General features: G+C 50.2%; 11 protein-coding genes across 16 annotated transcripts; 4 read left to right on the top strand and 7 right to left on the bottom strand.

The window, feature by feature from the left end:
* Positions 1-1309: 1309 nt before the first annotated feature.
* On the top strand, positions 1310-14035 carry LOC121344091 (neuroblastoma suppressor of tumorigenicity 1). Its single transcript, XM_041419797.1, has 4 exons — positions 1310-1474; positions 11168-11362; positions 11548-11659; positions 12799-14035. Exons 1-4 carry the CDS (start codon positions 1452-1454, stop codon positions 13051-13053), a joined length of 585 nt encoding a protein of 194 aa, XP_041275731.1. The 5' UTR covers positions 1310-1451; the 3' UTR covers positions 13054-14035.
* A 5097-nt stretch (positions 14036-19132) lies between these two features.
* Positions 19133-22554, top strand: HTR6 (5-hydroxytryptamine receptor 6). The gene is made up of 3 exons (XM_041419817.1): positions 19133-20038; positions 21547-21705; positions 21963-22554. The coding sequence occupies exons 1-3, from the start codon at positions 19316-19318 to the stop codon at positions 22353-22355; spliced, it is 1275 nt and encodes a 424-aa protein (XP_041275751.1). The 5' UTR covers positions 19133-19315; the 3' UTR covers positions 22356-22554.
* A 2121-nt stretch (positions 22555-24675) lies between these two features.
* On the bottom strand, positions 24676-61823 carry TMCO4 (transmembrane and coiled-coil domains 4). The gene is made up of 14 exons (XM_041419816.1): positions 60557-61823; positions 58828-59009; positions 58254-58428; positions 54363-54390; positions 52372-52504; positions 48598-48695; positions 47940-48083; positions 47341-47460; positions 45886-46050; positions 45263-45399; positions 43722-43806; positions 39989-40106; positions 37000-37117; positions 24676-25832 (listed from the first exon to the last, which is right to left on the bottom strand). Exons 2-14 carry the CDS (start codon positions 59001-59003, stop codon positions 25506-25508), a joined length of 1824 nt encoding a protein of 607 aa, XP_041275750.1. The 5' UTR covers positions 59004-59009; positions 60557-61823; the 3' UTR covers positions 24676-25505.
* Positions 61824-64428: 2605 nt separating this feature from the next.
* On the bottom strand, positions 64429-65349 carry RNF186 (ring finger protein 186). Its single transcript, XM_041419814.1, has one exon. It carries the CDS (start codon positions 65347-65349, stop codon positions 64429-64431), a length of 921 nt encoding a protein of 306 aa, XP_041275748.1.
* A 3318-nt stretch (positions 65350-68667) lies between these two features.
* Positions 68668-77209, top strand: OTUD3 (OTU deubiquitinase 3). Of its 3 annotated transcripts, none has more exons than XM_041419629.1 (8): positions 68668-68683; positions 70106-70254; positions 70999-71111; positions 74294-74416; positions 75514-75639; positions 76151-76247; positions 76489-76658; positions 76990-77209. In XM_041419629.1, exons 2-8 carry the CDS (start codon positions 70191-70193, stop codon positions 77161-77163), a joined length of 867 nt encoding a protein of 288 aa, XP_041275563.1. In that variant the 5' UTR covers positions 68668-68683; positions 70106-70190; the 3' UTR covers positions 77164-77209. The 3 variants fall into 3 exon arrangements, with proteins under 3 accessions (XP_041275563.1, XP_041275561.1, XP_041275562.1); XM_041419627.1 differs by lacking the exon at positions 68668-68683 and adding an exon at positions 69281-69486; XM_041419628.1 differs by lacking the exon at positions 68668-68683 and adding an exon at positions 70650-70725 and having other exon boundaries at positions 70111-70254.
* Positions 77210-80916: 3707 nt separating this feature from the next.
* Positions 80917-82425, bottom strand: LOC121343993 (basic phospholipase A2 caudoxin-like). The gene is made up of 4 exons (XM_041419634.1): positions 82355-82425; positions 82067-82214; positions 81726-81832; positions 80917-81200 (listed from the first exon to the last, which is right to left on the bottom strand). Exons 1-4 carry the CDS (start codon positions 82380-82382, stop codon positions 81058-81060), a joined length of 426 nt encoding a protein of 141 aa, XP_041275568.1. The 5' UTR covers positions 82383-82425; the 3' UTR covers positions 80917-81057.
* A 2396-nt stretch (positions 82426-84821) lies between these two features.
* On the bottom strand, positions 84822-86866 carry LOC121343992 (phospholipase A2, membrane associated-like). 3 transcript variants are annotated; one of them, XM_041419632.1, is made up of 5 exons: positions 86725-86866; positions 86275-86405; positions 85962-86088; positions 85400-85506; positions 84822-85286 (listed from the first exon to the last, which is right to left on the bottom strand). In XM_041419632.1, the coding sequence occupies exons 2-5, from the start codon at positions 86312-86314 to the stop codon at positions 85144-85146; spliced, it is 417 nt and encodes a 138-aa protein (XP_041275566.1). In that variant the 5' UTR covers positions 86315-86405; positions 86725-86866; the 3' UTR covers positions 84822-85143. The 3 variants fall into 3 exon arrangements, with proteins under 3 accessions (XP_041275566.1, XP_041275565.1, XP_041275564.1); XM_041419631.1 differs by having other exon boundaries at positions 86275-86331; positions 86725-86854; XM_041419630.1 differs by lacking the exons at positions 85962-86088; positions 86275-86405; positions 86725-86866 and having other exon boundaries at positions 85400-85955.
* A 161-nt stretch (positions 86867-87027) lies between these two features.
* LOC121343994 (basic phospholipase A2 Cdr-13-like) lies at positions 87028-87976 on the bottom strand. The gene is made up of 4 exons (XM_041419635.1): positions 87937-87976; positions 87522-87666; positions 87305-87411; positions 87028-87229 (listed from the first exon to the last, which is right to left on the bottom strand). Exons 1-4 carry the CDS (start codon positions 87974-87976, stop codon positions 87105-87107), a joined length of 417 nt encoding a protein of 138 aa, XP_041275569.1. The 3' UTR covers positions 87028-87104.
* A 2386-nt stretch (positions 87977-90362) lies between these two features.
* Positions 90363-92200, bottom strand: LOC121343995 (phospholipase A2, membrane associated-like). The gene is made up of 4 exons (XM_041419636.1): positions 92161-92200; positions 91344-91488; positions 91036-91142; positions 90363-90508 (listed from the first exon to the last, which is right to left on the bottom strand). The coding sequence occupies exons 1-4, from the start codon at positions 92195-92197 to the stop codon at positions 90363-90365; spliced, it is 435 nt and encodes a 144-aa protein (XP_041275570.1). The 5' UTR covers positions 92198-92200.
* Positions 92201-95807: 3607 nt separating this feature from the next.
* On the top strand, positions 95808-99485 carry UBXN10 (UBX domain protein 10). The gene is made up of 2 exons (XM_041419824.1): positions 95808-95828; positions 98611-99485. Exon 2 carries the CDS (start codon positions 98616-98618, stop codon positions 99483-99485), a length of 870 nt encoding a protein of 289 aa, XP_041275758.1. The 5' UTR covers positions 95808-95828; positions 98611-98615.
* A 2203-nt stretch (positions 99486-101688) lies between these two features.
* Positions 101689-114608, bottom strand: LOC121343973 (ATP-dependent RNA helicase DDX19A). Of its 2 annotated transcripts, XM_041419594.1 has the most exons (11): positions 114565-114608; positions 114146-114199; positions 113143-113278; positions 111257-111349; positions 110563-110665; positions 109515-109629; positions 109181-109358; positions 106421-106658; positions 105268-105430; positions 104006-104197; positions 101689-103507 (listed from the first exon to the last, which is right to left on the bottom strand). In XM_041419594.1, exons 4-11 carry the CDS (start codon positions 111316-111318, stop codon positions 103446-103448), a joined length of 1113 nt encoding a protein of 370 aa, XP_041275528.1. In that variant the 5' UTR covers positions 111319-111349; positions 113143-113278; positions 114146-114199; positions 114565-114608; the 3' UTR covers positions 101689-103445. The 2 variants fall into 2 exon arrangements, with proteins under 2 accessions (XP_041275528.1, XP_041275529.1); XM_041419595.1 differs by lacking the exons at positions 109181-109358; positions 109515-109629; positions 110563-110665; ... (2 more) ...; positions 114146-114199; positions 114565-114608 and adding exons at positions 107706-107883; positions 108040-108151.
* Between the last annotated feature and the right edge of the window lie 7288 nt (positions 114609-121896).

Raw genomic sequence — 121896 nt, 5'->3', positions numbered from 1 at the left:
CACAATGCTCATGGTCTGTTGCTGTGTAGCTGGTTGTATCTACATCTTACTTTTCCTTGTGAGAATTTGCTTCAAAGTCTCAGATGTCTCTTATTTCACTCATATTATTCAGAATAAAGCAGCCTCCTGGGCAGGAGCTTACTGCTGGTCATGCTGGCCCTGGGGAGCAGGTAGAGCATTGGTCAAAGGCCTGGGTTCAGCAGTGGGTGAAAATGCTGGGAAGGCAGATTTTTGGCTCCTGTTGGTGTGTGTGGTCATGGCTAGAGGCAGTTCCTCTTGTTGGCCCTTTTGGAGTTGAGCAGTGCAGTACAGGGGCTGGGTAGGTTGCATTTAGCAGGATAAGAACGTGATGTTGGAAGCAGCTTTTTGCCACCCTGTTTACAAATCCTGTTATCCTGGAGCTGGAAGGAACCGGGCAGCAGGAAACCATTCCTTCACTGGCAGCCTGCAGCCTCCCCAGCAAACACCCAGCCCCAAAGCCTCTCCCCACAGCTGCTGCCAGGGCACTGCCAGCACTTCTCCCAGCACAGCTGCTGCTCCTTGCCATCTCCCCTTCCTGCTTCTCTGATCTCTATGCAAATCCTCGCACCAACAGCAGCCAGCAAAACCCAGCCAAGCCTGGCAGGTATCTTTTGATTTGGGTAGTGTTTAATGTGGGGCCTCTTCAGATTAATTGTGCCTTAACAGAAACAGAGCCCTTCGGTCTCCAGCAATTATCGTATCTGAAAGATAGTTGTGAATGGGGCTTTGCTGAGGTGGGGTTTGGTTGTTTTTAATGGGAAAGGGAAAGAGGGAAAGAAAAAACAAAGAGAAAAAGAGGAGAAAGGAAAGGAAAAGAAAGGGAAAGCAAAAGAGAAAACCGTGCTCTCTAGTGCTGAAGAACTTTCCCAAAGTCTTTTCTGCAGCCAGGACTCTGCCCCACGGACTCTCTATCACGAATTATGTTTAAATAAGAGTTGTTGGCGTTCAGTGAGCCCAGTCCAGATTGTTTATGCCACCACAGAGCAAGTGCTGGGACATTCCCTTAGGCTCTCCTGGCCGAGAGAGCCCCCTCGTTTTGTGCCCCGGCGTTTCCAGCGGGCTCTCCCCGTTAGCTCGAGCACTTGCCGGGGGTTCCAAGGCCCAGGTCGGTGGGTGAGCTCCGTGCCCGGGTTGTTGAGGTTCGGGCTCTCCTCTCCGCGGGGCTCTCGGTGCGCCCGGCGGGGCGGGCGGGCGCTGCCGCTGCCGCAGCTCCCTCCTCCCGCCGGCCGTCCCTCCCTCCTTTCCCCTCCTCTCCCTTCCCAGCCCGATTGTGCAATCGCGAGCGGCGGGGCCGGCGGCACCGCCCGGAGCCCGGCACCGGGGGGAGGGAGGCGGCAGCTCCCGCCCGCCCCGCGCCTCCCTCCGTGGCCGCCCCGCCGCGCCGGGGATGCGGCAGCCGCCGGGCACCGCCGGGCCCCGGACCCCATGGGATGCGCCCGCCGTCTCCTGGCTGGTGAGTAGCCCTCGGCTTTGTGTGCCCCCCACCCCCGCCTCGAACCTGCTGCTTTTTCCCCGCACCAGATTTTCCGTCTCTTTCCCTCTCGCTTCTCTTCTCCCCCCCGCCGGTGATGGATGGCCGGGAGGATGAGGATGTTGCCACGGGCAGAAATCGGTTGCAGATGAGGCGGACTTGGGGGGATCTGCTCTGCAATCGTTAAACTATTTCCACCGCCGCTTTAGCTCGAGTAGAATAAAAGCCTGGAAGCCGGGGAGCCGCGCTGTGTCGGTCGCACATCTGTGGTACAGAGTCCTTCCCTCCTTCCCATCCCTGCCGGGGTTGGAAACAAAAGTGCCGAGGGAAGAACGGGAACGCTCAGTATCGATTAACCGCACCACCAGCGGACGCAGGGCAGTTCAACGATCATAAAAGAAGTTTTCCCGATGGCAAGGCAGTAAACTTTTGTTCCTTGAAAAGTTCATCCCGGGGATTAATTTACATCCTTGTTTCATGGAAATACTTGAGGCACTTTCCGTAAAGCTTATATCCAATATATCCCTACCTGGTTTTTGAACACCAGCAGAGCATTTCAATTTGTCTCAGTATTTGCAGCAGTTTTTATTCGTTCCATACAATAGCCTCTGCATTTTAAGATCAGTGGGGATTTCTCTTTTTCTCTGGTAGGTGTTTTAGGAACAGAACATGCTTTAGCTCTCTTTTGGGCTGCATTAAAGTTGATCTGGACAATCCCTTATTGCCTACTAACATTTCTCTTACGAGGACACTCTGCAATCTAACTTTTACATATAGGATTAACCCCATCAAATTGAAAATTCAGCCTGTGTGAACTGTTGGTGGATTTAGGACATGGTAGCTTTTCCATGCGGGTTTTTTTTGGAAAAATCTGCACCCTGCTGAAACAAGTGGGAAGGATCCTAGTGATATGGAGAGACCCAGATTTTCCCTTGTGTTTTTAGCCAAAGAACTCAGTGCCTTCTTTGCAATGTCCAACCAGCCAAAAATCAGCTGCACACACTGGGCACTTCTGCCTTTTGAAGGCAGTCTCCCAACTCGTAAAAGGCTGCTCGCCTCAAATTTGCAAACCGCAGGATGGGAAATGGAATTTGCCTTCAGTATAAAAATCCCAAGTGTTTGCAAACAGCCCTGAGAAGAATCTGGGCTCTTGGCGTGACCTCCCAGCGCTGAATTCCAGCTCGGGGAGTTTGCGGTCTCACAAAAAGGGCAAACGAGCAAAGGCTTCCAGAGTGCCCGCTCGTCTTTCCGGAGCAAGGAAAACAGTGGAGCTGGATTTTGGGTGCTCTGGAGGTGCAGGATCGGGCCCCGAGCCAAAGTGCTTTTCAAGGAGCCTTGAAGAGCTGCCCGTGTTGGGGTGACTTTGCTTGTGGCGTGCGTTGGCATTGCCGAGGGCGGATTAAGCTGGTGCAGCCATGGGAAACCTGCCCAAGGAGCAGAGGAAACTCTGGGCAGTTATTCCTGCCCAAACTCCGTGCTGTTCCCATTAAAGTTTAGCAGTTCTTCTGCCAGATCCCATATCCGACCACGGGGCAGACAGAGCCAGGTTCTTTCTCCGTCCTTGGGCCTTGCTCCTGCTCTTTTTGTTTTGAAGTCTGCTGGAAAAACCACCCTCCTCTGTGGTCGCATGGGCTCGGAGATCCCCTGTGACAAAGCAAGGAGCACAGTAACAGGGGTCCAGCACGGCTGAGGGCAAAGAAACTTCACACCCGCTCAAATCAGACTCTTAAAAACCTGAACAGCTGATAAAATTGTCCTTCTGGGGGAGTTCTGGAGCGAGAGCGAGGGGTGGTCTGTCCTCTGTTAGCCCTGGCAGGGCTGTGCTTGCTGTTCTCCAGACCTTTGTTTCTTGTGCAGCGCTGTTTAGGGAGGGAGGGCCGTGGGGCCGTGGGGGCCAGGGCTTTCCTGGACATAAATTAGCACCGAGGGTGGGAAGGGAACAGCCCAGCACCCATGGCAGCAGCTGTGGAGCTGGGCTGGGCTGCTGCCCCGTTCCAGCCAGGATCGCAGCCCTGCGGAGCTGAGCCTTGGAAATGGCGTCACGATGGAGCCTTGCTCGGGCCACTCTTAGATGTGGTTTAAGCCTCCTTCTCTGACACAGAGCTCAGGCAACCTGTCCAGAGGGGAGAAGGGAGCGCTGTTGGGGTCACAGTGGGATTTTCTTGTGGGTCCAGTCCTGCAGTTTTAGGAGAAACTAAATGTTAGGAGTTCTAAATGTCAAGTGTGAGGACAGCCTTGGTAGCGACTGAAAACACCAGCTGGGCCGTGAGCTTTTACATTACCTCCAAACCCCTGTGGCCTTGCATTTCATGTGTTTTTCTGCTTTGGCCAGTGCCATGGGTAAATAACACAGATGTTGGGTTTGTGCCATCAAAACTGAGGAGGCTCCTGTGGTGTAAAAGAGGACAAAGGCATATCAGGTCAGTGAATTTCTGCTGCTGTGACCAAGAGATGGCCTGAACGGGTATGAAGGGAGAGGGAGACAGCAGGGAGGATCCTGAAAGATCCTGAAAGAGCTCCATCACAAGCTCTTTTCTCCTTTGCTCTTTCCCCTTCTTGCTCCAGCAGCTGGGAACCTGATCCTGCAGGCGCAACCCCGCTGCGCTGGGTTTTTATGCAAGTTTGGTAATGAATGACCGAGCCAGGCGAAAGCCAGCGTGGTTGGCATCCGAGACAGCTCCCCTCGCTGCCTGCAGGAATTAAAAAAATCATCATCCTGGTGGCCACTCTGCACTGGAACTGGTTTTATCTGGTTCCAGTTAGGCTTGTTTTGAGTAAGACGAGCGGTGCCAGATTCTGATCTCATTTGCACCAGTGGAGTCATTTGGAGGAGCCGGTCCCAGTTTACCTCACTCTGAGCGAAAGCAGAACGGGCCCTGCTGGGAGAAGCTGTCCCCGGGGCAGTGCCCGGTGCCTGCCCGCACATCCCGGCCGGGGAAAAGCCAGCGGCTCCCGGCTGCGGGGGTTTCCTGCCGCTCCGCGCTGCGCTCCCGCAAGGACGGGACGGGCTGTGCCTGCGGCCGCACGGGGACCCGAGAGACCGAGCCCGGGGCTCTGGGGAGGTGCCGGGGCCAGGGGTGCTGCTCGGGCTGGGGGAGGAGGAGATCCTCCCTGCCCACGCTGGGTGGGAAACTCGCAGAGGTCAGGGATAGCATTGGAGAGAGCAGCACAATCCCTGTTATCCACGGGACTTTCGAAGGAGCTGTTGGACACCTACCACCCTCCTGCCCGTCCGGATGCCCTCGGCCCCAGGCTGGCTCTGGGCACGGCTGTGTGGGAACACCAGCTCCAGGGAGAAGCAGCCGGGCCCCGCTCAGGTCCGGGCATGCGAACGAGCCTGAGGCTGAAACGCTGCTCCCAGCTGTGCTGGGAAGCGCCTGGTGCTCGGATCAGCTGCACCGGCTCCGACCCGGCTGGGAATGCTCCAGGCACGGCTCCAGACCGGCCCTGGCCCGTGCAGGGCTTGGGCAGAGCCTGGACCCTCTGCCCAGCGAGCTGGGGCTGCCCAGCCCTCTGCTCCCAGAGCCGCTGCCGCTGCAGGCTGGAGCCAGGCTCCTTTTCCAGCTCCCCACAAAGCTGATCTGGTCCCAGGCTCCTTTTCCAGCTCCCCACAAAGCTGATCTGGTCCCAGGCTCCTTTTCCAGCTCCCCACAAAGCTGATCTGGTCCCAGGCTCCTTTTCCAGCTCCCCACAAAGCTGATCTGGTCCCGGGCTCCTTTTCCAGCTCCCCACAAATCTGATCTGGTCCCAGGCTCCTTTTCCAGCTCCCCACACAGCTGATCCTTGCTCCTATCCCACTCCTCCAGCTGCTCTTGGGGGCTGCAGAGCCCCACGTGCTCCAGGAAGAGGGGCAGTGGAGGTGTGGGGCCAGGATGTGTTCCTGAGCTTTAGGTTGATGCATTTTCCTGGCAGTGATTGTTTTTAATGCTAAAGAAATTGAGCAATTGAAATAAATGACCAGAAACTGTTTATATGACTCTTGCCTCTTCTACAGGCCATTAGTGGGTCCCTTTTCCAGCAGAGCTCCTTCAGAGCTCCATCCTAAGCCCAAGTCCAGAGGCAGCTTTCCAATGACTTCTGTAGGTAAAGCATCTTGGATTTTTTTTTTCCAGCTGCAAAAAAAAAATGAGTTTCCCAAGAATTCAGTGCATGGTTGAGAAGCCAGATTAAAACTCCCAATGTACCAACATCTTTTCACATTCTGGCCAATGTGGGGAGGGCAGAAGGCTTTAAAAATTCTGCACTGCTTTTCTTTATTTCTGCAACTTGCCCAACCATGCTTGAGTGGAAATTAATATGTTACAGAAAGGGAAGCTCCAACATCTGCTTCTGAAAGGAGCAGACACAGCCAGGTCCACAGTGAGAAACGACACAGCTTTTGCTCTGCTATCAAAAAGTTCTTAGGACGGATTCTTGTGGTTGTTAAATATCAAATGTCTTCCTGTGGTAGTTCCCTGTTTATTTTTTTGTAATTTCTCCCCAGATTTTGCAGCTCAGTGAAGCAAGACTGGAGCTCTGAGCTCGGGAGAGATTTCTGTGCTCAGTTAAGCACTCCTGTGTCCTGCTGTCCTGAAGAATTACCTCCAGACATTCTCAGTGCAGAGTTCTCTTCCCTCTTCTCTGCCCATATCATACCTCAAGCAGATTATTTTGGGCTGTTACAGTCACTACAGTAAGGGTCCCCAAAATTGTAAAGCTTTAGCTAAATGCAAATTTAAAAAAGGGGGAAGTATTTAATAAGAACAGGTATTAAACAACATCTGTTGTTTTGATAGATGTTTTTCAATATACAGTGACTTTTCTATTTTTTGCAGTTGAGATTTAAGCTTTCCCTCCTAATAATGCTGGCTTATAAGTTGTTTTGTTCCATGTAAGCAAATATTATTTGAGTTCAGTTTCCTAAGAGCCAATCCCCAGTAGTGTTCAGAAGTTACAGACCTAATCCTGTGCCTGAGGAGAGCCGTGCCCTGGATCTTTCTGGGATGTTTCTTTCCAGCTGCCACTAAGCAGACATTTTACTCTGGCTTTGCATCCTTTTAGGTGCCTCAATAACAATTTTCCTTTTAGCGTTTCCTGCAGTGAGATCTCTCCTGGCCACCTGCACACTCAGCAGTGATCCCACACGAGTCCTTGCAGAGCTCCCTCCCCTGCCCTGCAGTGCCGTGTCCTGCTGTGACTCCCCCCCATGCTGTCCCCACCTGGCTCCCGCCTGCCCCGTGCCTTCCCCCTGCACTTTCCATGGAGGAATGTGGGCTGAGGGCTGCTGGCAGCCAGCCCTCCCTCCTGCCCGGGCAGCCCCTTCTCCCCAGACACCTCCCTGTGCTTCCCACGCTCCCTGCACCCGTCAGCTCACATGGTGCTCCTCTGCTCTTGCAACCAGGGAAACTGAGGCACAGAGCATCTTTGGACCCTCCTCTGCTCCGTGTGGCAGCTCTTGTCAAACAGCACAAATAACCAGAGGCACACAGTGTGCTGTGGCTCCTGTCCCACACCAGCCTGGGGTCACTCTGGCATCTGGGCCCAGCAAGGGCAGAGCCCGCCTGGGTGGGGAGCTGGAAAGGAAGGACAGCCCTGTGTCCAGGGGGGCAGGACTGGGGAGGGGATCCCAGCTCTGACCCAGACCAGGAGCCAAAACCTTCCCCTTGTCCATCTCTGCTGAGAGCTCGTGTGTCACAGAAGGGCCTGGATCCCTGAGGCACAGCATGGAGCGAGCCCCGTTTCTGTGCCGTGCTCACAGCCTGGGAGCCTCAGCCCAGTGATGTTTGGAAAGCTTTGGGCGTTCTTGTCTCTCAGAGCCTGCGGTGCCTCGTGTGTGGCCGTGAGCACAACCTACCTGTGTTTGTGGTTCTCTGTATTTGGCAGAATTGCAAGATCCTGGATAAGAAAAATACCTATAAACACATTCAACAACTCGTAAAACATTCCCCATGTCCACCTGCAAGCTTGTCTTGTGTTATGGTGTAAACTTCCCACTGGAAAAAGAGGGTAAAACTGATTAGATCTGTTTTATTTTCCTCCAGAAGTGTTTGGTTTCCAAATGTCTGGGAACAGCTGTGGGCTGGATGGTGGGAACGTGGCCTCCGAGGTAATTCCAGTGATTGTCCTCTGGCCCATGGAACGATGGAGATTTTCCCAGCTGCTCCCAGGCGCTGGTATTGTCCTGCTGGGGGGACTCCTGAGAGTGCTGGGATTGCTGGGATGGGAGGAAGGAGCTCTTCTAGGTGACACAGAACATGTGAGGTGGTAGCAGAAGATCTCCACGCTGTCGGGGAACCCCTGCCCTGCTGGGCTGGTACCCTGGCCCAGCTGCCCCCCAGTTCCTCGGGCACGGGCTGGGAAAGAGCTCCGGAGCACGGGGCTGCAGCTGTGCCTGTGCTGAGAAGTTGTTTGTGCCGGGAGCTGGGATGTGCCAGGTTCAGGGCTGAGTCATTTATTTCCCAAATGCTGCCGGAGGGATGGCGAGGAAGCTGCCATGTGGCTCCCTGCAGAGGGAGCGGGGCGGGGGGAGACCCTCACGGACCGGTGGCTCTGCCGGAACTGAGCTGAACTTTCTGCTTGAAGAGCTTTGACTAGCGGGGAAAAAAATGTGCCTCGGTTCGGGGAAGAGAAAGAAGCCCCTGTGTGCGGGGAAGTGGCTGCTCCCGCCGGGTCAGCTGGGGAACACACTTGTTCCTTTCGGGCTGCAACGTGTAATTTAGCTTGTCACGGAGGAATGTGCTCAATGCCTTTATTTAATCGGGAGTTTGCAAACCTGCTCGGGTGCCTCATCTTCCTTTTTCCCTTCCCTTCCCAGCCGGGGGGGAGAAGGAACACGGTGCTTTTGTCTCCGTGGCTGTGGCTGCTGTCAGATGAATGGTGTTGGTGGCAGCTCTGTTCGCATGACTGGTTTGAGCTATGGACACGCTGCTCCCAGCGCCGGCTCCCTCCCAAACTCAGCTGCATCAGATGTTTTCCTAGGCACTGGCATAAACCTCGTTACTTACTAGAAAAGTAGCCCTGCGGGTTCCAGGACATTCCTGGGAGAAGGAAAACACCATGTGCTGGGGATGTGGTGTGCTCGAGGCTGCAGGTCACTGGGGGATAGCAGTGCCGGGGGCCAGGGTGCCCTGAGGAATGGGGGACTCTTGGAACTGCTCCAGCTCCAAAGGGGGGCCTGCTTCCCCTGCTGGGAATTCCCCAACTCCCCACTCTCCCACCACCCCTTGCACAGGGAATGGCGGCCGTGGGGGCCCTGCTTACAAACACACCCTGCTCAGGAAAGGAGAAGGCTTCAGCACATGTTTAAGTACTTTCCTGAATCCAGGCCAGGCCCTGTGCTTTAGCGGAGCACAGCCTCACTCATCTTCACGGGAGCCCAGATGCTGGGAGAGGATCCCTCGTGCCTCTGGCAGTGAGTCTGCTCTGAGCAGCAGAAACTCCTCCATGGGACACAGACCCCAGGAAACAGGACTTGCCAGCACAGACAGGAATTTTGCCTCTTTGCAGCTGGGTAGACATGCACAGAAACCTGGAAAAAACCCCACCTTTCTTAGGAAAGAAGGAAATTGCTCTGTAATTGGGCATGTGGAAATGAACTTGTGTGCTGACTCCAGAGGAATTTGGGTTGTTCCCCGGGGGGTTGTGATTGCTCTTTGGGTCACATCCCAGCTCTGATCTCGGACTTGCCTTTGGGAGCAGGATTCCTCAGCACAGAGCCACTGGCATTTGAGGAATGAGTGATGCTTGTTTCGGAAAGCAAACCAAGTATGAGTCTGTGTGTGCAGCTTAGCCATGTTCATCCTTCAGAAATTGCAGAATTCCCCCACTGAAATTGGAAAAAAACCTCAGGCACAAGAGTCCTCTTCGGGACAGATGTATTTAACTCCTGAGCTTGCACTCTACTAGTGGTAGTGCAAGCTCAGGAGTTAAAACCCTCTGCTTATCTCCAGCCACCACCTGCAAAGTCTCCTTTGTGCAGGTATTCCCATGTGGAGCCATGGGATCCACATCCCACAAGTGCTGGGAGGATTACGAAGCCAGGGCTTTGCAGGTGCTGCTGCATTATATTACCGTGGTTCTTGTGTCACCAGAAAATGAGGAAATTTAGCAGAGATCCCACAAGATTCCTGCAGAGATCCCGTGAGTGAGGATTCTCTTTTCTGTGTGCCATAGGATGGAAGACAGGGAAGAATCTTTCTGGTCTGTCTCTTGATTCAGACCCAGGAGGCTGAGCTCAGTGGAGGGATAACAGGGCAAAATCCCATAACGACCTTAAAATCCCTGAGTGCTCAGGAGGTCGTCTCAATCATTTAGATAAATCTGATGGTCCTGCAGCCCGCGGGGTGCGGATGAGGACTCCAGAGGAACAGGGCATTTTCCCTCTCCTTCCCAGCAAGTGTTAGAGGGCTGGGCTCAGGAGCCATGGGAATCAACAGCAGTCTTTCCAGTGTGGGCTGTGTGGATCGTCATCTGGATAAATAAATAGAAGGAAATAACAAATAACATGGTTCTAACAAATATTTTAGGAAGTATAAACGCCTTTCACCATGACTCCATCCAAACCCTTCACAGGAAAAAATTTCCCTGTTTCTGTGTTGCTTTTCCATCTGCCTTTCCCCAGCGATTGGGGAGTGTTAATTCAGGCACCTCGGTTGGAGAGCAGAGCAAGGAAACCTCGGGGGGATTTCTCTGGGGTGGGCAGTGACCTCCAAGCCCACCACGTTTGCGAGCGAGGTCTGTCCTTGTGACGAGGCCCCCCCTTATCCCGTCCTCGGAATAACCCTCCGCAGAACTCGAGTGTCTCTGTACAAATAAACGTTGTATTGTTCTTTCCTGCGGGTTTCCAGCCTCTGGGCTGAGGTTTCCCCGTGCTGCTGCCTTGCAGCGACACCTGCTGCGTGCTCCCAGAGGAGAGGGGTCCCGGCAAGGCTGCCCTTGGCTTCCCAGGGGATAGAAAAGGAACCGGGAAAGCTTGTTCCTTCTTCAAATAAAAACATTTCTGTGGTGTGGGACTTCTCCAGCCTGGCTCGACTCGTGGCGGTGACACTTTTGGTTTGCAAACTTCTCCCAGCCCTGCTTTGAGTGGGAAATGAGGAAAAGCCTGTTGTTGTTCCAGGCACAGAGCTTGCGAGAGGCAAGGCAGGTATTTAGCTGGCCCAGAGCTTGTTTGGAAGAGGAAAGAGGCAGAGTAGCACATCCCACGCCCCGAGCACAGTTCTGGGAGCTGTCCCGGCCCCAGCAGTGGCTGTGGAGGGGGATCGTAGGGATCTATCCAAATTGCCTGTGACAGAGTGCATTTTCCAGATCACAGCTGAAGACATTAATTAAGCCTTCTGCTTAAACCCCCAGGCAGGCTGACAAAAGAGCAGGGCCCTTGGCATCATTAAGGAAGGGAAGCAAAAGAACGTGAATAGATTGATTAACAGAAGTGAGAAATTGGTTATACACACAGCGGTGTGATCCAATTACAACAGACTTTTACAATGAAACTTACAGTGCTGAGGACATAGCATTAGGAAATAGCATTAATACTGTGCAGAAAGAAATCCAGTTTGCATTCTGCCAGACCAAACAGGACACACTAGGTCCAGTGGGGCTGGACCTGTGCTTGTAACAACCAAGAGTTTCCTGGGGGTAGGAGAAATTGGTTGCTTTGCCAGTTTTCTTTGCTGCTAACATTTTGCTCTTTGTGTGCAGGTGTAGGATTTTGGCAGAGCTGGCCATGATGTTATGGTTCGTGGTGGGGGCCCTGTTCCCAGTGCTGCTCCTGGCTGCTCCACCACCCATAAACAAGCTCGCCCTCTTCCCAGACAAGAGTGCCTGGTGTGAGGCCAAGAACATCACCCAGATCGTGGGGCACAGTGGCTGCGAGTCCAAATCCATCCAGAACAGGTAGAGATCTGCCCTCATGCCAGGGCTAGAAGCAGCTGGTGGCTCTGGAGTGCCTCTGGGGACTGTCACTTGCACAAGAAGCCAGGCACGGTGTCCTGCCTCTGTCTCAGGGGAAGGTCAAATCTCTGCCCTTGCTGGGAAGAGCAGCACCTCCCCTGAGCCCCACCCTCCTGCTGTCTTTGCAGGGCCTGTCTGGGACAGTGCTTCAGCTACAGCGTCCCCAACACCTTCCCCCAGTCCACAGAGTCCCTGGTTCACTGCGACTCCTGCATGCCAGCCCAGTCCATGTGGGAAATTGTGAGTATCCTGCTCTGCTCCATGGGGCCCCAGCTCTGCTGTGACACCACCTCAGGGCCAGTCCTTCTCCTTCTCTGGGCTTTTCCCGCTCACAGTTTCCTTCCAGGGCATCTCTCAGGTGACTGTACTGTGTCCTGAGGTGCCTGGGTAGAGGAAGGAGCTGCTGGAAGCTCTGCTGAATGATCTGTTATCCATCTATTTGCAGAACCATCCCTGTCGTTCCCTGTATTATTTATCCCTATGCTTATCCACATTCCTGCTCCCTTTGTCCACCTGCACCCCCCTGGGAGGTCTGTCTGTGTTGGATGTCCAGAAGTTCATCCTTAGACCTCACAGTTCCATGTCACCTCTGATCCTGGCAGAGCCATAAACCTTGGTCCAAGAGAAGCCCAGAGCCCAGGGAACTGGCTTTGCTCTCTGCCTCCCTTTCAGCTCACATTTGATGAGAGGGTTTAGCCCAAACTACCCAGGCTGCTTGGCATCACCTCTTGTGGGTGGCCTTTGCTGTCTCACCAATATTCCAGTGCCAGCAGTGCCTGGGAGCTGAGTCCTGCTGGAGTCAGTGCTGAAAGGTGGGAGTGAGCTGGGGGTTGGTGTCTCCTGCCATGTCTCAGGTGAAAGGAGGAGAGGAAATGGCCTCAGATCGCACCAAGGGAGGTTCAGATTAGATATAAGAAAAAAAAAATTCACTGAAAGGGTGGTCAGGCTTTGGAAAAAGTTCCCCAAGGAGGTGGTGGAGTCCCTGTCCCTTGGAGGTGCCCAAGGACAGGACAGTGCTCTGGGCTGGATGACAAGGTGGGGACAGGTCATAGGTTGGTTTTGGAGGTCCTTTACAATCTTAATGATTTAGTGATTCCATGGTTTAGAGGTGACTGTGGTGGTGCTGGGTTGATGGTTTGACTTGATGAGCTTGAAGATCTCTTCCAGCCTTGATGCTCCTGTCATTTTCCCTGAGTATCTGGAACAAGACATTCCCAGAGAACTCCCACTTTGCAGACTGACCAGGGCTTTGCTTCTATGGATAGAAACCAATCACATCTGGCCTAAACCACCGCAAATCTGCAGGGTCTGGGGCAGGTCACCCCTCCCACCACGGGAGCCTGAGCACTGACCCGCTGTGTCCTTGTCCCACTGCCCAGGTGACACTGGACTGCCCAGGCAACGAGGAGATCCCCAGGGTGGACAAGCTGGTGGAGAAGATTCTGCACTGCAGCTGCCAGGCCTGTGGGAAGGAACCGAGCCACGAGGGAGCCCTGTTCAACGTGTACCTGAACGCCGAGGAGAACATGCCCCATGAGGGGCCTGCGCCCCACCACTACCCCCACCACCAGCAGGAGCTGGAGGAGCCGCCGGCCTCCAGCCACCACCACCACGAGGAGGAGGGCGAGGAGTGACCCGTGTGGACTGTCCTGGCAGGGCTGGGCGAGGGCTGGGGCCAGGCTTTGGGGAGGGAGGGGGGTGCTGCAGTCTTTCCTGTCAAATCGCTGCCCTCGTGTCGCCCCCGACACCGCGGGGCACAGGCAGGGCTGAGGCTGGAGCTGCAGGCTGAGACACGGGGGCTCGGCCTTCCCGGATGCACAGAGTAATAATAATAATAATATATTGAGAGGAGTGGCACGAGGGGCTCTGGCTGAAAGCAGGGGCTGGGCCGGGCTCCCGGGGCTCTCTGCAGGCTCCCAGCTCTGGGGGGATCCCTCTGAGTCCTGCTGGGTTCTCCTCATGCCCAGCGTGGAGGAGGAAGGGAGGCAGCCTCTCCACAGTCCCAGGAGGGATCCCACATCTCTCTGGGGTGGTGGGATCAGCAGCACCCCTCCTGCCTCCTCTCCCCTTGCCTGCCCACAAGGGCTCAGTGTGGACATGCTCCTGGCACCCACTGGATCTCGGTCCCATCCCAACCCTTTGTATCAGGTGGCTCTTGGGGAGGGTTTTGCCCCAGGATGTGCCTCTGGGGCTGTACGTGAGGGCACTGGGAACCGTAGTGGTGATAACCCTTACCTTGCTGTCCCCAGGGCCATCACGTTGCTTCCTGGGGACAAGAGACTTGGATCGTGAGCGCTGGGGCTTCATGTTTTGGGGCTGCAGGGAAAGGCCAAGAGCTGGGGTCGGTTCCACCCCTGTCCCCCCTCTCCCTGCTGCACTTTCATGGTGGTGGAGGGAGAAGGGGCTGGAATGTCCCTGTGCAGGGAGTGCTTGGGCAGGGCTGGGGGTCGGGGTGGGCACGGCCTCTGCTGCCCCTCTCTCTCTGTTGTTTAAAGCTGATTCCTTGGTGTTGTCCTGACAAGAGCTTCCAGAGCTTGTAATCGAATGCCTCCCCCTCCATTTGACAAGTTTTGGGTTTTTTTTTTTTCTTAAATAAATTAGTTCTGATTTCCACTGCTCAGTGCTCTGATGCCTGTCTGGTTTTTGGCAGAGCTGACGCCAGGACAGGCAGCGGTGCCGGAGGCTGCAGGGCAGGGGAGAGCCGTAGTTCCCACAGCTTTGAGCTGCATTCCAGCTGGGAAACGGAGGAGAGAGCTGCTGGAAGGAAAACCGAGCCCGAATCCTGAGCGTATGGGCTGCATGTGGCTGGGGGAGCCTGTCCGGGGAGCCTGCCCGGCAGCTGCGGCCGGGCGGGCCGGGTCCCCTCGTGTGGGAGGATCCTGCGGCCTCCCCGTATCACGCGAGCCCCCGGCGCTGCCGCCGCTAGGGGCCAGCCTCGGCCCGGCCTGCTCCGGCATGCCCGGCATCGCGGGCCCGGCCTGCTCGGGCAGGACCGGACAGGACATCCCTTCGCGGGGACGGAGGGGCTGGGCACCTTGGCTGGAGCTAGCGGGCTCTTCCCAAGGCTGTTTGGATCGGGCATTCCCTGGGCAGGGCAGCGGGTGCCCTTGCAAACCTCTGGTTCCAAGGGTGCCAGCCAGAGCAGCGTGGGTGTGCCCTGAGGAATGGTCAGTGATGCTCCTTGGACTGAGCCTGGGGAAGGTCCATCAGCTCCTGGGGTGGGGGGCGGCAGAGGTTGTGCTGGGCCAGCAGACAGCTCTCACTGTGCCTTTGTTGAGCTCAGCTCTCACTGCCCCTCACTGAGCTCAGCTCTCATTGCGCCCCTCACTGAGCTCAGCTCTCATTGCGCCCCTCACTGAGCTCAGCTCTCATTGCGCCCCTCACTGAGCTCAGCTCTCATTGCGCCCCTCACTGAGCTCAGCTCTCATTGCGCCCCTCACTGAGCTCAGCTCTCATTGCGCCCCTCACTGAGCTCAGCTCTCATTGCGCCCCTCACTGAGCTCAGCTCTCATTGCGCCCCTCACTGAGCTCAGCTCTCATTGCGCCCCTCACTGAGCTCAGCTCTCATTGCGCCCCTCACTGAGCTCAGCTCTCATTGCGCCCCTCACTGAGCTCAGCTCTCATTGCGCCCCTCACTGAGCTCAGCTCTCATTGCGCCCCTCACTGAGCTCAGCTCTCATTGCGCCCCTCACTGAGCTCAGCTCTCATTGCGCCCCTCACTGAGCTCAGCTCTCATTGCGCCCCTCACTGAGCTCAGCTCTCATTGCGCCCCTCACTGAGCTCAGCTCTCATTGCGCCCCTCACTGAGCTCAGCTCTCATTGCGCCCCTCACTGAGCTCAGCTCTCATTGCGCCCCTCACTGAGCTCAGCTCTCATTGCGCCCCTCACTGAGCTCAGCTCTCATTGCGCCCCTCACTGAGCTCAGCTCTCATTGCGCCCCTCACTGAGCTCAGCTCTCATTGCGCCCCTCACTGAGCTCAGCTCTCATTGCGCCCCTCACTGAGCTCAGCTCTCATTGCGCCCCTCACTGAGCTCAGCTCTCATTGCGCCCCTCACTGAGCTCAGCTCTCATTGCGCCCCTCACTGAGCTCAGCTCTCATTGCGCCCCTCACTGAGCTCAGCTCTCATTGCGCCCCTCACTGAGCTCAGCTCTCATTGCGCCCCTCACTGAGCTCAGCTCTCATTGCGCCCCTCACTGAGCTCAGCTCTCATTGCGCCCCTCACTGAGCTCAGCTCTCATTGCGCCCCTCACTGAGCTCAGCTCTCATTGCGCCCCTCACTGAGCTCAGCTCTCATTGCGCCCCTCACTGAGCTCAGCTCTCATTGCTTCCCTCACTGAGCTCAGCTCTCACTGTCCCCTTATTGAGGCCAGCCCTTATCGTCCCCTTCTTGAGGCCAGCTCTCATTGCCCCCCTCCATGAGGCTCTGGGGACTCTGCACAGGCTGGGAGAGCAGGTCTGTGCTCTGGGAAGTGGGAGAGGGTTTTCATTAGGCAGGAATTGCCACAGTGGAGGGGCTGGGCTGACCAGGGAGGGCCTGACAGGGCTAGAGGTGCTGTGTGTTACTGTAATGTTTTTAGGCTGTGAAGAGTCTTCTCAAGGAAGGGAGCCAAGCAAAGGTGGAGAAACCTGTGGTGGTCACTGAGCACCATCACGGGGCCCTTTTACTGGTGTACAGTGGAAACAAGCTGGATTCAGCAGGGGGCTGTTCCTGTAAACTCCAGGAGCTGCAGTTCAAGGTGTTTGGAGCAGGACATCTCCACCTCCATTCCACACAAGATGAGCTCCAGCAGAGGCAAACAGTGAGGGCTGGTGTGCAGATGAAACCATAAATCGAGGTAGTTAGCCTGGCTCTGCCCAAATTTAAATCCAAGGAGCCATCCCAGTTACAGCCTGGAAGGACATCTCAAGAGAACATTGCACAACTGGATGTTTCTGTGTTCAGCCCTGGACTGCCTGGATGTTCTCACTGAAGTCTCTCAGCTCCCAGTTTGACTCTGCCTGTCTCATCCTTTTTTTTTTTTTTTTTTTTTTTTGTCATGTTGACACTTGGGTGGCTGTTGACAACCTGGTTTTGCTTTCCCTGCCAGTGGTACTGCAGAACAGAGCTGGTCCTGGAGTCCATGATCCCTGCAGATGTGTCCAGAAATGCAGCACAGGGAGAGAACACAGACAGGCCAGGACAGCTGCCAACATGGAGACACTTTTGCAGGGACAATGGTAGGATCTGGTCTTTATTTTAAGGCAGGTTTTTTTTTTTAAACACATTTTGTTTCAATCAGTTCAGATTCACTGACCCAGCAAACACATCCAAACCAAGTGTACAAATCTTCCATGTGTGGAGGATGTGCCGTAGATGTTGGGAAGAGGCTGCCCAGAGCAGCTGTGGCTGCCCCTGGATCCCTGGAAGTGTCCAAGGCCAGGCTGGGTGAGGCTTGGAGCACCCTGGGGTAGTGGAAGGAGGGTGGAATGGAATGAGCTTTGAGGCCCCTCCACACCCAAACCATTCCATGACTCCATGATTCTGACCCAATCTCCTCCTTAGAAGCAAAAGCTCTGGAGACAATCTGGGATGTTCCTCGTGTGCAGCAGGGCTGAGAAGCAAGGCTGGCTTTGCACTGTGGCACCACTTCCTCACTGTGCATCCAGCTGGGAGAAGTCTGTGCTGCTGCCTTCACTCATCCTGCTCAGGGTGGGCTCAGGGTGGGGTTTCTCTCTGCTCCCAGCACAGATGGGAGATGAGGGTTTCCTGGAGCAAAGGCTTTTCTAAGGAAACCTCCTGCTGCAATCAGAGCATCACACGTGCTGCTGCCCTGGGACTGCTGCCAGCACACTGTGACACTGAGGTGGCTGGGGAGGTTTGGCTGGGAGCATCCAAGGAGAGGGTCCTGGGGCAGCAGAGGGAGGGCAGAGCCTGTCCTGGCACACAGGTGACAGCAGCTGCTTTCCCAGTGGCAGCTGGACACAGAGATCCTGGGGGATAACTGTGTGTGTTTGTTTGGGTCCCTGCCTTCCACCTCCCCATGCCTTGCTCACAGATGGTTTCCAGGCCTGGAATGCCCATTCAGGCACTGGGAAAAGCACAACAAATTTGTTGGAAAGGTGACTGGAAGAGCAGGACGTGGTAAAGAGGCTGATTTCTGTCCCAGGGTGGGTGGCTGGAGTGCAGTGTGCACAGCTGGCTCTCACCCACACATCTGCAGCACAACTGCCCAGGGAGGCGTGTTAAGGAAAGCTTTAGTGGGAACTTGGGGAGGAATGGGCAGCAGCTGGCAGGGCTGGGAGCACAGGGTGGGTGCCAGGAGCACACCCTCAGTTCTGATCTGTGCTGGAGCCACTGCCCTCAGTCCCAGTCTCCCCAGCAGAAATCACAGCCATTTGTTGGGAAAACCCCACCTTTGGGCAGGTGGGTAATTTAAAAACCCCAAGCAGTCCCTGCCCAGCACTCTGAGGTATTTGCCCTGAGTGTGGAAGGCTCAGCAGCACACAGAGACTCAGAAGGGCTTTCTGAGCTGGCTCCTCTCACATGTTGCCTCCCACTTGCTAAAGGGCAGGTTGCTGTGGGGCCCCCCAGGATTGCCCCTCAGGCAGGGAGCTGTGCTGCCCTGAGCCAGTCCAAATTACCCAGGAGCAGAGGGGCCAGGCTCTTCCTTGTCTCTGCTCCTCCATCCCTGGCTGCAGACTGCTGGAAGATCTGCTAGCGAGTCCTCTGGCTGCTGCCTGAGGGCTGTTGTGTGCAGCTGATTTTTTATTAGACTTTGCAAAATTTTGCTTTTTATCACCCAGTGTGGAGGATGGAACCTGGAACTCGGAGCTGCCGGCTGGGTTTGGCCACTGAGCTGCTGGCTCAGGTGTCCCCAGCCAGGGCTCCAGCGCTGGCACAGATGGCAGGGATGGAGAGCACGGGGCTGTCTCTTTAAGGCAGAAACGGGAACTCTCTGGCTGCCACTTTGTGGAGTTTAGCCCAGCTCCCTGTTTTCATTAGCGCTTCATTTCATCTCCTCCTCTCCCCCCAGCCCCACCTCCTCGATCGGCATTTCTGCATCCTTTGTGTGCATCCACAGCAGCAGGTGAAAGTCGGGCTGGCACCTGCACACACCCACTCCCACACCTCCCTGTGGGCTGGACGCTCCTCTGCCGCGGGAGAGATCCCTTCCACCCTCCGGATCTTCCTCCTCGCGGGCGGGCTTGGCTGCGAGCATCCCGGTCCGCGCTTGAGGCTGCCGTGCCGCTCCTGACGGCTTTGGCTGCAGCAGCTGCAGCAGCGGAGGAGCTCTGGGACCCCGGGGACAGAGCGCTGCAGGGAGCCAGCTCAGCTGGGGGGCGACAGCTGAGCCTCGGGGGGCCGGAGCATTCCCAGCATTTGGAGCATCCTGGAGTCCAGAGCATCCCCAGCGTCCAGGGTATCCTGGGTACAGAGCAGCCCTGGCATCTGGAATATCCTGGGATGCAGAGCATCCCCAGCATCTGAAGTGCAGAGCATCCAGAGCATCTCGGTGTTGTATTATTCTTTGGTCCAGTGCATCCAGAGCATCAGGGTATCCAGAGCATCCTGCCATCCCTGGCATCTTGGGAGCCCTGCCTTCCAGCTCATCCCCAGCATCCAGAAGCAGCATCCAGAGACATCCCAGAGCAGGGGGATTTACAGGAACTGCTGTGAGTAATGGGGAGGGAACCTTGGTCCTGCTGATCGGCTCCTGGGAATGTCACCCTGCCCTGAGTGCCAGTGAAAAGAGACAGTGGGGGAAGAGAGGGAGAGGAGGAGGAGAGGAGAAGGGAGGACAGACACAGAGTGGAGAGAGATGATCCTCCTTCCCCAGCCCCGGTGATGATCACGTAGCACAGGCCACGCTGGAGAAGGTCCCCAGCCCAGGGCCAGCCCTGCCCCCGGCTCCTCATGGAGGGGGACCTGGGGGCCCCCAATGCCAGCGTGCTGGGGGAGCACTCCCTGCTCATGGGCAGCAGCTGGGTGGCCGCCTTCCTCTGCTTCATCATCCTGCTGACCACAGCGGGCAACTTCCTCCTCATCCTCCTCATCGTCACGCAGCGCTCCCTCCGCAACACCTCCAACTACTTCCTCGTGTCCCTCTTCATGTCGGACCTGATGGTGGGGCTGGTGGTGATGCCCCCGGCCATGCTCAACCAGCTCTACGGCCGCTGGGTGCTGCGGGGGGACTTCTGCTCGCTCTGGGCCTCCTTCGACGTCATGTGCTGCAGCGCCTCCATCCTCAACCTGTGCGTCATCAGCCTGGACCGGTACCTGCTCATCACGTCCCCGCTCCGCTACAAGCTGCGCATGACGTCCTGCAGGGCGCTGGCGCTCATCCTGGCCACCTGGACCTTGGCCGCGCTGGCCTCCTTCCTGCCCATCAAGATGGGGTGGCACGAGCTGGAGTTCGAGGTGCAGCCCCTGAACGTCACCGGCCGGGGGGATGAGGACCAGTGCCGGCTGCTGGTCAGTCTGCCCTACGCCCTGGTGGCCTCCTGCCTCACCTTCTTCCTGCCGTCCGCCGCCATCTCCTTCACCTACTGCCGCATCCTGCTGGCAGCGCGCAAGCAGGCCGTGCAGGTGGCCTCCCTGGCCTCCAACGTGGCCACCACCGATGAGGCCACGCCACAGGTAAGGCGCCCACAGGGATGTTGCTCTGGCAGACCCCACAGTTTGGGTGCCTGGGCTGTTTCTGCTTCCTGGATGGCCTCAGGGTTGGAGCCAGCTTTGACAACTGCAGGGAGGGAGATTTTGGGCAACATCCACCTCCCTGACATCCTCTGAGGTGCCCCATGCCTCGTCCCAGCAATGGAGAGCTCTGAAGCTGCTCATGAGCACAGAAACAGCGTGAGCAGAAGCAGAGAAATAAATAAGATTCAGGCAAAAATGCTCAGCAGTGCAAAATAGATGCAGTTCCCCCCTCTCTTGGTTGGCGTCATCCCCGAGGGGTTTAATCTTATCTGACTTTCCACTCACAAATCTTGGCCATGGTGGGTGTGAGACATATGGGGGAGAAGGATTTTAACTAATAGCAAATGCCAGATTCCCGAGAGCACCTTATTTTGAACAGAAGCTTCTATTTTTGTTACCTGCTCTATAACAGGAGCTGCCAAACCCCTCCTCGTGTGCTCGCCGGTGGAACCGGAGTGTGTGGGTTTTATAACAAAAACGTGGCTGCACTTGTTTGTATTTCTCCAGGAGAAGGTAATTGCCACTAAATCTAACAGCTTTAATTCCCTGTAATAGGCTTTATTGACCTCATATCCTACAGGGAAAAGGCAAACTTAATTGCCTTTAAATACCTTGATTGAGTTTATTCTCTCCAAAAGCAGAGCCAGGACTCTGGCCAGCTCTCCCACACGTGATAAGCTGCACCAGACGGTCAAATGAAAAGGAGAATTAAAGAATAAACACACAATATGATAAAGTGCTTATTTTCTCACAGGGTGCCAAGTTTTTGGACTCCACAGAGTCAGGGGATGTTCAGGGCTTTGCTGTGCAAGAGCAGCATCCATCCCCCTGTCATTCAGCTGAGGCCCAAAAGGTTCCTTGAAGACCCAGATTGGCTGAGGAACAAGGTGTCAGCCAGGGAACCCTCAGATTCATCTTTTAACCTTTTCATCTTCATCTAATTTTAGAGATTTTTGTTCTCTTTTTGGGCCAGAAGCTGAGTTGCAACAGGGCATCATTTAATTACAGGGGAGGGCTGAGACAATCACTTAATTTTAGATTGCAGGAGGGGATGGAGGACTGGGTTATGGTGTTTGGAGGCTGAAATGTTTCATGTCCTCATTTTAAAACCATAATTAGTTTGCTGCTGTAATCAGCAGCTGGAGCTGCCTGTTTAGGACAGGCTTTATCCTCATATGGACTGAGCTGGGTTTTTCTCTAAAGAGCAGCCTAATGACAAACACGCTATTTTACAGTAAATAAAATCATACCCTCAGTGTTGAGGGTTTCTATTGCTTCCCCTTCCTAATTTGTGCTTCAGCGGTGTGTGCCCAGCTCCCACCCCTTGGAGAAAGGAATTACTGGCAGGGTTTTTGCAGGATCTGGAGCACCAAATGCCACTTTTCTCGGGCAGAGGCCAGTGCTGCTGCCAGGGAGAGTTGCCCACTGCTCCCTGTCTCTGGCCGCAGGTCCCACGCACCCCGAGCCAGCCCCTGGCTGGCAGCGAGAGCAGGAGGTTCACCAACAAGCACAGCAAGAAGGCTCTGAAGGCCAGCCTGACCCTGGGCATCCTCCTGGGCATGTTCTTTGTGGCCTGGCTGCCCTTCTTCATCACCAATGTCGCTCAGGTAAGAGCCTGTGGGAGCTTTGTGCTGGGTTTCCAGAAGCTTTCCCTTTGGAATCCAGGTGGGTTCAATTGGAGGCACCAGGTCTTGCTAGACCTCCGGGACCAAGGATGCAATTCCCCAGGGAGCAACAGCAAGGAAAAAACCCTACAAAGGGGATTTGAAGGTTTCCTCTGAAAGGGGAATGTTGGTGTGCCTGGGAAACCTCTCTGGGTTGGGGCTGAGGTGGGAGGCTGCTGATCCCTGCTGTGCTCCCCCAGGCAGTTTGTGACTGTGTCCCGGCCGGATTCTTCGATGTGCTCACTTGGCTGGGCTACTGCAACAGCACCATGAACCCCATCATCTACCCGCTCTTCATGAGGGACTTCAAGAGGGCCATGGGCAAATTCCTGCCCTGCTGCCGGCGCTCCGCGGAGCCCCGGCCCAGCGCCATCTCCCTGTCCATGAGGAATTCCAACAGCGGGCCCCGCGCTGCCACATCCCTCAAGAACGTCCTCACCCTGCAGGCTGAGACCGACTCCATCGACTCCGGGGCACCGGGGAGCGAGCCCAGGCTGCTCCCGGCACCGCGGGGCCCCGGCGCCCGCTCCGTCAGCCTTTGGGATGCGGAGCCCCCGGACACGGAGCTGCAGCTCGGCACGCCCGTGGCCTGAGCGGGCACGCACAGCGCTGTGTGACAGGAAGGATCCCCGGGCCCAACACAAGCCCTCTGGGAGGTTTGTGGCCGATTTGCCGCAAGCCATCTCCCCAGTTCCCTGTTCCAGCACACAGTGCAGTTCACGGAAGGGATGGTGGCCCCGGGCGCTATCACAAGGAGGATCAAACCGTGCAGAGCCAGGTGTTGCTGCTGAAATAACCAGCTTTGTCCCTCTCTCTCTTTCATCCCTCCTGTGCTCACCACCACCACCATCCCCTAACCCTTCCTGCAGCCTTTCCATCTCTGGCGAGTCTGAACCTCGGATTCCAGACTCTGTGTCTCACTAACCTCAAGCCAAGGCTTGGCTTTGCACACACAGAGCTCAGCAGATCTTCTCCAAGTGTACTGAGGGGAGTGGTGGAAAAACATCCTGTGGCTCATGGGCAAGAGGTTTAGAGCTGCTTCAGCAGGAACACTGAGGTTTGGGGCTGCTTCAGCCCACGGAACATCACATCTTCCTGGAGCTGGGGCTGGATCTCCTCCCTGGAGTCCCGTCTGTCTCAGGTTCCTGTCACACAGTGCGCTCCAGCTCAGCGGCACCGCCGTGCCTTGTCACGCAGAGCTGCACTGCGGGGGTTGAGTTTTGTGCAGAATGTCCAACACTGATTTTTGGATGTTCAGTGGGGGTGTGGGGTGCGACTCACGGTGGCTCCATGCGTGTCTCGCAGTAGTAATGGGATCAGCTCCTCCCACAGGCTCCATCCCACAGCTTCCCACTCCTGCACAGCACCATCTCGCTTCCCTCCGACAATTCATCATGTCCTCGATGATGCAGTTAGAAAATACACTTTTCCTCCCCCTTCAGATAAGAATCTAAAGGAAAATTGTATTTTAAATGACAATGCCAGCCCCCTTCCCAGAGCCATAAGCAGAGGGAACACTGAGTAAATGTGACAAGTGGGCACTTCAAAAAATCAATAAAAGGAATTATTTTAGTAAATTCTTTCTCAAGTGCCTTTGGGCTGGCAGCTAGCTGCTGTGCCCTCCCTGGACCCTTCATTCCAAGCCTTCTGCCTAATTCCAAGACTGTTTTCCTGGAACTCCCTGATACCCAAATGGACACAGAGCATCCCCTGGATACAGGATGCTGGAAGAAGCAGCCACACACCAGGCCACTTTCAGTTTTCTTTCCACGTTGCCCACAGTTCTTCCAGAACTGAACAGGAGTTTGTATGACCAACCCAGCATTTCTTTGCCACAAATCCCTTGGGAGTCAGGGATGAGTGACTGGGACACCCTGAGGGCTGAGCACAGACTCAAACCTCAAACTGTTCAATGCATTTTGCTGCAGATGGAGCCTGGGGCTGGTGTTGAGCACCCAGATCAAGATGAGCATCTTCCCACAATGGCTTTATATAAATACAAGCTTGGACTACAACCCAAGTTAAAAAGGAGCAGAAAAAGGTACTGTGGAGTCTGGAAGTTTGTTAGGTACCAAATCAGCCTTGGGAGATGGACGGAGAGAGAGAGGGAGAGTCACCTCTTCAAGCCAAATGTTCAAAAGCAATAATTCCTTCCTGTCTCATGCAGGCAGTTCTGTGTAAGCAGGTGTTTGCTTGTGGACAAACCCTCAGATGAGCAGAGGAATCCCATCCCAACCCTGCAGCCAATGGCACCACCAGCAGCTGGCTGAACAGCCCCATCCCTGTGGGACCCCACAGCCAGTCCCTATCGTCTCTGCAGTGAGTCACCCCTCCAGGTCAGAGCTAGGCAGGTCTGAGCCCCTGGGATGCTGGATTTAGGGAGAGGAATTGCCAGGCACTGCATCCAAACCATGGTGCTTTGCTGGGTCACAGCATCACCCCCAAACCCAGCTGTGTCTGACTCCATGAGGAATGATCTGCAGGTAAGGTTTGCAGGAAGCTGGGAATAGGAGGGGGGATTAACATGGCTGTTGGGTCAGTGGGGAGGAGGAGGGGGAGAACCCTGTGTGAACAAAAATTGGAAGGTTCAATCTCAGTATTTTCCCTCATAAGTCAACAGGACCCCCCAGACAGAGGTGGGAGAGTTTGAGCCCTCCCTTGTGACAAAGCATAAAACCCCAGAGGGGGTGACCCTCCTGCCACACTCCTGCCTGGTGCACTTGCCTGGGCTCAGCAGCAAAACTGGCCAGAAAAGGGGCTTTTATGGAAGATGTGGATCATTCCCACAAGGCTCTGGAGCTGTGCTGGCAGGGGATGTAGAGCTGGGTCCTTTCCTCTGCTCTGAGACTGGGGATGAAGAGAGTGGAGCCAACACATTTTTATGGAAGGACGTAGAAATCAAACAGATCCACGTTTATTCTGTGCTAAGTATTGGCTTTGTTCTAAGCCAATTAAAAATATGTCTGGATGGAGCTTTTAAGGCTGGAGATGTCTGTGGGACACAAAAGGAAAGTCAAAGTGGGTTGCTGGCTTGGAGAACTCGGGAGGAATTTCCATAAACCATCCAAAACCCCCTTGGTTTTCCTGCTGCTTTCCTCCAGGGTCCCAAACATGTTTCTAACAGGAAAAGGGCCTCCAAGCCTCCAACACTCACCAACGTCAGCCTGGACAGAGGGAAACTGTCTTGGAGATGGGAAAGTGCCTGAGCCCTGGCAGCAAACCTGCAGCAGGCGGGGGAAGAAAGCCTGGCAGCCCGAGCTTTTACCCTCCTGGTCAGCAGAGCTGGAGAGCAGATCCAGATCCATCCAGAGTGGGGCAGGTAGAGCCTGGAACACACCTGAGATCCTTAAACCAATCTCATCTCCAGTGCAAAAATGGTTTTAATTTCCTAGTAATGAACCCCTCTCTGTGAAATGCTTAAAATCCCCTCAGAGCCACCTGCTTCCCTCCCCTCAGTCACAGCAGGGACACGGTGCCGAGGGGGGCAGCTGCTTCCTGCAAGGATTTGGACGGGATCTGTCTCGGATTCCTGAGGAGCAGTGCAGCCTCCGGCAGGAATCAGCCCCCTCCCGCCTCGGGGAGGTGCCGTGGGCGGCTGCTCCAAGCGCTTTGATCCGGTGCCACGCCAGTGCCACGCTTTTCTCCGGAGGGGCTGGAAACTGCAGCTGCAGCTCCATCCTCTGGGAATCCCAGTGCCACGGATGTGCTGACAGCGGTTTTTGTGCTGGCTGAGCAGCTCTGCCCTAATTTGCTCCCTTCCCCACTGCCTGGTCCTTGCTGTCTGTGCTGTGTGAGCAGTCTGGGCAGGGTGGCAAAGGTTCTCCCAGGGCAGAGCTGGAGGAATTTTGTCGGTGAGCACAGCTGGCTGGGAGAGCCTCACTCCCAGCCTCGTTCTCCTCTTTCCTGGTGTTTTCCTGTCCCCGAGCCTCGCTGCCTGCTGCCTGCTGGGATTTCTTGGCTTGAGGGGAAAAAAGACTGCCCTTCTCTTCCAGCTGGCATTCCTTGGTTTTAATGCCCACGGCTTTTAGGATCGTGTCCATCTGCTTCATGTAGTCCAGGTGGCCATTTACCTGCAGGGAACAAGAATCCTGTGAGGGGGAAAGCCACAGGAATCCAGCTCAGCCAAGTCCTTCATCCCAACAGCCACCACCACCGACAGACTGGGGTTTGGCTCTGACAGATGGAAAGAATGAGGTTGGGGAAAAAATCACAGAATCATGGAATTGTTAAGGTTGGAAAAGATGTTTATGGTCATCAAGTCCATCATGTCAAGGCCACCACTAACCCATGTCCTGAAGTGCCACATTCACATGTTTTTTGCACATTTCCAGGAGTAGTGATTCCACCCCTGGGTAAGTGCAGGTGTCCATCGACCAGCCTGAAGTGGCTGCAGTGTTTGGGGCACTCTGGTGCTGGATGACTTTTCCTCTGAGAGGTTTAAAAGCCTGGCTGAGTTCCACCCCCCAAATCCTGGGTGCCAGGAGGGTAAAGGAGGAGCTCTGCCATGGGGAGAGACACCCAGGCAGGAGAGTTCTCTTAGTTCAGTTGCCTGCTCTTGCTAAAGGTGTCCTCCCTTGTAAAAGCCAAGATTATCTTATTTAAATTAAGACGGAGTCATTAAACCTCACACAACTCCCAAGATGAGATGCTCAGCTGGAAGCTGCACTGATCTATCCCGCCCTGTATAAAACTGGGAGCCCAGGAGTTATGGGTTCATATACCAAATAAAGGTCAACAGTATGTGTAAAAACCCAGACAGTTTTATTGTAAAATGAATTCCACGACAAGATATCCCTTTCTGAGATGGAAGTTGGAAACTTTCCTTCCAATCAGGGCACAGGAGGAGAGGAAATCTCCTCTCCACATGATTATTCTTGATGCTAAAGCCACGTGGCTGGAGAGGCTGAAATTCCTTCCCCATTCCAGGTGTCCCAAGCGCTTGATGTACCAACAGCATCTCCAGATACTGCAGCCTCTCTGGTAAATCCAGCTTTTAGCAGTTTAAAACTTCCTGACCCAGACAGAGACCTGTCTTGACCTTTTGTTTTCCCAGACATTGCTAGTAATTAGGGAATTTTGACATCAGGGAATACCCATAACCCCAGTCCCAGGATTCCTGCTTCTCTAAGCACAGGGATGACACCCCCAGGAAGGGATGATGATGGTAAGAGCTTTTCACAGAGCTCTGTAAAGACCCCAGCCCTGGGCCCTCTGCTCATCTCCTGCTTGCTCCTGCCTGGTGCCAGAGCAATCCTTCAGCTGCCCTGGCAGTGTCCAAGGCCAGGTTGGACAGGGCTTGGAGCACCCTGGGATAGTGGAAGGTGTCCCTGCCATGGCAGGATGTGGCACTGGATGGGCTTTAAGGTCCCTCCCAACCCAAACCACTGTGGGATTCATGGCTGTGCCAGCACCAGGGTTCCTAGCACACCTCTCCCAAGGCTGAAGACAGCCTTTTCCCCCAAATCCAACCCCCTGAAGGTGTTTGTGTGAAGCAGCTTTGGAGGGGCACATTTGGCTGCACTGAGGGCTTGGAGCAAACGGAAGGATTTAATCAGCTCATCAGGAATACCAATATGTGACTTGAATCCGTCCAGATGGCTCAATGGGCTCTGGATGTTTTGAACAGATTAGTTAATTAAAATAATTAACCATGGAAGGCCTGGGAGCTGTGGACATTGTCCTCTGGAAAAGTACAACCCTTTTACTTCTCAGTCAGGGGGGCTGGAGGAAGGAATGAGCATGGCCTTGGGCAAAGTGGGCAGACACAGGAAGGAATTTGGTTACTGGGAGCAGGGGCTGAGGGCTCTTGGTTTGCTGCATTCAGAACCTCTCCAGTCACACCATCTGCCTGCCCTGCCTTGGGAATGATCAGCCTGTTGTTACTGAGTCATTAGTCAGAGAGAACAAATTTCCTCTGCCACCCTAAGGACTGATATTCTTTACTCCTCAGTATCCAGCAGCTTCCACTAAAAGAACAGGGAATTCCTCTTCCCTGAGCACCGTGATCCCTGAGAGATGCTGGGTATGAGCCATTCTGAGGAGCTCATGCAGCTGAAAGAAAAGCTGAGACCTCGTGAGAGTCTGTCCCTCTTGCAGCTCTGCTCAGTCTCTTCCAAAGAAACTCACTCCTGTCTCTAGGATAGCAGAGGAGAGGATTCCATAAAGCTGGACCAGAGCAACCCTGGAGAAGGGTAAGAGGAGGGAGGACGCTTCTCTGCTGCACTGAGCCACCAGCAAAAGAACAGCAAAGAAACTGTCTTGCCTCTTTAAAGCCATCCTGGTGGGAAAAGCCAGCAATTCCAGCTCACTAAAGCCTGTTTTCATCTTCAGTCTGAAAGCCTGAATTCCTCTGCTGGGCAGGTGGTGCTGGAGATGGGAGGGGAACACCTACAACATTGTCAATAAAAACTTAAAAGGCAAATAAAGAATTATATTTGTCAGAACAAAGTGCAGGGGAAATTTAGGACAAAAGGAAGTGTGCTTGGCACCAGAGCAAACACATTTTTGCTTGTTGTAAGGAAAGCAGTGGGGTGGATTTATTGGGATTGTTTAGGTGACTTGCCTCAGATATATTTGGTTGACTGATCCCAGTCAACCATTTGACTTTATGGTTGCTTTGGCTCACTGGGAGCCACGAGCCAGGTGCCTCTGGCACTGCTGCTGCAGGACTCCAGTGCCACGCTGGGGATGTCCACAGGACAAAGCTGATGGCTTTGCCCAGGAAGATCCATCAGCCGGTCAGCTCAGCATGTTTGGAAAGGTTTTCAGGTGCAAATCCACCCAAAAGCATCAAAAAAGTCCCTGAGAACAACCAGTTATGGCAATTAAACTGCCAGGGCAGTGTTTTTGTTGGATACAGAGGATTAACAATCCCAGCTTCTCTCCAGTTTGACCGCCAGGAACTCGGCGTGTCCCAGAGCAGGTGCTGCCAAGGGAAGGGCAAGGAAGGGCAAGGAGAAAGGAGCTATTCCCCAGAATGCCAAGGGAAGGGCAAGGAGAAAGGAGACATTCCCCCGAATCCTGGCTCTCACTGACTCAGGCACAGGCAGGACTCAGTCACAACACGGCTATCACAACACTGATGTCACATCAATGACGTCACAGGGACAAGCTCGGTACAGCAAGATAACACTTCATTGCTCACTCCAGAGCCAAGAACCTTCAGATCCCGTCCAGTGTCCTTCAATAAAAGTTCCTCCACCCATCCCAAGCAGCCAGCACAGGAGTGCACATGGCTGCAAATGCTCTGCAGGGCTATGGAACCGTCAGAGCTCAGCTGAGTGTCCCTTGCCCCTCTGCTCCCTGTGGGCAGGGGAAGGACAGGGCAGCTCAGCTGGGCCTTCCTCCTGCTCCCCCTCAACAAACCCCCCATGGATTCACAGGGAATCACTGTGGAGGCAAGCAGTGTGGTGGGGAATGCACAGGTCACTCATACACCTGAGGATTTAACTGCTTTGATGTGTTTTAAGCCCATCAAGTCCACAGAGCAACTTTATTCCACAGCAAAAGATCCTCTCAAGTTCAAACACCTCTGCAGAGCTTGGTTATCTCAGCAGGAGCAGCAACAACCTTGGAGGGGATCCTTCAGGATTCCCTTTTGGCTAATACTGTCTGTTTTCATAGCAAATGATATTTTGTGGGGGATGAAGGAGTTCCTGGAGTGAGCTGAAGGTTCTGGAGCTCAGTGGACAGTCACAGCTCACCTGCCAGGAGCCCTCACCTGCCCTGGGTGCCACACACAGAGTGAAACCAAGCAGCAGAGCCAGCTCAGCCCCTCTGGGTATTGCTATTTTTTACTCTCCCTTTCCCAAAGCTACAGTGAATGTGATGTCCAGGAGAAGCACTGGAGTCCAGCCCTGCTCTGAACTGAACTGCCAGGTCTGGAGCTGTCGGTGCAGAAGGGAAGGAGCTGAAATGTCTCTGCTGCTTTCAAAAATTCCTCAGTTCTGGATGCTGCCTCAGAACCCACACAGCCCAAATGGTGGCACAGGCTGATGGATTGCAGGGCTCCCAAGCTCTGCCAGGCTATCCCTCAAAATCCAGTCAGCTCTGCCAAGTTGGCAGGCTTCTTTGGTCACAGATATTCCCACATGTCAGTGAAAGCCTTAATTCTGACTGGCTACATCCTGCATGACAGAGGGCATCCACAGAATCCCAGAGTGGCTTGGGCTGCAGGGCAAGGGACCTTGAAGATCCTCCAGTTCCATCCCTGCCATGGACAGGGACACCTTCCACTGTCCCAGGCTGCTCCAAGCCCTGTCCAGCCTGGCCTTGGACACTTCCAGGGATCCAGGGACAGCCACAGCTGCTCTGGGCACCCCGTGCCAGGGCCTCAGCACCCTCACAGGGAAGAATTTCTTCCCAATATCCTATCCATCCCTGCCCTCTGGCAGTGGAAGCCATTCCCTATGTCCTGTTCCTCCATCCCCTGTCCCCAGTCCCTCTCCAGTTCTCCTGGAGCCCCTTTAGGCCCTGGAAGGGACTCTGAGCTCTCCCTGGAGCCTTCTCCTCTCCAGGCTGAACAATCCCCTCTCAGCCTGGCAGAAAATGTCCTGGGTTTTCCCACAGTTTTCTGACAGCTCATGGCAAAGCCCTGATGCTGCCTGGGCAGAGGAGCTGGAAAACCAGAGACAGAGCAGATTGCACATCAGGAAACAGAAAACATTCAACATACCTTGACACAGGCTGTGCTGAATGTAGTTGGAATAGGAAAAAAATTCTGTTTGGATCCTCAGGAAACAGTGTCAAAGTGAGGACGTGAATACATCCAATAATTCAGAAGCTACAATTTAAATGGATTTATTTAAAAATTTATTCAATTCACCAATTGAATTTGGCACCTGCAGCAGTAGTGCATCCTGGGCACCAGCAGTCCTTGAGAAACCAATAAAAATGTATTTGAGGAAAAACTGATACAGCTGAATTTATTTTGGAAATCTTGACAATGCCATTTGCATTATTCCTCTTTAATGTTTCTATTTCTGCTCTGCCAAATTGAGGGAATAAAGACTTATTCTGCTGAGGCTCAGAGGCTTTGCTTTCACATCATCCCTTTGCACAATCACAGTCCTTGTGGACAGAATAAGGCATTCAATTCTTATTTTTCTTCTAATTTCAAAACTCACTTGACTGGTAAAAGTTCTCCTTTCATTGCAGTGATATCTTTTTAGCCAGACTGTAATTTTTCCCTGCAATCATCTTTCAGCCACAACAGATTGATCCAGTCATTGTCACTTCTAGGGTGGTAATTGAGGGATGTTCCCCTCAGACACCCTCAGGCAATTCGACACCAAGGCAAGAGTTTTTTCCAAGAGTTTTTTCCATCAAACTTTGATATGTTTTGTGATCAGTGTTGAAAATTCTGAGTAAACACTGGCTTTTGCTGGATTCATCCATAGCTGAAAATCTCTGCCAGCTTTATTCTCAATTTACCTTCAGCAATTCCAAGAGGAAGATGGAGAAGAGTAAAATACAGAATATAACAAGAAAACCTAGGAAGCAAATGGAGGAATCAAATTCTGGAGATCTAAGGGACAAATTGAGAGCAGCTGTACATTAGTGACAACAGACAGCACAAAATTGGGAATTAATATTCTGAATTAGTAAAAGAGTCCTTGAAAGAGTTTCAAGGGAAATGTGCCTTCACAAATGTCCCTCTGTTGCCAGTAATTCACACCAAGCCATCCCCCTGAAGGAAACAGCTCTTCCATTTATTTTTCAACTGTTTTTGGAGCTGCTGTTGACTATTTTTTGTTGACGCTCTCCCCAACAACTGCCACTCGTTTATAAGGTAGCTACACTTAAATAATAATTTTTTGGTGCTAATCCAAGTAAAATTATTTAAATTCAATGGTTTAAAGAGTGTTTTAAAAGACCCAGTATAAACTGTGCATATAATTATCACTGGGAAATAATTTGGACATAATGTCTTGGGCCATGGAGGACAAGAGATCCCAAAATAAAGACTGGATTGATGCACTGAATTGAAGTGTTCCTAGAAAGAGCTTAGGGGATCCAGGTGTCTGCCACTAGAAACCACAGCAGGCCACTAGTGACCCAAAATACTGGACATATTGATTATGGAAAAATCTTCAGGATTCCTCACAAGAACACTGAGATGAGGTTTGGTGTCCATAACCAGAGGGATGCATCAAGACCAGCCTGAGGCAGAGGGTGACTCCTGTAACACCCAAAGGGCTTGTCACCCTTCCTCTCCCCATCCTGTTCCAGGAACACACAAGATTTGGCAGCTCAAACATTACCATCTCTGCTGATTTCAAACCAGGTTCTCAGCCCAACCCCACAAAACAAGGTCACCTGAGATTAACTAAAGGGATTTTTGCTGATTTTGGGGACAATGACCTGTTCTGACTCATCTGTCATGAACTGATGGCAGTAATGTGTCTGGGCAAGAAGTCTTGGGCATTTGGAAAATTCCAAGAGCTGTGGAGCAGTGCCAAGATTCCAAGAGTGTGGAGCATAAATCCACCTCGTGGGGATCTGCAGTAGGTTAAGCCCTCCCCTTCCCCCAGTGTCACCAGGGCAGTGACACCTTCGTGGTATTTCAGTGACATTCAGCTCCTATCAATAATTCAGCTGCTCTAATTGCAGCATCTCAAACACACGATGTGCACAAGGTGTCAGCAAAGTCAGCCTTCCCCCTGATTAACACTTCTAATTGGCTGTTGCACTGGGATTTTGTTTCCATGTTAGCTGAGAAGGTCAGAATGGGAGCTCAAAGGGAGCAGAGAAATAATACAGAATCAGTGTTCATGTTCCAGCAGAAGACAGGAAATTAAAAGCTGAATTTTTTATCCTTAATTCACCTGCCTGGGCTCTGTGTGGCCATTTCTGAGGAATCCAGCTGAACAGTACTTTGGGAAAACTCCCACTGCTTTGCTCCAGGAAGGGCTGGGATGGGGAAAGCTGCCTGCAAAGTCAACAGCTACAGACCTGCCAGCTGCAAACCAGGAAAGAATAGGGGTGCAGTGCCTGCACTTGCAGGAATTGTCCCATTTCCACATGCAAAGTGCTCCAAGGGGGAATAGAAAATCTGTCAAAGGTGATGTCAGTTGTTATGTTCCACGGGAGAAAGATGTGCTGGCATCCCAACTTTGCTGGCTCTGCAAAGGAACAGTGAATTTCCTCTGCTGGACTGCGTTTGATGGAAATACAACTCAAACTCACATTTGAGTCACTCAAACGTGGCATTGGTTCCCTCAGCTCTTCTGAAGGAGAAGCTGCAGTCCCAGGAATTCAGCCCTGCCCAGGGTGGCTGGGAACTGTGAACACTCTACACACCCCACAGATAACGTGGGAATCCCCTGTGGAAGGATACACACGTGTTCCAGGCACCATGGGGGAATGGGAAAATCCCTCCTGTAGATCTGCAGGAAATTGTGGCTCTCTGCTTGTTCCCAGTTGTGGGAATTTGGGCACCAGCCTTATGAAATATGAGTCCTATAAAGCAGTTCTCTCTGCCTTTAGAAGCAGCTGAGCATCCCCAGGCTCCCACAAAGCACATCCAGCTCGAGCAGGCCGTGTGTGCTGGAGCGAGGAGGGACACAAAGCAAAAACAAACTGCAAGTTATTAATGGCCTCCTTTGCACTCTTCTTTTGGAAAAGCTTTTTCAGTTTCTTCCTCTGTTCTAACACAGTGACACTGCCAGCACCCTCTGCTTGTGTCCCAAGGGGAAAAACATATTGAATATGCATTTAATGTGGGATTCTTGGAGCTCCCAAATCAACAGCAATGAGGAGCACAGAAGATAAAACCATTGATGATTCCAGGGGTGTGGAAGCCATCCCTGTGACTTCACAGCCTAACAGACAGATGGAATTGTTTCCACAAGGCCCTGCATATTGCCCTGAAGGGAGTGGAGCTCTCTCAGATCCTCCAGGCAGCTGCCTGAAGCCAAGTTCTGCTCCAAGCTCCTGTTCCTCTGATCCTGCCCTTAGGGAGGTGGCACTGCTCACTGGGAAGAAGTGAAACAAAGGAGCAATGACATACTGGAAACCTTTTTTTGCCTTTCCATCTCCCCAGGGTTTTTAATTAATCCACATTTTGTAACCACAATTAATTATTTGCTGCAAGTCTTGGGAATACAGTGGGTAATACCACAATTTAATGTGTTTGGAGAAAAAAAGCCTGACTACAGAAGTGCCAAATCAATGGATTTCACAAAGTTCAGACTTTCCATCTGCTTATGATGTACCTGAGTGCCTTGAATCTGTCTTCCCTCATAATGGGAATTTTGGTCCCTTTTCTGAGAGCTGACAGGAGGGTGGATCCAGGTGGGGGGTTGGTCTCTTCTCCCAGGTGACAATTGGAAACGGCCTCAGTCTGTGCCAGAGGACATTTAGAGTGGATATTAGGGAAAATTTCTCCATGGAAAGGGCTGTTCAGCCCTGGCACAGGGCAAGGATGGAACTCCCTTTCTCAGAAGGATTTAAAAGCCATGTGGATGTAGCACTTGGGGACATGGGTTAGTGGTGGCCTGGCAGTGCTGGGGGAACAACTGGCCTCAATGGTCTCTTGAGAGCCTTTCCCCGCTCAGAATTTCCATGATTCTAAGATCCATCCCTGCTCTCACCTGGACTTCCAGCCATGCATTCTCACTGCCTCTAAACCTGCAGGTTCATCCCTAACTGCTGCTGCTGTGAAACTGTCCATTCCTGACTTGTTGCTGACTTCTGAGCCTCCCTGAAGGTGCTCCTTGAGCAGTTCTGCAATATTCAAATATTAATTCAGACTGCACTGAACAAACTCCTCTGGGAATAAACAGCAATCAGGATAATCCCCTGCAGCTCCACAGCTTCCTTGGTCTCTAACAGGTGCTGTCAAATAAATCCACAGAATAAATCAGCCCCTTTGTAACCATGAGGAAGGATTTTATAACTGCATTTGCTGAGTGGGAGGACATTTTTCTCTCTGCTTTTTTACTGACAGTCAGATAAAACCACACTAATCAAGAGAGACATGAGACAGAGGCCTTGGAGGTGAATTGCTGTTTATACTGAGGGCTCCTAATCCTCCACTCTTTTGAGGATTCTGGTGCTACCACAGCAAAGAGAACCAAGCTGTTTGGATACAGACCAGTTTTCATTATGGATGGACCAGGAGATGCCAAAAATACTGATGGTGCCTTCGTAATATTTTCATGCTAAGCACCTTTGTATCAGCTATACTTTATTCTTCTATCACAGCTTGTCCTTCTCCTGGCAGGACACTCACAGGGACCTCCAGCAAGGGCAACTGCAGGGGTGGAGCTGGTCTCCAGAAAGAAAATACCTGCATCTCTATATATCTCTAAATATCACTTTGGTTTTTTCTGTTATGCTACTGCACTGTACTCACAGCAAAATCCATCTTTGCTTTCTTGCCACTTTAAAAAATATTGCCCCTGGATATTTCCTTCCCCATTCTTGCTCCTTTTATTTCTAAAATGTTCACCAGAATTCACTGTATTTCTTCCCATGGTCTGGAAAATGGATCAAGGCAATGACACCTACTTAACATACATTTTTCCTCCCCAAAGCTTTGCAGTGAGATGAAGGAAGTGTCAATTCCTTCTGAAGGAGAGCACTGGGACTGACTGCTGGCAGCAGGCAGCCAGGATGCAGACACACAGCCCTGGGAGATGAGCAGGGAGCAGCTCTGCAAACCTTATTCATTCAGCTGAAATGTAAATCCTGCTCCTCTGAGGGGAGTGGAGAAGCTGCTGTGATCCAGGCAGGATAAAGTGTGCAGGGGCTCTGGGGGGTTTCATGCTTCAGGAGGCAGAGGGTCATGAGAAGGAGGGTCTCTGAAGAGAACTCAGAAGAGAGGGGTGACACGGACTGACTGACAGGAAACGTCACCCCCGTGCCACCGCTTGGCATCTTGGGCCATTTTCATGCCAGCAACGAATGTCAGAGAGCAAATGAGTACTGGCAGCTCTGGGACGGTGAGAAAATGGGTGTGGGAGTGTGGAAATGCTGACAACCCAGAGAGATGCAAAGATACATGGGCCATGTTTAAAAGCCTCCACTAAACCCCCTCCCCCTGGGAAGCCCTGTTTTGTTCCTCCAAGTGTCTGTTCTCTCTGCTCACACCAAGCCCTGCATGTGCTGCCAAGGGCTGTGCACAGCTCAGTTATCATGAATGAAATGAGAACAGTTGGGTATTTATAGGCTCAGCAAGCTGGTGCTCCAAAAAATCTAAAAGCTCTTCAAAGTGCCTTTAGCTCCAGAGCAACACTGACAGTCCCTGCCAGATTGTGGGGACACTTGGGAAGAAGAGCCAACCATGGAAGTATCCTGAGCTTTGTGCTGGGCATCTTCCAGTTTGCAGAGAGTAAACAATAAATTAAAACATTAAGATATGGAAAAAAACACAATGACATGTCCAAGATTTCTGTGAATATGGATACACAAGATAAGTTCTGCCTAGTTTTCTGTGGAAGAGCTCACTTCTTCTGTGAAAGAGACAACAACGTGGTGATGAATTCAAGTTAATTGAGTTGAATATTGCTTAGATATATTGCCAGATGTTCTAACAGTGGCTTATCACTAATGACACCAGACAGCTTTGAGGAAGCTAAACGTTTCCCAGATATACCAGTGAATCTCTCCCTGTTTCCTGGAGACAAACACTCCAAAAAGGCAGCAGGACCTGGCAAACCAATCGTTGCTATCACAGAGCTTCTGTAATTCCAAACCAGTTCCGGCTCCTGCAGCCCTGGGGACCAAGGTACAAGGGCCAGGAGCCTGTCCCTGGCTGAACCTGAGCAGTGTGGAAGGCTCCACCAAGATAAGATAGTGGGCTGCACCTGCCGTGCGGGCGCGTGTTTGGGATCCACGTTTTCCAGCTGCTGATCCCACCTCCCTGGGATCCACACTCACAGGGCTCGGGACTCAGCTCTTTCCAACCCAAACCATTCATGATTCTCTGACAGCAAGGCCCTACTTGAGGAGTGACAGCATTTTCTATCTCCACTATGAGATATGTCAGAAACACAAAACCCCCAACGTATCCAACAGGAGAGATAGATTCTCATTGTTTTGCTCAGTGTTGAGTGCTAGCCAGGCCAACAAAATCCAGAGGGAAGTGTGGATAAGAGTTCTCTCAAAGACAGGAAAGAGGGACAATGTACCTAGAGGGGCTCTCTTCAGTCCCCAGGTTCCCCAGAACAGGCAGTGTGGGGTTACAGTGCTGTAGACAAATGATGGAGAAAAAATGAGAATATGAGAACTTACCACAGAGGACAGGTCCATGTTCACCATCCTCCTGTCATCCAGGTCGACTGGCTGGAGGCCTGCGACGTTGAGCTGGACAGAGGAGGTTCTGTAAACAAAGCTCAGCAGCCAGTCCGCCCTGGAAGCAGAGAAGAGTGGGAATAATTTTGTTCCCCAGCCAGTGCCATGTGGAATCAAAGAATTCCAGAATAGTGTGAGCTGGAAGGGACCTTAAAGCTTATCCTGTTCCACCCCCTACCATGGGCAGGGGCACCTTCCACTAGATCAGGTTGCTCCAAGCCCTGTCCAACCTGACCTGGAACACTCCCAATGTGTTACTACTCAGACCACAAGGAGAGTGGATGTGCTGGGAAGCACAGTGATGTCTGGACCAAGACCTGCTGCAGGTGTGTGTGATGAAGCAATCACACCAGCAATGCTTGCTGGATTCAGGGCAGGTTCCTGGGACACAGGGATGTAAGTCTGAGCTGAATCCTGATCCATGGCTGTCGTCTCTTTACCTGCAGTGAGTTTAAAAATCTGACCCTTCTGTTTATTTCTATGTTTGCTCAGGGTTTGCACATTGACGTATTTCATCTTTTTAATGCACTGATAGGTTCTCCAGGCCATAAAGCTGTAAAAGTGACGAGACCTACAACACTGATGTTGTGACATAAATATTGACTGTGAAGCTCCTGGGAGTGCTCCTGATTTATAGGTACTGTAGAAATACATGGCTTCAGTGACAGAACTAGGAAGGGTTTGTTCCCACTCTAAAGCAGTGCCATAAGTCACTGTGACAGTTTCAGGGTAAACTGTAGCATGAGGAGAGGAGGAAATACAAAACTCTTCTAAAGTGAGTAACAGCATAAAATCTGGGTACTGAAATGCCACTGTACTCTACAGAGCAGATTTAAGTGGGACATGAGTGAGATTTGTGCTCTGTGATGGCAGCAGGTGAAATGCTCCTGGCAAAGGTGCCCATTCCTGGCTACTCCCAAATAATCCACACTAGGAGTTGTAAGTCTATACAGAGCCCTGCAAAACCTTTACAACACATTCACACTGCTCAGGTGTGGGTTCTTTCAAAAGCTGAGCCAGTCCAACTGATTTGGGTGAGGTTTCCCACTGGGAATTTGCAGCTCTGCTGTTTAAGTGGGATGGGACAGCTCCAAGAGCTGACAGGGCTCTCACTCACCCTGTACTCTCATATTCCAAAGCCAAAGGAGAACAAGGACTGAAGCTCAACAACTGGGCTCAAATCTGATCTCACAGGAATTCTATTCAGTGTAATTCATCCAACCTAAACACAGTTACTCCTGAAGTGACAGAATGAGGCCACCCTTTGTGCAAGCAAGAGACCAGAGAAATCAGAATCGGGTGAGGCCTTACCACAAAATGTCTGTATAATCTTTCTCTCTACCTCAATCCTCACAGAAATTCCCCAAATGTCTCAATTCCCTCCTCTAGCTGCCCTTCACGTTGCCTGAATAACCCTGTAGACACACACACTGTATTTTATTCCAACAGTATAGGCAGGCTTAGAAACTGTAACAAGATCTTTTTTGTGTGTCTGTGTGCATGTTTAGGAAATGGATACACCGAGCAGTGATACAGTGAATTTTTTTTTGTAGAACATAGACAGGAACAATATTTTCTGGGTAAACTCAGTTATATGCAACAATTTCTATAATTTAGGGCTTCTTGGAGGAACTCAGAGCACTCCGAGGGAGGCAGCTTTTCCTTATGGCACAGGAAGAAACATTGCAAGTGGTATTTACATCTGGCATCCTTGAAAATCCTGACATCCAAAGAGGACAAAAGCAACAATTCCCAGCCTAGCTGAAAGATAGGATTGATAATTTTTTGTTTTAACCTTGAATACTTTAAATTTATTTATTGAATTACTCTTTCTAAGTGAAAACACTCTGTTAGGATCACAGTAATGCAGTACTTCCCCACCTTCCATGTACGTGTGTAGGCATCCCTATGGATTTGTGCATGGAAAACACCAGCAGCATTTTCACCTGTCCTTGACCCAAGGGCTTACAGCTTTATAAACTGTCTTGACTTGCAGGTTCTTTGCTAATTTTCTTGCCTGGTTATTTCTCAATTTATTTCCCCATGTTCTTAGTCTTTCCCACTTATTCCTTAGTTTTAATTTCCCCTTATCTAATTGTGCTGGTAAGCAGTGTTCCTGCCACAATTATCTTCCAAGACAAAGTCATTAGGTTTGAAGCTGTCACTTGACTACTTAATAGCTTTACTGAGATTGCTTCAGCTGTTTCAGGCCTCTTAACCTCCCTCTTCTCACCTAGCAGCTCCCATAACTCTGCACAACAGTTGTCTGGTTTTATTTCTAAAATGTTTTTCAATGTGGTTCTAAAGGGCTGGTATTTGTTTGGAAGACAATCTTTGTATTCTTTCATATCCTTACTAAATTTTCTATAGCTATTCCAGCTACTCATCCTTTGCAAGTTAAGTATCTTGTTCATGTGGACTATCTTGACCAGAAACCCACTCCAGACATAAAACCCTTCAATTTGCTTGAGCTCCTTCCCTTCCATTGTGATTTTCACATCTTTTTCCCCATAAGCAGCCACAAGTGAAGTGCACCTTAAAGCTTTTATAGATGCTAATTCCCATTCTTTAAGTCAGCAAACTTAATGCTGTATTACTGCCTTCACACAAAGCTGAGATTTAAGGAGCCTTCAGAATATATCAGATTACACACACAAACACGCTGACCCAGCTGCTTTAGGCTGTGAGTGGTGGAACATTGTCCCTCTGAACATGGGCTTCCAGTGGCACAAAGAGCCAAGAGCTGCATCAAACAGGCTCCAGGTGCCTCCTGAAGCTGCCATCTCAAAGGGATCTGAGGCAGAGGCCTGGAGGGACGAGGCTCTGACACTGCTCACTGTCCTCACCAGCACTCACAAAGTACTTGAAAGGGATAAATGCCCCAAACCATTTCCAGGCTAACAAGGCCGGGCACTGAGCTCACACTGACCTGCAGAAGCCATTTATGATCCTGCCTGACACCACTCTGGTGAGAGCTCTCCAGTGCTTGGCTTCTCCTTCCACTGGAGCTCCCAGTAAGACAACATCTTCAATGATCCCTTGTGAGTCTGTCAAGGTGAAAGCAGAACAGTTCAGATTCAGAAGATGGATCAGAAAATATTCTTATGTGAAGTGTGTTCAGATGTGCACTACACAAAGATCATCATTTAGGTGGCTTCAATTTGAAAGACAGAAACAATGGAAAGGAGGATCATAAAAACTGCACACAACTCAAGTGTCCACAATCCACCTGGAGTTAGTAAATGTGAAAAACTGAGATCCTCAGACAGTGCAAAGAGGGAGAAGTGGGATGGCAAGAGGGAGAAGTGGCCTGGCCTCTGCCCAGAAAGGTGCTGTTCAAGCAGAAACCTCTAGAAAGGTCTGGAAACCCCTGGAAAGATCTTTCTGCTGACTCATTGATGTGGGTTTGCACAGAGCTTTGAAACAGCCCCTCTGTGAAAGGGTCTGAGATCCCACAGAGTGAGCAAATGTTGTCACACGTGAAGCATGAGGAACTCTTCCCACAGCTGATTCTATGAAAAACATGACCTGAACAGGCAAGAGGAAATCCCAAATTGTTAATATTGATTTGGAAGTAGCAACAATGGAGAGACTTCCAATAACCAGTGAAGATCCATCAAACTGCTTTGATTTCCTTCTGCTGTAACCTGAATGCCCAGGGCCTGATTTGCTGAACAGCAGTGTTGACTTTTAAGCATAATAAATCTTCCTCACTTATCAGAGAGCTGCAGCTGGGCAATTTCAGGAGGAATAATGATGGAATAAGAAATATTGAGCAGCTCTGCTACTTTCCTAAACTCCTGAACAATATATCAGTATCTTCCATAAATCTTTGTAAAGAGAAATGAGGCCTGTGATCCACAGCAGTTAAATGGAAGAGTCATGAGCAGAACATTCCAAATCCATACTCTGCACCTGTGGGAGACCAGGTCCCACAGACCTGAGCTGAACTCTGCATTTGAGGGAGAGGTGCTGCCTGGGCACTTCTGAAATGCAAATCACTTAGCTTCCTTTCCCTGACAGCAGTAAAGGATTGGAGCTGCCTGCAGTGCCTGCAACCTTCTCTGCTGTGTAAATCCCATGCCTGACAAATCCAAATGAGCACTCCTGGAATTTTTTCTTATTGCAGAGCAATTTTTGCACCAATCAAAAAGAGCAAAGAGCAATTCAATTTTGTGAGTGTAATCTGTGAGCAATAAAGCCCTGTTCCCATAATTATGGGCAATGAAAAGAAAACACAGAGTCTTGCAGGAAGCTCATCCCAACCAAGGTTCTAAATTCCATGTCCATGGTGTGAGCCAAATGAATAAACAATCAGCTAATTCATCAGGATCCTGAATATTTGGGCAAGGTGTTGGAAGCTTTTGTTTCTCCAGTCCTTTGTCCAGCTTATTGCTTGCTCAGAACAAAAAAAGTTTAGCCTTGGCTGAAAAATGCTCATTTTCTTTGAATGTTGACAGGATAGAAACCTGGGAACAGATCATTAGCCTGCAGAGCAGCTGAGGCTCGAGATAAATGAAATCTATTTCACAGTTTGTAAATCTTTTAGATGATGAAGAACAATAAAGTCTGTAAAAGCAGTGAAAAGAAAAAATTAATTAATTAACCATTTACCCTCATAGAGAGTGGCTAATGAATATGGAATTTTATAAAGGAAAATTTCCAATCAAGTCCAAGCAGGTGAGAACAGAGTGAGAATGAGAGGCCAAAATTCAAATCATTAAGATGATTTCTCCAGAAAAAGTGTGGAAGAAAGAAGCTGTCCCAGAGACCATAACCAATCCTGGGAGCTGGCCTTTGCTGTGCCCTATGGATGCAACTCACTGGGAAAGGGAAAGCAGCTCAGCACATCAGTCCTGACTGGAGGGAGAACAGCACTGGAATTCAGCTCTGGCTGTGTACAGATGTTCCAGGGCAGAGCTGGCAGCAGTATTCCCAACAGGGAGCAAGCAGGGATCACAGCCCGGTGGGATACTGGTCACATGAGCTGTGATCAGTACCAAACACCCAGAGTGTGACACCTCACTCCTGTCACACACAGCTGGGTTTCAAGGTTTCGTCTCTGGTGGTAACAGCCATTATCAATTTGCATTAGTTTGCTAATTGCTAAGTATTTACTAAAAGGCATGGGAATCACGATGAAGAAATCAGAGCAATGATCCTCCCACGCAGTAACGTGTCTCTGATGGCTCATTTACACCAGCTTCTACCATATTGTCATTTTCTGGAAACCTACTGAGCTCTGGCTCCAGAAGTGATCTGTGATGAAGTATCCAAAGGTTGTTCCATTGCTTTGCAGAGAAGCATTTGAACAGAATCTGTGTTCCTGCCATGGTGTTTCACTGGCCAATCCATCATTAGCTCTTTGTCCTCAGAAATGCCAGTGCCATCTGGATACAGGGCCCTGCATGACAAGGCCGTATGTTCCTTTCGTGTGAGACATCCAAGTCCAAACCCAAATCAGTCTCAGCTGTCCCAGGTCCCAGCTCTGCTCCTTCTGTGGCTTGCTCTGGAATGTGCCTGTGAGAACGCCTTGGCAATCTGTGCTGAACATGCTGCTTTTCATCTCACAAACAGCTCAGCTTTCAGAATTCAATTAAGGAACTGAAAAATCAGTGTATGGTGGGAGCTGTTCTGATGCATCACCACGATACTTGTGTTTCTTTGGAGTGGCAGCCAACCTTCCAGACCCCTAAGGATTTCCTCCCTAAGCTATGGGCCCGTGTCATTCCAGAGCCTGTAGACTGAAATAAAAACCTGGAAATACCTCAGCCCTTGGCATTCTCAGGACACAAAAAGTGTAGATCTAGGGCCAGATTAAGAGCTGGTTCTGGCTTCAGTGTAACTCCATAAGGATTATTCTGGATTTGATTATATTTATTTTGAGAACAGAATTCCTGTATTTGAAGACTTTTATCTTAAATCAGAAGTGAAGTTCTGGCATACAGCTGTCAGTCCTGACCTTCTCCATGCTCACTTGACTCTGTTCCCACCTTCTTGGACTTTACTGGACATTTTCCTTTATAAAATTCCCTAGTTATGATTTACTGTGAAGTAAGTGGTTAATGAGTTAAATTGCTAAGTGGGGGGAAGGCAGGCTGCACACACTCACTGCTGACTCAACTCCAAGATACAATTTCCATCAACTGATCATAACGATTTTACTCTTTTTTTTTTCCTAAATTAAAAATAGAAATCTATTAATAAAGAAAACCACAATGGGTAATAAATTGGCAGATGGTTTTATACTTGACTTTGGGGGAAAATTACCACGAAAATAGCAGATGACAGTGGCACTTCAGAGACTAAAATGGAAGGCAGGACTCAGGGAATCAGATACTAGAGCTGCAGAGAGCTCCCAAGAAAGGCAAAGCATCCTCTGCTGGGATCAGGCTGTGCACGGGGAGCTCAGACTGATCACAAATGTCACATTGTTGTTTACAGACCAAAATGACCCACTGAAGTGAAGACAGTGGATTTTTTCTGCTGGACTGGGGTAAAATGACAGAAGAATTTGGCTCCAAAGGCATTTAAACCTCGGGGTTTTTTTTGTTTTCATCCTATCCTAAAAGAGCCAAGCTGTGTTCTTCCTCTTGGAAGAAAAATTTCTCCAGTATGAGTAAGGAAAATAAAAGAAAAAATGGTTAGAAGGTGAATGTTACCTTTTTCCTGAGCCATTTCCTGCAGGCAGAAGTAAATGACTCTGGCACCCAGGCTGAAGCCAATCAGTGTGACAGGTCTCTGGCCCTGAGAAAGAAGGAGAGGAAAAAATGTCACCAAATGGTGTTTTCTCTGGAAAGAGATCAGGCTGGGGATCCCTGAGAGCCCGAGACACAGAGCACCTGCTTGTGCATCACCTTTGAAATAGTGGAGCAATTTGGTTGGTTTCAAAGGGATCAGGTCTCCTCAAAGTTATGCCCAGTTCAGCGTGGAGAATGCTACATATGTGTATTTTGTATGTTTTGATCTTCAGAAAATCAACTGAAAACTAGTGATCAGAAGATACAATGAAGGGGATGTCTCAAACAGGACCAAAAGAGATGCTGCTCTTGGTTTGAAATTTCCAAATTAAAACCTTATTCAAGGAACAACATTTTCCTAGAAATGTTTCAATACACAGAAGAAGAAGCCATAATACAAAAATACTGACCACTTCCAGATTTCAGGCTGAGTGACAGCAGCAGCATGCGATAGTTATAAAAGATTACGTGGCTTCTAAGCTTCAAGCTTTTATTTTGAACAGCCTAATAAGATTTTCTGTAAGATAAAAGGGAGCCTAATCCCAACATCAATGAAAAATGGTCTTTGTAATATCCAGGGAGCAGGTGTGCAATGGACACCCCAGACATCTCATTAACTAGTTTCAGACTCTCCAGCACACTGGAATGTGTTTTCACAACAGCAAATGCTTAACAGACAAGAACAAATGCCCCATAGCAAAAGAAAGGGCTTGTATGAAAAAAAGTTTATTGAGTTTTCTAGGATTGGGTTTTTATGATAAATCAAGTTTGTTCCTCCTCTGCTGTTCCACCTTGCTGGGGCCACAGCTCCCCTTGGGCTCCCCTATGATCAGCAGTGACTGGTGTGAGACAAACACATGGCCAGCAAACACCAGCTCTGGCCCACCAAATGATGGCAGGCTCTTGCAGGGCAGAAATGTCATTTTTCAAGCCTTTTCAGAGAGACTTCTGTCACTTCTGTCTGGTACCAGCCTGTTCCCTTCTCTGCAGGCAAAGCCACAGCTCACTGGGCATTGGCTACCTCCCACTTTTCTCTCAGGTTGCTGTGTAGGTGCCTCTTAATGATCCATAAATATTTTTTACAACTTTGTATTTTCCTTTCCTTTTCACCCATCCTCACCTCCTGCTCTCTGACATCCACTAGGTGAGCGGGCCTGGCTGTGTTGTGACATGGTTAAGCCACAGGTCATTTATGACCTGGATCTCTTCTTCCTCAATGACAAAAGCTTTAGGTTAAATGGAACAACTCTCAGCAGGATTTCTCTGATCCACTTGGGACCTCCTCCTTTTCCCCAGTAAGCCAGATATCTGCTGGTCACCTTCATGCAGCACTCTCTGTGCTTTTGTTTTATTAATTTTTGTCCCCTTAGAAAGACACCATTTAACCAGCACGACTACAAAATTTCACCTCCCTGGGCCAGTTCCCTTCCAGCTGTTACTCCTGGATAACTGTGGCCAGTTACCTGCTGTCTGCTGAGCAGGATGTGTGCGAGGTGTTTGCCCACTTCAGCAGAGCGATGCAGACACACTCCCCAGGGGTTGTCAATGACACTGGCAACAGTCAGGAGTGACGCTGGCCAAGTCAAGGCTGTCACAATCCCTGCAACACACAGAGCTTCCTTAGAAAACATCAAAAGCAAGAGAGTTCACTGAAGTTAAAGGCTAAGCCTAGGAGCTTATGTCATTTCCAGCTCTTCTTTCCCACTAGCTGTGCTGAGAAATGCTTTGCTGGACTAAAGATAAGAAAGAATCTGATGTTCTGGCACAGGGGGGGTGTGTGCAACCCGTGTGTTGGGACATTTCTATGCAGCAGTAAATGTGTAATAATAGAGGGAAATGAACAGTCACAGGTGAAGGATGGTGTTTCCAGCTATAACTGTAACAGAATGATGCAATGACATGGTGGCTCAGCAGTCCAGGAAAGCACAGCTAAATTACAGGTGTAGTAGAGGAGGTTCTCAGGTCACTTCTGCTGGGCAATGCCAGCACTGCCTCCCCCAAAACATTCCATCTTTAGGAAAGCTCCTTTAACACTGAAACTGCACAAGAGCCACTAAAACAGATCTGACAGGATTTACTTTCTTACCTGACAAGACAGTGAATTTTAGGGCTTCTTGAGCCATCATGTTCACAAAGCCATTCAGCAGGGAATCCAAGGCGTTGCCAAGCTCCATCAAGTACTTGGATTCCCAGGCCAGGCAGTACTGCTCACTTGAGTGCAACATGCTGCTCCACGGGGCTGTGAAGCTCCCTGGGAAAGGTTGCAAAGATGGAATTCATGTTTGGAGAGAACACAATGGCTGATTCCTGGCAAGAGGAGGCCAACAGAGCTGCAGGACACTGGAATATTCCAGCAATGCTGTTAATGACAGATCAACACTGAAGGGCAGAGCAGAACTGTCAGTTAATTAAAAGCCTTCCCACACTGTTCCTTCTCCAAACAATGCAGCTCAGGTTGAGGCAGCTGCTGATCAAAGTGACACAAGATCCCCCCAGTAGTCTGTCTTATACGAGGACACATGGATTGGCAACTACTGGCAGCTCCAAAATCACAAGGTGGCAAATTCCATAAAACTCCTGGCCTCAGTCCTGTTTGAAGGACTGTGTACACAGACACACACTCCTGTAAGGAGGAAAATGGATGACAACCCTTGTTTTGTTCTTTAAAACATTCTAGCAGATTGCTAGTTATGGAAGAAGAATGTGTATCATCTGTAACTCCCTTTTATGGGCAAACAGACACAAAATGTTCCTGGAGGGACACACTTGCCTCTCTAACTGTGCCTGGGAGCCCTCCAGCTCTGAGGATTTGGACCTCTGGCAAGTGAAGAAAGAAGCCAAAGCACAACACTGCAAAATGAGAACTTCCCTGTGACAGCAAGCTGCAGCCTGGCAAGTGACAGGACGAGGCATCCTTCTGCATTAATGATATCCAGAGTTAATTATGGTGCTTCTCAATAAACTGGCAGCTGTTCAATCAGCTGAAGCTGAGCACATTAGCAGACAGGTAACATATTTTATATGACAAGCTACACTGGAAAATAAAGTACTACAGACCTTTCAAGGTTTCCCCTGTAAGTCACCTCCAGAGTGCTGTGCTTAATAGGATTCACTTGACAGAACTTTCTTGCCAATAAACTTCATTAGCTGGCAGATATGGAGAGAGCCAAACCACACTATTTTCTGTTAATTCCTGGTGGATAAACATAAGGTCTCAGAGACACTTTGTACTAGTGCTGGCAATCATCTCCCAGACAGATCTCTTCTGGCAAAACCATGCAAGAGTTCCTATCAGAAACAATCCTGCTATGACTACTCTCAGTCCTGCTATCACCACCAATATAATGCCCTCTTTTTTTTCCTCCGTTTGCCTGGGATTGCAGATTGAGTTGCAAAATCTTATGGTGAGAATTCATGTGGTTCAGTTACCATGCCATGGAAATATGGGGCAGACATGGTGCTTTGTGAGCACAAACACAGCCTGGAGCAGGACACAGCCACAGCTCTTGGAGCTCCTCTCAGCTTCTCATCATGTTCTTACCATATTTGCCAGTGCACAGCCATCCAGTGATTGCTATGGTGATGTGGAGCTGCTTCCCTTCCGTAAGTGGGAGGAATTCAAACTCTTCTATGGCTCCCACACGTTTCTTCATTTTGTATCCTACACACAGCCAAGAAGAAACACATGGCTCAGGGATGGCACAGAAAGGACATCCTCTGCTAACAGTAGGAGTTCATTAAGAAATTAACTGGGTAATATGGAGAGGGTTTTTTTTTCCTTTCCAAAACCCTCAGTCAGCCCATGCATTTCTTACAGCTTGGTAAGGAGCCAAAATGATCTTTCTGAAGTTGTGCAATCTGAGGGAATCCAGCAGAAGGGGTTTTTTGCTGTAACAGCTGCTTTCTACATGGCAGCATCTTTCTAACACAAAGCTTCATTTCCTTCATTAACCACACACCAAATATTCTTTCTCTATTTGGTCACCAGGAGTTACCTTAATCAGCACTGAGACAAAATCTCACGGATTACACCTCAAATTGCTTCCCTCACTCTGCAGAGAGCTCAGTGGGGTCATTAACTGTGTTTGCACACATGATACTGTGCCCCACTGGCTGAGAATGGTGTGGTCACTCTCTTACCAGTAAGACCAGCTCCTGCTGCTCCAAAAAGGGATGCCATGACAGCAATCCCAGCAGTGGATCCTAAAGCAGCTGCTCCAGCACTCCCGATGATCGTGGCAGCTCCCGCAGCAACCAGAGGGGCAGCCAGGCCTCCTGTCAGACCTGAGGACACAGAAAGAGATATCACCAAACTATTATCCCTTAATATGCCAGGCAGGCATTCCCCTGGGAGAATGCTGCTACTGCTGCTGGAAGAGCTTTTTGCATGTCCAATAAAGAGGCTTTCTGAGACCTTCCCAGGCCCTGAATCTCTGCCCAAATTCTGTGACTGACTCCAGATGAATGAAGAATAATTTCGAAGTCAAAGGAAGACTATGTGGTGATCTGGGGTGAGCTCTGCTCTGTTTGCTCAGGAAACATTGATCTAATCTCACACTTTTGATTTCAGAGTTGAAGATCTGATCCTCTTATGACAGCAAAGAAGGAGAAAACATTTTTAAGGGGTGACAACCTCAGTTTAATACTTCCCCCAGTTAGTGAAGCTACACTGGAATAACTTTTCCAGCTAATTCTTTCATGTTTATTTTTGTCAGGCTGAAAATACTTTTCTTGGAGTCACACCCCTCTCTGTCCCTGGTGCTGTGTCCCCAGAATGCCAGGGGAGGGGCAGCCTCACCAATCACTGTTCCACCCCCAACAGTTGCCAGACCGATCAGCAGGTATCTCTTCAGCTTTTTCCTTCTTTCCTTCTTTTTTCTTGAAACTTCTGCAGTTCTGTGGGGGGATTAAAAGGACAAAAACTAAGGGAAAAGCCCAACGGATAACAATGCTGCATCAGAATCTGCTTTTATTCTCCTCAGTGTAACTTCCCTCCCAGGAACAGTAAAAAGGAACATGCAGGTGTGGACTGTGACGGCACACTGAGATTTATGAGCATGGATTTAGAGATTTAAATTGAATGGATTAAATGGACCACAGATTTAAATTGAAACAATTTAATTGCTGACAAAAGCCAACAGGTATTACTTACTCAGAAAACCCTTCCTAATAGGGCTGAAGCTTGTAAAGAAAAAGAAAGAAACAAAAAGTCAAAAGCATTTCATTAACTATATGTTGCCTAAGTGTCCTAAAAAACCACAAGAAAGCTAAGAAGAAACAGGGGAAAGTGTTTGAAATAAAAGGGAATAGGAGTAATTTGTGCTAACAAACAGAGATGCAATTAAACTGTTTTTCAAAAGCAGTGTTTACTGCAAGCTGCTTTCTAATTGCACATCACAATAATATAATAGGAATTAAACACAGTCATCAGTGTGCATTTAAGCTGTATTTTAACAAGCTTATCAGAAAGAGGTAAATAAACCAAAAAGGAACAAATACTAGTTATTAGCCACTACTTTTGACTTCTCTCCAGTGTCTTTGTTTTTTCTCCTATAGGAAGTCCTTCCATTTCAGAGGAAAGTGGGAGAAACAGAGGATACTGGAATAAGTTGTTTCAAGAGGAAGGTTCCTTCTGGCCTGTTTGCACAGCAGTTAATCTAGGCCTTGAAACATGACAATTTATCTTGCTTCCAAACTTGGATATTTTCCCTGTTAATCCTACCCTAATTTTGGATTTTCATTATCCATATAATTGCTTAATCTTTCCTGGAACCCCCTAAGCATGCTGTAATTTTGATTAAGACAATTTTACACGAGTCCCAAACAATATGCAGCTTTGTGAGGCGCAGCAGGAGGGGAATGGAGCTCAGGGGGTGAAATCCCTGAGTCACTGCACTCACTGGCAGAACTCCCATGGACCTGCACATCATGGAGACTTTGTCTCCACAGAGCCCCTCCAAAAAACCACGGCTCATTACTTTATGCAGCTGCAAACGTGGTATCTGCAGAGAGCAGCACCTCTCCAATTTCTGCACAGCCACAGCCACTTCTACAGCCCCATGGACAAAGCAAGGTTTGGCTATCACAGAATCATGGAATCACTGAGGTTGGAAAAGATCTCCAGGACCATCAAGCCCAAGCCGTGCCCAATGCCCTCACCCTGTCCCCCAGCCCAGAGCACTGAGTGCCATGTCCAATTGTTCCTTGGACACCTCCAGGGATGGGGACTCCACCACCTCCATGGGAAGCCCCTTCCAATGCCTGACAGCCCTTTCCATGAAGAAATTCCTCCTGATTTAACCTGAACCTCTTCTGACACAGCCTGAGGCCATTTCCTCTCACCCTTTCCAAATGCTCTACTTTGTGCCTTAGTCACCAGTCTGAATGCTTGGCTTTGGATAAAATTGCTCCTGGAGTTCCTTATATGAGTGCTGCAGCCAGGCTGTTCATACCTAAGCTGGCAATACTCAGTAATTTCTGTTCTACATGAGGTTCATCAGCTTTTACAATCACTGCACTATGTCTCAGGCTGAGAATAATGACAAGAGAGTTGGAACATGGCTAACTTGGAGTCAGCTGGAATAATAAGCAGTTTGAGTTATGTGGGGAGAAAGAGAGTGGCAGCTAAATCCTGCTTGCCAATGCAGTAAATAAAAGGAGAAGCTCTGCCTGTCACTGCTTCCCTTCTGGAGCTGCCAGCAGCTGCTTCCTAATGGCTCCTCCATTACCATTATCACTGGATTACCAGACTGCTTTTATCCACTGTGGTAATTAAATGCTGCTTCTGGTATTTCTCCACCCTCACTGAGCTCAGATGTGCAGCTTCTTGCCTGAACCACAAATTATATTCAGAGAGATTGTTATGGGGAATTTCAGGTGATTTTCCAGTAAGGAAAGGTGCAGGAGCACACATCAGCAAGCGTATGTTGTGATGTTTTCCAGTTTCTTACAGAACTGTGTACAAAAGAAAGGTTCTCACCTGCAGGTCAGAGCACATTTGGTGCAACTAACATGGTTTAAGTTGTTGGAGCGTTATTCTTTAGAGGATTGTGCATTTAATCTCACAGGTTCTGGGCCTCAATCCAACATATGCACAGCAGCAAAGGCAGGAGAAAAACCTCCTGTTAACAAATATCAGTAAAAACACCTGTGCAGGAGCTGCCAAACCCCTGGTTGGTTACTTCTGTTCCAAAACCTCTTGCTGGTCAAAGCTGGAAGCATCCCAAGCACATAATGGTATTCCCAGCCCCAAAATCTGTGAGGTCAAGGTGGCGACAGGTTTATATTCTGCTTCCTTTCCCCACTGACTCCTGACTTCAAACCAGAGAAAGGGTCATCGGTTCCCCACAAATCTCAGCCTCCTTTAAGCACAGCAACAACAATGTGTTCACACTGTGGTCTTGGGCTCCTCTCATCATAAGGATTTTTCTTTTTCTTTTTATCCAACAGACATTTACTCCCATGGCTGCAGTTTGGGCAAAGGACAAGCTAGGCATCCCACAGCAGACACACAGGAAGCCCACTGGGCTGGCAGCAGGGTTTCAAATCCACACTGTTCTTTCACTGCTATCAGACACAGCTTAAAGGCCCAGCACTGAGCTGGTTTCCACAAACTACAGCAAAACAGTCCCCATTAATACCAACCCTTGCTCCTGCACACCAAGTGTTTAGAAGTCCACGATCTTTGAGATTATTCTGACTTTCCCTTTTTACAGTGTGCTATAAAGTTAAGCATTATTTAAACACAAAGTTAAGCTGTTACTGGAAGATACCCATCACATGCTGGACCCCATGGTAAACATCTGAGCTGAACCATGGCAAGGGTGTCGATTAAAGACTTTATTAGCATTCAGGGTAATCTCATAACCCGTTTGCTGAGTTGACAGATGAAAATATTTCCCTTGAAAGTCTACTACAGACTGTTTACTGCCTTCAATATTGCTAAACTGTCACACAATTCCTGCCTGATGAGAGGAATATAAAGATACTGCATTTCTTATAGATACCAAGAATTAATCCCATGTTAATAACATAGACTTATGAGCCAGGTCTGTACATATCTGAAGATTCAGCCTCTTGCCCTCAGAAATCTCCCTTCAATAGGAGTTATTCAGCTGTCTCTTACAGATGCTTAAAGACAGATCCAGAGACAATGAACAGGATCTGGATCTAAGATCTGAGGATCTAATCCTGATTATGTGTAGGAACTTCATTCTGCAAGAGGCAGTTCTGTTTGAAGGATATTGGGCCAAGAGACAACAAGATCTTTGTGATGTATTTGTGCAAAATCTACAGTCTCTGAGATGCAACTGGAAAGAGGAAAGGAGGCAGCTCAGAGCAGAACAGCCTGTACCAGTGTGCAAGGCCAGGTCTCAGCTCTGATTTTAAGAATGCTGAGCTTTTCTTCTTGTCAGTGCTATGAGGGCTCTGCAACCCTAATCAAGCCATAAATGATTACAGTAAGAGCCATGTGGGGAATAATCAGAGACTGGACTTAGGCACAAGTAATTACTGCTAAGTTTTTGAGCACTGGCAATGTTTTTTGATCCCATATCAACCCAAATGTTCTTACTCTGACTCTTCCTCTTTTTGTTCCTTCAGGTTCTCAAGCAGAGATTCCTCCAGGACTTCCAGATCTTCCAAGGGAATTCTCAGCAGCCAGCTGACACGACAGATCAACACCCTGGCTCGAGCATCATAGGATCCTTGAAGAGAGAAAAGCCCAGGAAATCAGTCTGACCAGTCTGATGACACAGTTCAGTTAAGGAGCAGAGTACTCAAGGAACGTGTCACAGAGCAGCTCCTTCCCCCAGGCCCTCTTTTTCTTCCAGGAACACGAGAAGAGACTGATAAATGGAAAATCCTTCTTCCCTGCAAACAGAGCCACCACACCAGGTAATTCCTCTGTGGCAGGAAAAAGATCTCAGATCCTTTGGTCTCCATCCTCTGTGGAAGAGGCCTGCTGGCAACTTTTCAACAGAGAAATGATGCAGCAGGACCACTGCTTACTGGAAATATCAAACATGTCTGTGTGGGTAACTGGGCACAGCCCACTCCAACTGCACCAGTGCAGGAAGGTGGCATTTTGTAAGAATGCATTTCCATGCAAAAGCTTTGTCTTCTTTGGTGGCAGCAAGAGGCACTCAGGAGTGTAAAGCTACACACTAGCTCCCCCAGCAGCACCACAGACAAATGTTTGCTTTTACACTCCCTGCTGGAGATGCAGGAGTGGACAGTGCACTCAGACAACAGCAGACAACAGAAGTGAATACTCCTGGTTTTGTAAGCATGTGTTTTTCAAGAAAAGACATCTTAGAAGAAAAGGCATCCTAAATGTAATAGACTTTAAATAATTTGTGCCAATTCTTGGTTTTTTAATATGTTTCTCTCAGCAGCACCTACTACTTCCTGATGTTTGGCTTTTATAAAGGGTTCTCGGTGCACTCTGGGATGAAAAACACAGTTGTTTTTCTCAAGGTGGGTGAAGATATCAGCAAGATCCAATTACAAAGAATGTTTGTGATACCCGCTGCACGTAGATCAACTATGGCAATCTATTAAGATTATTTATTACCATCATTACCAAGATACCAAACTAATTCCACAGCCTTAAATGACACCCTTGATCAGGTTTATGCGTAGTTGAGAAATGAGGACAGGATTTATCTTCACTCCTTCCCGAAATGTGGCACGTCCTGCAAGTCCAGGCAGGTGGAATGAGCCCCCTTCTTTTTTCTGTCTGCTGACACTGCTGGGCTCCTTCCTCACCAGCCTGGTGGGAAGGCAGTGAGGCTTGGAAAGAGATTTCTCCTAAATTCCAGCTTCACAAAATAAGCAGTTTTGCAATAGCTGACTTGTCAATTGTCCATTAAAAATAAAGCAAGAACAAAACTTGTTTTGTTCTGCAGTGCAACAGGCTATCAGCAACCAGTGAGTTCTTTCCTGTGAGAACATGTTAAAACACAGAGATTTAAAAAATGCAAGTAGTGATAGAATCCAGGCTTCTTTTAGAAATGAACATTCTGTTCAGCAGACAGTCTTTATTTCATTAATTTTATCAGACTAATCCATGTAATGGATTGCAAGCCAGAGAATGTTTTATGTGTAATATAATATATGAGGAAAATCACATTTATTTATAATGGGCTTCACAGGACACTCTGGAATTTATATCCTGATATATTTTTTTTTTCTTTTAGGCAACCAGCAGAAAATATTTTAGGCTGAGATTTTCATAATAGCTTTACTGCCTTCCTAAAGGAAGAGATCACCTGATTCCCTGGAAACACTGGAGCAAAATCACCCCACTCCACCACATTTACATCTGCTTGGCAATGTGTGATGTGTGAAGGTAAGGAGGTGAAGAGCTGTTCAATTTTCAGTGGGTATTATTAACCATTCCTAAAAGAAGAGTTGTTTTTCCTGAAGGGGATGCAGTGAAGGAGTGTGCAGCTTTTGCCAGAGAGGAAGCTGAGATTAAATAGGATAGTACCTTTCTGAACACTTCAAAGTATCACATGTAAACTCAAATATATTATTTTTACAAAGAAAAAGTAAACTTACCATCTTGAAGAGAGAATGATAAAAGGTCCTAAAGAGAAAAAAAAAAACAAAACCTCAATTTAAAATTGATGATGTAGGTCTGGAGGGATCAAAATGGAGGCATAAAACCCATCAGACTGAATTACTGCAGCAGCTCAGTTCATAAGAGGGGAGCAGAAAGTTACAATTCAGTGAGGCAGCACAGAGCAAAACCAGTCTAAAATTCTCTGAAGGCCAATACAAAGGGCTGGACAAAAGCAGATAATGCTTGGTATATGCTGAGGCATCCCACATTTTTTTGTTATTTTGTTATGATCCTGATCTTACACCAGACTTCAAAGTTTGGAGGAGCAGGGCTCTAATCCTCCCACTCTAATGCCTTCTGCTCCCTACAGTCACATATGCAACATCACTAACAGGTTTGAATGTTCCTCTAATGGCCCCTATTTTCTTTGGCATTCTGGGAATTCACAGCTTCAGGCAGTAAGGCTGAACTGGCATGAAGTTCTTTTGGATTAAGTGAGTTAAAAAACTCAGAATTTATGGCCATCTGTCAAGATTGAGGGACTTGCCTTCTGTGTTGGCTTTTTACCATAAAAACTGGAAAAACAAATCAATAGATGGTTTCTATGGATAAATCCATGAAAAAGAGGCCAGTGTTTTTACAACTGTGTTCTCCTATTTTATTGCCACTGGACAAATTCTAAGCTCTTTATGTGACTACATTAACTACCAGCTCAGTTGAGCCGCTTCCCTCTCCTACACACAAATACAGCACAGCTGAATTTTACACAGAATCCTTTCAGCCCTCTGGGAACACAAAAAATGCAGCCAAAGATGTAGAAGGCTGCCAAGGAGTTTATGATTATTAGTCCTGTAAGCTCCCAAGCAGTTTGTATAGTAAAAACGTCTCTAACCTGAGAGTCCTACACATGAGAAGTGCAGAATGCAGAACAAACCACCCTGAACCAACCAGAAGAGGGACAAACTGCAGACTGCTCCCCAGGCTGGCTGGTGGGGTGTGGGAATTGGAGACACCAGTACAGAGGGAGGGATGTAACTGGTTTCCCAAAGGCGGAGTACTGGGAGTGCCCAGGGATCAACTATGTGGGCACCCTCAGCTCCTCATGGGTTCCTTTCTGGGGGAAGAGTCGGCACAGAGGTGTCAAAGCCCAGCAGAAGGTGTAGGGCTGGGAGCCTTGAGCAAAAAGCTGACCAAGCAAAGGGCCTCAAGTCTAGAATAAGGTGAAGCTTGTGACCTTGTTGCCACAATTCTCCGTAGACTGCCATGAGCAGCCTCTGGAAGAGGTGATGGTTTGTGGGCAATAAACTCTCCCTGAGTGAGGCTCAGGGAGCTGGGGCTGTGACTGATGTCCTGTCCTCTCAGCCCAGTATCACCTATGGCACCTCATATCAAACCACCCCAAATAAATCTGGCCTAAGCATGTACACACGTGCCTTTCAAAAGGTCAGGGATGCAGGTAGGTAAACAGAAGATAAATTATAACAACTGTTTTTATGGCATCCGTGTCAGTTAGCACACTCAAATTTAGGCTGCAGTTTAGGCTGTGCACATACTGCACATGCAGGCAGCTGGAATCCAACCAGCAGTGATTAGATTAGTTCACAACTGGTTTGTTTTCCTCCCTAAGCAGCAGTTGTTATATTGCAGCCTTATTCTGAAGTCAGTGTTTTGAATCTCCATGAAAATCCCGTGACAAGACAACCACCCATATGACTGAGAAGCCTCACAAAAGAAGGGAGTCTTTATTCAGTCTTTGCCAGCTTTTTCTGAGTTGATGCAAGTTCAAAACCCATTTCCTTAACAACAGAGAGCCCCAAATCCACATTACAGTGAATGTGGGTAGGAAACCACTGGAAAATAGGTATTCCAAGTATGTTGAGAGAAAAAACGTATTCATAATAAGAATTTTCAACATCTAATCAGCTATCACAGCTTCTACACCTCTTTTATTACATGGCCTTCCCATACCACACCCATAGCCTGCTATGACTACTGTCTTTAAAGGATTCAGTTACCACCATCTGCCTGTGTGTTAGTCATCTGCAATGACACAAAAGACACAAAGATAACAATCCATAATCCTCAGATGTTCACTGAATCAATGGTGAGCTCACATCTAATCTCCTGACTTCATGGATCATCTCTTCAGCTCCTTTGACACAAAGGGCCTTCAAAAATGCAGCATTAGTGCCAGTAAGGCCCTGCCACTGAACATGCTGAGCAATTAAGAAGATACTTAATAAACAGTAAATATTGCATCAGCAGCGGCTGAATACAAAGGAGCACTAGAACCATAAAGCAAAAGATCAATAATTCATAAAGCTTTGTCCCATAGCTTGTTTATTTCCAGGTAAGAAGGAAAAAGCTGTGATCTCAGCTAATCATTTATGTTTGCCACACACCAGGGTTTTTTCCAGACACACCTCTGCTGCCTTGCTCTACTCAAGACTTTCATTCTGTCTCTCCTGCGACAAAATCAATCATCTTGCCCACATGCAGATGACTGTGTAAGGGATTGCTGCTGTGGCATTAGACTGATAGTTTTTCCACATCTTTGCTTTCAACTGATCAAAGCTGTCTATGGTTTCTGTATTTCACCAAAATCCAGGGGATATCCTCAGTTTCCTGTCAGGGCAAAATCCTGTATTCTTCCACTGATCCAGAGCCACTTTTGTACAAGCACATGGAGCCCTCATGCAGCATAGGCTCGGAGCAAGCACAAGCTAAATTTCATCCTTAATAAACTCAGCAGCAACACAGGAAAACCTGCCTCAATGCAGAGAATCTATCCTGAGGCAGAGAGAATGAGGGAAACAATGCAGGAAGCATATCAAGGCAGAAAAAAATGAGTGTAGATGTACTGAACTTGAGGAAACAGCATCCAAAGAGCCACTTAGAAGATCTGCTCTAAATTATTAAGATCTCTGTTGCTGTCCTTGTATTATTGTAGGACTTTGGGCACTGGAACATTTGGACCAGGAGCAGATCCTCTGAGGCATTTTGTAGACTGGAGAGAAAAAAAGGTGGCTGAGGAAATGGGAGCCGGTCAAGGTGACCAGAGAAGTTCACTGCTCTCTTATCTCCCCTAGCACAGCCAAGTTCTCACATCTGCTGCTCTGCCAGGCCATTGCTCAAGGTGAGTGTGTGATAACCCTTAATCAGCCAATATCAGAGCACTGGGTGCACTTGGGGTGTCTGGCACAGGGTGACAGTGCTCACGTTCTGTGTGGCACCAGCAGCAGCCTAACGCTCTCTTCACCCTGCCTGGCATAACATGAGGTTGGATGAGGAGAGATCTTCCCCAGCAAAAGCAAATGTTGTCAAAATGCTTCACCTCTTTTATCTTTCCATCAGCTTTTACAGCAGAACATTATGGAGCAGTTTCACTTCCTCAGTGAAAGAAAATAGTCACAATAATTTCCTTCTGGTCAAAATGTACTCTGGGAAAAAAGACTTTGGAAATTGTGCTCCTTGGAGCATGTGTGTGGAGGTTTTTTGTGATACATATATAGTGAAGGGGCTTTCAAACAAGTGAGAATCATGTCTACTGTGCTCAGGGTGTCACTATAATCTGTACAACACATGTATGAATGGAGACCACTGCAGTAACACAATCAAAGTAAAAACTTTGTCAGTTCTCTGTTCTGTAGAGTGAAACCATCAAAGACACAACTCAGCAGACAGTGACCATGCTTCACATTCATCATTTCCATTAGGTCTTTATGGATAGACTGCCAGTCCTCCCACAGCTATTTACAAATAAATGCCTATCAGAAATATTGATTTTATTTCCCTGACTGCACAAACAGCACTTCAGCTGCAAACAGACAGATATGACAAACCTCTTTTGCAAAGCAAACGAGGGCAAGGGGAGCACACGGACTTACCTGGGTAATGAGAAGTGGATTTTCTTTCAAGATGGGGTCCTTCAGCAAAATTTCAGTGAAAGTTTCTGTGCCCTCACCTCCTAAGCCATCAGCAAAGGCTGTCATGGCAGGCAAGACAGCATCAGGCAGGTCCAGCCACTTCACAAAGCCTTTGATGAATTCTGTCCTGAAGGAGCTGTAAGGTAACAGAAGCAGTTAAGGCATCACAAGTGGGTATTTCAAGGCTCCACAACTGGGTATTTTTGGAAGGTTTGAACAGCCCTTGGTTTCAAACATCAGTTCACACAAAAATCAAAGCATCAGGAGTTAGAAGAAGGTGAATTGCTAAACAAACTGGCTAAATAAACAAGGAAACAATCTGAGTGGGACTAGACCTTGCTTCAGAACATGCTTTGATGTCTGCAGTGTTAAGGGATGTGTTTTCTGCTGAATTGTAAAAGCCTCGCAGGTGCAAGACAGAAAGGCTCTTCCACTCCCCCAACTTCAGAGGACCCCGCACAGAGTGTGATACCAGCTCTGGCTGAGCCACCACCCAAACTCCACCTGGCCTGCCCAGGCCTAGCTCCACTTGTACCTTTGCTCGTTTTCAGGGAACAGCCAGGCGAGGGATATCCCGCAAAGCGCCGCGTACGCGAATCTCCCGGCTTCAGGCAGCTGCCGGCCCGGGAGCACGCCCGGCTCCCTCTCCCCGCCGTGCTCAGCCTCCTTCTGCTGTTTCGAAGCCCAGCCTTTCCACTTCTCCGCAGCCATTTTCACCTGCAAGTTCAAGGAGGAAAAAGCAGCAGAAAAAAACCAATAGCAAACAGCTGGAAACCAGGAAGTGAGGAGACAAATTGCCTTTGTTTTTTACTGCCACACTTGCTGCTGGAATTAAGTCGGGTCTGACCAGGTCCAGCCTGTCTGTTGCCCCCAACACACTGCTGTGACCGAAGAAGACACAGGAACAGCACACAGATTAACAGTTCACCAATTCTCAAACGTTTTGCACAAAATTAGCTGACAATAAATATTTCAACCTGAAAAAGGACAAGTTCCCTTTGGGATGCAAAAGAATTGGGCGCCGTTCAGGCCTATCAGTCCCACATTTACTGCAAAAATAACATGAAAATAAAAGTCCTGCCCCTGGTGCAGGGACCAGTACAGCTGCCTGGGAAATAATTTTCCTCTCTCATCCTCAGCCCAAATTGCTCCTGTTTGTTTTGCTGACAGCATTAGGAAAGCTGAGTCCAGCTGCAGCCTCTGAGAAGGACTGTGATGTCCCCCACAGTCATTGCTGTGCTTTGCTTGTAATATTTCTCCTCTGTAAAACCTACCAATGCTCTTTCCCTAAAAATAAGATCCCTGCACCACATGGACCATGAGCTGGGCCAAGATATTATTTTTTAGAATGCAGATGTGCACACTTCCAAGTGATGGGCTTCCAGCTGCCCCCCTGATGGTGCCAGCAGCAAACTGAGACCTCAGGCAGAGGTGACAACAGCTAGCTCATTTCAAGTTCAGCCTGGATAACAACCTGGGCCAGGGCTCACTTCCATCACCTGGAATTTCTACTGATTACCTTAAGATCCAATCAGTTTCTAAGGGGCCCAAATCACCCATTTTATTTTATAGTTCAAATTAAAGTGCTTCCTTTCTTCCACACCCTGGCTAAATAGGAATTAGGAGCCCATGACACTACAAGTGACTCCCAGGGGATGCAGACCATTTATGGATCATTTCAGAGCCCTAAAAGAGAAAACTTCAACAGGAGCTGCTCTTTTAAAAGAGATTTTATTATTTGCATGCCATCTGTCATGGTCCTTTAGGAAAGGTGCCTTCCCACTCAGAAACCCTAAACATCCAAACTTCCAGACCAGTTTTCCAGGAATAATCTAATGCTAAAGTTTCAATAATTTTACAATTATTTGTCATGTCTGCTTACCTCTGTATACATTATGGGAGACAGCACTGAAAATAAAACTCCCTTCCCTGACAGATGTATTGATTTCTTAACTTGGCCTCATATGAAAAGTGTAGCAGCTAAAACAGATCCATGAGCAGTACAACTGTTTAACCTAATTTCCTAATAACATAAAATATGGAGCAATAATGGAGCAACACCACAATGGCTCCTGGCATGCAACAAATCATTCAGAGTGCTGAGTAGCTAAAATACCCAGAGAAAGTTTCTGAAAGGCTTTGCTCTGAAGATGATCAATGTACTTCCCTCTACACAGGTATCTTTTTCCTTATAAACATGTAGGAAATAATAGGCTTGGAATTTTTAGACATACAGCTTTAAAAAAGGGCAATGTATGATTTACTAAAGAAAACTTGGGCCAAGAAGTTTTGCCACAAATCCAAGATGAGGGAATTGAGAGTTAGAAACATATTCCAGAAGTTATTTATTCCAAAAGCTTTTAAGTCTCATGGCGCTGGAATTCCTATCCCTATCTCGAACAATGTAGTTCAGCAATCAACAGCATTGCCATAATCTGAAATGTCGCTTGAAAGAATTTTTTATCACTTCCAGCTCTCATTTTTCAAATAAAGCTCTTTGTTTTCTTGAGAAATTATGTATTTTGTACAGCAGATAACACAATCCTCTTTGGAAAGCAGAAAGATTATTCCTTTGGGCTCTAAAGCTGTATGATACACGTGCTCCCTGCAGCTGAAAGAGGAAATAGAGATAGGCTGGCATCGTGTTTGTACTAAACTGTGACAAAGGCAACCAAACCATCATCTCCACAACCTCCCAAAGTTAATGAGGCATTTCATTAACTTCACAGGAGCGGTCGTAGGTAATTATTGAGACGGGGCTGGCCAAAGAGCTCCGTGTAAGGCACAGTGGGGAAAGCACAGCCCAGCCGTGGTTACACATCACACACAACGCTGTGCCTGTGGAAACATTTGGGCAAAAGAGATTTTTTGGGTACCTGCACATGACTCCAGAGGTGCTGGAAGCATCACAGCCTCTGCTTTTAATCTGTAGATATGAGGTATAAACAAGAAATGCCACTAATTCAGTTCTGTCTCCATAGAAGAACACACAAATATGTTATGGATGGGCACAGGGATCAGAGCTCGAGGGGACAGGGACACGGAGAAGCCCAAAGCAGAAGTAGTTAGAAAAGTGAGCGTGTTTAATTCAGTTAAGGTTTGCATCCTAAGGATGTGCACAGTGCACAGCAACGGCTGAGAAGCGATGTCCTCACAGTGAAGCGAGCAAAGCTGCGGAGAGGGAACAGCACATCGAGAAGCGTGAAGGCAGCACCTCAGCTGGGGAAGCTGTGAGGGCGGACACCGCCACAGCTGCCCGTGGTCACATTTACCACAAGTCCTTCACGTCTGAAGTCTCTGCTGATCCAACACAGCACTCGTTTACGGAAAGCGGCGCTTCGGGCCACGCTGAGGGGAGGGAAGCAGCGGCCAGAACAAGGGAGCGGCCTGAGGGGACGGTCCCGCCCGCTCGCCCCTCAGCCCGCGGCGCTGCCCCCGCCCAGCCCCTCTCCCACCCGCCCGGCCCGGCCCCGACCTGCCGCCGACCCGGCCGAGTCCCGAGCACCGGGAACCGAGCACCGGGAACCGAGCACCGACTACCGCCGCCAGCGCCCGCCCCTTCCTGCCCGGGCCGGGCTGGCCGCCGGCACTGCGCCATCGGCGCTGCCGAGTGCGTTGGGAGGGCGGGAGCGACGCTGGGCTGAGGGGATGGAGGGCACTGAGGGATCACAGAATATTCTGAACTGGAGGGGACCGTAGTGGTCATGGAATCCAACTCCTGAAGTGAATGGCCCATAGAAGGGATCAAACCCACGATCTCGGTGTTGTCAGTACCATGCTCCAACCAACGGAGCTGACCCCGGGATCACCTGAGGGCATGGTGAGGGATGAGGGGGTGGTGAGGGATGAGGTGATGCTGCCTAGCCCCATTTTTCATTATAATTCCCTCTCTCAGGCCACAGTGCATTACCCAGTCCCTCTATGAAATCAGGAGCTAGCCAGGTAAGGTAAGCAGGGCATGGGACTTCAGAGGTGAATCTTTCTTAACAAAATGACCGGCATGAATTAAACTTGAGTACAAGCAAATCCTCTACATTTTGAAATAGGAATATAATCCCATTAGCCTTTTCTCTATAAACTTAATTGCCGCTTCAAAGTCTTGCATGGTTATTGAGCCTAATTATCTTGTCAGATGGGAATCTGTTCAAAAGATAGCAGGTTCCAGAGCCTCATGGCTGCCACCAGCATGGGTGAGCTCTGAATCACCTGGCTGTTAGTGGCTCTCAGGCTGGAAAACATTTCAGTGCAACTGCTGAAGGAAAACTTGGAAGGTGCTGCTCTATAACTCTGTGGATCCATAAGGATTCTTTCAGAGGGCCAGTCTTGCCCTGGAAATCAAACTTTTGTATGCTGTCTTTTTTTTTTCTTTTTTTTTTTTTTTGGGCTCTGTAGAAAGTAGTGTAGTGAAACAAATGTTTTGGAAGGGCAGGGTGAAGCATAATAACAGATTTCACTGGTCATGTTCATTCTGCTTTGATTTCTTTACATCCATGTGCTGAAAACATACACGGGCTTACAGGATCCCTTGTGAGTGATCTGTTCAGGCCAATATTAATTCATTTGCTACAGACCTTTACAGTACCAGTCACCCACTGGTGTTGGTGAAGGGAACTCGACAACAATATTGTCTGTGAGCTTTAAGACTTGCCCAGTGTTTCTGAAATTATTTTCAGTGCAGCTAAATATCTGGTCCACTCTTCTATATTTGGAATAATACAGTATTTGGGTTTAAAACTACCTGCCTTTTTTCCCAGCTGGAAAGCTTTTTTTTTCTGGTTGGTTATTAGCAAATGTCATATGTATTCAGCAGTAAGCCTGTTGCTGTCCAAAGAGATGAGAATATCCAAAGGATTTATATCCCCTGAAGGCTCCCATTCCTGGCAGAAAACAAAACTGTGTTTTCCAAGACTTTGGCTGCACAAGAGCTCCTACCCTCTTAGTCTAATCTGTTTTATCTGCTGTGAGACACTCTGTGTATTTATATACTGAGCAACTGCAGGACATCAGTTTCCATTCTTATCAAACACAAATATTTACCTGATCCAAGGTCTCCTGAGATCCTTGACACTCTTAAACATGCAGTTTAACCAGAGAAATCTATTTTTTCCCTCAGTTTAATTTTAGTTGGGTTTCAGGGTATTTTCTTAGCAACTAAGTATTTTTTCAAATGAAGGAACACTCCAACACTTTACTGCTTTGCTTTACTCACCACCTCAGCTCTGCAGACTCCCTAATACACTTTCTCAGTTACAATTCCTGTCAATAAGGAAACTAGGAATTGTTTTGACATTAATTGTCAATGAAGAATTGAAACAAAGAAGTCAATGAGCAATTCATATTATTTAAATTTAATGGAGACATTCCATTTTAAAATATCACACATGGTGTGGCGCAGTCAAGAGATTTCTGTTTACCTCTGTGAGCATCTTCAAGGGCAATGCAAAGGGGGCAAGAAGAGAGGTCCTGCAGGTTGCCAGATAAAGGAATACAGGTGAGAGGAACTATTTCAGTGCTAAATAATGTGGGGAATTTGGAGGGTCATGAGGTTTTTGAGCCTTGCCCTTTGCAAGCTACAAACCAAGATCAGGAATGTTGATTTTGCCTCTTCCTTTCCAATTTTGTGTGTAACTTCAAATGACATCAACTGACATCCCCTTTTCCCATCCCTGCCAGGGATTGAGGTGATAATCTGGGTTAAAAAAACTCTCTTCCAAACACCCGCTCCCTGATTTAGCAGCCTTATTTCCCACTCTGTCCCAAGAAAAGATGTCCGTGTTTTCAGAGTGGGAACCACAACCGTGGCGTTTTGCAGGACATCACCTCCCAGATGTTCCACATAACATCCTGCAGAGCTGATCAGGAGGGGACACAGACATGAACAAAATGGCAAAAGCAAACCAACACAATTACAAAAAAAAAAAAAAAAAAGTGTGAAAACACATAAATATCAACATATAAATAGTTAATTTTGTTTGCAGTAATGAGATTTAACAACAGTATGCATTGGCATTGAGCCAGCTCAGCCAACTATTGAATTTATTCTCCGGGAGATTGTTTTTAAGTCCAAAACTCACTGGTGTGCCCAGCATGCACCTTGGCCCAGTCCCCGATCTCTGGAACAGACACATTAATTGTTTCAGGCAACAGTAACAACGTGGATCTCCTTGTCACAGGAGGCAGGGGAGTCCTTCTTGCACCTGCAGTGGAATTTAGGAGTGCAGCAAAGCACCATAGACATGAGCAACCCCAAAGTAAGCAGGAGACAAATTACCCACTTCACCCTCCCTGAGTACATAAAGGGGAGGATGAGCATGGCGAGGATCACCCCCAGCAGCAGGAGCAGCAGGAGTCTCTGCACAGCCAGGCTGCTGTGTGCTGGGCCGGTTTCCCCCGTGTTCAAGATGTCTTGGCTGCTCTGAGTCCAGCTGTTGCCATCCAGCCCCATGGCACAGACGTACACCTCAGGGTTTGAATCGAGGTTCTCCAAGCGCTCCAGGACGTCTTCTTTATTCTGGAGTGTGCGGATGAGCCCTCCTGACACAAAGGTGGGCTTTCTGCAGAGAGGGCAGGAGATTGTCCAGGTGTTCTCCTCTTTCCTGAGGATCAGCTTGAGGCAGACAGCGCAGAAGGTGTGCTGGCAGTCCAGGAGCTTTGGGACTCTGTAGATGCTGTACTTGTTGAAGCAGATCATGCAGTCCATGTCCAGGGTGGCTGTGTCTGAGCACTGGTGGTTCAGTTCCAACGTGCTCATTTCGGGAGAGTTTGTGTCCGTTAGCACAGCGAGCGGCCTTGAGTTTGGAGAGTCTCGCTCCAAAACTGCTGGTTTAAAGGCAGCAGGACTGTCTCTCTCGGTCCCTGAAGGTCTCTCCATTTCTTCAGTACACTCTTCAGTGAATCCCACTCTCTTCTCATGAGTTGAGTTTTGTGTTACGGATCCTGCTCTGCTCATTTCTGCAGCACCTCCTGCCACGGGCGCTGGACTGTCTGCCTCAGCCTGCAGTACTCCAGGAGCTGACGATCTGTTTTCCTTGTTTGGCTTGTCAGTGGATTTCTCCATGGAGATAAACCTCGGTGCAGCTTGTCTCCCCTTAGCTGAAGGATTTCCTGAGTCTCTGGCTCCTTTTATGTGTTGCTGTATTCCTGCTGTATGCCTGATTGATTAGTGAGAGCCTTAAGCGAGTCATGCTCTTACAATATGATGTTTTTATGACATGGGGACCAGAGTTAATGATTGACTTCCCAGCCAAGACAGTTTACAATGACTGATAATATCAGTGGGCAATTCCTGTCCGGAAGCAGACTCCATGGCATTAGCAGACCACTGTGACAGCCAGACACTATTATTAAATTAGAACTCTCTTAGATGAAAGCAATTTCATTGTTCTCCAAACAGTGCTCTGCTAGACAGTCACAGGCTTGGGGAATTACCTGATTCTGACACTGGTGTGTTGAATGCAGTGCTTTGATTAAAGCATATGTATCACCAGTTTTGGGCTCTCTGGGTAGGAAGCTTGCTCTTGGTTTAGAAACACTTACTATCTGACAACATCAAGTGAAGAATGAGATTGAAATAATTAATTTGACTGTTGAATGTCCAATTGTTATTAGCTCTTTTATCCTAGGGTATCTCTTTTTTCAGCCTCCTGTTTGTTTTAGTCATCAGAAGGTTTCCAGTACAAACTGAAGCATGACTGAGGCCCACACAGGGTCTCTCAGAGTCCACGAAAGAGATCAGAAAACTAAAAGCAAGACCAGTGTCCTAGGTGGTGGGACAATCTTCTTTCCTGTGGTGTTCACCAAACAACCTTGTGCACTTGGGAATGCCCTTCCTGACTGATTTTGTGAATATTCATCTCAACTGAAAAAAAATGCCTGAACAAAATCCCTCAGTCTCTAATTTCTTTCTGCCATTTTATTTGAGCAGTAAAATACAGATAGTTTCTTAGCAAGAATCCCATGGAAGGAAGGAATGAAAGAAAGAAGGGAAGGATCACTAATCCCAAAAAGCAGATGAGGTCAGTGTTACCAGCAGAATACACGCAGTACCACACTGGTAGCCTCATGTGCACCTGAATGCTCACACTGCCTGTGCACCCAAGCCCCATCCCCTCCCTCCCAGAAAGGAGCAGCAGAAAGAAATGAAACAACTGCAGATGAGGAGGGCAAGGAGTTCAGGAAGGCTCTAATCTCATGAACTCGCTGGAGAGGGATGAGGTGAGAAGAACTTGTTCTTATTTGCTGAGAACTAGAAGGTTTGTCGTAAGCAAACTTCGTCAAAGTGCCTGAGCACTGCTGTGTTTCTGCTGATGTGGCATGTTGTGGTGCTTGATGGACTTTTGGATGACCCCAAATTTTAGAAGCCTGAGTATCTCTCAGTTGCAGAAGTTGGTATCAAAGTGCAGGAATGTCTGGAAGTAGGCTGGTGAACTGCAAGACTCATTTATCTTTCTAAAAAGAAAATTTTCTTTTGCATTTCATATAACTCTTTGTCAGCAAGCTCATGCTGTTAAAAAGATCTGGGAAAGTAGAAAACAGACTTACCACTATTACAATAGTTTAGAAGCTTAAAATTTGCTGTGTCAGTTCCCACGTCCAAAATGGAAATGTCTTAAAATCTCCTGATTTATAATTACTAGAACATTATAAAAACACCTTGCAGATGTCAGAAGTTGGAACAGACACCAAGAGGGACAACTACACTCCCAACATAAAAAGTTTAGAACTAGTTGGGATAAATCTATGCTCCATGTCTATCTGCCCTGTGTTCTACCAGTGGGTGGGGGTGACTTGTCTGTCTTTTGTGCTGGAAAAATGGTTTTTTTCTTGTCCTCCACTGACAAAGTTTTCAGCCAAGCCCTGATTCCGGCTCCTCTTTGTCTCTGGTGTCACGAGTGATGCTCCCAGGCTGGCATGTGCCTTGTGCTTATCTGAATTGCTCACAGCCCATTAACGCTCCTCTGGCTAATTACTGCCTCATTAATCATTTGCAGTAAGTTTATGTACTCATACTGTTTTCCCTCTTTTAGTGTGTTTGCATAATAAAATGTGTTTCTAGAAATGCTTTATGTGGAATTGTTTATAGCAGGAAATAGATATAAAAGAGCAGTTGTGTCATTCCTAGTAAAATCCTCATGTGCCACAAGCCAAACATCCCAGAAGATCCTGGGGATACTCCCGTGAGCTTCTCCCTGTGCTGAGCTGTGGTTCAGGCCGTCCTGACTCTGGGCAAGAGGAACAGAAAAATGACACACACCTTAAAAATCCCTGTGAAGCCTCTTCTTGTATTCCTGGGACTGTTCTGTTGGTGTTCCTCACAAAGCTCTTTGGATGCGCCCTCCGAACGAGGAATTGGAAATTCATAGAATCCCAGACTGGTTTGGGCTGGAAAGAACCTTAAAGCCCATCCAGTGCCCCCTCCCCTGCCATGGCAGGGACACCTTCCACTGTTCCAGGCTGCTCCAAGCCCTGTCCAGCCTGGCCCTGGACACTTCCAGTGATCCAGGGGCAGCCACAGCTGCTCTGGACAACCTGTGTCTCCCCACCCTCACAGGGAAGGATTTCTTCCCAAAATCCCATCTATTTCTGCTCTCTGGCAGTGGAAGCCATTCCCCCTTGCCCTGGCACTCCAGGCCTTTGTCCACAGTTTCTCTCCATCTTTCTTGTCAGCTCCCAGATGAGAAAGGTACTGAAAAGCTGCAGTTGGGTCACTCTGGAGCCTTCTTTTCTCCAAACTGAACAATCCCAATTCTCCCAGCCGTCCCTCATGGGAGAGGTGCCCTCTGCTCATCTCGGTCTCCTGTGGACTCGATGTGCAGCAGTTCTGACACCATCGGCAGTTTCTGTCACGATACCAGCAGAGAAAACCAGAGTCAGTGCACAGCGATGCCCTGGGGGCTGCTCCTGCTGGGTGATTCCTTGAGCCGGTTCCTGTGGGACAAGTGGAAGAGCCAAAGAGCAGAAGGATGACAGGAAATCCTCGCCAAGAGCCCTGCTCCAGACAAATCACCCATCCTGCTGTGCCCCTTTTCCAGCATCTTGCGAGGCGTCTCCCTCAGTGTTAGAGGAGGCAAGATGCGGAGGTTCCGTTTATTGCACTTATCACATTTAATTAATTAATCATTGCTGTCTCGGCTCCGCTCCTGCCCTGCCGCTGCTGTCAGCCCTGTTCTCCTGGTGCCACCTCGCGGGTAGTCCATCTGCTCATCTCCCTGCTTGCTGCGAGTTCATTTTGCCTCGCTGATGTGGGGCTGAGCAGCGCTGATCTGGGGTGAGGAGTGCTGATCTGGGGCTGAGCAGCGCTGATCTGGGGTGAGGAGTGCTGATCTGGGGCTGAGCAGCGCTGATCTGGGGCTGAGCAGCGCTGATCTGGGGCTGAGCAGCGCTGATCTGGGGTGAGCAGCGCTGATCTGGGGCTGAGCAGCGGTGGTTTGGGGTGAGCAGCGCTGATGTGGGGCTGAGCAGCGGTGGTTTGGGGTGAGCAGCGCTGATGTGGGGCTGAGCAGCGGTGGTTTGGGGTGAGCAGCGCTGATCTGGGGCTGAGCACACGCGGTCTGGGGCGGGGTGACCCGGTGCAGAGCGGCAGCAGAAAGCGCCCACCCGTGAGGTCTAGGCCGGGAGCTGTGCTGGGCAGCAGGGAAGTGCTCTCCGGCGGAGGGAGTGCAATTGGTAGCAGAGGCCAATTAGCCGGATCCGGCAGCTTTTGGTACAACATCGGTGATTGTGGCGCTGCTTTCCGCAGCCTCCCCAGCCCTTCCCCGCGGACACTCCGCTCCCGGAGCTTGGCTGCGCCGTCCTTCCCTGCGCCACTCCCTCTTTTCCATCCGCAGCCTCAGTTTCCCCGCGAGACCCCCCTGTGCCCTCTCGCTCTCGCCCTCTCCCTCTCTCCCTTCCCCTTCCTCTTCCTCTTCCTCCTCCTCCTCCTCCTCGAGGATCCGCGGGCGGGCGGGCGCTCACGTGACCCCATCCCGGTGCGCGGTCACGTGACGGCCCGGTGCGGCAGGCGCGGCGGCCCCGGCGGGATGTCCCGCAAACAGGCGGGCAAGGCCCGGCCCGCCGCCGCCGCCGCCAAGAAGGGCCGGCGGCCCCGACATTCCCCCGCCGGACCGGCCCCGGGCCCCGCTCCGGGCGGCAGCGGCGGCCTCGCCAGGCAGCTCCGGGCCCTCGGCCTCAAGCTGCGGGAGGTGCCGGGAGATGGGTGAGCGCCGCGACGGGTGACCCCAGCAACCCCGGGGATTCTCCGGACATCCAGCCCTGAAGGCTGAGGGCTTCCTCCTCCCCGGGTGGTGTGAGCCCGTGTCCCGGGGGCCGAGGATTGTCCCCTCCCGGCTGAGTGGGCCCTGCCCGCCGCAGGGGTGAGGGTTTCCCCGCTGTGCCCCTCAGGGATCTCCGCTGCTCTCTGCGTGCTGTGGGGCCCGACGGCTCGGCCCGTCCCAGCCCTGGTGCCCGGGGGCCCGCGGGCTCCGGTGTCCAGCGGAACTGAGCATAGGAAGGTCCATAAGTGTTCTTAAGGAATACTTTCACCCCCTTCTTTTCTAGAAGGTGAAAAGGTAATAAACGTTCCTGCTGAGAAGTTGCTCAGTGGGGCATTTGCTTGTCCGTCGTTGCTTTGTGTCCCGTGTCAGTGTGGGACAGTTTGGCCCAGCAGTTTGACCATGACACGATCACTCAGACCCAGCCGTTCAAGGCCCAGGGAACGAGCGCTCCTCTGCATCCACAGCCTTGCTGAACTGGGCACAATGAGCACAGCCCCTTTCCCTGTGAGCTGTATTCCTCCTGCTGCCTCGGACACACCCACTCCTCCTTTCCCTCCGCAGGAACTGCTTGTTCCGGGCCCTGGGGGACCAGCTGGAGGGGCACTCCCGGAACCACCTGCGGCACCGCCAGGAGACCGTGCAGTTCATGGTGAGGCAGCGGGGGGACTTCGAGCCCTTCGTGGAGGATGATGTGCCCTTTGACAAACATGGTATGTGCTCCAGGGGATCACTGTGGGAGGCATCACTTGTGTCGTGCATCTCCTTAGAGCAGCTTCTTACTAACCAGTTCCTCATCCCAGAGCTACCTTGGGGCTCCTCTCTACTTTTTAGAATCAGGGACTTTGCATTTATGGCTGTTGTCATGCTGTGGGAAGGTGAGCTGTTTAATCTGCGTTGAATTTGTCCCAGACATTATTTACATTTGGGAGAAACTTGGAGAAGGAAAGAAGACAAAAAAGGCAAGGAGTAAAAATTAGGTGTTTTCAAAAGGAACTTAAGAAAAATTGTTTCATTCTTCTTGAGTACTGGTGGGTATTTGGCTGTTCCAGTAAGTGGCTGATTTCTTTGGGTTTCTTTCTCCTTGACACTCAGTATTTCCTCCTAGGAAGCGAGGGGAAGATCCAAACCAGAGACAAATACAGCCTTTGATGTGCCAGGTACCATGGAGATGATGCATGAAGGTAGTTTGGTCATGCAGTACATGGCACTCCTCCTTCTGAGCTAACAGAGCCAGTGGCCTTGCTTTGTTTAAGGGTGTAGTGCCTTTTTTAGAGATTTCTGTGGTCCTTAAAATACATTACCTCATGTTGCAGCCAAATTCTTGTTTCACAGGTGGGATTTCCCTTCCAGAATTTCTTGGGCTCGTGTTGAAATCTCACCCCTTGTTATCCCTCCACTGCTTTTGGAAGTATCAGAAATTAGGTTTCAATTCTTGTGAATCCTTTTTCCTTTAGTTGCCAATTTGGCCAAGCCTGGTACTTTTGCTGGCAATGATGCTATTGTGGCCTTTGCAAGGAACAATCAAATGAATGTGGTTATTCATCAGCTCAACACTCCACTGTGGCAGGTGAGACACAAAGCTTCTACATTTTTGCCTAATTTTTACCTGGAGGATATAAATACTGTGGAAAATTCCTGATTTATTAAAAAAGAGCAGTAGCTGCAATGTACTGGGCATGGTGCAGAGCTGTGCTTGGTTTTTGAAGAGGGGGAACACTTGAGATTTTGGCTAGGAGATGGGTATGTGGGGGCAGAGCAATGTGTTTTACTTGGGTTTTAAGCTATGACCTTCAGTGCCATGTTCTGTCTCCTGAAGGTCATACTGCATTTGAGCTGAGTTTTCTGATAGGAATCCCAAAATGGGTTGGGTTGGAGGGGATCACACTGGATCATCTGGTCCTGTCTCCCAGCCCCTGATCCCTCAGCCTTTCCTGGGCAGAGAGATGCTCCAGGCCCTTCCTGATCTCTGCAGCCTTCACTGGCCCTGCCCCAGGAGCCCAGGGCTGGACACAGCACTCAGGTGTGCCTCCCCAGGGGCAGCGGCACTCCCTGACCTGCTGCCAGTGCTCCTCCCAGTGCACCCCAGGGCCTCTTGGCCCCCAGGACACTCTGCTGGCTCTGGGACAGCTCATTGACCATGGCACACCCAGGTCCTTCCTGCAGAGATGCTCCAGCAGGTCACCCCCACCTGTGCTGGTACTTGGGGCTGCTCCTCCCCAGGGGCAGGACCTGCATTGCCCTTGTTGAACTTCAGGTGGTTCTTCCCTGCCCATCTGGTGAGTTTTTCTGAAGGGCTGCACAGGCCCTGGAGTTTGAGCTAGGCTTAAGGAAACCTGTACAATAAGATTCAGGAAGGTGGAAATGAAGGTATAGCACTGTGTTGGAGTGAAGCTCCATCAATTCTGTGTTGGATGTGGAATGCCCAGGTTTCTGACAGATAGAGAAACGAGGTTTTAAACACATTTTAAAATCTTAAAGTGGTGTTTAATCAGCTCCTGGAAAGAATAGTGTGGTGTGGTTTCCTCTGACAGAGGGGCACTGAAACAAGAAATCCATCAGGTCCCTTGTTTTCTCTTTATTGTTGTTTTTCCATGGCAAGTGGAATGGGTCCATGCTCAGTCAGCCTGGTCATTGAGCAAGTGAGAACCTGTATTTGAGTCAGGATTGTTTCTGGCCTCTATTTACAGACAGAACCAATGAAGTGTATAGATTAAACAGGGCAATAAAGATAAAAAACCAGATGAAAGCTGTCAGTAACGTCTTAAATACATTTAAAACAGCCTCACGTGGATTCCTGAACTCAAACAAGTTTAAAATCTCATTTATAGGCAGCCGTGGGCAGAGGGACATGTGGGTGAAGTACCTGCAGGGGAGGTCATAGGGGTGGTTTTCATGTGCTGTTCCTCAGTGTTATAACTTACTGAGATTTGGACATCCTTGATTCTTTCATCTCTCAGTGACCGTGCCAGGGTGTCAGTGCAGGGTTTGTGATGAGGTTCTGCCTTGCCTGAGCAGTGCTGTTAGTGAAGGGCTGTCTCAGGCCCTTGAGAATGGTGTGAGTTAGCAGAACTGTGAGTAGTTGTACCATCATGGAAAGCTCTTTGCAGGTGGACATCTCTGCATGGGATTTTTTGGTCTTTGATTACCCCTTTTTTGATAGTGAATGTAAATTATAGAATTGTTAAAGTTGTTTTTTGGTCTTTGATTACCCCTTAACTTTTTTGATAGTGAATGTAAATTATAGACTTGTTGGAAAAGACCTTTAAAATCATGTAGTCCAACTGTAGACTCAAGTTAGCTGAGATGTGTAGGTTATTTATTGCCTTTTTGGATAACAGGCTGGTTTTTTTCCCCTCTGTTTTTAATCTGCAGCTCTAATTTACTTACCACTTTCAGTGTGTTCATAGAATCAGAGAATCCCAGGTTGGTTAATCTTTCTTGTCAGCTTCTTCAGGCACTGGAAGGTCACAATGAGGTCACCTTGGAGCCTTCTCCAAGCTGAGCAATCCCAGTTCTCCCAGCCTTTTCTCACAGGAGAGGTGCTCCATCCCTCTAAATCAGTATGGTGGCCTCCTCTGGGCCCACTCCAGAGTGGAAAGAGGCTTCCCTAATGACAGCTCAATTGGCTCATTTTCAAATCTTTCAAGAGCTTTGGGATTTGTTAGATACCTACTCAAGCTCTGGCAGAGGAGAAATGTTCAAAATAAGTCTTACCAAGTTTCTGCAGTGGAATAATGTAATAGAATAGAAAGCAGGAGTTAAGTATAACGAAGTGCTGAGTTGGAACCTGAAGGTGAGCAAGTGTAAAGTAGATGAATGGAGAATTATTTGTTGGAAAGCCTGAAGTCATTAATGCAGCACAGATGGCAGACAGGGCTGAAAGGTGGCTTGGTGTGTGGTCTGGGAGCTGAGATAAGGCAGTTCACAGACGTAAAAGGGTTGGGAAACTGAAGCCCTAAAGCAAGGAGTTCTGGTCCTTTGCTTGCTGACGTCTGGAGAGCTGTCGGGTGAACTTGGGCTGGCAGGTCAAGCCAAGCTGGTCTGCAAGTGCAGTGGGATTTTCTGCATTTCTGGCAGGAGCTGGAATGCTGTGTAGCTCTTATCTAATAGTTTGAGACACTGATAATCAGGGTAGGAACTATTCTCACATCAGTATAGATAATACTCAGAGCAGGAATTTTCTGTGGAAATTGCTGTAACTTGGTGCTGACGAAGCAAAGCAACATTTGGTTGTTAACAGTGCTCCTGAATGGAGTTAATACATTTTCATGGATTTGCTTTCTTTTAAAAACAAAACACAGCTGCTTGGAATGCTGTTAAAACAGCATCTTGTCCCGGCTGCAAATCAAAATTGACTCTGAGTGACTGTTTCCAGTGTTGCTGTCACTTGAATGGCCTCTCTTCCCTCGTATTTGAGAGTCAAATGACATGGTGCATTCCCTGGGAGCGCTTGCTGAAGCTGGCTCTGGGAAGATGATCAGAAAACAGCCCCTGTGGAAAGTTCAGGAAATAGTTCTGAGCTTTCCACAAAAATATTTTCATTCCACGTTTTGTTTGTTCTGATGTAACTGCCCAGTATTTTACATCTGGCTTTCATACCTTCTTCTCTTCCCATTTCAAACGCTCCAGCAACCAGTCCTTCTTCCTTCCCGGTGTTTGCCATCGCTGCAAAAACCGAAAACTCGGAAAAATGGGGCGCTGAAGGCGATTCCAAAGGCTCACTTGCAGTTTGTTTTTTGTTCTGTTGAGATCCGGGGCACAGACAGGAGCGATGCCCGCGAGCTGCACATCGCCTACAGGCACGGCGAGCACTACGACAGCGTCAGGAGGCTCAGCGACGACTCGGAGGCGCCGGCCTGCCTGAGGATGGAGGTGGGTTCTGATGGAATGAGCTCGGGGTGACACACTGTGGGGTTGTATTCGAGGGTCCCAGGACGAGGGAAGAGATGAGAATCTTGACTCCATGTTTCAGAAGGCTGATTTATTATAGTATGATATTATATTATATTAAAGTGCTATACTAAAATTATACCAAAAAGAATAGAGAGTAAGGATCCATCAGAAAGCTGGAAAGGAAAGAATGGAATGAATAACAAAAACCCGTGACTCTCAAGAGAGTCCACACAGCTGGAGCTTTGACAGGTTATTAAGTAGAAACAACTCACATGGACCAATCACAGATGCACCTGTTGGTAAACAACAGACCACATTCCACAGCCATCAGATAGTGAGTGTTTATATTTCTTTTCTGAGGCTTCTCAGCTAGAATAGGAGAAAAATCCTAGCAAAGGATTTTCATAAAAATATCATGGTGACAACACAGAGCTGGGGAATGCTGCCAGCTGATTTCCATTCTCACTTGGGATGGAGGGAGGAGCTGGGTTGCTGTGTTGTGCTGGGAGGGCAAAGCCCTGAGGTTGTAGCTCATGCTGCTGGCTCTCTCGGGAGGGGCTGCAAGGAGGATTTCAGCCTCTGGGCTGGAAATGAATTCAAAGCTGATGCTGTGATGTGGGCTGTCTGGAAGCAACCTCATCTAAATGATGTAATCATGCACCTCAAATGGAAAAACAGGGAAGGGAGGAAAGAGCTGGAAATGCAACAGCTGGATGTGGTTGTCTTCCTCATATCTCCTTTTTTGATGTTGAGGAGCAGTTGTGCTGTGCTTGAGGTTCTCTGCACACAGCTGAGGTGTGGTATTGTATTAAAAATATTCTGTTTAAAAGCTCATTTATTGTGATTTGTGATGTTGTAGTACACTGGAGTTTGTTCAGCAGTGCAGGAGATGTGGGAAGCCCTCAGGGATGGTGGCAGTTACACAGTTTCCAAAAGGGTTTGACAAGGGATGTTCCTGAGAAAAGTGTGCCATGATAATTACTGTTCTTAGGATGCCAGACTTTGTTGGATTGCATGCTTGTGTGATCTGCTGGGTGTGTGATCAGTGTGATCTGCTGGGCTTTGCTCTTCTTCAGATGCTTTGCAAGAATGATTCAAGTAAGGCAGAGGAAGTGAAGCCACAGAAGGGCAACTCTGAAGATGAGACTGAGGTGGAGATGGAAGATGCTGTACAAAAAGTGTGCAGTGCAACTGGGTGTTCAGTAAGTATTGAGGAGCCTTTCTGGGCTTAATGTTCAAACCTTGATACTTGAGTACCATGGCCATCAATCAGGGTGCATCTCATCCTAGAATCAACCCTTAAATGCAGGTGAAATACCAACTTTTTTGTGGATACCTGATAATTTTGGAAGGTTTATCTTGAGGCTGTCATAAAAATTCACTTGGAAACAAGTCCTGTAAGTTCTGAAATCCTTTGGGGGTGTTGAAGATCCCAGATAACTGGATAATCTGTGACTCCTGGCTGTTGGCACTGTGCAGGTGCATAGAACAGAAAGGGCCAAGGGGAATCTTACACTGAAAACAGCATATTCCTTTTTTTCTGATAGCTTCAGGAATTTAAGATTTTCCCCCTCACCCTTTCAGAAATGGAGCACAGACCAAGTAAATGATCATAAAAGCAGCAGCCCCCTCTCAGTGGTGCAGGTGTTGTTAAGTGTATGTAGGTCAGAGATTTGAACTTCTTCAGTGTTCTCCTTCCCCTCTTGTGGACAGGACATGGATTTAGTAAGCCACATTCTTGAGGTGGAGGACCACAACGTGGAATCTGCAATATTTGCCATCTTGCAGGTGAAGGAGGGGGAAGGAATAGGTGAGTGCACAGTTTGTCACTGGAGGCTTCGGGTGACCATGATGTTGGTGGTGGGGACAGGAGCAGGAGAGGTGGGGTTTATGTGCTGCCACTTCAGCCTTCTGTGCTGAGGAAGGTTGTTAGTGAGGGCAGCTTCAATCCAGCTTCCAAAAATCCCCAGGATTTCTGGGAAAAAGAATTGGCTGACAGTGCAACAACTCCTGGGTAGAACATGTCTGAGGAAAACCTCTGCTGTTGGCAGGTACTGAGGAGCAGCAGGAGCCCCTGGGCAGGGAGCAGAAATCCTGCAGCAGGACACTGTGGGAAGAGAACGGAACTGGTTCAAGAATCTTTGGAAATCAAGGTGAAGTAGAAAACAACAAGGGTCAAGCTGGATCCAGGGAAGAGAACCGAGCCAGCAGAAACCCAAAGGTGTGTGAGGGGTTTGACAGCAATGCGAGCACTCTTCAGTGATTGGGGGATGCCTTAGCACTGCTTACTCAGCAGCTCTCTTCTCCTTTCAGTTAAAAAGAGCTTCTGCTCACTGCATTTTGTCACTGCTGCAGCTGTGACTGCTCTGCCACAAACATTTCCTGGTGATGTGCAGCACTCTTCCCAAAACAGTTCAGAATAAAGTCCTGATAAATAGTTAGGAATGTCCTCTGGCAGCTGCCTTGGTATCTGCTTGTCTCCTTTATTACTTTTCCCCAGCTGAGCAGAGCACGTGGGGTTTGAACTTTGTGTTTTCATCGTTCCCTTTCAGGTGGCCAAGAAGCAAAGGAAGGAGCAGCAGCGGCTGGAGAAGAAGAAGCGGCAGGAGGAGAGGCACCGGCAGAAGGTCCTGGCCACCAAGAGGGACAGTGCAGACACCAGGACAGAGACAGACCCAGCCAGCCACGTCACCCTGGTGAAGGCCATGGCAGCCCTAAACATATGACTCAGTGCTCTGATGAGAAAAGCAAATAAAACTGATGAAGACAAAATTCCCCCAGGAGAATTTCCAGGCACCCGTGTTTATCTTAAAGTCCATCTCTGCTGGGGTTTCCAAACACAAGAGAACTTCCTCTTCCTTTGCTTTGGGGAGGACAATTGCTCATTGATTCTGCATCAGCCTGTGGTGAGAAGAGCTGTTTAAACTTAACAGGAAGTAGAGACTTGTAACTACAAGATTAGAGACCCATGAAGGTGAGGACCTTTTCTTCACACAATGGTGTCAGATTTGTTTCGACATCTCTTGATGTGCCTGGTTTTGTTTCATTGGGTTTTTTTTCTTTTATTTCGTTATGCCTGGAGGAGCTTTATTTTACCTTGTTGTCAGGGAAAGCTTAACAAATCTCAACTCAGGAATATCTCTGGTGGATCTTTTTGTATTTAAATTCAAATAAAGTAAGGGAACAGAGTCTCAGAATCCTTTCCAAAGCAAAGTGTGTCAGCCAGCACTGTCTCAAATAAAACATTCCTGTTTTGTTTGCCATGCAGGAATACAGTGACAAGTTTTAATCTCACTAGAACTGCTGGCATTGCACTGAGCAGGTTCAGAAGTGATGGATACATGGAGGGAGACAGGGATTGCTGCATCCATGCCTGCTGAGGTTTGGGATCAGCTCCTTTAAGATGAGACCTGTAGGAGGGGAAAAAAACCCCAAAACAATAATCCCAGTGGACTCATGAGAATGCAGAGCTGATTCTTCGATCTGGTAAAATGTGACAGGAGCAGGCTTGAAGTTTCTGATGAGTGTTGTTACTTGGACACCTGGAATCTTGTCCCCTTTGCCCTGTTCCAGAGCTTTTGGGCTACTCCAGGGCTTTAGTCCAAGTCAGGAGCTGGAGAGGTATTAGTCTCCAAATGAAATTAGCATAGCCAAAGGACCAAGAGTCCTGAGAAGAAGCTTCCAAGCAGCAGTGATCCCTGGGAAACCTGCCGATTTCACTTCATAAATCAAGCTTTTTTCCAGGGTAGGTTCATTTCTTCTTAAATTCCCTTTTAGTGAGGTCACCCAGTAGGATGCACAGCTTGACTCCTGTGATGTTTTCCACTGCAGGACTGAGAATTTGGATTGAGGTGAAAGGACTGTGGGACTCAGCCTTTGATTTACAGCTCACAGTGTTTCAGCTCCACTCAGGTTTTTGGGCTTGTAACAAGCACTAAGCTTGAAGAAAGCACATGTGCACTTACACACAGGAGACACCTCATCAGCCAGGGCACAGGTGAAAGGGATTTTTTAAAATTAAGGACTATTGCATTTGAAAAATTTGTCTCTGCTTTAAAGTTTATAAATCAGCATGGAAATATTAATTTCTTTTTCTTTTACTGAACTGCTAAGAACTGGGCTGGTACTTGATGTGGCCTGCTGCTGTTACTTGAAGAATAAAAAGAAAGGAGATCTCGTGTAAGAACTGGTGGTGTAGGAATTCCTTTGTCTCCAAGACAGTAATTTTTACAGTAGTGGAAAGGGAGGTGAGTCACAGCTTAGTGGGGAGAAAGTGCAAGTTCTTTCAGGGGGTGATAAATTGTGACAGCAGGTTTGGCAAGGCAGTGCAGGTGACTGTGTCACATGTGTCCTGCCCAGTCCTGTGTTTTGGTCTGAAAGGCAGGTGTGTTCTACAGGTTTGGAAAGATAAGAAATTACAGCTGTAGACTGTGAGTAAGAGGTTTGATCTCAATGAATTGGGTTTTTGTCCTGTGGAGCCAGAGCTGATAAGGCATTCGTTGTTGCCTGAAGCCTGAGGGCTGTGAAGGGAGTAGGTCTGGAGGCTGAGCAGGGAACCCAAACCTCACCCCATCGTGTGTTGGATGAAAGGGGGGGTCTGCAAAGCAGCACCAACAGCAGAGGGAGAGATGGCCTGCAGCTCGTGGCCTCTGATACATGGAACAAAGTCTGCAGCTGAAAATGCTTTAATTTTGAAGTGTAATATGATTAAAATAAACTCCTAATGTGCTGGGCTCATAAATCTTGACAAACCAGTCAAATTCCCTTTATCTTGCCAGGGTAGCTTTGTGCCTGCACAGCCATTCCATATCCAAAGATGTTAAAACTGATTTTGTCTGTTTCACATTTTTCCCATTGAAATTTCCACCTTCCCAATCTAAACTTTTTTTCCCTAGGGAATCTTTGTGCAACATTCTTCACAGGACTCAGTTTACGCAGAGAATTTGCTTTTAAAACTGGTGGTGGATTTTCCTGGGAGGAAGAAGGGAGGCAAGAAAGCAGAGCAGAACAACACCGTGATTCATACATCATGTGTGTTTACTCCTTGGTGGAGCTGAGTGCTCCGTAATCCACGGGCCAGGGATGGACAATAAGCTCTGGATATTCCCTCGGGCTTTGAGGAGGATGACTGTTTGTTCTTAGCAGCTGGCTGACAAATATCAGGGTGTTTTGGCTGCTGCTGCAGCAGGGTCACTGTGAGCCTCTCGAGGGCGAATACGCAGCAGGAGGATGCAGAAAGCCACTCTCCCTGCCTCCCATCTCCCACCATCGTCTTCCCTGGACTTACTTTCCCAACTCCTGCCCCTGCAGGTCAGGAATTCAGTTGAACTGGAAGTTTTAAGCATTTAGGCAGGTTCTGGCTGACCTCCATAAACTTGTCTGTGTATGGGGAAGATCTTCTGCCCGTGCTGCTCAGTGTCTCCTTTCCCTTGTTCCTACTTAGGAGTTGCCTTCTGGTTTATCTCACAGCTTTGCCACGTCAGCCATGGTCTCCATAGCTTTGGGAGCTGCAGAAAGGGAGAGAAATTGGGGATGAAGAATGATCCATAATCCAGTGTGGGATAAAAGAAGATGGTTTGTGCTGGTGTTGAGCTGTGGGGTGGTTCCTTGGAGCTTCCTGAGTGCAAGCACCAGCCTTAGAAGGCAGCATTGGCTCTGTCTCAGCTTCTGGCATCCTTATTGCCTGTAGAAGATGAGAAGAAATTAGTGGTTTGGAGTTACAAAGATACCACATTAACTGTAGGAGCTTGAGGCAGGGGTGCTGTCGCTTGTAGTCAAACACTTAATCAAGCCAGGCGGGAGCCCCCAGCACTGATGTGGAAATCAAATAAATTACCCTTAAAACTCCTTTATTTTAGGCAGGTCATGTCTCCAGAGGCAGCATTACAGCTGGAGGTGCCTCCATCAATGCCCAGGGTACAGCCAGCCCTGGCTTGTTGGAGGTAATTAGGGCTAATTTGGGGTCATGTGCAGCTGTGGTGTGGGACAAGGTGGCTGCATGGAGCTGCAGCTTGAGGAGATGTCTGTCCACTAGAAAGAGCCACCCAAGCCTCTGAGGCCCCACCCCTGGGCTCCCCCATGCCATCAGTGAGTATTAATTGCTTAAACAGTCATTAGATGTGGGATGGGGCTGGATTGTGATTGAGGCTCAACCCCTGGAGAGAAGCTGGGCTCAGAGCCTGCTTTAGGGTTGGGGTGCAGCAGCCACTTGCTGTTTCTGTGGGCTTTTTTTAACTCTGGAGCTCTTAAGATTTACTGGTTTGCTGCTAAAATGTCACTTCTGGTCATTTTTTAAGACAAAATGCATGCAGGAAGGGACATTTTCTTCAAAAAATCAACTCCCGAGTTCCATACTCTTACCTACCCCTCCCACCACTGATTCCCAAAACACAACACTGGCCACAACTTTGAAACATTGCAAATCTTTATTTGCAGGGTTTGCCTCATTTCCATGAGTTATTAAACAACGGGAAGCAGGTTTTCCCTGTGCTAAGGGAAAGGTGCTGGACACTTTTTCAGTGCCACAGGGCTGTGCCGTGTCCTGCCTGGCCGGAGGGAAGGCAGAGCCCCCAGCTCCGATGGTTTCTGCCGGGTTTGGAGCTGCAGCACGGCAGGAGAGCTCAGCAGGAGGGTGTCCGGCCCCGGCACTTGTGGTTGGGGTAGTTGCTGTAGGATTTGCGGTAGGAGCTGGCTGCCCTCTGGAAGCACTCCACCGCCCTCTTGTCACACGCACACGCTCGTTTTTGGCATGAGCTCCCGTTTCCTGGAAGAAAATTGGGGGGGATGGAGGCAGGTGAAGGGTGTGAGGGTCAGGGCGTGTTTTTTTACCATCCCCACAGCGTGTGCAGCCCCTCTGTTGAGTTTGGGGTGTCTGGGGTGTGCAGCAACCTGCCCCTGGAGGGAGCATTCAGGTCACCTTCCCTCTGATGTGTCTCTGGGTGTTTGCCTGGATCTCTGGGATGTGCTTTGCTGTGCTCTGTGGAACAATGAGTTCACTCTGGGGGAGTCAGGGCAGCTGTGCCAGGTCCCTGTCTGGGATGGGAGGGTCCTCTCAAACCCTTGGTGTTTGGCCTCTCGGGAAGGACAAGGCTCCTCCTCAAGCTCTAAACTTCACCATAATCCAGCAAATCTAATTTGCCTTATTCCTGGCACTTTTCCTGTGTTTCCACCCACTTCACTGTGTGTGATTTCCAGGCCAGGATGATCTAAAGGGGATGCTGGAAGTCAAGCTCCCCGAGTGGGTGGCCGTGCCTCCCCGCTTGCAGCTCTGCGCCCGCCCCGCTCTCACCGCAGATTATTTGGTTTCTTTGGAACGCGTATTTGTAGGTGACCGTTTTGGGGCTGCAGCCGGAGGCGACCAACTTCTTGTAGCAGCAGTCGTGGGCGTGACAGCACCTGGGGGCACGAGAGCCGAGGTCAGGGCAGGGGACAGCTGGGACACTACGGTCAAACATCAGCCACGTGCATCTCTGCTTTCGGCTGCTGCTGCTGCTGAGCCGCTTCTACAGAGGCTTTAAGGACAAGCAACAACTTTCTCATGGCTATTTCCACCCTCAGGAACGAGATTGCACGTGCTGTACCCGGGGGCTGAGGAGGGAGCCCGCTGTGCCTTCTCCCCTCCCAGCGTACCTGTCGGTGGCATCCAGGGGCTGTTTGGAGCCGCCCCAGCCGCAGTAGCAGCCGTATCCGTTGTAAGCCAGCGCCGATTTCCCCGTCTTCAGCTTAATCATCCTTGCAAACTGGGCCAGGTTGCCGCTGGCAAAGGCCAGTCCTAGGACTGGAGAAGGCGGGTTAAGAGCATGAGGAAAAGCAACCTCCCATCCCACCTTTCCACAGCAAAAATGGGTATTTCACCATTCCCATGTGGCCCTGGACCCGGGAGCTTTCCCGGGGTGGGAGCTGGTGGGGGATACTCACAGAAGAGGAGCAGCGAGAGGAGCTTCATTGTGGCAGTGGCAGCTCCAGGGTCTGGTGAGCCCAAGGTGCTGCTGGTCGCACCTTTTATGGCCGTGCACCCTCAGCAGGGCCCCTCCTCTGGGGAGCCCAAAGTGGGCAAATATTGACAATCCTCACCATACTGGTCCCGCTGCTGTGCAGGTGTCCTGGCACTGCTGGAGGCTGTGGGATGCCTCATATGGTGGAGGTCTTGGCAGGAGGCTTTGGATGTGTGGGATCTTGGCAGGAGGCTTTGGACGTGTGGAGCAGCCTGGGGCTGAGTCTGTGCATGGCTCTGGGTGTCTGAGCATTCCCAGTGCTTTCTTGAGTAAAATGAGAGAACTTGAGGGAGAACAGCAACCACTTAGTATGTGTCCTTGCCCATGGCAGGGGGTGGAATGAGATTGTCTGAGGAGTCTGTGATTCCATGGTCCACTTTCTTCCTGGATGACAGTTTTTTTCATGCCTTGGCTAGAAATCACCATTCTGTGTCTTACTGTTTCCATCCTGACTTAGCTGGGCAGGGAGAAAATGCAGCCAGTGCAAAGTATCCTCCCTTTCCAACTTACCAGAGGGGTGAGATGCAGCATTGGGAGTGGAGGAAGATTCCATGGTCTCCAGAAAGGCTGTGGCTGGAGACAGAGCTGAGCAGAGACCATGTTTGGTGGTTTTCTTGGTAGTGGGGCTTCCTCAGTGCCCAGATGCCCCCTGCATTTGGGGATGCTCCATCCCTCTCCCCATGTTTGCTGGGCACTGTGTTTTGCTCTCAAATACCTCATGGCATGAGATGGGTGGTTCACCTTTATTTAGAAGCAAAATAAGGGAAATGGCAGGGAATAAAAAATGCAAGTGATGTATATAATAGAAGGTGGGGGAAAAAGAGGCTGCTTGTGTCATTCGCTCAGGGAGACTGATTAAATTGGTGGTAGTGAGCAATCAGCAGACAGCTTCTGGCAGAGATTGCAGCTGCTCTGTGCTGCTTTTTGGGGAACCCCAGCATGGGCAGGCACTGAGGCAGGGGAGGAAATCCCCACAGGGCTGGTAGGGAAACTGAGGCAGGGAACAAGGATGCAACTTGTGTGGGAATCAGAGAGATGCTCTGACAGAAGGGAACTCAGCTCAGCAAAATCTCTTCCCTCCGCTCTGGTGTGGGTCCTTTGCCTCATCAGCTCTCTGGGCTAATTTAAGTAGTCCCCTGGGATGGTGTTAATTGGGTAAAGCAGGATTTGCCATAATTCAGGATTTTCCGAGTCCACAACCAGTTTTATCACAGGGGAATAAGGGATATTCTTGTCCATCAAACTGGCTGAGCTCCACTGAAAGCCTCTCCACCCCAGCCCCTCTACCTGTGGCAGGTTTGCAGGGCCACTTCTCCAAATGGGTAAAAAGCCCCCCCAAGCCAAATGCCTCCTGGGGAAGCTGTGGATTTTGTTTCATAGTATGAAAACCACAACTCTTGCAGCCCAGTTTATTGCAATGCTCTGAGGGGGTGCAGCATCTGAGCCAAACCATCAGCATTTGGAGGATTTGTGTGAATGGATTTGTACAGCCGGATGTCCAAGCAGGAAAATTCATGGATGGTTAAAATTCACCCAGAATTTACAAAGGGACAGTGTGATTATCTCAGCCTGCAATCTGTCTGGGATATCCATGCTCTCGGTGCAGATTTGATCCTTGATTTATGCCCTGCAATTATCAGCTGCTGGGCGAAGGGCTCCTTCCTCCTCTGCCCCAGGGTTCCACACGGGTGATTCCCTGATTCCCGGGTGGCAGCTGGCAGAAGCATCGCTGATTTCAGGGCTGTTTCCTGGTGCCATTGAGTTCGGCTATGGGGCAATCCAGGGAATTCCAGCTGGGAATCAGCCCCTGAGGAAACAGTGTTTTGTTGCTTTTTCTGTGGCTTTATTTCCTTGCTGAGGCCCCCTAAGGCATTTGGAGCCCGGAGATCTGCTGGGGTCAGCACCCCAAGGCACAAAACCTGGGGATGCTGAAGTGGGGGGAAGCAGCTACTGCTTGAGCTGCCTTTTCCTGAGGAATGTGCTCAGGATTGTTGCAGAATTGGGCCAAACATTCTTTTCTGGTGAGAACTCTGTTTTGCTCAGCACTGGGTGTGAGGCAAGCTCCCGGCCATGCTGTCACAGCAGAGATTTAGGGGATCACAGAATGTCTCGAGCTGGAAGGGACCCACAAGGATCAGAGAAGTCCAAGGCCAGCCCTCCCACGCCATCGTGCCTGCCCCCGGCCCTTCCACCGGCCTCATTCTCCGTCTCTCAGAAAAACGGGACATTTTCAGAGCCTGAAGGTTTAGAGCTGAGTTGGGGCAGTTCAGGGATGAGTTGTGTCACCTCTCAAGTGTCATTTTTGCTGAATACTTCAACAGGAAACCTGTCTGAGAGGTGAGGGGTGGTCGCTGGGCTCAGCTGAGTCACTGCACACTGGGAACCGGTGCTTTGGGCTCTCTGGTTTTATTTTGGAGCAACAGGAGGGAATTTGCTGAGAAGCAGGAAGCGGAGGGAGCGGACAGGCTGCCAAGGGGGACGCTTCCCATCCCGCCCCTCACCGGGACGAGGGGCAGGTGTCCACTCCTCCCTTGTTTTGCCGTGCTGGACATCAGGTCAGCGCTGCTCCCGCTCCTCTTGACCGGACGCTTCTTGTCCTCGCCTCGAAGCCAAAAAGCCCCGAGGAGGAGACTCGCCAGGGCTGGGAAGAGCTGCCGGCGCCGTCCCTTCGCCGATCAGCCCGGAGATGGTTTCGCAAAGGGAGTTTTTGCCTCAGCAGCGTCCGGCTCGTCCCCGGCACCCTGCGCGGCGTAGGAGCTGGGCCTGGCCGAGCCGGGCCTGGCCGAGCCGGGCCCGGCACAGCCGCGCCGCCCGCTCGCACCTGCAGGCGCCTCGCTGGCAGCGCGTCCCCGAGCCTGCGGGCACCGAGAGCGCCCCTGAGACCTGCCCCGAGCAGCCCGGGAAAGGGCGCCACGAAAGAGGGGATGGTGTGGAAAGGGGCATCCCGAGCCCCGGGGCGAGCACTCACTGCAGGTGGGGATCCCTGCCCGGGGCACAGAGAGGGGCTGCACGGGTCCCAGGCGGCAGCGCCGCGCTGCCAGCCGGGCGTAGCAGCAGGCTCGGAGCAGGCAGCACCTGCGGGAGGAGGAGAGCTGGGCTGTCGGGAATGTGGCACCGGCTGCTGCTGCCCCAGCTGGCACAGGCTCTGCGAGCCGGGCGGGAGAGCCGCCAGCTCTGCTTCCTCCTGCTCTGGATCACCCAGAAGCTTCTCTGTCCTGCCCGTTCCCACGCCAAGCCTCTGCCTCCCCGTGCAAGCCCTGCCCCGCATCCTGGCTTCAGGAGCGTCCCCCTCCTCTGATGGCATCCCGCGGACCTGGCAGTTGTCGCTGGCACCACCCTACCGACTCCGGGATGGAGTTGGGGTGAACACTGCATCACTTTCCCTGCTTCCCGAAAACCTGATTCCTTCCTGCTGCTGCCAAGCACCCGGTCTGCATTTTGCAAAGCTTCAGGGGGGCTGCTGGGGTGGTGCAGGTCCCCGGGGTTACCCCGGGGCCAGCGTTAGCCCTCTGGGGCAGCGTTGCCTGTACCGATCCACTGAAGCCCTCGAGGTGCCCCATCCCCTGTAGCATCCATGGGCAGTCAGGTTTCCTACGGTGCTTCCCTCGAGTCCTGGTGTGAAGGTGCGTGGGTGCTTCCCGTGCGCTGTGAACACACCTAGAGTGACCATAAAATGTGATCTTTTTTTTTCTTTTTCTTTTTTTTTTTTTTGGTAAGTTATGTGCAGGAATGAGGCTTGGGGGAACTGGGGAGGGAAGGAAGCTTTGCTGGGAGTCCCCCTGAGGAGTGCACAGGACTTTGGGGATGAGCCTGGCTCCTGTCTGTGGGTCGGGGTGCACTTACTGCAGGCAAACAGCATCGTCAGCACCAGCAGGACCTTCATCTTCCTCTCACCTGGGCCTGGGAGGAGAAACGGGACAGGCTCAGCCAGGCAGCGTCACCAGTTTGATAGGAGCAGCCGTGAGAAGCTTCCTCTGAAATAGGATCAACCCCAAAATCTGGAGGGAGGAAAGCAGCTGTGCTCCCTCGCATCAGCCTTGCTGCCTCTCGGCCGAGAGCAAGTGGTTTCTGGAGCATCCCCCACCCCCTGCCGCCCCCCTCCAGCATGTCTCACGCCCCGTCCCACCGCTTTTGGCGCCCAGCGCAGCTCTCCCCGTGCAGTGCAGCCTCGCACTGCTTCCATTCGGAAGCGATTACACTTTTCCTACAGGCACGGGCCGCTCCCGCTGCCTCCCCGCAACATCCCCCGGTATTTTTCTTTCCACAGCGGCGGAGTGAGGGGGGGTCGCTCACCGCTTGCTCGCTGTCCGTCTGTCCTCCCGGGGAGAGCCTGCCCTGCGTGTCCAGCCCGCGAGCTCCGACTGGAAGCTCCAAAAGGACTCGTCTGTCCCAAACGCGGGGAGTGCTACGCCCCTTCCCCCCCGGCCAGCCCCCCTCGCCCGCGGCTGCAGCCTCGAGTGACGCAGGGGCCGACACCGAGTTCTTGGAAAGTTTTGAGAAGATGTTGATTATTTACGGGGATTTCTCTCCCTGCCCAGCAGCAGCTCTCAGAGGGCCGGGGCCGTTGGACAAGAACGTTGTTTATTTCGACGTTGTTTTAGTTTCCAGCGGCTCTGGTGCGGTCGGCACGGGCCGGGATGAAGGGTGATCCCGGTGCCGCATCCCAGCTCCCGTCACCGGCACCGCGTGTTGGGGTAGAGCTGGTAGCGTTTCTTGTAGCTCCCGACGTTTCTCCTCAGGCACAGCGCCAGGCTGCGGTCGCACTCGCAGGACAAGAAGGCACACCGGGAGCCCTGTCCTGCGGGACGAGGGGAGCCCAGGGTCAGCCCCGGCTTTGGGGGGACGGCACCCCCTTTTCCAGGGCCCTACTCACTGCAGGAGAGCCTGCCGTAGTGCCAGTTGTAGCGGTAGGGGCGCGTCTTGGCATCGCAGTGGTACCTCAGGAGGTTTTCGTAGCAGGTGTCATGCAGCTGGCAGCATCTGCACAGGAGATCGAAGCTTTAGGGGATGGAGGTTTCTCCCCCTCATACCACGAGTTTAAAAATAATCAAGAACGTGTCCGTGCAGGGGGTTTTTAAGTGGGCTCTCACCTGTCTGTGGCATCCTTGGGCTGCCCCCTGCCCCCCAGCCCGCAGTAGCAGCCGTAGAAGCCGTAATACAGAAGAGCATTTTTCCCTGTCACCTCTGAGATCATCTGGTGCAGCTGCAAGAGGCTCCCGTGGGCTGGGGGCAAGCCTGCAGGGGGGGAAATCAGGGAGACCACACTGATTCCCTGTCCCCCCAACAGCAGCTCCATCCCTCCAGCCCCTAAACTGGCACCAGGCTGGTGATGTCTTAGAAATGATAATGCAACAGAGAGGAAATGTGTTCCCAGCTTGGCACAGGAGAGTTGTGGCATTTTTGGGAGAGCTGGTGATGGGGAGAGGTGGAGAAATCACCAGCCTGGTCCTGATTTCAATGGATGTAGCTGCACAGAGAGCCTTGGGACTGAGAGAGGACACTTACCCCACACAAACAGCACGGAGAGGCTGAGGAGAGAATTCATCCTGACGGCTCTGGGAAGGAAACCAAACCATTCTCTGTTATACCAACCACCTTCTTTCTTTCCTTACTCATCACCCAGGAGCAGAGGTTCTCCCTCTCTCTGGGGAGCAGGAGCAACAAGGAGTAAAGATGGCCCTGTTGTTTCGGCACAAAGCATCAGGGATGGGAAGTGATGGGAATCAGATGGGGGAGAGGTAGGAAAAAGCATAATCAGGAGAAAGGGAGAAACATTGGAGGGATGTTCAGCCCTCAAGGGCTGCACCCGCTGCTTTTCTTCTGGGCTGGCATCTCAGGCAGCATCTCCTTCAGTCCTGCTTCCCAGGCTGGCACTTGGTCCCCACTTGCACCACAGCTTCTGGTGAAAGGAGGAAAAGAGGGAAAGCAATCCTCCATCCCCACTTACCTGGGAAAGCCCTGCTGCCTTGCAGTGCCCTGCAGCCAGCTGTGCTTGCTTTATATATCTTGCTCCCATCTGCCTGGGTCTCCTTTGACCCAAATCTCGCTGACTGGACTTCCCTGCAAAGGAGAAGGTGCCATCCTTCCCCTTTTGAGGAATGTCAGAAATCCCCTGAGGCCCCAGCTCCGAACCCCACACACGGGGTGGGTGCTGGGTGGGATGGGGTGGAAAAGCAGCATCACTTCCAGCCTGAGGAGGAAGCAAACACACTCTGCCTCCTCCTCTGCCCTTCCCAGCACCAAGGAGCCACATCAGGGGGGAAAGAGCAGCTCTGGTTCAGCCTGGGCATAGACACAGCAAGTCTCTGGCTTTCAGGGAGGCATAAGGTGGTTCAAGGAGAGTTATCACTTCTTTGGGCAGAGTCTATGGGCAATACTGAAAGCATCTCTCAACGTGCAGTTCCCAGAGTCACGAAGTTGGGCAGGCACTGGATGATTATACCCTCACTCACCATGAGAAAACACAGAAGCAAAATGAATATTCTGAGGTGAGAAAGTTCAACTTCTCTTTATTTCTCTCCTTGTGGTTTTTCTACCCCCTCAGTACACCCTCCTGCAGAAACCATTCAGTCATCAACTGCCCTCCTAAATTAGCACTTGACTAATGTAAGTGGTCAAGGCTTTGAAATCTTCCTTCCTCTGTGGATGATTATTCTGTAACCCTTATTTCCAAGAACCATGGAATCCCACACGGATTTGATTAGGGAGGGACATTAAGGAAGGAAGGTGACTTGTCTGTCTTTTGTCTTTTGTGCTGGAAAAATGGTTTTTTTCTTGTCCTCCACTGACAAAGTTTTCAGCCAAGCCCTGATTCCGGCTCCTCTTTGTCTCTGGTGTCACGAGTGATGCTCCCAGGCTGGCATGTGCCTTGTGCTTATCTGAATTGCTCACAGCCCATTAATGCTCCTCTGGCTAATTACTGCCTCATGAATAATCTACAATTAATTTACATACTCACGGTGTTTTCCCTCTTTTAGCGTGTTTGCATAATAAAATGTGTTTCTAGAAATGCTTTATGTGGAATTGTTTATAGCAGGAAATAGATATAAAAGAGCAGTTGTGTCATTCCTAGTAAAATCCTCATGTGCCACAAGCCAAACATCCCAGAAGATCCTGGGGATACTCCCGTGAGCTTCTCCCTGTGCTGAGCTGTGGTTCAGGCCGTCCTGACTCTGGGCAAGAGGAACAGAAAAATGACACACACCTTAAAAATCCCTGTGAAGCCTCTTCTTGTATTCCTGGGACTGTTCTGTTGGTGTTCCTCACAAAGCTCTTTGGATGTGCCCTCTGAGCTAGGAATTGGAAATTCATAGAATCCCAGACTGGTTTGGGCTGGAAAGGACCTTAAAGCCCATCCAGTGCCCCCTCCCCGGCCATGGCAGGGACACCTTCCACTGTTCCAGGCTGCTCCAAGCCCTGTCCAGCCTGGCCCTGGACACTTCCAGGGATCCAGGGGCAGCCACAGCTGCTCTGGACAACCTGTTCTTCAAACGTCTAGCTCCACATTGGATAGATGTGGGAATTACAGCCCTGTTGGGACCATGGAAGTTTTGGGGTGTCGGGCACATGGTGTGGCTGAGGTGAGGGATGCAGAAGTGCTCCCCAGACTCAGCAGCCACCATTGCAGTGCCTCAACCTCATCAGCCCTCACAGAAAAACACCATGGAGAACTAGTTTGCATCCCTTTTATTGTATCTGTTATCTCTGCTGGGAAATGAAATCAAGAGAGGAGGAAGGGACAAAAAAGAGGAAGCTGGTGTGTCTTTCCAGGAGCTGGGGGGTCTCCATCCATGGTGTGTGTGCCCTTCTCAGCCCGAGCTGCACCTCGCAGGGAGCCTGGGGGCTCTGCCTTTACTGCGCCCCCAGCCCAAGCTTTTCTTGCTGGGGAAAAGCAGCCAAAACCTGGAACTCGGTGTGCAGATTCGCCCTCCTCAGCACTGGAGCTTGCTGCCTTGGCATTTGAGCTTGAAGTAGAAGCGGTAGGAGTTGTTGTAGGAGTGCAGGGAGCTCGCGAAGCACGAGGCCACCGCGGTGTCGCACAGGCAGGTCTCTGTCTCGCACCAGCTCTGCTCGGTGCCTGCGGGGGAAACACGGAGCCCTGCGGTGCCTCTCCCCCCGGGGGGAAGGGGAAAGAGCAGCGTGTCCCGCTGCTTGCACTGCCCAACCTGCCCACACCCCCGGTGCCCATTTAATCATCGCAGCCGGGTGGGAACGGGGCTGGATTCAACTGGGGGAGGCTCTCGTGTGTGCCTTGCTGCGGGGCTGGGGATGCGGATGGGGATTGGGATTGGGACTGGGATGGGGATGGGGATTGGAATGGGGATTGGGATGGGGCTGGGGATGGGGATTGGAATGGGGATTGGGATTGGGACTGGGATGGAATGAGGCTGGGGATTGGAGTGGGGCTGGGGATGGGGATTGGAATGGGGATTGGGATGGGGATGGAATGGGGCTGGGACTATGATCGGGCTGGGGATTGGGATGGGGCTGGGGATAGGGATGGGGATGGAATGTGGCTGGGATGGAATGGGGCTGGGGATTGGGATGGGGTTGGCACTGGGGCTGGGATGGAATGGGGCTGGGGGTGGTGCTGCCAGTACTCACTGCAGGCGATGTGCCCGTCGCTGGAGGTGAAGCTGTATGGGGTGATCAGAGGGCTGCACCTGCCCTCCCTCAGCCTCCTGTAGCAGCAGTCGTGGGCTTGGCAGCACCTGCGGGGACACCGGGTCAAAGCGCGGCCCCCAGAGCCCCCCTCGGCACACCTGGAGGCCAGGGGAAGGTCCAGCCTTAAACTGAAGGTGACCAGCAAAAGGAGGCGGCAAGGCAGCGGGATCTGGCTGGGGAATGTGCGAGGAGGCAGCGCTGGGAGGCAGCCAGCCAGGGCCTCGAGGGAGCCGGGCTCTGGTACTCACCGGTCGGTGGCATCCACGGGGGTCCCGGAGCCGCCGATGCCGCAGAAACAGCCGTACCAGCTGTAGGACAGCAGGGCGCTCCTGCCCGTGGCCGCCCTGATCATCCGCTCCAGCTGCAGCACGCTGCTGCCGGCCGGGAGCAGCCCTGCGGGACACGAGGGGCTGGGCCGGAGCAGGGCAGGGGGCATCCCTGCTCCTTGCACCGGCTACGGGCATCACTCCGCTCTGGCAGCGCCCGAAACTGTGCTGCCAGGATTGGAATCGTGACAAGCTTTATCCCCTCCTCCAGAATTATGGAATCATGGAATGGTTTGCACTGGAGGGAACCTGCAATCCCATCTGGCTTTGTTCCACCTCCTGCCATGGGCAGGGACACCTTCCACTATCCCAGCTTGCTCCAAGCGTTGTCCAACCTGGCCTTGGACACTTCCAGGATTGGGGCAGCCACAGCCGCAGCCTCCTCTCAGGGAGGATGGCTCTTTCAGTCTGGCTTTTACAGCCTCTGGATTTAGTCTGGCACAAGATATTTTGCCCTCTGGACTGGCTCTGCCGTGCTGCATGCTGCAATCCCCCATCACCAGGATCAGCCGTGGGCTTGGCACGGGCAGGAAAGGGAACAACAGGCTCCAGGGCCTCCCAAAAGCAATATGGACATCAGCATCTCAAAGGCTCCCCTTCACCAACCCTCCAGGACTGCAGCACTTCTACACGAAGCACTGGAGAGAAACTGCCAGATTTAAACAAAAACCTGAATTGTGCACAAAGACTCAGGGTTTGTAGGTGATTCTGGCCTGGCCAGGGGCAGCAGGGCACTTACCACAAGCCAGGAGCACGGCAAGGAGGAGATTCCTCATCCTGGGGCTGCCCTGGAGAGGGAACAGCAAGGACAGGTGATGATCCAAGGCAGGACAGGAGCTTCTCCAGCGCCCAGAGGAGCTGGGTGCACTGGCAGTGCCTCAGGTGACATTGCTGTCACTGTGGGTGCACAGCACTGCGAGGCATCCCCGAGCGAATCCCGACTGTCCTGTATCCCAGTTTGGGGACGTTGGGGCTTGGCAGGGATGCAGTGGCTTGTCCTGTCTGGGGCTGCTGGAGCAGCTCAGGACCTGCAGCCTCCCCCCAGGCCTGATCTGCCTGATGAGCACCAGGGCAGTGAAATCCCCTCTTCTTACCCTGCCTGGACCGAAGCTCCAGCGCTGCCAGCTCAGCGGGGTGGGTTTATATCCCTGCGAGGCCCACCCCCTCCTCTATCTGTGCTGATGGTGTCAGTTGTCCTAAGCCAGGCTTGCCTGGAGCAAGGAGCTGATTCCCGTCCTTCTCTTCCCCAAAAACAAGAGTTTTCCCACAGCAGTGAGCACCAACACTTCCTCCATCCTCCTGCTCATCACTGGGCACGAGGCCGTCTCCATCCCTGCACGAGGCCAGCCCAGGCCTTGGCCATGGCCATGGTTTTAAAATCCATGGGATTTGGTGGCTGGAGAAGGGGGACAAAAGTGATTTACACTCAGGACGGCACCTCAGAGCCCATTGAATCCTTGTTCCAGGTGTAGAGGCAGCACTTTGGGCCCAGTATTTCCTCAGTTTTGCCAACTCACCCCCTGAATCCTCAAAGATGGTTTCTCTTGGCTGCTTCCTTGCAATTGTTCCCACAAATCCACGGCTGCATCCAGATCCAGCTGTGCCAAATTGCAAGGGAGAGCAGCAAACACCAGGATTGCAGTTCCTAGGTCTGCAGTTTTCCTGTCCTGCCCTCAGGTTTTTGTGGCAAGGGGTCTGTGAAATTATGCCACCAGCAGCAAAGGCTGGAAAAGCCATGAAAACCCGACTTGGAATGGTTTGGGAATACAGTTTATTTAATTACCATAGCCCAACATAATACAGAGACACGGGGGAGATAGAAAACCAGAGAAGATAAGGAACAAAAGCTGCTGTTTTCCCTTGAAACCGTGGGGCCAAGAGCAAACACGGACACAAATGCAGGTATCGGGTGATATGCAGAGCCCCACCCTCAGGGATTAACCACGCTCCTGGGGAAGGGAATTTGGGAATTGTAAAGACATGACCTCCAGACTGGTCTGGAGTCAAAAAGAGAAACCTTTGTTGAAATTCCTGGGAGCCACCAAAGCTGACACTGGAAGGGATGTCACCTCTCAGCTGCCCTCCAGGGTGGCAGAGCTCTCTGTCCCAGGGTTTTCCTTCCCTCTAACCCTTTATTTCCTGCTGCAAGTGGAGTAAAACCCCATCCAAGCCTGTTAAGGATGGGGAGTGACATCTCACCTGCCTCCCCACTCGCCATCTGCACAAGAAACCACTCCAAAATACCCCAACCCCTGCTTTCCCCATCTGATTTTAAAAACCAGGGCATCCCTAATAATAAATTAATCAAACCCTTTCCCCCTCCTCCACAAAATACTTCCAAAATTGCAGTAGGTTTTCCCCACTGTGGTAATTGTTTTCTGTGCTGCTCCTGCTTTGGCATTCCAGGCCCTTGGATTTGGGGGGAAAATCTGGGGTTTTGCTGTAGATTTTGGATAAATCTGTGTGGAAAGCATTGTCCAGAGACATAAATGGAGAGCAGAGAGCTGGGATCATGTGGATTTGGGATCCATATGTGGTTTTAACCAAATTTTTAACCCCTCATTTTAAGCCCTCCCTCTCTGTGGAGAACCCATTCGGGGGAGTGCCCACATGAAGCTAAACCCTGTCTTCAACAACCCACAAACTTGAGGGCTTAAAAACTACCCGTGGAAGTTGTTATCCCATTGGAAATGTGGAACTTTTCAGCTTTCCTGTGGAGCAAGGAGAGTCGGGTATCACCCACCCATGTGTTTGCTCAGGGCCTTATTGAAGTGTAAATACCCCGTGTGCTTTGATCTGCAACATTGCTAAATATCCTGGGCTGGGGTGAGCTGATAGGAAACTATTTCCCTACTTATTTTATTTCTCTTTAGTGCACAGGTTCGCCTTGATCCTCCCACCCTGCAGGGTGGAGACCCCAAGTTTATGGTGGAAATTTATGGCTTGTTTGTTGTTGCCTTCGATGGGCATCTGTTAGTGGGAGCAGCAGCTGCTTAAGTAGGAGTGGGTTTAGAAAGGAATTCATGGGGGGAGATGGAAAAGGTCGGTGTTATGGGGGGTGTTCCCAGAAGGAAAACTGACTCAGGGATTATTTGTAGCCGGGGGGGAGCAGGAGGACTCCCCCTTCCTCCCAGCTGCAGCTTTCCCAGCACAAGGAAACTCCCCCAAAACAGTTGTTTTAGGTCCCTTTGTGATCTTGTGTGTCAAGTGTAATTTTAAAAAAGTGTTTTCCCCAGAATTCATGAGTTTGGGGTTTATTTGTCTGATTTGATTCAGTGGTCACTGAATAATGTCACAGGGAGGTTAAACCCAGTCTTGTGCTCCCATCCTGCTGCTCAGGACGGGCTGTAGCGCCTTGGTGTTAAACTGTTGGGACTAAACCCCAAAGATTTGGGGATGTCAGCAGGGTGGCACCGTTGTGGCTTTGCTTTGGGTGAGCTGGAGGAATGGGAATTCCTGCAGGAGGGCTGGGACACCCCGGTCCCAGGGTCACCTCTGGGCAGAGTTCGTGAGAGGCCCCCGAGCCGCCCCCCGCTCCCCCCACTCCTTCGTGTCCTCCAGGACCTTCCCGAAGCCACGGGGCTGCTCCCGTGCCACGCCGGGCCTGAGGCCGTGCCACAGCCCAGTGCAGAGCCCGCAGCGGGTCACGGCTGTCCCTGAGCCTGGGGACATCCCCCGGGACCGCCGGGACATCACAGCCGTTCCCAGCCCTGCCTCCATCCACCCGGGACAGCCTGGCTGTCCCCATCCCTGTACCCACACCGGGATATCCCAGCTATTCCCAGTCCTGGCTCCACCCTGGAACACCCCAGCTGTCCCTCCCCCAATTCCCTTGAATACATCCCAGGACATCCCGACTGTCCGGTTCCCCTCCCTGCCCCAATCCTTGGATCCATCCCGGGACATCCTGACTGCCCCACTCCTGCCTGTTTCCATCTCCAATCCCATCCATCCCTGTTCAGTTTTGCATTCCTATCCCTGTACCCTTTCCCATTCCCATCACCATTCCCATCCATCCCATTCCCTCTTCCCGTTCCCATCCCTCTTCTCTGTTCCTGTTCCCTTCCCCATTCCCATTCCCCATTCTCATGCCCAGTTCCTGTTCTCATTCCCATTCCCATTCCCATTCCCATTCCCATTCCCTGTTCCTGTTCCCATCCCCATTCCCCATTCCCATTCTCATTCCCATCCCCATTCCCTGTTCTCCATTCCCATTCCTTATTTCCATTCCCGTTCCCATCCCCATTCCCCATTCTCATCCCAATTCCCTATTCCCCTTTCCCCCTGGGGCCGGCTCGCGGCGGTGCTGGGGGCGGGGCTGGGGGCGGGGCTGGGGGCGGTGCTGTGGCGCGCCCGGAAGTGCCGCTGTCGCCACGGCAACGGCGCCGTGCGGCGGGCGCGGGGCAGGTGAGGGATGGCGGGGCCGCCGCGGGACCGGGACCGGCACCGGCAGCGGGAGCGGCACCGGGGGAGGGAGCGGGGTCCGCTTCTGGGGCTGTGCAGCCGCCCTAGCGGGCCGGGCTCTGCCGGCGGGGCTGCGCTCCTGCCGTGGGCTCAGCCCCAGGCCCAGCTGTGGGCCCGGCCGGGCTGTGGCACCGAGGGCTCTGCCTGCGGCTGTGCCAGCCCTCACCAGGACAAGGGCAGTGGGCAGGGTCTGATGCCCAGGAAGTTCCACCTGAACATGAGGATGGACTTCTTTAAACACCTGGAATACATTGCCCAGAGAGGCCGGGGAGTGTCCCTCGCAGAGATGGCCCAGAGCCGCCCGCACACAGCCCTGTGCCCCGTGCCCTGTGCTCTGGGCCGGCCCTGCTGGAGCAGGGAGGGGGCACCGGCTGAGCTGCCATTGTCCCTTCCAGCCTGGCGCAGCCGGCATCCCGTGCAGGGATCAGGGGTGTGCAGTGCCGGCCTCCCAGGCCCTGCGGGCACCGTTTTGGGGCACCTGTGGGCACAGCCCTCGCTGGCTGTGGTTCCCCATCCCACCCCTCACCAGCCCCCGTGTTTTCAGGCTGTCCCCTGCGCCATGCGCCGTGCTGGGGCAGTGCAGGCACTCGCGGGGGCCCCCCCAGGGCTTCTGCCAGGTTGGTTGGTCGGGGGTTCGTTCTTGGAACTGGCAGCATCGCTGGGGATATTTGTGAGTGCTCCTGGGCGCTTGGGAGTTCTGCCTCAGGGCGTTGTTGCCTTGGAGTTTATTTGTTAGCGGCAGTAAGGGCCAGGTACAGCCCCTGTCCCTCCCACAGGCTCCTGGGAAGCTGGGATGAGTCACCTGGGCCAGTGTCCCTGTCCCCTTCGGCTGGGGGCTCAGGGGGGACAGGTCTGTCAGCTGGGGCTGGGCAGGGTGTGCTGGGACTCTGCCCTGGCCGTGCTGAGCTGGAGGAGAAATGAAATGTTAAATAACAAACACATTTCTGGCAAAGTGCCACAGGGGCTGTTCTCTCTGTTTGGTTTGGAATAGAATCCCAGATGGGTTTGGGTTGGAAGGGAACTTAAAAAACATCTTGTTCCACCCTTGCCATAGGCAAGGACATCTTCCACTGTGCCAGGCTGCTCCCAGCCCTGTCCAACCTGGCCTTGGACACTTCCAGGGATCCAGGGGCAGCCACAGCTGCTCTGGGCACCTGTGCCAGGGCCTGCCCACCTCACAGGGAAGAGTTTCATCCCAAGGTCCCATGTAACCCTGCCTTCTGTCACTGGGAAGCTGTTCTCCCTTTTCCTGTCTCTCCAGGCCCTTGCCCACAGTCTCTCTCCATCTTTCCCATCCGTTCCCATCAGGCACTGGAAGGCCACCCTGGAAGTCACCCTGGAGCCTCCTCTCTCTAGGCTGAACAATCCCAATTCTCTCAGCCTTTCCTCCCAGCAGAGCTGCTCCATCCCTCTGCTCATGCTGGTGCCTCCTCTGGACTCTCCAGCAGCTCCAGCTCCTCCCTGTGCTGGGGACCCCTGTGCTGGAGACAGCTCTGCAGGTTGTTCTCCAAGAGTTTCTCTTCATCCCTCCTCCACCCAGGTGTGCCTGGGATGGCCCCAAGCCAGGTGTAAGGTTTTGTTCTTGGCTTTGCTGAGCTCCTGAGGTTTGCATTGAGCAATGCACTGCTGGGGGACAAACAGCAGCTGAATGTGACTGTGTCATTTCTGGAGAATGCCAAGCAATCCAAGGTGACCTTTTCCCACCCCCCTTGGTAAATGCTGCCACAAAAGCCACAGGAACAGAGGAGGCAGTTCCCTGTGGCACTTGTCCAAAATGTTGCTGTGAGGTTGTGACCCAGTGGCTGTGCTGTCTGTCCTGGCTGAGAGCTCCAGGCACAGCTTCCTTTGGGAAACACGCAGCAGAACGTGGCTTCCTCCTCAGGGGAGGTTGTGTCACAGAATCAAGGAATATCCTGAGCTGGAGGGGACCCACAAGGATCATCCAGTCCAGCTCCTGGCTCTGCACAGACACCCCAACAATCCCATCCTGTGCATCCCTAAGAGCCTTGTCTAAATGCTGCTGTGGCAGCCTCAGGGCTGTGCCTGGGGAGCCTGGGCAGTGCCCAGCACCCTCTGGGGGAAGAACCTTTCCCTGATATCCAGCCTAAACCTCCCTGAAAGAGCTCCAGCCATTCCCTCAGGTAAATCATTCTCTGGTGAGCAGAATTTTGGACACTTTTGGACGAAGCTTTTGGTCATTGGAAAGTCAGAACACGTGTCTGTGTATTGAATCAGGGTTTTTCAATCTCAATGATTTTGAGATACCTTTAAAATATGAAGTCAGTCTTATCCCAAAATCCACAACAGGAACTGAATCTGCCACTGCAGGACCAGTGAGAAGGCCAGAGTTGTGCTCTGAGCTTCACTCATCTCCTATTTGTGTTGAGTTTCCAGCTTCAGAAGAAAGAAATTGTTCTTTCCATCAAAAACTTACATTCAGTGGCAAAGGGCGTGACTCCCCAAAGCTCTGGGTCAACTTTACACAATTCCTGCCAAAGCCAGTCCCTACAAAGAACACATCTCCCACCTTCTGGGGCTCAGCCCTTACTGCCCTGCAGGGTTGCAGTGATGCCCAGCGATGCCCAGCGGTGCCCAGTGGTGCCCATGCAGTGATACCCCAGATTTATTCTGTTCTTACCTGACAGGCAGCACAGCGTGGGAGCCTCAGGGAGATGGAAGTTTCCTGGCCAGTTCCTGTAGCTTTTCCCTCTGCTCCATCCCACAGGTGCGATGGCCACAGCGGCTTTCCAGGACTCAGCACCAGCTCAGTTCCACTTCCCTCCGGGCACAGCCACTCTGCTGTGGGCCAGCACCATCACCATGCACGTCTCCAGGCCCAAATCTGCCAAGGGACAGAGGCCAAGCTTGAGCCACCGTCAGGGCACAGAAGCCTGTCCGTGCCACGTGCCATGCTCCCCGCCGGCAGCCTCTCCTCGGGAATTAGTGAAGAGCCGGAGAGCACCGCTCACAAAAGCAGCATTCCCACCTGCCCAGGTGTCTCCTGGGAAAATCCCAAAGCTCCTGCAGCAAGTGCCTTTGAAGACCTGCTCCTCCTCCCTGAACAGGTACCGGGTGCTCCCCTCCATCGGCCGGAAGGGCGCAGGGAGCAGTGCCGTGGAAGCTCTGGCTGAACGGACCAACCGGCTGGAAGTGAGCGAGGGGCAGGAGGATGCTCCAAAAGCCATCAAGCCTTTTTCTGGAGGACAGGGATCTGCCAGCAAACCGTCAGGAAGTGGCATTCCCACCGAAGACAGCTCACAAGTGTACTGTGCCCCTGAGCAGCGGGGAAGGCAGGTGAGGCAGGAGAGCCCCTGGGTGTTCCCTGCAAGCTCGGAAGAGCCGCCCGTGCTGCTCGCTGTCCGATCTCCCTCTGGGCAGAGGTTTGAGCACCACTTCAAGGCCTCTGACAGCCTCCAGACCGTCCTTGCTGTGGCAGGACAGAAACTGTTGGCCAACTACCAACACTGCAGCATTGAAACCATGGAGGTGCCCCGGAGGAGCTTCTCTGACCTTACAAAGTCCCTTCAGGAGTGCGGGATCCTCCCCAAGTCCGTGCTGTGCATCCGACAGGACGAGCAGCACCATGCAGCAGATCCTTAGGCACACAGAGACACCTTGGGTTCTTCTGCTCAGTGGGGTGCAGTGCTTCTTCCAAAAACTAAGAGTCTGATGCTTCCTGCACCTACTTCTTAATCTTCTATCATCTCCCACAAAATCCCCAGGAAGCAGAGTTATGGATATGTAACAGTACTTGAAATAGTATTTCAGATGCATAAACTCGATTCATACAGAGCAGCCTGTGTCACCTGTGCCATCACAAATTTCTGCCTCAGCACCACCAACCTTCAGCCTTCCTGGTTTGTTGAAGTTCCTGATGTTTTTTGAAAACTCAGGTATTCAAGACCTCTCCCCTTGTCCTTTTCTATGTTTTGGGAAGGTACCACTTCTCTGAATGTAGAAGCACCATTTGGGAAGGTAGAAACAGAACTGGTTTAGCTACAGGACCACCTTCAGTAGATTATCATTATGCTAAATGTCTTCTCAAGAGACTGAAAAGGAGATCAAGCCCCAAACCCATCTGGAAATAACAGTAATAACACATTAATGAGTTATTGTGAAGTATTAAATTGCAAGACTGATTGTAAAATAGCTGTGAGGGCTCAGGTCTTTCTGGGTAACCTCAGTCCAGCTCTTAACTGTGATTAAATCATCTTTTTAATAACAAATAATTATTATTTTGCCTTGGGGCAACAGGATTTTCTTTTGTCTTGGGGAGCAACAGGATTTTCTCCTTAGTTTTCCTTCTCTTATTTGGCTCATGTGATCCATAGGTAAGAAGAGGTGGACAGTTAAGAAGGGATTTTACAGATAATTCCATTTAACCCCTTTACACTGAAGTTAGCCCAAGGAGCAAGTGCTGCTTTGGGAATTTTTAAATAAGATATTAATGGGATTTGACTGGGAATTGGCTCAAGGAGTGAGCCATCTTTTACTAACCATCATTAAAAGGCTGGTTGGGTGACTTGGCAGGTTGAGGCAAACACAATGTGCTTGTGCTAAAAAAAGAGAAATATCTTCTGGTTTTTAATGGAATTTCAAAGGCAGTAATTTTTAATCTCCTTTAACAATGCCACACAGATGAGTGAGTTTAAATGTTTTGAGGCAAACCAAATTTATTTTGAAGCTCAGTGTAAGTGCCAAAGCAACCAGGCACAGGAGCACAAACACAACAGGAGCAGAAAGCTGATTGCTGGTGCTGGCTGTGAGTGTGGCACCTGGTGCTAAATCAAGTTTTGTAAAACCAGTATCTGATGGAACAGCGGTCCCTGCTGCTGTGATGGGATGCACTCAGCAGCAGTCCTGGATATTGAAACATCTGGATGCTTTCAACAGAGCCACAAAGTATTTTACTTGGTTTCAGGAAAAGGGACCATTTTCCAGTTTCCTTCAGAGTTAGGTAGTTAATTCCCTCTTTCTGCCTGTTGTGGGTACTGTGTTACTCCTATACTTCAGAGTATTTTAATCCTGTGTTAAATAAAACCTTTTAGGCTGAAACTTCAACTGTAAATGATTTACATGAGCTGAGGTTTATCCATCACACCTGCTCTTAAGAAACCTTCAATTTGATGACAAATACCTCAGGGGCTGCCCAAATCAGCAGCTGCCTTTGGATGGTCAGCTGCCCTCCACACCACCTTCCTGAAGTTTGTATCTGTATCCTGTGCTCACTACAAGCTTGCAGCCAAGGAAGAAGCACATTTCATCAGTGACAAGCTGTGACCAAAGCTGGGGACCACCAGGCAGCTGTGAGAGCACAGGGGCTCTGAGCAAGAACAGAACAATCAGACAATTCAGAGTAACTTGGCTCATGGTGGATTTCTCATGCTGCAGGATGTTCCTCCTGATTAAGCTGGATGAGTTTGGTTCTAATCACCTCACCCAGCCTACAGCATCTACAAAGATGGGCAAAAAATATCAAGTCTTGATCTAGGCAAGCAGAGCACAGGGAAAACACCTCTTTTCTCCCTCAGTTCTTCTCTTCCCTTCAGAACTGTTCTGGGGAGATTTTAGCAGCAACTTTAAATCCAGCACAAGAAGCACATGGGGAAGAACAATACTCATCTGACCTCATTTATTGTGTGGCATCATTTAACAAGCTTCTTTGTGGGAATCTTGTAAGAATTTCAGCATTAAAATTCATTCTGTCACAAATATAAAACTTATCAGGACTTTTGGCTGAGAACGTCCTTACTGAGGCTTTTAAACACCAACAAAGTATTTAAGCAAGAAGTCAGCAAAGGGATTGTTCACTATGTGTTCTTTAATTCCAATTAAAAGTACATTAGAAACAGCACACAGGACCAGCAGCAGCTTCCATGACAATTCAACCCAATACTCTGCTGTCACCAGGTCATTCAACTGTACTAGGAAAGTAGGTGATTAAATCAAGTCTTCCACTCCACACGCAAGCACTCACTCACCTGCCACTTTAAATAGGATTCCAACAGAATAAAAATAGATACACCCCAGAATACAAAAAGTTTAATTTTAAGCTGGTTTTTTTTTCTTCACTAAAGCCTTTATACAAATTGATAAAAGGGTGCACAATTTCCTAAAATTTTAGGTACATTTTAAATGAGCCTTTTTTTACTTGGTAAAAGGATCCATATTCCTGTCTTTGAACAGAATATGATGGCCAAAATTGCAAAGAAAACAATTCAGTTTAAATTTACAATTTATACATTTGTTTTGACATGATTCCCACGCTGAGTAGCAGGCCCATGGCTGCTCATGCATGTCCCATTTCCCCCCAACAAAGAGCTGTGCACCCTAAGTTCTGGTTCAGGAGCCTCCTTCTCCTGGAGACTGGGCTGGGGGAACAGCCCAGAGTGTCCAGCTGTGTGCACAAGAGTGGTCCCAACACACAGAAGGCATCATCCTTCCCTCTCCAGGAGCTGTGAATCCTTCCTTCTCCATGGAACACCCCGGGGCAGGGACCTACAACATTTTGCACTATGGAGCACTTCCCACCTGCAATTTGGCTGAGCAATTTGACTCAAAACTCTGGTACTGAAACATACTGCAACAGGTAAATTTGGTGTTCCAAAGGTACATTTTTTTGGTCAATCCAGGCTATCATGATTTGTTTGTTCTTTTAATCCTGTATCTGATGGGTGAAGCCCATATATTACCCATGCTGAGCTTCACAGCACGGTGCATTTAAGCAATGGTGAATTTCATTCACAGAGGTGAATTTAATCAGGCAATCCATTAGTACAGTTCCCTTCATACTGCCCCTCCCACCCCTCCCACCCCCACCATAGCCAGGTTAAACACTTGGGATGAACTTCTGTAGTGTCACCACCACCCACGTCACAGAGAGCGGCCATCCCAACAAATCCAGGACAAGGAAAAGAAAATACTGCCCAGCAAAGCGACACGGCACCTGTGTTTGCAAGTAGGAGCTACTGGAGACATCCTCAGGACAACTTATGTAAGGAAAAGCAGGGCAAATCCATCAGAAAGCCAGAAATGAGTCTTAAAGAGCCCAGGGGAGCGCCAAAGAGAATGACATCCTAGTTTGTACAAGTTAAGTATTTAGCCAAAAAACAGCTGCCTTGTTTGGGGTTTTTAGGTTTTCTTTTTTTTATTTTTTCCTTTCCTTATGTCCATTATATACTCAGCTGTTGAATTGAAACTGATCAGGTTAATGCTGCACATTATTCCAATTAAAGAATATCATGTTTTTTTCCTTTTAAAATTTTAGGTGTTCCCTATTGCCTCTCTTTTGGCAAGTGTATTTCTCAGAATTCCAAAGATCATCCCATTTTAAGGCTAATCTAAGAAATGTTAAAAGCTTCTGTAAACATTTCCTCTTCCTCCCCATAGTTGCACAATTTGAAGTCCAACTGCAATTTTGAACATGAGGTAATTTTTGTGTACTCATATCTTGAAGAGTCCTTTTCAGGACAAGCCGAGAGGCTGTGCCAATCCAAACGCTGATCCAATTGTAGTGGGAGAGCTTCCACAGCAGGGCACACACCAGTTCCAGCAGCTACTTCAGTTATTTATCTTCTCAATTTCATCCAAGTCGTCAGTATCCAATTTGTTTATCTTTTTGTCTGGGAAAGAAGAGAAATAGGTCAGATTTCTTAACACTGAGCAGAGAAGGGAATGCTGCTCTCCTTGGCTGGACCTGAGTTCTGGTTTATCAGGGAATGTTCAGTCAGGTTTTAAAAATACAAATGAAAACTGTTTCCTTTTACCAAAGGCCCATCTGGGTACTCCAGTGTTACCCACCCCTGCACATCCACTTCAAGGACTATCCAGGCAAACAGCAAACACAGCCTGATTTATTCTGCTCCTGTCAGAGGCAGCAGGTCACAATCCCAAGCCATGCTACACCAAACACTCAGGCTGTGCTCTTCTGCCACCTGTTTAAGGCTCAACAAACACCCTTAGACCTGCTCAGCATCCAACCCCAAGCCATGCTACACCAAACACTCAGGCTGTGCTCTTCTGCCACCTGTTTAAGGCTCAACACCTGCTCAGCATCCAAGAAATCAAATTCTGCAGTGATTCAACAGTTTAGAGAAAGGAGAAAGCCTGAGGGTACGTACTGAAATGTTCCTGGATTCTGTTGAGAATGTTCATGCTGTGCTTGCTGTCCACCATGTTAATGGCCAGCCCTCGCTTGCCGAAGCGGCCGGTGCGGCCGATGCGGTGCAGGTAGGTCTCGTTGTCTGGATTTCCATCCTTATCCACAGGCAGGTCAAAATTGATAACAACAGAGACCTGCTCTACATCGATCCCTGACAAAAAGAGAGCATCGGGTTACACAACTTCACATCTTTTTAGAGCAGGAACAGCCTCCTCACACTCTGAAATGGAGCTTTTCCACACTACCCTCGCAGGGTGGAAATAAAAACTATTGAGCTGTTAGGGCAGAGAGTCCCACTGAAGCAGCCAAAGACACTTAAATATTTTGGAAATTCTACCAGCACTTAAATATTTATTCCAGAAACTCTCTCCTTCCCTGCAAAGCTCTAAAGACCACTTGTTTTTTTCCCAAGTACAATCCTGTCTTAACTGTTCTAGGATGTCAAATTACACCACAAATCCTACTGGGATGGTGAACTGGATTTCACTGTTTTTCAGTTTTCCACACTTGGGCACACATTCACTGCAAACCCTGAATGTCACCAGCCCGAGACAGGCTTGCTGCCAGACTCTCACAGGACAGACTCTTCCATCTCAAGCAGCAGGAAGCCAACAAGCAATCCTGTGCTTGCCCACAGGCACACAGTGTAAGGACACCAATTTCTCCCAACTGGAACACCTGCAAATTCTTCCTGTCAGCTGGCCAGGGGTATGTGTTATCTTAGGAGGTGCTGCTTCCAGCCCTCCCTGGGATGCCTTTTCAGGCTAAAAACAGAGGCCAGACAAAATAAAGGGAATAAAAAGTGTGTGTATTTACTGAAGGGCCTTCAGGTACATTTTGGGCAGACAAAGCCCTCCAGGGACCACACTCAAAAATGGACCACAGGTCACGGGTTTTCACTTTTCGCTTTTATAAATTTGGTTCATTTGCATATTGGAGGTTAACCTTCCAATTACAGCTTCAGGTAATGAAGTCATTTACCCCAAGTTTGCTCCCCCCAGCTTCCTTTTGTTTAATCTCTTGGGGTCTGAGGCAGTGAGTGTCCTTGATTGCCAGGCCTGGAGAGGAATTGCTGTGTCTGCCCAAAACGGGAGAACAGCAGCTGCCACTGCGTGTGGAGTTTGGAGTTCTACACTAAAGAACTGCAGGGTCACAAACACATGGAAAATACAAAAGCTCAAATCCCAGAGCATCACCTGGTCCCACCCCTCTGTATCCTACCTCTGGCACAGACGTTTGTGGTCACCAGCACCTTCTCCTTGCCCTCCCGAAAGCGCTCGATGACGGCCGCCCTCTGCTCCACCATCATCTCCCCGCTGAGCAAGGCCACCTGATGGCCCTCCCGGGACAGCTCCGCCGCCAGCCACCCCGCCGTCTTCCGAGTCTGCAACACACAGCCAGCCCCACGTTTGGGAGGGGGTTTAATGCTGGAAAGTGACAACAAACCTCTCTGGGGGCCCACTGCAAGCTCCGTGGCTGCTCAGTTTTTGTCTCCCTTACAAACTGTATCAGAAGGAGGACAATACACCTCAGCCACCTCAGGAGCCCCTGATTAGTATGATACGTTTTCTTTGTGCTCTGGTCTGTGGATTTCACTCTGCTGGAGACTGACACTACACGTGTACACTGAAAACTCATGAAACTTGTCACAAAACCACAACTACTCAGCTTGGAAAATGGCAAGGTCAGACCTGAATGCAGTTGTGAAATCCCACAGAGGCTCTGCACAGCCTTGAATTAAACAGTTTTTTGAGCTCCAATTATGTCTTGAGACAGTCTAAAAGCAAACTGCTGCAGCAGATTCCAAACACTTTCATCTTGTCTGAGGTCACTTTGCCTGGCTGTTTGGTGCTGTCAGCACTGACTTTTTCCCCTAAAAATGATTATGGCAGCTTCCAGAAAAAGAAAACCAAGTCTCAGTATGATTCATAGTGAGATCCCAGAGGTGTATCCTCAATTACCTGAGGGAAATGAAGTCCCAGGAACAGCTCTCTATCAGCTAGAGAACCAAAACACTTCCCAATCCCTCATTATGCCCTATTTTCATCCATTTTCCAACCCCACTTTTTTTTCTTTTCAGTTCAGTTTTAGAAGAATGTGCATTACTCTGATCTTTGCTTCAGAGGACTTCAGGGATAACAGTGACCATTCAGGAATAAAAAAGTCCAATGCTGTCTCCTGGATGGACAAACCCAGGGAATCAAACCAGCCAGTGCTAATGTGACTTTTGGGATTTCACTCAAAGATGGAGCCAGAGAAGCCAAAAAGGGCAATTTTGTTCTCAGTTCCTTTCTGGAAACTGTGTCTGGCTTGGTTTTAGCACTTGCAGACTCTGAGGGGGTCACTAGGACTAACATTCCCTGGGAGCACTCACATGGCAGAAGATCATGGCCTGGGCGATGGTGATGGCCCCGTAGATGTTACAGAGAGCCCGGAACTTCTCATCTCTGTTATTGCACAGGACGTAATACTGCTTGATGGTGTCCAGGGTCTCCTCCTCGCGCTTCAGTTTGATAATGTTTGGGTCAGGAACAACTTTTTGAGCAAACTTCCAAACAGAATCCTCAAAAGTGGCTGAAAACAGAAGCATCTGGCAGTCTCTGGGGAGCATTCTGAAAGAGAGAGAAAAAGGGAGGGTTCCCACACAACATTGTCATCTCCTGATATCCTGATGGAATTCATGCTACAGGCAAAGGAAAACCATAACCCCAGAACCAGTTATTTCCGTGGCTGGAAAGACTAAAACCAATCTTATCCACCCATGATCACTCCCTCATGGACCACAGGCATCCAGACTTGCCTTCTTAAAAATGAATAAACCCTGCTCCAGGGACTGGATTTTTTTTCTGTAAGGTGGCCAGTAAGGCCAATGGCATCCTGGCTTGTGTCAGGAATAGTGTGGTCAGCAGGAGCAGGGAGGTCATTCTTCCCCTGTATTTGGTAGAGGGGTGCACCCCTGTGCAGCCCCTCACCCTTGGTGAGGCCACACCTTGAGCACTGTGTCCAGTTCTGGGCCCCCAGTTTGGGAAGGACATCGAGACACTTGAGTGCATCCAAAGGAGGGCAGTGAGGCTGGTGAGGGGCTGGGAACACAAACCCTGTGAGGAGTGACTGAGGGAGCTGGGGGTGTTCAGCCTGGAGAAAAGGAGACTCAGGGGTGACCTTATTACTCTCTACAGCTCCCTGAAACGTGCCTGTGCTCAGGTGAGGTTGGTCTCTTTCACCAGGCAGCACTGACAGAACCACAGTCTCAAGCTGCACCAAGGGAAATATAGGCTGGATATTAGGAAAACGTTTTTTAGGGAAAGAGTGATAGATAGGCTGGATATTAGGAAAAAGTTTTTTAGGGAAAGAGTGATAAAAGTACTGGAATGGCCTGCCTGGGGAGGTGGTGGAATCACCATCCCTGGATGTGTTTAAACAAAGCCTAGATGTGGCACTGGGTGCCATGGTTTAGTTGAGGTGTTTGGATTGGATTGGACTTGATGGTCTTGTAGGTCTCTTCCAATCCAGTGATTCTGTGATTCTGTGAAATGAAACTGCTTGTCATCCCCTGACACTGTGCCTCTATGAACCCCCTGGACTAGAGCTCATCTATCATTTCAGTCTTGTTGCTTCTTGCTGCTTCACAGCCCCGCTGTCCGTGTGTCCCTCCGTACCTCTGAATGCGGATGCTCTGGTCCTGGTGGCCCTGGGTGGCGATCATCACATCCGCCTCATCCAACACAAACACCTTGATCTTCTTGGGATCGATGAATTTCAGTTTGGAACACCAGTCCAGCACGGTGCCGGGTGTGCCGATGACGATCTGCTCCGAGATCTTCTGCCCTCTCTCCACTGCCGAGACAGAAGGAAGGGCTGCTCTAGGGTGGCTGTGCACACAGGGAAATGTTTCGGCCCTCTCTGACCGAGCCATTTCACCACCTGACTGCTCTGGTGCACCTGAGGAGCACCATTCCCTCACTCCTCTTTGCGCTGTGTCCCCTTACTCACGTTTGTTGCCTCGGACAGCATACGCAAGTTTCAGCTCCGGGTAAAAGTTTCCCATCTGTTCAATCACTTTTCCTGTTTGAAGTGCCAGCTCGTATGTTGGGGAAAGGCACAAACACTGGAGGAACAGAAGGATAATGAGTGAGGTGATCAACATCCAGGGCAAACACTATTACACTTGCTTTTTAAAATCCTTCCTGAAGTTTTCTTCAAGACGAACATGCAAGTGGCTGAACAGTTTCTCAACCATCCCATGAGGAAATCTGATTTAAAAAGTCCCTCTCCAGGCATGGTCTGCTCTGTTGTCACAGCTACCTTCTCTTCCACCCCAAACCCACTTATCCAACCCCCTTCAGCCTGCACTATTTCTCTGATTTAAGTCCTCCCAGAAAGATTTAACTCCTCACACGTGGGAAATAAATTTGTAAAAAATTCTCAAAGTTTGATAGAAGGTTCACATAGTATACATTTTGTATGTAAACTCTGAGAAAATAAATGTTGACTTAAAAATGTTATAAAATAGGATAAACATTGTTGAGAGAGAAATGGAATGAGAAACAAGTTTTAAAAAATGACTTTATAAATAAGACTAGATATTTTGGAAAAACAGAACTATGAAAGATATATTGTAGTAAGACTTATGAGGGGTAATTTTACATGATTAGTTTTAAGGTATTTGTAGTATGATGTGATAAAAGCTGATAAGCTAAGAAACGCTTATAATGTATTGTAATTAAGAAATAGTTACTTCTGATTGTGATAGCCTGAATTATAACATCTGTATTATCTCACCCTTCACACACTCACAGAGCAATGGCATCCTCTGTCATGCATGGGAAGGACTGAAAGTACTGGAATGGCCTGCCTGGGGAGGTGGTGGAATCACCATCCCTGGATGTGTTTAAACAAAGCCTAGATGTGGCACTGGGTGCCATGGTTTAGTTGAGGTGTTTGGATTGGATTGGACTTGATGGTCTTGTAGGTCTCTTCCAATCCAGTGATTCTGTGATTCTGTGAAATGAAACTGCTTGTCATCCCCTGACACTGTGCCTCTATGAACCCCCTGGACTAGAGCTCATCTATCATTTCAGTCTTGTTGCTTCTTGCTGCTTCACAGCCCCGCTGTCCCTGTGTCCCTCCGTACCTCTGAATGCGGATGCTCTGGTCCTGGTGGCCCTGGGTGGCGATCATCACATCCGCCTCATCCAACACAAACACCTTGATCTTCTTGGGATCGATGAATTTCAGTTTGGAACACCAGTCCAGCACGGTGCCGGGTGTGCCGATGACGATCTGCTCCGAGATCTTCTGCCCTCTCTCCACTGCCGAGACAGAAGGAAGGGCTGCTCTAGGGTGGCTGTGCACACAGGGAAATGTTTCGGCCCTCTCTGACCGAGCCATTTCACCACCTGACTGCTCTGGTGCACCTGAGGAGCACCATTCCCTCACTCCTCTTTGCGCTGTGTCCCCTTACTCACGTTTGTTGCCTCGGACAGCATACGCAAGTTTCAGCTCCGGGTAAAAGTTTCCCATCTGTTCAATCACTTTTCCTGTTTGAAGTGCCAGCTCGTATGTTGGGGAAAGGCACAAACACTGGAGGAACAGAAGGATAATGAGTGAGGTGATCAACATCCAGGGCAAACACTATTACACTTGCTTTTTAAAATCCTTCCTGAAGTTTTCTTCAAGACGAACATGCAAGTGGCTGAACAGTTTCTCAACCATCCCATGAGGAAATCTGATTTAAAAAGTCCCTCTCCAGGCATGGTCTGCTCTGTTGTCACAGCTACCTTCTCTTCCACCCCAAACCCACTTATCCAACCCCCTTCAGCCTGCACTATTTCTCTGATTTAAGTCCTCCCAGAAAGATTTAACTCCTCACACGTGGGAAATGGATTTTTAAAAATTCTCAAAGTTTGATAGAAGGTTCACATAGTATACATTTTGTATGTAAACTCTGAGAAAATAAATGTTGACTTAAAAATGTTATAAAGTAGGATAAACATTGTTGAGAGAGAAATGGAATGAGAAACAAGTTTTAAAAAATGACTTTATAAATAAGACTAGATATTTTGGAAAAACAGAACTATGAAAGATATATTGTAGTAAGACTTATGAGGGGTAATTTTACATGATTAGTTTTAAGGTATTTGTAGTATGATGTGATAAAAGCTGATAAGCTAAGAAACGCTTATAATGTATTGTAATTAAGAAATAGTTACTTCTGATTGTGATAGCCTGAATTATAGCATCTGTATTATCTCACCCTTCACACACTCACAGAGCAATGGCATCCTGTGTCATGCATGGGAAGGACTGACAAGAACAAGCTTTGAGCAAAATCCACATCTTTTGCACTGAAGGCATTTTGATAAATCCCCAAACCTCCATCCCCTTTAAGCAGTTGGCTCCATCAAGCCGTGAATTTACATCTGAAGGCCTCCCAGCAGCTCAGGCTCTTCACTAGATGGCACTGCACGGCCAGGGTGAAACACCCCTGAAACAGCCACATCCCACAGACCTTACCTGTGGATACTTGTTCCCAGGCTCAACCCTGCTGAGCATGGCCAGGACGAAGGCAGCTGTCTTGCCAGTACCGGACTGCGACTGCGCGATGAGGTTCTGCGGGCTGGGGGCACAGCAGGCACAGCTCAGAGCGTGAAGCACCACGGTGGCACCTGAATCCCGTCACATTTACCCCTGCTCTGGACCCATGGCCAACCTGACCAGCTACGCTCCATGGGGCAGGAATTCCTTCCTGCCCAACGCTCTCCTTCAGTGTTTCTCAATGATGGAGATTTGGAAGGAGAGCTGTGGCTATCTCTCAGTAATTTCCCATTCCACACGTCTTCCCCAGTGTCTCAGTACCTCACACGTTCCAGCTCAGGGTTGTGGAGAGAAAAATCAGCACCTCAGCTACTCCTACCCACCCAAGATTTCTGAGCCATTTTGTATTATTTCTTCCCAAACTAATGAGGAAAATGGTAACAACCTCCCAAACCCCACAGCACTGCATGCTCAGCACCAGCCCTAGGAAAAGGACAAATCCAGGGCTGCTGTCACATAGTTAATAACCACAGAAACACTGTGACATGGGAACCCTTTCTCCATACCCTGAGAGTTTCTCCATCACCCTCCTCCCACCCAAAATTCAGAAGCAGCACACTGAACCTTTAAAATCCTTCTATTCTGGTAGAGAGTAAGAAGAACATGTACATACGGTTCAGCAAGCATCATGGGCAGGGCATTCTCTTGGATCTTAGATGGTCTGTTGAAGCCCATGGCATAGACTCCTTGAAGGAGCTGTGGTTTCCTAAAAAGAGAAATTTTTATATCATGACGTGTTTAAGTCAACTTAGTTTTCATTTGTGTACAAAAAGGTGAGATAAATCCTCGAGAAGACATCCTAGAGCTGTCCCTGCTACAATCCCACCTGTGAAACAACTGTGGTCAGCATCTGGAACCATAAGTGACAGCAGGAAGTCTAGACAGGAAGCTCTGCAAAAACCCTGGGATTTAGTAAGTCAGCCTGCCTGTTCCAGCTTGAGGGCAAAGCCTGTGCCTAAGGCCAGCACTGCTTGTTCCAAAACAGCTTTTCAGACAATCCAGGAATCACAGAGCACAAAGTGTTAATTCTGTCCTTCAGGCCAGTCCCATTTCCTCAGCCATGCCTGATCTTGGTGCCAAAATTATCACTCCTTGATGACTCAAACGTGGGACAAAGTGTGAGGAATAGGATGAAGGGATCATGAGATCCTTGCAAGGACTTCAGCAAGTCGTGTAGACTGTGTAGTACAGCTGAGCAACGCTGGCTCAGGTAAGCGATACTTAGCTCCATTTGCTGTCACTACACCTTGTGATCCATGGCTGCAAGCCAGCCCTCACACCCAGAACTGTGTGGTGACACTGCTGGCCAGCAAACTCTAATCTGCTGCTTTCGCTCCAGGGAGCTTTGTACTCTCAGCAGACACTTGTGTAGACAAAGAGACCCCAGAACAACTTAAATCCAGGTTATGGTGCTGGAAATTCTCAGCTGATGACCCCCAAGTGCTCCCTGGATGGTGTGAGTGCTCGCAGAAGGGCTCTCCTTTCAAAGCAGGTTACAAGTCTCCTGCCCACATTTCCCTCTGCAGTAACTTCCCATTCAGCACAACATAATTTTGCAAAAATCCTGTATTATTTTCCAACGATGCCTGGAACAAAAGCCCTTTGAAAACGTAACCTTGTGCTGCTCCAAGCAAGGACAGACAAAGCCCGACTCTGCACCAGTTGCCAAGGATACCCCGAGTCATAACAAAACGAAGACTCAATTAGGCTGGCTGTCCTTGTCATTAACTCCCTGGGATTGTTTGCCTTTTGAAACACAGGAATGAATTAGTCTAACAGGCACTGCAGGACCTCAGCTTCTTTTTGTAGACATTCAACCACAAACACTAACAAAGCAAAACATCCTGGCATTTCATGAGGAGAAGGCTCTTTAGCTCCCATTTTCCTGCAGAGCTTGTAGAGCAACAAACCTGAGATCAACACAAGCACAACAATCCCAACAGGACACACTCTTCAGCATATTAATACATATATCCATCCACCATGCCTTAAACACAGTCATCATCCCTTGAAAACTGCACTGGTAGAGGTTTTCAAAGGGAAGAAAGCCAGAAAATACTGGTGTCTCCAGCACATCAACCCAGTAAGGCTGGAAAAGATAAGCTGCTCCCTTTGTGCTGTTCACTGCTGTTGCTTCAGAGGGAAACACCCACCAGGCACCCAGATAAACCAACTCTCCTTGCATTTAAATAATACAAATGATACATTCACTTATTAATGACAGTGATACACAAACCCGAGTACTTTTAAGTGGTATCTCCTACGCCACCAGGGAATTTTTCAGGACACGAGGAGAGGTTCCAACTACCTGATGGGCTTCAAACTCACATCTGCTCTGGCAGTTTTAGCACAACTGCTCTCTCCCCCTGAGTTTAAGAATAAGGCTCCACATGACAAACTGAAAAATCCAGTTATAAGGGAGCCTATTTAATATATCTGATCTCAGGATTTGACAGCTCCATGCAGAGAAGGCTCTGGCTCATCCCAGCAGGCACTTACAGGCGCAGCTCCTCGAAAGACTTGACAGAGTAGAGGGGTGATGTGGGGTCCCTCTGCAGCACCTCCACCTGATTTGTGGTGTCAACCAGGTTACTGCGGATCAGCTTGTTCAGTAAGGACTGGGCAGCTCTGTCCTCTGGGAAAGGAGGTGGAAAACATGAATCCATCAGTCACAGCCTGTTCCAGGTCCTGCTCCCACTGAACTCCTGAGCCACTTAAAATGGACAAAATCCCTCCAAATACTGAAATTCTTCATTAGAGTGTAATGGCTTGAAGACCCCAAACCTCTTGGATGAGACATTGAGAGATCCCAAAGATTCCCCCATTTAATAGCCAGGAAGAGAAATCAAACGAGCACTGTTCTAAGGGGGACTTTAACACATCCAGATCTCTGCTTATTAAGATTCTTTTAGCTTAGCATCTCCCTGGGACAGGGTAAGGCCTCCTCAACCCTCACTCTGACATGTGGGCAGACACCTCCCAGGGTTTTATTTTTAAGGAAGGTTTGAGGATAAACGGTACTTTAAAAGATTTCAGAGCTGAAACACAAGGGTTGAGGATAAGAGAGATCCAAACAAGGTTAAACTGCTGCACTTGGGGGTTTGTTACTAAGTCTGTTTCCTAAAACCACCTTCTGAAAGAATGGGAGCCTTTACCCACCTCTGAGCAGCCACTGCATAAACGCAACTTGTTGGTTGCTACAGCAATCCCAGCTCCAGGTTATCCAACTGCTCCTGTATCCAGTCCTGCCTTGAGGATACTGCTATCCCCTTATTTCTCTCCACTCTAATCCAGGAGTCTCCCAAGTTATTACAGGACACAATGCCTTTAAAAGTGTTATGGAGGAAGGACATGTCTTACAATTAAGTCCTTGGGGCAGGATACAAGATCAGCGGTCCTGAGACATAAGGCAGACTTACTTTAAGTATATATTAAATCAATATAATTATAATTAAATTAAATTAATTTCCTTGCCAAAGCTTTTTTTCAGGAAGGCACTTACCCTTCTCCTCATCCTCCGTCTTCTCCACATTGTCATCTGCCTTGACAACGGCACCTGAATGGGAACAGGTTGGGGGGCACAGGTGAGCTCAGGCCTCAGGGGCAGCCCACACCCCCAGAGCTTTGGAACATCCTGGGAAAAGCTACAAACAGTTCCTTTTCCTGAGGAGAACCGCCCTGCTCCACTGCTGTGCAGATGAAACCCAAGCACCAGCTCCAAGTGCAGTTTAGCAACCACACCAACGGATTTTGTTCACACAGCTCCCTGAGACACCAAAATATTTAGTCTGTGCTGCTGCTTAATCTCAGCTCTTCTGGAATCTCATGATTTATCAGGAATTTACTTTGGCAGCAGTGCTCTGAACCCCCACAGGGAAACATTCCCCCCTTTCCAAGCCCATCTGAGCAGCTGGAACTCACCATTGGCATCTGGTTTGGTTTTTTCATCCTTCAGGTGTAAAGTGCTCAACTAGAAATGAGGAAAAACACAAAATCAGAGAAATTCAAATACAGCTCCCTATATTCTAATGCCAGCCAGGAAAACCTGAGCTTTGGATTTATCAAGTATTGCACAAACCCTGCTCAGCTGGAAGGGATGAAGATACAAAAGGAACTTGATTTCAAGAGTTTTAACACAACTATTTCTAAGCAGGAGTTTTAACAGAAAAACAAGTTTTTTAAGCTGCAATGACAACACATGGAAGGGGTTGTTTTCTGTCTTGTAGCTCCTATCCCTAATAGCTCTGCTGATGGAAAATGGGAGAAAATCAGCATTGCAGGATGGAAACACAATCCATGCACTGTCCTGGCCGGCACAAGCTGCCCCAGGAGGAGTTTGTTTCACCGCCTGACATGTGCAGGGAGAGCAGCCCCGAGGGTCTTCCCCACATCCTCAGTGAGTGTTCTGTGCCTAAACACAGGAAAAATAAAAAACCTATTTTTCTGAGGTACAAAGTTACATCTCTTCATTTAAAATATATGAGAGAAAGAGGGATTTTTTTTGGATGCTGGAAGACAGAGCTGAGGCTGGGCGAGTGCCTGAAGCGGTGCAGTGCCTGGATGGAGGGTGAGGGGGACCGCAGGGACGTCTTTGCCCTTTGAATACGCAAAAAATGGATGAAGGAGAAGAAACTTAAAAAATAATGGCAAATAAATAAATAAATAAATAAAGATTGGGGGTTTTGCTTATAAAGCCCAGGGACAATCGGATACCCCGCGCCCTCCCTGCCCCCACGGCAGAAAATGGGGCGAAAAAGGGTTTCTGCCATCGCTGTTTTCTGTGAGGAGGCGGTGGGGGCCGCGCGGCCCGGGGGCCCCCGCGCCGCTGGAGCGGGCCGGGCCGGGGTGGCCGCAGAGCCGCGATGGCGCCGGGCGGGAGCGGCGCCTGCGCGCCCGCGGCACCGCCCCGGCACCGCCCGGACCCGCGAACCGCGGCCGCGCACGGGCGTTCCGGGGACAGCGCGTTCCGGGGGCGGCGGGGAGAGGGGGCGGGGGTGAGGGGCGACATCGAGGTGTCTGAGGCGGGGAGAGGTGGACACGGAGTGGGGTGAGGCTGTGAGCCCTGTGTGGGGGTGGGGTTGTAAGCTCTGTGTGCTCTGTGGGGCTGTGAGCCCTGTGTGGGGTGTGTGGCTGTGAGTCTTGTGTGGAGTGAGGCTGTGAGCCCTGTGGGGCTGTGAGCTCTGTGGGACTGTGAGCCCTGTGTGGGGTTGTGCGGCTGTGAGCTCTGTGTGGGGTGAGGCTGGGAGCTCTGTGCGGCTGTGAGCTCTCTGTGGGGTGAGGCTGGGAGCTCTGTGGGGCTGGGAGCCCTGTGGGGCTGTGAGCTCTGTGTGGGGTGAGGCCATGAGCCCTGTGTGGCTGTGAGCCCTGTGGGGCTGTGAGCCCCGTGTGGCTGTGAGCCCTGTGGGGCTGTGAGCCCCGTGTGGCTGTGAGCCCTGTGGGGCTGTGAGCCCCGTGTGGCTGTGAGCCCTGTGGGGCTGTGAGCTCTGTGTGGAGTGAGGCTGGGAGCCCTGTGTGGGGTGAGGCAGTGAGCCCTGTGGGGCTGTGAGCTCTGTGTGGAGTGAGGCTGGGAGCCCTGTGTGGGGTGAGGCAGTGAGCCCTGTGGGGCTGTGAGCTCTGTGTGGAGTGAGGCTGGGAGCCCTGTGTGGGGTGAGGCAGTGAGCCCTGTGGGGCTGTGAGCTCTGTGTGGGGTGAGGCTGGGAGCTCTGTGTGGGGTGAGGCCGTGAGCTCTGTGCGGCTGTGAGCCCTGTGGGGCTGTGAGCTCTGTGTGGGGTGAGGCTGGGAGCTCTGTGTGGGGTGAGGCCGTGAGCTCTGTGTGGCTGTGAGCCCTGTGGGTGCTCTGGGGCTGTGAGCTGAATGCTGTGGGGCCGAGATCAGGACCCCGGTGTGATCTGGGGTCAGCCTGTGTCTCACATGATGTGGGGCTCAGTCCCTGTGTGACGTGGCCATCCCTGGGGGTCAGGCCCTCCGTGTGGGGTGGGGCTGGGGCTGTTCCCCCGTCTGGTTTGGGGCTGGGGATCAGGCCCTGCCCTGCCATCTGGTGTGAGGCTGCAGCTTCTGTTTCCCATGGAATGGAGTCCCTTTGGGAGCCAAAATCATGCAGACACTGTGACATTTGTGAGGGAACCACATCTCTGTCTCTGGAACAGGGGTGAAAGTGAAAACAAGGCAGAAGAATGAGTCATGGAGGTCTAGAAGTGACAGGAGCTGCAAGAGTAATTTCTGTCCTGTCTCCTGCTGTAGGGCAGGAGCCAGCTTAGACCTGGTATCAAACCTGTTCTTTAGAGGTCCTGGAATAAAGAGGAGTAAAAGGGAAAGTAGAAATGAAAGAAGTGTGGGAAGAGCCTGTGGGATTTCCTCGCTGGGCTGCTATTCCCTTCCTTGAGCCATGTTTGACAGAGCAGCTCTCAAGGACAGTCTGAATTTGTGTTTTTATTCCATGCAGCAGAACCAGTAAAATGGCCAAAACTGCAGGCATCAGCCACAAGTTCCCAAACCAAGGATTATTTCCCTGACTCAGTATTCTCCTTCCCCTTTAATGGAGACACTTCATTTGTTCGCACAGCCTAAAACTTCCAACTGAGCTGTTATTTCTTTCTGTGCTGAGAAATTTTATCCCAGGCAGGGCTGGACCCTTCACTGTTGCTCTCTTCACACCAACTGTGGTTGGTTTTTTCCTTAAAACTAAATCCCATCATTATCAAATTACCATCTGATACTTGTCCATCTAATTCAGTTTCCTGCTTGGAGGTGGTAGCCCCATGTCCCTCAGTCTGTGGGAATCCCTCCCAAGCCCCACACGTGAACTTTAGGGTCTGGAAGCTTTGTTTGTGGAGGTGACATCACGGCATTTTTTTCCATGGCAACAGGAGGATGCTGAACGCGAGAGATTTTCAATGGGAACAGAGCAGGCAGCCAAAGGCAAATCTGAGATGTTAATTAGTTAATTAGGGTAAAAATAAAGATGAATGTGGGAAATCCCAGAGGCTGACAGGCTCATGCTTCCAGTTTAATGGTTTCTTGCAGACACACCTCCCATGAACACATTTAATTTGGGTTAGTCCCATTTTAGAGAGGGGAAAACAGGTACTGAGAAGAAGACAACTGGCTTCTTATCAGGCAACATTGGTTTCCAACGCCTTCCAACGCATCCTTGCTGCTCCTTGACCTTGCCTGCAATCATTCCTTGTATTTTCAGGGCTGTGCAGCCTGTCAGTGAGGTGTGACTGTGGTGGGTGTTTCTCTGTTCTGTCCATGAGGAAGGACTTTTCTCCTCAGTCTCTCATCTCCTTTCAGAGCAGGGATGGGTTCCTGGAGCTGTGGGTTTCCTGTGGGTTCCATGCAGGGTCTTTGATTTTGCTGGAGACTCTGCTGTCATATAATTACATATTTATTCATTTAAACATGAGATAAATATTCAAACTAGTTTAAAGAAATGCTTATTTATTTAAACCAGCAGACTTTGGCTGTGCTGGAATAAGAGAGCTCACAATGGTGGAGGTTGGATGGTGGAATGAATGTCATTGAAATTACCTCTAGTCCTTACACCCCAAACAGGTCAGAGTGTTCCTTGCCCACACACAAACCTGCTGCAAGGAGGAGGAAGCGCGAGAAGAAAAGGAGGAGGAGAAGGAGGAGGCAGTCCCTGTCCAGCTCTGTGTCATCACTTTTTATCCATCACAGTCTCCCAACAGGATGATTATTTATTTATTCAGAGCCTTCCAGGCTGAGGAAAATAGCATTTACATACAGAGCACACATGGAGATCATGGGAAGTGCTCGTTGGTGTCCATCCAGCAGGAGATTTGGTTTAGTATTGCTTCTTTTCTGGGTTTTTGTTTTTGTTGGTTTTTTTGTTTTTTGTTTTTTTTTTTTTTTTCAGTTTTGAGCCCATCTGAATCTCCCAGCACAAGAGCATCACACTTGCACACTTGAGTGAGCTGGGTAATGAGCCTGGAAAGCCTGTCCTGTGCTTGGCCAGTCCCAGAATCCACCAGGCATGAACCAGGACTGGAAATATTCCTCTGTGGTGGTTGGAGGTGCTGCTGTTGCCTGGCCCCAGGTGGGTAAAGCCACAAGATTTGAGATTGTGCTTAGGTGACCTCAAATGCTACTTCTAGCTTGTCCCCTCCCCAGTTTTGCCTCATTTATACACATCCCATTCCCCAGTGCTGCTCCCTGGGAGGGGCTGGCCCTCATTGATGTGGGGTGTCCTGGAGAAGATGAGGAGGAGCAAACACCAGCTGCAGGCCCCTGTGAGCTGTTCTGGGCAGCACTTTTGATCACTGTGGTGATGCAGCTTCAGCATCAGCACAAAATATTAATTCCCCCCAAAACAACTCCATGTGTGTCTTCCTGAGGTCTCACACTTGCCTCATCCACCATGTCAGATGCTGCTTTATCTTCTAAACAAATATCCTGCTGCTACCCCATTTGTTGGTTTAAATCCCAGGATTTCTCCTGGCATATGTTATTTTCCTCCCAGAAGCCACAAGCCGTGGTAAACAAACATTTACAGGCACTAGGAACACAGGACCTGGGTTTTTCCATGGCTGACTTATTTGTCTGGCAAGAACCATAAATTCTGGAGGTTCAGGGCTGAAGTCAGCCCTGGGAGCTGGGCTTAGGGAAAAATTCTTGAACAGGCATTTGTTTGTGGAGTTTTTTGCCATTTCCTCTAAAACACATTGTTCTTAGGGAGCAAGATGGGTCACTAGGAGTGCCACGTGTCTGGTTGTCCCAATCTGCAGCGTGGATATGTCCTTGGAGGCCAGGGGGACAAAGAGGAGCTTTACCCTCGGTATGCTCTGACCCAAGCTCAGTGTCCAGCTCTGCTTTGGGATAATGTCCAAGTCTGTGTCCCCCCAGCTGCCTCAGTTTCCCCTTTCTACAAGCTGTTTTTCCTGGGTTTAAGTGTAAGTTGCTGAGGGCAGGGACTGTATCCGACCAGGGTCATCCCTCAGCGACAGCATCGCTCCTGTGGGGAGGGTCCTTCTAGTCCCCATGGGTGGGGGCTGTGGTTGAGGGGCTCAAGTGTTCCTGGAGAGGAGAGGGTGCAGGAGCTGGGATGGGAATGGGGGCAACAGCAAGGCTGGAAGAGAGATCCAGCCTAGGGCTGCAGAGGAGGCCAGTGAGCAGTGATGCATCCTGATTTTAGGGGACTTTAGGGTGCTTTCCTTCCTTTGAAAGAGAAAGGGGATGACAAAGGTGAACGCGGTGGGTTCTTCCTCTCCCGGCAGCTGCTGCGGAAAATCCCTGGGAGACAAATCGTGGGGATGGGTAAGGGGAGTTTGCAGCCTCTTTTTTCCACCAGCCTGCCCAGCTCGGGGGCATCTCCTCCGCCCCGATGGGCTTCGCCCCTCGCCCGTTCCTCCCCTGCAGCCCCCGGGCTCAGGAGGGGAGCGAGGGGAGGGGGAACCGCCAGGGTGTTCGAGGGGATTGTCATGGTTACCTCCCTGACAAAACAAATGGCTCCACTGGGTGATGGTGATGGGATAATGTCCAAGTCTGTGTCCCCCCAGCTGCCTCAGTTTCCCCTTTCTACAAGCTGTTTTTCCTGGGTTTAAGTGTAAGTTGCTGAGGGCAGGGACTGTATCCGACCAGGGTCATCCCTCAGCGACAGCATCGCTCCTGTAGGGAGGGTCCTTCTAGTCCCCATGGGTGGGGGCTGTGGTTGAGGGGCTCAAGTGTTCCTGGAGAGGAGAGGGTGCAGGAGCTGGGATGGGAATGGGGGCAACAGCAAGGCTGGAAGAGAGATCCAGCCTAGGGCTGCAGAGGAGGCCAGTGAGCGGTGATGCATCCTGATTTTAGGGGGCTTTAGGGTGCTTTCCTTCCTTTGAAAGAGAAAGGGGATGACAAAGGTGAACGCGGTGGGTTCTTCCTCTCCCGGCAGCTGCTGCGGAAAATCCCTGGGAGACAAATCGTGGGGATGGGTAAGGGGAGTTTGCAGCCTCTTTTTTCCACTGCCAGCTCGGGGGCATCTCCTCCGCCCCGATGGGCTTCGCCCCTCGCCCGTTCCTCCCCTGCAGCCCCCGGGCTCAGGAGGGGAGCGAGGGGAGGGGGAACCGCCAGGGTGTTCGAGGGGATTGTCATGGTTACCTCCCTGACAAAACAAATGGCTCCACTGGGTGATGGTGATGGTCACCCAGACAGCGCCGGACACTTTGAGTCAGGGGTGGGGGGCGAGAGACCCACCCTGGGGATCCAGAAGCCCCCCATCCCAGGGGTGGCCAGACACCCTCCCGGCTCCGGGCAGAGCCTCCCCGCCGGGGCACATGTTGCTGCAGCCGGTTCGGTAAGACCCTTCCTCGCCCCCGGGACCCCCCGGACTCCCCGGTTTCCCCCAGCCCCGCTGCCGGTGGGGAGGGTCCGGGGGGTGAAGCCACCGGTTGCTGAGGTGGCTGGTGGTGCAGCGCTCCCCCACCCCAAGCCCCGGCGCTTGCTCCTCTCCCTCTCTCCCTCCCTTTCCCTTTCTCATCTCCCTCTCTCTCTGTCTTCCAGAGACAGCGCTCCGCAGCCGTGCCTGTCGCGTTCAGGATTCCTCCTGCCCCTCCTGCCCTCCCCAGCCCAGCCGCAGAGGGGCTGGAAGAGTGGGTGAAGTTGCTCCAACCCCCCATCCCCTTCTTCCTTCTCCTCCTCCTCTCTCCCAGGAAAGGTAAGAAAAGCAGTGGCTACTCTCCAGTTGCTCCTGCACCTTTTTAGCTCCGCAGGGGTGGGTGTGAGGGGTGTGTGTGTGTGTGTCACTTCCCAAGGCTGTGCACGATCCCAGCACAAAGCCGCTCACTGAAGAGATCCCTGTCATAATATTTGTGCAGGCACAAGCCCACACTTTGCAAGCTGCTGCTTCCCAGCCTTGCTTTTTCCCAGCTGGATGGTGAGTCCCGGAACATCCAATCCCTCCCAAAAATTGTACAGACATTAGTAGTGACTGTGTCCATCTCTGTGCAGGCAGAGGACAGGGATGGACGGGGGCATGATGCTGGGGGTGGTGGGCTGTTGCTGTCCTCAGCAGCCAAGTGGGATAACCCATCTGTGGACAAACAGTGGTTTCTCCAGTTGCTCCTGCACCTTTTTAGCTCCGCAGGGGTGGGTGTGAGGGGTGTGTGTGTGTGTGTCACTTCCCAAGGCTGTGCACGATCCCAGCACAAAGCCGCTCACTGAAGAGATCCCTGTCATAATATTTGTGCAGGCACAAGCCCACACTTTGCAAGCTGCTGCTTCCCAGCCTTGCTTTTTCCCAGCTGGATGGCGAGTCCC

The sequence above is a fragment of the Onychostruthus taczanowskii genome, unplaced genomic scaffold (genome assembly GCF_017590055.1).
Source record: "Onychostruthus taczanowskii isolate IOZ18803 unplaced genomic scaffold, ASM1759005v1 scaffold61, whole genome shotgun sequence".
Taxonomy (NCBI): domain Eukaryota; kingdom Metazoa; phylum Chordata; class Aves; order Passeriformes; family Passeridae; genus Onychostruthus; species Onychostruthus taczanowskii.
Note: the sequence above shows the minus strand (reverse complement) of the source record. Positions and strands in the feature narration are given on the sequence as shown.

Coding starts and splice junctions, on each gene's coding strand:
- LOC121343992 (XM_041419630.1), bottom strand. CDS start 85,735: ATGCCATCAGAGGAGGGGGACGCTCCTGAAGCCAGGATGCGGGGCAGG. Junction 85,287..85,399: donor GGCAGGGATCCCCACCTGCA/GTGAGTGCTCGC, acceptor CGGTGCCCGCAG/GCTCGGGGACGCGCTGCCAG.
- TMCO4 (XM_041419816.1), bottom strand. CDS start 59,003: ATGGCTGCGGAGAAGTGGAAAGGCTGGGCTTCGAAACAGCAGAAGGAG. Junction 48,696..52,371: donor CAAAAAGAGGAAGAGTCAGA/GTAAGAACATTT, acceptor ATCCCCCCACAG/AACTGCAGAAGTTTCAAGAA. Junction 47,461..47,939: donor AGCAGGAGCTGGTCTTACTG/GTAAGAGAGTGA, acceptor GGCTGTGTGTAG/GATACAAAATGAAGAAACGT.
- HTR6 (XM_041419817.1), top strand. CDS start 19,316: ATGGAGGGGGACCTGGGGGCCCCCAATGCCAGCGTGCTGGGGGAGCAC. Junction 20,039..21,546: donor CCGATGAGGCCACGCCACAG/GTAAGGCGCCCA, acceptor CTCTGGCCGCAG/GTCCCACGCACCCCGAGCCA. Junction 21,706..21,962: donor TCATCACCAATGTCGCTCAG/GTAAGAGCCTGT, acceptor GTGCTCCCCCAG/GCAGTTTGTGACTGTGTCCC.
- UBXN10 (XM_041419824.1), top strand. CDS start 98,616: ATGGCCACAGCGGCTTTCCAGGACTCAGCACCAGCTCAGTTCCACTTC.
- LOC121343993 (XM_041419634.1), bottom strand. CDS start 82,382: ATGAAGCTCCTCTCGCTGCTCCTCTTCT. Junction 82,215..82,354: donor CCTCTCGCTGCTCCTCTTCT/GTGAGTATCCCC, acceptor CGCCTTCTCCAG/TCCTAGGACTGGCCTTTGCC. Junction 81,833..82,066: donor CCCCTGGATGCCACCGACAG/GTACGCTGGGAG, acceptor TCGTGCCCCCAG/GTGCTGTCACGCCCACGACT.
- LOC121343995 (XM_041419636.1), bottom strand. CDS start 92,197: ATGAGGAATCTCCTCCTTGCCGTGCTCCTGGCTTGTG. Junction 91,143..91,343: donor CCCGTGGATGCCACCGACCG/GTGAGTACCAGA, acceptor GTGTCCCCGCAG/GTGCTGCCAAGCCCACGACT. Junction 90,509..91,035: donor CGACGGGCACATCGCCTGCA/GTGAGTACTGGC, acceptor TTTCCCCCGCAG/GCACCGAGCAGAGCTGGTGC.
- LOC121344091 (XM_041419797.1), top strand. CDS start 1,452: ATGCGCCCGCCGTCTCCTGGCTG. Junction 1,475..11,167: donor CGCCCGCCGTCTCCTGGCTG/GTGAGTAGCCCT, acceptor CTTTGTGTGCAG/GTGTAGGATTTTGGCAGAGC. Junction 11,660..12,798: donor CCCAGTCCATGTGGGAAATT/GTGAGTATCCTG, acceptor CCCACTGCCCAG/GTGACACTGGACTGCCCAGG.
- LOC121343994 (XM_041419635.1), bottom strand. CDS start 87,976: ATGAATTCTCTCCTCAGCCTCTCCGTGCTGTTTGTGTGGG. Junction 87,667..87,936: donor CTCCGTGCTGTTTGTGTGGG/GTAAGTGTCCTC, acceptor CCCCCCCTGCAG/GCTTGCCCCCAGCCCACGGG. Junction 87,230..87,304: donor CTACGGCAGGCTCTCCTGCA/GTGAGTAGGGCC, acceptor CTCGTCCCGCAG/GACAGGGCTCCCGGTGTGCC.
- OTUD3 (XM_041419627.1), top strand. CDS start 69,311: ATGTCCCGCAAACAGGCGGGCAAGGCCCGGCCCGCCGCCGCCGCCGCC. Junction 69,487..70,105: donor CGGGAGGTGCCGGGAGATGG/GTGAGCGCCGCG, acceptor TTCCCTCCGCAG/GAACTGCTTGTTCCGGGCCC. Junction 74,417..75,513: donor CGGCCTGCCTGAGGATGGAG/GTGGGTTCTGAT, acceptor GCTCTTCTTCAG/ATGCTTTGCAAGAATGATTC.
- RNF186 (XM_041419814.1), bottom strand. CDS start 65,349: ATGGAGAAATCCACTGACAAGCCAAACAAGGAAAACAGATCGTCAGCT.
- LOC121343973 (XM_041419594.1), bottom strand. CDS start 111,318: ATGGGCTTCAACAGACCATCTAAGATCCAAGAGAATGCCCTGCCCATG. Junction 109,359..109,514: donor TGCTGTCCGAGGCAACAAAC/GTGAGTAAGGGG, acceptor CTGTCTCGGCAG/TGGAGAGAGGGCAGAAGATC. Junction 103,508..104,005: donor CAGAATCCAGGAACATTTCA/GTACGTACCCTC, acceptor CTTCTTTCCCAG/ACAAAAAGATAAACAAATTG.